Raw genomic sequence first — 144,179 nt, forward strand, 5'->3', positions numbered from 1 at the left:
GTGGTTTGTGATCCGTCTCCAGTCTAAACTTTAGACCCAGGAGGTAAGAGATGACAGCTGTTCACATGCCCATATGGCGTCTAAGGCCTCCTTTTCTATTTGGGCGTAATGCCTCAGACATACTCCGTGAGATGAACACGACTGGTTATCATGTTCTATCTGCCTGCTTTTGATTTAGTACACCCCCCAAACCAAAGGAAGAGGCTTCAGCGGAAACACGTCTCTGCTTTTGGGGAGTATGGTGCCAACACACGCTATGAACTCCGTTCTGATTTTAATTTCTGAAAAGCCTCTTTTTGTAGTGATTCCCAGCACCATTCATTTTTCTCATTAAGCAGGTCTTTGATTGGACGGGTGTAAGATGCAAAGTGGGGTAAAAACTTGCCCAGATAATTAGCCATTCCCATCACGCTCCTCACTCCATCTACCCCAGTTGGTTCAGGCATCTCCAAGATTGCCCTGACTTTATCTGGATCTGGGGCAACACCGTCTACCCCGGTGTTGCCCCACCGAGAACAGGAGGTTGTGACGTTCTCTCCGCACCCATTTGTTTAGGTGGGCAGTCTTTCCAGGGGTGATTTTTAATGTTTCCACATCTACCACATCCCAGTATATGGTTCTCTGTTTTACATTTAGGTGGCCTTTCCTTCTTGTGTATAGCCTCAATGTGTCCAGTCGGCTGCTCTGCCCCGCACAGTATTGGCTGTTGTTTTTTCACTGCTGCACTTTGCCTCACTCTCGTTATCGCTTTCTCCAGAGTCAGATCCGCGTCCAACTGCAAGCTTTCTGACATCTTGGCATCGCGAATGCCGACCACTATCCGGTTCCTTATCAAATCTTCCTTTAGGGCACCCGAAATCACATTGCTCGGCGAGTGAATGAACCGCTGTAATACACGACTCAATGCTCTCTCCCGGCTCTTGATTCCGCTTGTTGAATCGCACTTGTTCGAAGATAATTTTCCTCTTGCTAACGCAGGCCACATATGATCTCTTCTGAGCATCCGTCAATGGTAACACATACAGTATATCTTCGGCATCATCTCTCTCAGTGCTTGGACCTCCCCTCTTCTTTGAGTACCTCCCATCTCCAGGCAACCTCGAAAGGCCTACCTGAGATAGGACTTAAACCAGTGGAGTGGATTCCCTGTGATGCCCAGTGATGAGAGGGTGGAAAGAATTCACAGTGTCAAAGGCAGCAAATCAGCTTTCGCAAGCCGCAAGACTTAAAGGTAGGACAGATTTGAAAAAAAAAAACTGTTTAAACTTTCTTTATATATCAACACATAATTATAATGTAAGTACTCTGAAAAAGAAAGTATAAAAAATGAGTGTCTGTAGACCTCTCACGACTGTTTTAAAGACAGCTCATTATTTCCATTCACTCCACCTTCTCCCGTCTGGGCTCTTTCCAAAGCCACGCCCCCAAAATACATGAACGCTCCTCACCGGCCAATCAGCTGGAAGACACATTATTTACCTAAGACGAGTGCATGTAGTCACATCATGTCAGAATCACATGTAATAAAAAAAATTGAACTTTATCAGTATGAATATAAACAAATAAGATGTCTATCAAGCTAGAATACCAGTACTGGTAAAGTTTAAAATATATTTTTGTTTGATTTGGTAACGAGCTAGTTATTTTTATAAGACAAAGCTAAAAACGGGTAGCATCATGTTTTTCCAAAACCATCAGTTATACTGTGATGAAGATGGTAAGAGTTTCCATTATGAAAGCATTGTTGATTAGTAGTAGCTAAAGCTAACTTAGCTCTAAAAAGTTCCTGGATGCGGTGTACTAGCTTTTACACATGCATTCTCTTATCTAAAGTTAAATTTTGCAAAATTCAACACAACAGCGATCAACTTGAGCCAAGCATATTGAATATTTATCATCTCTACTAATGGCTAAGTGTATAACATTGTAACTTTATGCTAAGTAATGTTATGTTCGCTATATTAGGCAGCTTCATGTGCTCTTGATACATGCTTCATGAAAACATAAACCACTTTTTTTTTTTTTTTAAATCAAAATGAAAGATTACCTGTCCAGCAGAAATACAGCCAGCAATGAGTCGTTTTTCAGGTCCCTCAGTTCTCACCATCGTTGAAAAGCCACGCAGATATTTACTCGCGTTTGATTTCTTTGTTTAGCCAAAGACTTTCTGTGCATTGCCTTTTCTCATACTGTCTTCCTTTTTTGCATTGTTTGCCTTCGCTGACTGTAAAACCCTGTGAAGTTTGAATGCTTTTTCTCTGCCATTATTTTGCATAGTTCCCTTTCGGGGAACTCGAGCTGCGTCGAAACGCTGTGAGAACGCCTCTGCGTTAATGCGTCGTGAAGTGCGTGTAGAACCAATCCATCGGGAGATCGATCGTCGCCGGCGTGATGACGTCATCGACCGGAAGCTATAAAAGGTCCGCGAACACAAACAGGAACTAGCTTCTGTGCCTTCAGTAAGCGATCTGTGTGAACCTGTCTGTCTATTTGGTGTTTTTGTCTGTCCATTAGAGAGAATTTTCCACCTTTGTTAAATATATCTGATATATATTTTATAACATAAAGAGAAAAAGTAGATTATGGCGAGTGAATAGCATTTCACAGTGTGTTGTCCCTGCCCTCAAAAAATATATATATTGCGTGTGGGAAACACACTCATTGTGTATGGCTGTTTGGGAGCACAGCACGCTCAGGCAGCCCTTGAGGGGGCCGCTTGCGAGCATTTTTTGAGCGGCTTCCGTTAAGAATGCTGCGCTCCCGCCGGGCACTCTTCGAGGAGGGTGCTTCGGCTCGTGTTCCCCGTGGCTCGGTCCCGCTGCTGCCGAGGCAGAGCGGTGGCTTCAGTCGTGGGGTTCACACATGGACTTTACAGAGGGGTTTGAGACGGGCCCAGCCTTATCTCAGCCCTCACCTGTATCGTCCAGTGCCTAGTCTCGGGGTTTAGAAGCCCGCTCTTCGGTTTCTTCGTCCCCGGGCGGGGCACCGGTGCTCCAACTATCCAGCTCTGAGGAGGTGGACGTTGAGAGCATCGCGACTGAAGACTCGCCACTTCAGTCACCCGCTAGTGAGTTGAGGTTCTCACGAGAGCTGTGGCCAGGTTAAATATAAAAATAAAAAACGACTGGCTGGCGGAAATATCTGAATCCCATCGAAATCAGAGAAAACGAAATTAGATGAGCGATTCCTGCCCTCTTGTGCAAAGCATCAACGTCCTGCCGTTTTTCCCTGACCTGCACACCGAGGTGTCTAGGTCATGGAGGAAACCGGTATCATATAGAGTGTTCAGCCCGTATGCATCTGCATATAGTAATATTTGTGCTGAGACACTATGGTTATGGGGCGATGCCGAAGATCGAAGAGACGCTTGCGAGCTATCTCTCGCCTTCAGCTGCATCGTCCCTGGCATTTCCCCTCCGAAGGAAATCGGTGCTTACCTCAGCACACGGTACCCGTCTTCCTTCGGTGCCCACAGGGGGCCGCACTGCTAACCCCGCCGCAATGTCAGGGCGCAGAGGGTCTCCACGGGCCACCTGAGGATGGTCCGCCCCCTCCTCGGAGGGCATGCGAGCAGTCAGGTCAGGTGTTCCCTGCCGGTTCGCCGTTTCAGGGCACTGCACTCGCTGCTCAAATTACACCAGAGGCCAGCCTCGAGAGGCTGGTTCCCTTAGTTTCCCCTCCGTGGGAAGACGGTGCTTACCTCAGCATACGGTACCCGTCTTCCTTCGGTACCCTCAAGGGGCCGCGCTGCCAACCCCGCCGCAATGTCGGGGCGCAGAGGGTCTCCGCGGGCCACCTGAGGGTGGTCCGCCCCCTCCTCGGAGGGCAGGGAAAACAAAAGGAAAGCGTCAGGACGCTGAGGGTAGTCCCCTCCGAAGGGAAACGGTGTTTACCTCTGCCTACGGTACCCGTTGTCCTGCAGCGCCCTCTGGGGGCCGCGCTGCCAACCCCGCCGCAATGCCGGGGCGCAGACGGTCCCCACAGGCCACTCGAGGGTGGTCCACTCCCCCTTCGGGGGGCTCCCGAGCAGTCAAGTCAGTCGTTCCCTGCCGGTCCGCCGCTTCAGGGCACTGTGCTTGCTGTTCAAAGTACACCAGAGGCCAGCCTCGAGAGGCTGGTTCCCTTAGTAGATTTTCTAGACAAATGGAAACGTCTATCAAATATATCTCGTTGGGTCCTGCAGATAATCGAAAGGGGGTATGCCATTCAATTTAAAAGGCGGCCACCTCCTTTCAGCGGTGTCCTACCTACAGAGGTGGGCCCGGAGCAGGCTCTGGTGATGGCACAGGAAGTAGAGACACTCCTGCGAAAGGGGGCTATAGAAAGGGTTCCTCCTCCCGGCAGGGAGTCTGGGTTTTACAGCCGTTACTTCATCGTGCCAAAGAAGGATGGGGGCTTACGCCCGATATTAGATCTGCATCTCTTAAATCGCTCAGTGGCCAACTCAAGTTCAAGATGCTCACACTCAGACAGATTGTGTCGCAGATCAAATCGGAGGATTGGTTTGTCACCATAAACCTCAAAGATGCGTATTTCATGTCTCCATCCTTCCACATCACAGGAAGTTCCTGAGGTTTGCCTTCGGGGGAGAGGCATACCAATATCGAGTACTTCCTTTCGGTCTAGCTCTGTCACCCCGCACATTCAACCAAGTGTGTGGATGCAGCTGGCGCCGTTGCGTCTGCAGGGCATCCGCATACTGAATTATATCGACGACTGGCTGATTCTAGCCAGTCAGCCTTAGAACAGATGGCGGTTCAGCATCGAGATGCTGTTCTCGCACACATGTCGAAATTGGGGTTGAGGCTGAACGCCAAGAAGAGTGTGCTTTCTCCGGCTCAGAGAACCACTTTTTTAGGCGTGAACTGGGATTCGGTAATTATGCAGGCGCAATTATCGCCAACACGCATAGCATCGATCCTGGCAGCAGTCAAAGAGCAGAAGCTAGACCGGGCCATCACTGTGAAGCAGTTCCAGAAACTGTTAGGTCTCATGGCAGCAGCGTCCAGCGGGATACCTCTTGGCCTACTGTACATGAGGCCACTGTAGTGGTGCCTCAAAACAAAAGGGTTCTCCCCGAGGGGAAATCCGCTCCGCACGATCAAAGTCACGCGGCGATGCCTACGTGCTCTGGTCATGTGGAAAAACCCGGGGTTTTTATCTCAGGGTCCCGTGTTGGGGGCTCATGTTCGTCGCGTAACGCTAACGACAGATGCCTCTCTCACGGGCTGGGGGGCGACCATGAGTGGTCACTCATCCCAGGGTCTATGGCAGGAACATCAGCGGCACTGGCACATAAATCGGCTAGAGATGCTCGCAGTGTTTCTTGCATTGAAACAGTTTCTGCCCGCCCTCAGGGGCCACCATGTGTTAGTCAGGACAGACAACACATCGGTGGTCGCCTATATAAATCATCAGGGGGGTCTGAGGTCCCGTCCGTTGGACAAATTGGCACGTCGGGTCCTCCTGTGGGCCCAAGGGAAATTGCTGTCAGTCAGAGCAGTATATATCCCGGGGGTCCTGAATCAGGAAGCAGACAGCCTGTCGAGGCAGGGGCCGAGGCCCGGGGAATGGAGACTCCACCCAGAGGTGGTGGAGCTCCTATGGAAGGTATATGGTAGATCTATTTGCTTCGGCGGAGAATTTTCACTGCCCGCAGTGGTTTTCTCTGTCCCATCCAGCCCCGCTGGGGTTGGATGCCATGGTACAGGAGTGGCCGAGGCTACCCCGGTACGCCTTCCCCCCGATTGTCTTGCTTCCAGGAGTTCTGGAGAGGGTACGCCGGGACGGGGCCCAGGTACTTCTAGTGGCTCCGTACTGGCCGACCAGAATCTGGTTTTAGGACCTGATATCTCTCCTGGAAGGCTCTCCGATGGAGATTCCGACCAGGAGGGATCTACTCTCTCAGGCGGGCGGGAGATTCCTGCACCCACGCCCAGAGATGTGGAAACTATGGGCTTGGCCTCTGAGGGGGCCAGGCTCATAGAGGAGGGTCTCTCGGCCGAGGTCGTTGAGACCATCCTTCACTCCTGAGCTCCGTCCACGAGGAAGCTGTACGCTTTGAAATGGAAACTTTTCTCAGCATGGTGCAGAGAACGCCAGTGGGACCCAGTTAACTGCCCGGTTGGTACAGTGCTGGAGTTCCTGCAGGCAAGGTTCTCGGCAGGGTTGACCCCCTCCACAATAAAGGTGTACGTGGCGGCCTGGGGTGCCTTCCACGTCCCTTTGGGTGGAGTGTCTTTGGGAAGACACCCTCTTATTACACGTTTCCTCCGTGGTACCTTAAGGTGAGGCCGGCGATGCACTCGAGGTTCCCAGCATGGGACTTGGCCATTGTCTTGCGGGGCCTGTCTGAGCCTCCGTTTGAACCCTTAGAGGAGGTTTCGGATAAGTTCCTCACCCTCAAAACTATCTTTCTTTTGGCCATATCATCTCTCAAAAGAATAGGAGATATTCAGTCCCTGTCAGTAGGGCCCTCATGCCTAGAGTTTGCGCCTGGGATGGTAAAGGCTTTTCTGCATCCCAGACCGGGTTATGTCCCCAAGGTTCCTACGAGCCCACGGGGCCCCATAACTCTCCAAGCCTTCTGTCCTCCTCCTTTCACGGCGTCAGACCAGGAAGACTAAATCTGCTGTGCCCTGTTAGGGCGTTAGATACATATGTCCACAGAGCTGCCTTGTGGAGAAAGACCGATCAATTGTTTGTCTGTTTCGGAGCCCCTAAGGGGGGGCTCCAGTGTCTAAGCAGAGAATGAGCAAGTGGGTGGTCGAGGCCATTTCACTTGCTTATGAGGCGGCCGGGCAGCCGTCTCCACTGGCTGTCCGGGCTCACTCTACCAGGGGTATGGCTGCTTCTAAAGCACTTTTGTCGGGGGCTTCCCTCCAAGAGATCTGTAATGCGGCAGGCTGGTCTTCGCCGCTAACTTTCGTCAGATTCTACGAGTTAGATTTGGCATCTACTGTTGGGGCGCAGGTACTCTCGTAATCGTGTGCGTTTTGGCTTCAGACATACGAGGCACTTGGTCCCATGGCGATGTGGGTATAAGCGTTCTCACAGCGTTTCGACGCAGCTCGAGTTCCCCGAAAGGGAACGTCTTGTTTACGTATGTAACCCTAGTTCCCTGAGGGAACGAGACGCTGCGTCGCCCTGCCATACTCCCGGCATGCCCGTGATCACTTACTTCAGGCTTTATCAGAAGCTAGTTTCTGTTTGTGTTCGCGGAGCTTTTATAGCTTCCGGTCGATGACGTCATCACGTCGGCGACGATCGATCTCCCAATGGATTGGTTCTACACGCGCTTCACGACGCATTAACGCAGAGGCGTTCTCACAGCGCTTCGACGCAGCGTCTCATTCCCTCAGGGAACTAGGGTTACATACGTAACCGAGACGGTTTCTTGCCTCTTGAACTGCTCAAATCAAACGAGCGCGCATGTGGGCGGATCTTATAGTGAAAGCAGTGGTCGCCATGTTAGCAAGAGAGAGTGACGGTCGCCCAAGCCAATCATTTGTTTCGTCCCGAACTAAAATAATGAGTAGTGTTTATTGCAGATTAAAAAGTCTAGAGTCACTCGGTTTTTATACTCTCCTTTTCAGAGTGCTTACATTTTAATTATGTATTGACATATAAAGAAAGTTTAAACAAATTTGGACAAAAGTGTTTTAGATCAGTCCTACCTATCCCACCTTTAAGTGACCGACAGTAATGCAGTCTCAATTGAGTGGCCCTATTTGAAACCTGATTGGTTGACGTCCAGCTGAATATACTGTGAGAGAAAAGATGAAACCTGGTTGAAAACAACTCGTTCAAGTGTTTATGAATGGTAGGAGAGTGTCTATGAATGATAGGAGAGAAACAGGTCTGTTATTAAATTATGTGTTTAATGTGGGATTTTTTAGCAGTGGGGTTACCTAAGCCTGATTGAATGTGGTAGGGAAAATGCCCGTGCAGAGAGATGTGTTGATGTGTGTGTGAGTGTAGGAGAGATGGCTTGTAAGAGGTGTGAGGGGATGGGATCTAGAGGGCAGGTGGTAGGATGGCTGGATGATTTATGATCTATCATCTTAAACTATAAAATGATTCAACAATTAAAAAATATGTAAATAATTGGTAAAAACAGGAATATTTGAAGGACAGGACAAATTATTTCTACTCACTGACAGAAACCCTGAATGCTTTTAAGGAGAATCTGCGTGAAACCCTCATCTGAAGTTTATAATCTCCAGCATCTTCAGTTCTAATGTCTGTGATGGTCAGAGATCCAGTTTGTTTGTCCAGCTTCAGTCTGTTTCTAAATCTCCTAAGAACATCATCATATACAGTGAATCTGTCGGCCCGTTTATTGATTTCAGCTATTACAGTGTCTCCAAACCACCACTGAATCACATCATCCTTTATTTCAGTGAGACGAGAGTCTAGAGCGACTGAATCTCCCTCCGTCACTGATATTTCTTCTGTATCACCAAACAGAGAACAAACAGAAGCAGAGTTTGTAGCAGAGAGAGATTTTAAATAACTTTATGATTGCTTTTAAAAGTAAATAATTTGATACATTTAAATTTCAAATAAATAAAATAAAACAAAAACAGCCAGAAAAGAAGCAAAATGGTGTTTGGATTAATAATTGTATCTGGCGATTAAAATATAAAATGGTGAAACTGATATTTAACTCACCAAAGACAGCAAGAAAGAACTTAGTGTTCATATAGTTGATCTCTCGTTCATAAAGTCCGGTATGTTCAGTTCTGGTGTTTGTGACGGTCAGAGATCCAGTTTGTTTGTCCAGCTTCAGTCTGTCTCTGAATCTCCCATCAAGAACATCATCATATACAGTGAATCTGTCGGCCCGTTTATTGATTTCAGCTATTACAGTGTCTCCAAACCTCCACAGAATCTCATCATCATCCTTTATTTCAGTGAGATCAGAGTCTAGAGCGACTGAATCTCCCTCCATCACTGACACTGACTTCACTGATCCTGATACCGAGAACACACACAGGGTTTAATTCTTTGAAATCCCTTCATAAAGTCAGTTTGACAATGATTTGTTTTAACCTCACCATAGATATGGAAATGTATATTTTTCTTTCTTACACCATTGATCTCTAGTGTATAAGATCCAATCTGTTCGGTTGTGATGTTTGTGATGGTCAGAGATCCAGTTTGTTTGTCCAGCTTCAGTCTGTCTCTGAATCTCCCATCAAGAACATCATCATATACAGTGAATCTGTCGGCCCGTTTATTGATTTCAGCTATTACAGTGTTTCCAAACCTCCACTGAATCTCATCATCATCCTTTATTTCAGTGAGATCTGTGTTTAGAGCGACTGAATCTCCCTCCTTCACTGACACTGACCAAAATTCTGTAAAAACAAAAACACACACAGGGTTTGTCAGATTAATTCAACAACAAAATGAACTAAATGATGCATGAATTGATTTAAACTTTGTCAATAGACAATATGTGAAACAAAGTTCTTTAACCTCACCATAGAAACTGACATCGATCTTTTTCTTTCTCAAACTGTTGATCTCTAGTGTATAAGAGCCATCATCTTCAGGTCTGATGTTTGTGATGGTCAGAGATCCAGTTTGTTTGTTCAGCTTCAGTCTGTCTCTGAATCTCCCATCAAGAACATCATCATATACAGTGAATCTGTCGGCCCGTTTATTGATTTCAGCTATTACAGTGTCTCCAAACCTCCACTGAATCACATCATCCTTTATTTCAGTGAGACCAGAGTTTAGAGCGACTGAATCTCCCTCTTTCACATTCACTGACTCCTCTTCAACACCAAACACTGCTGAAGAACAGAGATTTCACAGATTAAAGCTTTAAAATCACTTGATGTTTGTTTGAAGTTTCACTGAAATACTTTTAATCATTTAAATGTGATGTTAATAATGATCTGCATCAGTACAAAGACAAAAGACGACAAATGAAAAGAGAAATAGATTTATATATGGAAAAATACTTTTACTTCAATGTTGTAACGTTCTAGGCTGAATGGTAACACTTTAGTGAATGTTCACATCCCTCCAGACGCATGTGTGAGTGCGGTGCTTCAACAGCTTGCTAAACATATAGCTGAAACAGAACAAAGGTACCCAGACTCTCTTTTAATCTTTGGGGATTTTAACAAAGCAAATCTCTCCCGAGAACTGCCAATACAGACAGCACATTACATTTCCCACCAGAGACAGTAATACACTGAACCAATGGACTAAAGAGAAAACATCAGTTTCTGTGAGGATACATGCATTCCTACCAGGACATTCTTATCATTCACTAATGATAAACCTTGGTTTAATGGGAAACTCAAACAGCTTTGTCATGCCAAAAAGGATGCTTGCATAAGTGGGGATAAAATCTTGTATTACCAGGCCAGAAACAGACTGACAAAGGAGATCAGAGTTGCTAAAAGAAGCTACTCTGAAAAAGTTTTCAGCCAACAACCCGGCATCAGTTTGGAGAGGCCTGAGGAACATCATCAACTATAAGTCACCATCCTCCCAATCTGTGGAGAATTGACAACTGGCTGAGGATCTGAATGCAAAAGCCCAGTCTCACACCACAAACCCACTCAGATCTGCACTTTATACATTCACCATCACCTCCTGCACCCCCTCTACTCACCCCTCCTGCCATGCAACCTGAGCTTAAGGTCTGTGTGTAGGATGTGAGCCAAGTCTTCAAAAAACAGAAGACTAGGGAAGCTTCAAGCACAAATGGCATCTCATCTACTTGTTTAAAAGCCTGCACTGACCAACTGGCCTTCACTGGCCTGCTCCAACGATCTTCAACAGATCGTCGGAGCAGTCCACCCACACTCCCAGAACACTCCACTATCATTCCAGTTCTCAAAAAACAAACAAACACTTAATGACTACCTGTCACCTGTCACTCTCACATCTGTGGACATGAAGTCGTCTGAAGACTTTTGCTGGATCCTTTTCAATTTCCCTACAGAGCAAACAGGTCTGTGGATGATGCAGTCAACATGGGACTGCATTATATCCTGCAACATCTCGACAGACCTGGGACTTATGCAAGGATCGTATTTGAAGACTTCAGTTCAGCCTTAAATAACATCATGCCTGATTTCCTCACAGTTCAAGTTCAAGAGTTTTATTTGTCACATACACAGTAATACAGAAATCAACCGGCAGTGAAATGTAAACAGGTCCGCTCCATGGACAGCAAATAACAATTAACAAAAAAAGCACAATAAATTATAAAATAGGAATAGGATAAAGGTGCTATATATATATATATATATATATATATATATATATATATATATATATATATATATATATATATATATATATATATATACATATGTAGAATTATGAATAAATCAAGTAAAATAAATAAGAGATGTGGAATAAAATAAGTGAGATAAAGTAAACTGGAGACTATAAAAATAAATACGCGGATGAATTTGGTAAAGTGACCCAGCTCTCCATGCCATCCTCAATCTGTCAGTGGATCATCAGCTTCCTGATAGACCTGCAGCAGCTAGTGAGACTGGGAAGACTCACATCCAGGACTCTCACTATCAGAATTAGATGGTGAGGTGCGTTCTCTTCCCACTGCTATTGTCTCTGTACACTAATGACTGCACTTCTAAAGACCCCTCTGTCAAGCTCCTGAAATTTGTAGACAACACCACTGTCATCGGCCTCATCGAACTCGGTGACGAGTCTGCTTACGGACTAGAGGTTGAACAGATGGCTGGCTGGTGCATTTATAACAACTTTAAGCTGAACACGCTCAAAGCGATGGAGATGATAGTGGACTTCAGGAGGACAAGACCAGCACTCCTCTCACTCACCGTCATGAACAGCACTGTGGAAGCAGTGGAGTGATTCAGGTTCCTGGGCACTACCATCTCTCAGGACCTGAAGTGGGACAATCACATTGACTCCATTGTGAAAGGCTCAGCAGAGACTGTACTTCCTTCACCAGCTGAGAAAGTTAAACCTGTCACAGGAGCTGCTGATTCAGTTCTACTCAGCCGTCATTGAGTGGTTCAGCTACCAAATCAGACAACAAAGTACAGTCCAGACTGCGGGGAGGATTATTGGTGCCACCTTGCCAAGCCAATAGGACCTGTACACTTTCAGAGTGAGGAAGAGAGCAGGTACAATTATCACAGACTCCAATCACCCATCCATGGAGGCTGGCCCTGAACTACCCGAGCCTCCGTGGTCCCCCTGAGCTTCTGGCACCTCTGTGGTCCCTTGAACTATCTGCACCACCATGGCTTCCGGAACTGCCAGATCTGCCTATGCTAAACGGCCCAGGTCCACCCATATATTGTGTATATATACCCCAGTGTTTCAGTTGTTTTTTGTCGGTCATTGCTCCTCTGTGTTCCTGTCGTTGCGCTCCTACCTGTTTTTGGATACCCTTGTTCTTGGATTTACTGTTGTTTTTTTATTAAATTGTTAATGCTGCATTTGGATTCTCACTGAGGTTCATTCCTGCTCACATGTTACACATGCTTTATTAAGCTTACATGTGGAGGACAAAATCTAGTGGGCTCTGGAAAGTTGCGCAAAGTCTTGCGTACAAAAGAGTTCCTGAGAAAAAAGTTCTTGGGACAAATTGTTCTAGGTCATTTTGGTGGAATTAGGGCTAGTGACTAACATGTGCTGCTGCTGATGTTGCAGATTTACCCTCGAGGAGAGAGACAGATGTTAATCTTTTATTTTTTTCTTATCTCAGTTATTTATGTCTGCAGTGTACTGTATATCGTCAAGGTCAAGCTTTATTAAGATCCCTTATGGGTCATCCCAATTTGGATGCACCACAAGTAGACACAACTGACATGTACAGTACATCTTAACAATAATAATACATTACAAATTACAAAATACAGAAGTACATAATCATAGAAATTCCTTTAATACTATTTAACAATCGAACTGCACAGGGAACAAAGGAATACTTGTAATGTTTATATAACAACCTGAAGGCAGCATCGAAAACTCTGGGTGTAGGGAGTGTACTGTTCACGATCTAGAAGCACAGAATGGACTCGACCCAAGTCCCTTTTTGCACAATGCTTCTATGATTACATCAAAACGCAATCTTTTATCAATAACTGTACACAGATATTTATAGCTTTCCACACATGTAATTTAAACATGTAAATGTTTAAGTATTAGAAGTAAAAAGTCGGCTGAAAAATAATTACTCCAGTAGAGTATAGATACCCCAAATATACTTAAGTAAGGTAACAAAGTATCACCTCTGGCTGTGGATTTCGTAAATGTTGTTATACACTGTATATCAATTGTTTCCAGGATTACATTTTGGGGATTTTCTCATATAAACATTGTATATAAATGCGTTTGTCACCTGAGTTTGTATTTTTCTGTGGGTTTGCGTTAGAATTTGAATGCCCCCTATCAGTGCTGTCCTGACAGTGAATGTTAATCCTCTCTGACTAATTTAACCAGTCATTTATTACATGGGACCAGAACAGAAGCAGCTGAAGCCATAAAAACACATTTAAAACTCACCATCCAGACGCCAGAAACACAAACAGAACAAAACAGTCCAAAACATCTTCAGCGGTTTCAGTCCACAAATATGAGAAGACAAACTCTTCAAAACTGCTTCAGTAATAAAATGACAGACGTGCTGATGTGAAGCTGCTCTGTGGTAAAATGATGTGAAACCACCATTTAAGTAACTTGGCCAACACTGGAAACCACCAACATCTAAAATAACAGCACATCTTTAAGTGTTTAATGTGTGTGACCATCTATAGCACTTTTTAGCTCATTATTTTTTACTCTCTGAAATTTGTCACTTTCAGCTCCACTAGGCCTCAACTTCCTCTAAATCAATGATTCATTTTCAACAGAAATAAACTGACCCATGGCGTGTTAAAGTTTCTTAAAGCAACAGTTTCATCTTGTCATGAGATCCTCTGAGTGTTTGGCTCTGCTCTCTCCTCTAACTGTCTTCAGGTCATTTGTTGTCTCAATTGTTTCTCCTCTCAGACTGATTTCAGAGTTTCTCTAAGGGCTTTATGGAGCAGGAACAGATCGAAGAGTTCTCTGATATGTATATATGATTAATATTAAACTGGTATGTATTCAACGTTCCACATAAACTCCACATTAGTGAGAGTCTGCATAATCAACTCACACAAAACAAAGTGAGGTTGTGTAATCATTTCAGAGACTACATGCAGTCTAGAAGAGGCTCGTGCACTGTGGATTGACACTCAACATTAAGATGATATGAAGTTCATAGTAAAGCTGCTTTCAGAAAGGGGGATTGTATGGAAGTAAAACTGTGCCACTGGATTTTGAATTCTAATTTTTAGCACTGAATTTTTTTACATCGAATTTTTAACACTGAATTTTATTTTGCATCTAAATCAGACTTTGAATTTTAAAAGCCATCGAATTTCTAGCACTGTTTTTTTTTTTGCCTATGACATTTTTTCAATGTTTTAAAAAAATTCAGTGTAAAAAGAAATTCAACGTCTCAAAAAATTCAGTGTAAACAAATTCAACGTCTCAAAAGATTCAGTGTAAAAAAAAAAAAATGTCTCAAAAGATTCAGTGTAAAAAAAAAATTAATGTCTCAAAAGATTCAGTGTAAAATAATTCAACGTCTCAAAAATTTCAGTGTAAAAATATTCAGAGTCAACATCCGGGTAACCAAGGAGAAGCAATCGATCCCTGTATCAAATCATCCAACATCCAGCCAATCATTTACGCTCCATTGGTCATGTGACGCTGAAACAGGAAGGCGGGGAAGTTCACTTCAGGTGAGCTCCAGAGCTCAGCAGCATGGCTCAGAACACACACGATGGCGCTTCGGTGAGTTTATTAATGACCAATGGAGCGTAAATGATTGGCTGGATGTTGGATGATTTGATACAGGGATCGATTGCTTCTCCTTGGTTACCCAGATGTTGACTCTGAATATTTTTACACTGAATCTTTTGAGACATTCATTTTTTTTTACACTGAATTTTTTGAGACGTTGAATTTCTTTTTACACTGAATTTTTTTAAAACATTGAAAAAATGTCATAGGCAAAAAAAAAAAACAGAGCTAGAAATTTTAAAATTCAAAGTCTGATTTAGATGCAAAATAAAATTCAGTGTTAAACATTCGATGTAAAAAAAATTCAGTGCTAAAAATTAGAATTCAAAATCCAGTGGCACAGTTTTACTTTTGGGTAAAACCATAGGTATTGACTTGATCGCTGAAAGGGTTCATGCTGTGGCCGAGGCCAGAGAACCAGAGAAAGTTTAAGAGCTGTAGGAGCCATTATGCTCTATTTAAATGTCTGTTGTAGTTCCACTGTTGGACACTGGGTGGAGTGTGGGCTTTAATTGGTATATTGGTAGCCAGAGAGTAAGTGAAGTCAGGTGGAATGAGGGAAGCAAACCATTCTTTGACCGTCAGGAGTGGACATGCAAACTTGAGGATTACAATGTGTATCAGTGACAAATACAGTTGATAAATACAGGACTGGAAGCGTCTCACATGTCAGAGAGAATCCACTATGTGACAAGATGGTCATTTGTCAATTCATTTGATCAAATAATTGCTGCTTTGGATTATCACTCATCCCTTTGGGACTTTGCTTTGGATTTTAAAAATAAATTCAAGGACCGGTAAATGAATCCAATTAAAGGTATGTGAAGCGATACTTTATGAATGAATTTGTGTGTGCACACATTTAATAGCGTAAATCCAATGCATTGGTTGCTTAAGTTTTAAAGTTACTGACAAGGTGAATGAATTCAGCACTGTGTGAAAATGAGTGTAAATAATTATGGTGAAGGTTTTGTGGCTGCTGGTAAACAGACAGAGACTAATAGAGGATGAGGATTGAGGATGTCCAAATGGGGATTGAGATTGTGTAGTTCTTTCACAGACTCAACTCACATATTAATGCTTGGTCAAGACCTTCAGCGGCACATTTTAACACACAGCATACTCCATTGATTTCACTGAGAAACCTGTGGCATCATACAAAGACGCATTGGGCATTGGAATGTTATCGTCATGATCAAATTATACATTTTGTTATGATTTTGCTATTATGACAAATTTTATGAAGCGTGATTTTCAATTTAATCAGCCAGCATGATTTTATTTACATTTTTGTTTATTTACGCTATTTTTAGACGTTTGAACACTAACCCAACCCCTCCCTTAAACCTACCCATTTGTGTATTATATGATATAAAACACTGGATATAACAGGCAGATATGACTACAGGCGCAATTTGTTTAAAAGGTACAAATATTCCATGTGCTCGGAGGCCAAACGATGGATTTTTGTGTGAAGGAAAGACCCAAAAGTGATCAGCGTCTCCATCTGCCATAGATCAAACACACTTTCAGAAAGTGCAGCCTGAAGAAAGGTTACGTCAGCTTTGACAGGGAAATGTCATTGGTGAGGATCAAATGTACCCCCCCCCCCCCCCAAACTGTAATCAATGCTGCTTCACCAATACAACCTATAAAATATATAACATAAAGATATGCAACACGCACGACTAAACATTAAACAATAAAATCTGAACTAGCGCTTCTGGTCCTGTGATGGTTGATGACACATGCAATGCGTTTGTTGCAATCCTGGTTCCAGTGGCCTTAATCCATACACGGCTTTTCAAAATGTCACAACTGGTTTTGTAATTGTTTTGTGTGAAATATTAAAGTTTATAAATAAGTGTTTTGGTGCAACACATTCTTCTAAAATCTGGTTTTATTCTGGCATGTTGAATTAGTGCTCGATGTATGCGCCGGTGTCTTTTTGAGATGTAACACAGAGGTTTAAATGTTGATGTTTTATTAAAATGATTTAGTCACCATTATGGTGATCAGTGTTTCCTTTAGTTGGGCAGTTTCACTCTTGTTTTTTTTATGTAGGTTTGTGGTCTTTGTAGTTTTTACCAAAACATATCATTTGTTGCAAACCAAGCCAGAAACAAAGACGATCCGGTGATATAGTTTTCTTCTTAAATATGAGAGTCATGAGTTATGATGTAAAATATTATTCAAAAAGAAAGGAAGTTACCATGTAGATCAGTGGTTGTGTGGATTTGACAAATATTTAGACGGTTTAATCTTTAAGCCCTAATTAATGTTTGAAGTAATATACATAAAGTAGTATTAGGCTATAGTGAAAATAAATACATTTTAGTTTTACCCAGAAACATACATTACATGTGCATTAATAAGTAATGTGTATATAGGGTTTCCTTCAGAAAATCTTGCAGAGGCACAACAATAATTTCATAATAATAACAAAAAAAAGTTGTAGTGGTAAAGGAAGAATTGCTTTAATAATAATGTAAATATTTAAAAAAAATAATGTTTACAGTAATGTAAAGTTTTATGTGTAGTGAAGTGCTGAAATTGTTAAAATACACTATGTTAGTACTCCTACAGGGGGCGCTCGACATAATAAAAGTAATAAAACATGGAGAGACTCTCAAACCTCAGAGTGAAAAACTTTATTGATAAAGGAAAGCAAACACAAATGACAAATGAACAGCTGTAGTAAAGTGAGATCTGTGTGTTTTATCTGAGAGAAATGTGTCGTGTTTAGTCAGTAAAAGAGCTTCAGTATTAGAGACGTCTGATCTGAACAATAATAACACTACAAGACGTGTGAGACTTTAAGTGAGATTGGAAGTCATTTTAAAGCCACAATCAAATATGAATAAAAAAAAATGTATTTACAAAGACAACCACTCACATTTGACAATGAGCACTGTTGTATTTTCTATACCGCTGTAACATCTTATCATCCTAAAACATCCCCATAGCCTATACCAATCATACATTGCTCTCACCTGCAGGTTAAAGATGTCAGGCGTTGCTCAAGGGTCGTCGGCGGTGTCCTTATAACCAGCTCAATCTCCAGTTCGAGTGCACTGATCGCTAATATCAATATCTAAACTACAACCAATACAGATATTTCAGGAAAAAAATCACTCTGACACCTGATTTAAAAGGTTTCTCGAATCACCACAGAATGGTTTCGTTTTACTCAAAGAAGTTTCAGAATAATACAAAGACGATAATCCAAAAGGCAAAAATAACAGAACACAGTGTAAGTCTTCACCCGAGGCGCGGCCCCTAAAAACCCTGGACAAAGCTCTTTATACTCGGACATATCCTGGGGCACGGCCATGAGAAGATACGACTGACATTACAATATAATAAATCCTTATGAGGTAAAAACTCGCCTTGGACTAAAGCAATTATAATATTTGTCCTAAGCTACTACAAGTTTTGCAGCAAGCACACACACATTTCTCTGGTCTTTCTTTGCAGCGGACACTTGAGGCCTAGAGCCCATCAAAACCACACAACTCTTATTTTAGCTGACAGTCCGCTTGAACTTCCTCTTTTTAAAGATTTCATAGATTATCAAACTGTTAAACTTGTTAAAGAAAACATTTTATCACTTCTAAACAAGAAAATAGAAAACCATACTCACATCTAAAATATTATGTTTTGTATTATGCTCTGTTTTAAGAAATTCTCTTGCAAGTTGAACATTTCACAATTTGAGCATTTTGACCTTCCAGCATAAAACTTCTAACATCATTCATTAATTTCTTGTTCAACTTTTCCATTTGTCTGATGACTCTTATCATCTGCTTGCTCCTCCAGATCAGCCCTCCACCTGAAGAATGACAGTAGCCACGCCCACCAGAGCAGCGAGGACCAATCGGATCACAGCTTCAGTAGAACCACAACAGTGGACAGAGTCTCTGCTGTTGACAGGTACAGGCAGAGCTGGAGAACATGACAGAAAAAAGATTAATAAGAACAAAACTAATCAACAATCTTATTTTCGGTTCAATCAGTGTTGAAATGATCTCTACTCACCGACAGAAACACTGAATGCTTTTAATGAGTATCTGTCTGAAACACTCATCTCTAGTGTATAATCTCCATCATCTTCAGTTCTGATGTCTGTGATGGTCAGAGATCCAGTTTGATTGTCCAGCTTTAGTCTGTCTCTGAATCTCCCATCAAGAACATCATCATATACAGTGAATCTGTCGTCCCGTTTATTGATTTCAGCTATTACAGTGTCTCCAAACCACCACCGAATCACATTATCATCCTTTATTTCAGTGAGATTAGAGTTTAGAGCGACTGAATCTCCCACCATCACTGATATTTCTTCTGTATCACCAAACAGAGAACAAATAGAAGCAGAGTTACGTTAAATTAATGAACCAAGATGAGGACTCAAGTCCGAAATGGATAGGTCTTTATTAATGAAATAAACATAATCAAAAACCCACAAGGGGGGGAAAACATAATAATACTCAAAACAAACATTCCGGAGAAAGAAGCAGATCACTGAGAAGGGAGCTGTGAAACAACGTACCAACAAAGACTGAACACAAGGGCCCTCATTTATCAATCTTGCGTAGAAACTGGTGTATATGTTGGCGTAAGATTATGCTTACACTCCTCTCACCGCCTGATTTATGAAGCTGTGCGTACCTCTGCAATCCAGGTGTATGCAATACTTGGCCTTGATAATGTGGCGGCTGAAACCGATCGTCATTAGAATAACACACCCCTATATATTCAAGTCTCCGCCTCCCCCACACCCTCATTTTACGCCATGGACAAACAGAAGACGGCAAAGAAGCGAAACTTCTCCGACGTGGAGATCGGGCGCGCTCAATCATCTCACTAGTCCACTAGTCAGTGCACTGATTAGGACATAAGTCAATGGGCTGACTCCCTGATCAGTGCCCATTGAGACCATCACCAGGGAAGTGGAAAAAAACCCCGAAATTGTTTTATTTAGGAGTTTAAAGAGTAGAATTAAAGGCACCTACAAAAACAAAAACAAATAAAGGCACCTACAAAAACATTCTTCTTATTATTATTATGATTATTATTCTTAATGACACTTGTTATTTAGAAGAAGAATGTCGTTTTTATTGATTTTATTATTATTTAAAAGAAGAAGGCTCATTTTTATTATTTTGTCAGTCTGAATTATTTTAGTCCCAGTCCGTGCTCAGCTGCCGGGCCAGGCGGGCCTGAAACGTCAAAGCGCACCGGCTCGACCGGAGGAATACAGGCCTACAAATCAAACGCTTTGGTAAAGTCACAAAAATTAAACATTGACGTTCATGTTGCTCAAAAATAAACACTGAATGTTGTTGTTGTGGTTTTTAACAGTGGGTCATATAGCATATCTTGTCAGTGCGTTTGTGGTGTTAGGAATTGTTTTTCTGCGCATTTTCCCACTAACTCAAACCTGTGTACACCACCTCCTGAGCTGGCGTAGGATTTGAGCGTGCCGTACGCCAACGTCCATATTGATAAATCTCAAAGTCACCGTGGGTTTGGGTGTACGCAAGGTGTACGCTGGAAATTTGGTGTACGCACTTTTGATAAATGAGGGCCATGGAAACTATAAAGTGGAATAAATCAGCAGGGAACAGGTGGAAGAAATCAACACTAATCAGATAACAAGGGGAGTTCCCAATTCGCATACTATCCATCCTAAATAGTATTCGAAAATAGAATTAGTATTTCCCAAATCGTAGTATGTTGAAAAGAGTATTTCAAAGATTCTCGGATGGTTTACTATTTCCGGTCCGAATTCGAAGTGCGGGGCGACACACTCCAAAGGCTGATATTGCCCACAACCCATTGCGAGTTGGACGAGGATTTGATTAGAACTACAAACGCGGATAAAAAGAGTTAAAAACTACAAATATGGAGGATGTGCGAGTTCGACGGTTAAGTAGAGAAGTTTAGATAAAGGGGTTTGAGACCATTTATTCAGTGTTGTCCACATTATATTTCACCTGCAGCAGCATTGAGAACTTTTTTAATGACAAGTTTGGCCATTAACTTTTAAATGTATCATTATTAGAGGTCGACCGATAGTACCGAGAGTAGACCGATACTGATAACGATATCTAGGTTGGCCCTCACTTGCCGATAACCTATTAATCGACTGATAGTTTTTAAAAAGATACTAGATTAAAATATTATAATAATAATACATAAAATAACAGGTAGGGGTGCAACGGATCGAACTTGATCCGTGATCCGAACGGATCACGATCCACGGTTCGGAACGCACGTGACCCGCGGATTTATTGCGTTTTTTTTGTTTTTTTATTTTGCGGATTCATCTTATTTGTTTAGCAATCGCAGAGTAAAAGACTGTTTCATTTGCCGATATTGCTTTTTAAGTATTTTTTTTCCTTTAAACTCGCAGAGTTTCAGTGAAACTAAACACAGCAGTCGTTCACGTGAAGGCATAATCAGTCAACAATGGCTAGCGGAGGCGCAGAAGAATTTTAAAAACCTCCCGCATCATTCACATCGCATGTATGAGAGCATTTTGGCTTCCCCGTGAAATATAATGATGACGGAAGGAGGGCGGTGGACAGGACTGTAACAGTAGGTAACGTTACTGTGGCAGCATGAAAAGTGGCATTACATCGAGCATGGCTATCTGAAGCGACACCTGCTGATGCCCGTTTCACACACAGCGTAGTCTGTTTGCAGTGCGTGTTTTTTTCCGTACCATGTTAACAGATTACAGTTTTCACACTGCACGCAGTGTCGGTCCGTCAGTGCGAAGTGCCGCGATCGTTTCTGCACCGAGTCTGTTTTGCTGTGCTGAACGCGCTGAATTAAAGGCATAGCGCGCTGTCTGCATCAAAACAAACAGGTATTGATGCGAAAATCTAGTAATTTCCCCACATATGCCTAATGTAAGTGTACTTTATTTCAAAGTCAACACATGGCTTTTTGCCTTGGGTAAAGCAAGAAAAGGGGCCTTTTAGCTTTAGGTGAACAAGTGAAATAATGGAGAGCACTCTTTTCTGGAGGTGAAAAAAAAACAACTTCTCTATGAACTGCAGGATTTCTTTTAAAAAGATTTTAAAAAATGAAAGAAAAAACGAGTTGGCTGTTTTTGTCTATTGTAAGTTCTAATTTAAAATGTTTGTTCCCTTTCGTTCAGTCACTCCGACGTAACGTCAGTGACTGACGAATGGGGGTTTCGCTTAGAAGCCTATCATCTCCGAGACTAGAAAGCGCCCAATGGCAGTGCCAATGCCATGGGCATGCGAGATTTGCATGCGTAACTCCGCCTACCCACGTGGGTATATAAGGAAGTAGCTGGCATCATCGCATTATGTTTTAATGCTTCGGAGCCAAGGGTTACACACCTTTCACTCCTATAAGCCTTCTGAGTTAAGTCAGTTCTTCGAGACGATCAGGATCTTCCAGACGGTGTTGGTGTTCGGCGCGTTCCAGCGGTCACATACTTCCTGCCTGCTGGTCAGACGATTAGTTTCCAGTTGGTGTGTGGTCCCCTGGGCGCTTCGGCATCGACTGCGAGGTTAATCCTCTCACAAAAGAGCTCACACGTGGCACGTCCTTTTCAGGATGTCTCGCCCGTGTGCTTCTGGGTGTGGCCGGTCTCTACACTCTTCTGATGGGCACTCGCACTGTCTGGCATGCTTGGGCTTCCAGCATGCTCAGGCGGCACTAGTGGATGAGTCATGTTCTCACTGCGGGAACATGGCCATCTCCGTGTTGCGGTCGAGACTCAATGATCTCCGTGCGGCCGCCGGAGTGAGAGTCCCCTCCGTCACCCCCCGATCTGACGTGTCCGCGGCCTCGGTCTCATCCGGTCTGCGGGGCGTCTCTTCGGCTGGTGGCCAGGGTGACCTGAGGGTGATGGTGTGGAACACAGCTCCGACGCTCATGCCTCGTCCCACACCCCCCTCTGTTGCACCGGTACTCGCGAGCGTTGTGATGGAGCCCGCGGCCTCGGTCTCGGCCGGTCCGCGGGTTTCGTTCGGCGCTCCAGAGGAGGACGAGATGTCGGTGACCGCATCACAAGGTGGGCTAGAGTCCTCCGAGGATGATGATTCGGCTGTGCTGCCACCTCCGGGCGCGCCAGCATTGTCCGAGTCGGACCCAGAGCTGACAGCCATGCTTGCCCGGGCAGCCGCGGCGCTCGGTCTGGAGTGGAACCCTCCACCCCGGCCGGAGCGTTCGCGGCTTGACGATTGGTTTTTGGGTGCACCACGTCAGGACAGCCGTCCTGCCGTGCCCCCAATTCCTTTCTTCCCGGAAGTGCATGAGGAGGTTGCGCACTCGTGGAGGGCCCCCGTGTCATCTCGCGAGCGTTTGGCAACCTCTTCCGCCTTCGCCGCCCTCGATGGGGCGGTGGCTAGAGGGTACACTGGGGTCCCCCCGGTGGAGCATTCTGTGGCGATGCAACTGTGTCCCCAGAGCGCCTCCTCCTGGCGTGGCAATCCTCAGCACCCCTCCAAGGCCTGTAGATTCACATCTTCCATGGTGTCGAAGACCTACAGAGCTGCGGGGCAGGCCGCCGCTTCTTTGCATGCCATGGCAACCCTCCAGGCCTACCAGGCCAAGTTGCTGTGCGACATGCACGAGGGTGGAGCCGACCCAGGGCTCAGAGATGAGCTGCGTGCCGCGACCAACCTCGCTCTCCGGGCGACGAAGGTTACCGCACGCTCCCTGGGCCGGGTGATGTCCACATGTGTGGTCCAGGAGAGACACCTATGGCTCAACCTGGCCGATATGCGGGACGCCGAGCGGACTCGTTTCCTCGACGCCCCATATCCCAGGCTGGGCTATTCGGCGGCGCGGTCGAGAGCTTCGCCCAACAGTTCTCGGCCGCCCAGAAGCAGACTGAGGCTATCAAGCTCATACTGCCCCGGCGGCCCGCTGCTGCACCCCAAGCGCCGCCGGCACAGTCGCCTCAGCTGCCTCGCCGCCGAGGGCGGCCTCCTGCGGTCCCCCCCGCTCCCACGCGGCCACAGCAGCAGCCTTCACCCGGGCCGCGCCGCGGAGCGCGCCGCAAGAAGCCGCCCCAGTCCGCGCCAGCCCCGCGGCCCGCTAAACGCCAGGCCAAGCGGCGCTCCTGACGCGGACAGCTCAGAGATGGGCAGTTCTTTCCAGGAGACGGCAGCAGGGCCGCTCCTTCCCCCGGTGGAGGGCCGGGGGAGAATCTTTCGTTCCGCTGCTGCCCCCTGGGGTGGCAGCACCCTAATGTGGTTAAAGAAAGAACTGACAAACCCATCTCTGAGCACCCAGAGACCGGTGACGGCAGTGCGCGAGTGTGTAATTGCGCTACAGTTGCCATGGTGAATCAGTGACTCTGTGATCCGTGAGTATGTAATTGTGCTCTAGTTGCCATGGTGAATCAGTGACTCTGTGATCGGTGAGTGTAATTGCACTATAGTTGCCATGGTGAATCAGTGACTCTGTGATCCGTGAGTATGTAATTGTGCTCTAGTTGCCATGGTGAATCAGTGACTCTGTGATCGGTGAGTGTAATTGCACTATAGTTGCCATGGTGAATCAGTGACTCTGTGATTGGTGAGTGTGTAATTGTGCTCTAGTTGCCATCGTTAATCAGTGACTCTGTGATCGGTGAGTGTGTAATTGTGCTCTAGCTGCCATGGTGAATCAATGACTCTGTGATTGGTGAGTGTGTAATTGTGCTCTAGCTGCCATGGTGAATCAGTGACATTGTGATCGGTGAGTGTGTAATTGTGCTCTAGCTGCCATGGTGAATCAGTGACTCTGTGATCTGTGAGTGTGTTATTGTGCTCTAGTTGCCATGGTGAATCAGTGACTCTGTGATCGGTGAGTGTGTAATAGTGCTCTAGTTGCCATGGTGAATCAGTGACTCTGTGATCGGTGAGTGTGCAATAGTGCTCTAGTTGACATGGTGAATCAGTGACTGTGATCGGTGAGTGTGTAATTGCGCTACAGTTGCCATGGTGAATCAGTGACTCTGTGATCCGTGAGTGTGTAATTGTGCTCTAGTTGCCATGGTGAATCAGTGACTCTGTGATCGGTGAGTGTAATTGCACTATAGTTGCCATGGTGAATCAGTGACTCTGTGATTGGTGAGTGTGTAATTGTGCTCTAGTTGCCATCGTTAATCAGTGACTCTGTGATCGGTGAGTGTGTAATTGTGCTCTAGCTGCCATGGTTAATCAGTGACTCTGTGATAAGTGAGTGTGTAATTGTGCTCTAGTTGCCATGGTGAATCAGTGACTCTGTGATCTGCGAGTGTGTAATTGTGCTCTAGTTGCCATGGCGAATCAGTGACTCTGTGATCGGTGAGTGTGTAATTGTGCTCTAGTTGCCATGGTGAATCAGTGACTTTGATCGGTGAGTGTGTAATTGTGCTCTAGCTGCCATGGTGAATCAGTGACTCTGTGATCGGTGAGTGTGTAATTGTGCTCTAGTTGCCATGGTGAATCAGTGACTTTGATCGGTGAGTGTGTAATTGTGCTCTAGCTGCCATGGTGAATCAATGACTCTGTGATTGGTGAGTGTGTAATTGTGCTCTAGCTGCCATGGTGAATCAGTGACATTGTGATCGGTGAGTGTGTAATTGTGCTCTAGTTGCCATGGTGAATCAGTGACTCTGTGATCGGTGAGTGTGTAATTGTGCTCTAGTTGCCATGGTGCATCAGTGACTGTGATCGGTGAGTGTGTAGTTGTGCTCTAGTTGCCATCGTTAATCAGTGACTCTGTGATAGGTGAGTGTGTAATTGTGTTCTAGTTGCCATGGTGAATCAGTGACTTTGTGATAGGTGAGTGTGTAATTGTGTTCTAGTTGCCGTGGTTAATCAGTGACTCTGTGATCCGTGAGAGTGTAATTGCACTATAGTTGCCATAGTGAATCAGTGACATTGTGATCGGTGAGTGTGTAATTGTGCCGTTTGAGTGAGCCATGAGCAAGCACCCTTCAAGGGTTGGTTTCACCTGGCTTGATGAATCCGTGACTGCTCATCCTGGCTTGGTCTTTGTGCTAAGTCATTTATCCTGGATTTCTTAATTCTACTTTTGTGCAATAGGCCTCTGATGACAAGATCACTAAGATATCCCGGCTTAATCCCTTATCCTAGTTGTGCAATAGGCCCCAGGTGCCCGTTCTTCTTACCTCACTTAATACATCCGAGATGATCTGACAGATCCCAGATCTTTTAATCGTGATAACTGATCTCTGGCTAATTTGGTTCTTCAAATGAATTTGCGGATTGGATTAATATATCTGGATTAAGTTATCTGAGATCACTGCTCGTGTCTGTGTTCCCTGAAGAGGCCAGATGATCGATACTCGAAACCACGATCAGCAATGCAGCGATTGGCTGGCGTCAAGACAACGCAATGACATCATATAATTAAAAAAGCCACCTGGCAAACAACTTGTCAAAGAAAAAAAAGAACCTTTAGAAGGAAACCGACAAACGAACAAACCAACATAAAAGTTAGATAAATGAAATGTGCACTGTTCTGATGAACATGATTCCTAATTATTTATATTCACGATTTTATATTTGTACACAGTTTACATTTTTATTTTAATGTTGTAATTTCATTTTTAATTCAATTTGAAGCAGATTTGTTATGTGAGAATATTAATTAAAGTTTTTTAACAGTCAACACCAAATTATCTCTATCTCTTGCGCTGCATTAAGCCACTCTCATAATATCCGTCATCTCTCAAATTAATGCACGACGGAGATTAACTGCACATTTGGAATAATAGATGCATTCAATACAAAAATAGATCTCTCTTCTATAATAATTGGTATGAAAACAACATTGTGTTAGTTAAACAACTCTTAAATTTAAACTGTATTTTATTATCTTATGGTGAATTTTTGGATACATTTGTACAGTTTGTAAGAGCGTGTGGAAGTGATTCTTCTGAGGCAGTATATGTTCAAGACAGCATGTTTTTAGGAGACATTGACATTCTGAAACTCAGTTGTACTAATAAACATATTAGGGATATTATAACAGGTAAACAGATACTCATAAAAGTTTATTGTGGAACAGTGTATTTAGGAATATAAACTGGAATAAAGCTTGGTGTATTTGTGAAGCATACTGCTTAAATAATGTTACATTTAACATTTTACATGATATATATCCAGTTAAAAATGTAAAAGAGAGGTTTAATTTTGATATTGATTATTCATGCAAGTTTTGTTCAATTGAAAAATAATCTATTATTCATCTCTTTTGTGATTGTATATACACTAAGATTTTTTGGGTGGACATTGAACATTTCATTAGAAGGAAAACAAATGTTATATTTAAATTAAATAATTTTGATATATGTATATATTATTCCAATGAACATGATAATAATAATAATTTCACCTTTATTGTACAACTTTTTATTATTTTGGGAAAATTTCATATACACAAGAAGAAATGGTCAGGATCCAAGCCACATTTTCTTCAGGAGACTAAGGACTATTGCACCAGTTTAAAGAATATTATGAATTTAACAGCAAGAAAGACTTGTAATATTCTTAAAGAATATAATTTGATAATAATTTTGATATAAATATAAATATAATTTTGATTGATTTATCAAGGTTTGTATACTCTGGCATTTTTTTTATTTCATTGTTCTTTTTTATTATGTTTTTTTATTTTATTTTGTTGTTTATGTGTATTGATATATTTTCTTTGCTGTATTTTACGTTTTTTTCTGGCAATAAAAACAAACAAAGATTAACTGCACAATGTGTGTAAACCTCCAATACATCTATAAAGTAATTATTCCATCACAATTCACAAATTAATCTCTCAATTAAGTGACTGTGACAGTATTATACACAAATTTTACACAACATTAAAATATTATTTTCAAATAAACTTTTATATTTATTATTATTTTAATTATTATTGCCCCTGGTTCAGTAATGAACTCTGGTGATAAAGTAGCAGTGGCTGGGACAGATTTTAACATCACCTCAAGATGCGATCTAATCGTGTTTACATGAAATAAGCTCCCGAGCAGGTTTAAGCTAACGGACCTGTTGCTTTGACAGCAAGTCCAGGATGAGCTTCGAAGAACCAAACGATCCGAGATCAAGCCAAATCGTCAACAATCAAATCCAGCGAACTGAGTTAGGCACGTACGAAGAAAAGGCCCCAGGACAGGCATGTGACAAACAGAGTTTGTAGCAAAGAGAGATTTTAAAGTCCTCATGGAAACAAAGCGATCTTATTTACTTTGTTGGCACATATGACAGGTTTTAGGATGAACATTTAATCCGTGCAAGTTAATACACAGAAAAAAAATTGTTTGCCGTGGTAATCTTTAATCAAAGTCTGAAAACTAGCTTCCGTTCTGGAAACGGTGTTCCTTCTCAGCTGATGTCAGTTTGACGGCTTGCGTTTTAAAATGCGTAACCACTCCCCTCTACACTGTAAAAAAATATTTCGAAAAAAAGTTACCTGGTTGCCTTAAAATTTATTTTGAGTTCATTGAAATTAAAATTTTGAGTTAGTACATTGAACATTTTTTGAGATTCGACAACCTTTATTAAAAGATTATTAAAAGATTTTGTAAGCATGGGTGTGTGTGTTATTTCTGATGACGCAGTGAAACATGCCAAATTGTGCTATTTTCATGATTTATCACATTTTTTATGTGGTTAAGATACAAACATATTTTGAGTTTCTATTTATTAAACTAATTTCCTTCATTGTATCAACTCAAATTTTTTATTTCAATAAGCTCAAAATTTTAAGGCAACCAGGTTACTTACTTTTTTAAGTTATACCAACAAAAAACACCACAATTTTTTTACAGTGTACCGTTCATCTGCTATGAGCGAGAGATGGAGAGGAGGAGCGCCAGGGCCGGCTCTAGCTCTTTGGTTGCCCTAGGCGAGATGGAGTTTTGCTCTTTTTCCGTCCCTGTGCACCCGCGGGTTTAGACGCCTCATTTTTGATGAACGCGCAAGATGAGCACTTGCCTGACCTAACGCCTGAACTAATAATCAATAATCACCATCAATTCAATCCAGTAATCAGGTTGATAAGTAATTAAACGTGTGGCTGAGGGGGCGCCTTATGATGATCATGTTTCATGAACATTAGGCTTGTTTGAGATGAGCAAAATCTGCGCAGAACCGATCACCAGTGATCAGCACGAGATGCATGCCGGTTAGAAATGTGTCCGAGGGCGGTCCGCCTTGCTCTGATGTCATGCCGACGTATGTCAAAAATCTCTCGCGATGGCGAGGCGGACGTGTCGGATTCTGCAGTCGAGCGCAGTTGCTCTTCACCGACTGCGCGGAGCAAAAGCACGATGGGAAACGACTTGCTGACGACACAGCTTAATGCTTATTGGTTTAAACAACCGTGATGTAGGGTTGCTTTTTAAAATATTTGATTTTAAAACTCTGATATCATGTTTTAATGTGTATAAATTATGTGTGGATATTCCCAAACTCTCGGACAGTGCGATCTCTCTGTGGGTTAGGCTATGTGATGTCATATTATGTTTTCATATTAATAAAAATATATAAAAACGTGTGTAATTAAAACAAAAATGCTTGATAAACAGGCCTTTCGAAAAGGAAATAACAAAAACTTTGGGTGTCTTGTTCATAATATTTATTCTCATATAAAAGCAACAGAACTTAAATTACATCCAGTTTATCAGCAACAGAGCGCACGAGTGTGAATCCCGCGATATCTGCAACTGATCTCGCAGGCGTCTGATCCACTACGAGAGGAGAGAACTGTCCGGCTTGCCTGCACTTTTTTCACTCCTCCCCTCACTGCAGCCGCCTAGTCTCGCCTTTATTTCAGGCGAGGCAAGGTGCATCTCAAACAAGCCTATTATGTTGTATTTCGCTTGTTCCGATGATATGCTTAATGGGAAGTAATGGGCGGCACTGGAGCGCGCTCGCGCCCCTAACACAATTGTCGCCCTAGGCAACCGCCTAGCTCGCCTATAGCAAACGCCGGCCCTGAGGAGCGCGGAGGTAAAAACCTGCCCTCTGTTCAATATTCCATTTCAGGAAATATGTCACGGCACTGAAGAAAACTCACTCGCTACTTCCGGTTCAGTGGGACTTTAAATAACTTAAAAGTAATTTTATAAAAGTAAATAATTGTATATATTTACATTTCAAATAAATAATACAATAAAACAAAAACAGACAAAAAAGAAAAGCAAAGTGGGATTTTGATTAATAATTCTATCTGGTGATTAAAATATAAAATGGTGAAACTGATATTTAACTCACCAAAGACGGCGAGAAAGAACTCAGTGATCATATAGTTGATCTCTCGTTCATAAAGTCCAGTATGTTCAGTTCTGGTGTTTGTGATCGTCAGAGATCCAGTTTGATTGTCCAGCTTCAGTCTGTCTCTGAATCTCCCATCAAGAACATCATCATATACAGTGAATCTGTCGTCCCGTTTATTGATTTCAGCTATTACAGTGTCTCCAAACCTCCACTGAATCACATCATCATCCTTTATTTCAGTGAGATTAGAGACTAGAGCGACTGAATCTCCCTCCGTCAGTAACACTGACTTCACTGATCCTGATACAAACACACACAGGGTTTGTCAGATTCATTCTGTGAAATCACTTCATAATGTTTTCCTAAATCAAATAGTTAAAATGTCTGTTTGAAATAAAAAAGATCATAAAATGATAAAGGAAACAAAAATATGCATTAATTAATTAAATTTGTCAATAAAAAAAAAATAGGTGAAACAAAGTTTTTTAATCTCACCATAGACATAGACATCGATCTGTTTCTTTATCTCACTGTTGATCGCTACTGAATAAAGTCCAGCTTCTTCAGGTCTGATGTTTGTGATGGTCAGAGATCCAGTTTGATTGTCCAGCTTCAGTCTGTCTCTGAATCTCCCATCAAGAACATCATCATATACAGTGAATCTGTCGGCCCGTTTATTGATTTCAGCTATTACAGTGTCTCCAAACCTCCACTGAATCTCATCATCATCCTTTATTTCAGTGAGACGAGAGTTTAGAGCGACTGAATCTCCCTCCGTCACTGACACTGACTCCACTTCCTCTCCATCACTTAACACACCTAAAGAACAGAGTTTTCACAGATTAAAGCTTTAAAATCACTTGATCTTGGTTTGAAGTTTCACTGAAATACTCCTAAGCATTTGAATGTGATAATAATATTCTGCAACAGTGCAAAGACAACAAATGAAAAGAGATATAGATTTACATAATATGGAACAATAACTCAATAAAAAGACATTTACTTAATTGTTGTAACAAGTTCTAGGCTGAATGGTAACACTTTAGAATATTTGTTACAAACGCCAGTGAAGCTCCTCGATCGGCCACCAGAGGTCTTAATCTCCAGAGGATTAGATGGACTACACTTCCCAAGCGCCCACATGCCAGGCGTCTTCATTGACTTTGTATTGTGTCCATTTGAGTCTGCCTCCTTGTCATTTCTGACTTATAACAAAAAACAGAACAATGTCTAAAAGCTGATTTGTGACAAGGTGTATAGCAAACAAGCCAAAAAACACAGAACTACATTTTTATGAGCTACCAAACCATAAAAGTCAGACTTTAAAGCGATACTCCACCTTGTTTTCATATTAAATTGTTATTCCCTTAACTAAAACAAATTGATACACACCTCTCTCTCTTCAGTGTGTGCTCTTAATCTCTCTGAGGCGCGGTGACGATCTGATAGCATTTAGCTTAGCCCACTAAGCCCAGTTCCAAACAGAGATCAAGTTAGAAGTGACCAAACACCTCCACGTTTCCCCTATTTAAATACAGTTACATCAATAGCTGAACGATCAAGTATGATGACACAAAATAAAATGTGGCGCTTTTCTAGGCGGATTAAAAAGGAGAACTATAATGTATGGCGGAATAGCACTTTTGAGAGTCTTCGACTCGGCGCAGTAAAAAGTCACACCTGAAAAATCCTCCCTCAAAATTTCCCTCTCACTCGTTCATTTCCGTCAATATGAGGAGAGGATTTTTCACGAGTAACTTTTTACTGCGCCGAGTCGAAGTACTCTCAAATGTGCTATTCCGCCATACATGATTAAGTATACTGAGACAAGAGAGGTATGTATCAACTCGTTTTAGTTAAGGGAATAAAAGTTTAATATGAAAAAACTGTGGTGTATCCCTTTACGGAGACAGAAGTGGATACAGGCAATAAGACGTCAAGCTTCAGCGGGAAGAATAGGTCAATTTTGGGATCCTGACACTCAGTATGCCTATGTGTGCAGTAAACATTTTGTCACAATTAAGTCAAATATCCAAATGTCAGTTTTATACATTATATTTCCTGTCGCTGATGACGTTCCCCTCCAGGGGGCGTAGTTCTCCATGTAATATAGCATGTGCCGCTCTGTCTCAATGGCCTGTATCCACTTTTGTGTCCTTAAACGCTTGTTTTTTGGGTCGACAGCTTATAAACACTTCTGTTTTTTTTGTGGCTTGTTTGCTGTACACATTGTCACATATCAGGTTTTTAGATCTTGTTCTGGTTTATGTTTTTTGTTATAAGTCAGAAATGACAAGTAGAATGCCTCACGCAACACAAAGTCAATGAAGACGGTGGGTTTGTTTTCCCCCTCGAAACGTGGTTTTCAGATTCCTCTTTCTCAATGCTCACTCCTCGTGAAGTATTGTTTGCCCCGGTTGCGATTCTGAGCAGAGATTTGTGATTGTCCTCCCATGTATTGATCTTGCTTGGATTATTGATCACTGTTGTCTTGCTGCTTGCCTGTAACCGATTGTTTGCCTGGACTGTAACTTTTGATTGTTTTCTGCCTGCCCTAACCATTTGCCACTGACACTGTGGTTTATACTGGAGATTCGACCCACGTCTGCCTGTACTGCGAACTTGCTGCTTGTCAATAAACTGCAAATGGATCCCGATCAACCGGGGGGTGAAATACTCAGTTTCAGTCAATCTCATGTCAATCTGGAGTACCTATAGAGTAGTACTGCATCCTCCGAATAATGAGGTGTATCGTGTGGGCGGAGTTTAAGAATGACGAGGTGTATGGTGTGGGTGGAGTTAAAGAATGACGAGGTGTATCGTGTGGGCGGAGCTAAAGAATGACGAGGTGTATCGTGTGGGCGGAGCTAAAGAATGACGAGGTGTATGGTGTGGGCGGAGTTAAAGAATGACGAGGTGTATCGTGTCGGCGGAGCTAAAGAATGATGAGGTGTATTGTGTGGGCGGAGCTAAAGAATGACGAGGTGTATCATGTGGGCGGAGCTAAAGAATGATGAGGTGTATCGTGTGGGCGGAGCTAAAGAATGACGAGGTGTATCGTGTCGGCGGAGCTAAAGAATGACGAGGTGTATGGTGTGAGCGGAGCTAAAGAATGACGAGGTGTATGGTGTGGGCGGAGTTAAAGAATGATGAGGTGTATGGTGTGGGCGGAGCTATAGAATGACGAGGTGTATCGTGTCGGCGGAGCTAAAGAATGACGAGGTGTATCGTGTCGGCGGAGCTAAAGAATGACGAGGTGTATCGTGTCGGCGGAGCTAAAGAATGACGAGGTGTATCGTGTCGGCGGAGCTAAAGAATGACGAGGTGTATCGTGTGGGCGGAGCTAAAGAATGACGAGGTGTATCTTGTCGGTGGAGCTAAAGAATGACGAGGTGTATCGTGTCGGCGGAGCTAAAGAATGACGAGGTGTATCGTGTCGGCGGAGCTAAAGAATGACGAGGTGTATCCTGTCGGCGGAGCTAAAGAATGACGAGGTGTATCGTGTGGGCGGAGTTAAAGAATGACGAGGTGTATCGTGTCGGCGGAGCTATAGAATGACGAGGTGTATCGTGTCGGCGGAGCTAAAGAATGACGAGGTGTATCGTGTGGGCGGAGCTAAATAATGACGAGGTGTATCGTGTCGGCGGAGCTAAAGAATGATGAGGTGTATCGTGTCGGCGGAGCTAAAGAATGATGAGGTGTATCGTGCCGGCGGAGCTAAAGAATGATGAGGTGTATCGTGTCGGCGGAGCTAAAGAATGATGAGGTGTATCGTGCCGGCGGAGCTAAAGAATGACGAGGTGTATCGTGGCGGCGGAGCTAAAGAATGATGAGGTGTATCGTGTCGGCGGTGTCGGCGGAGCTAAAGAATGATGAGGTGTATCGTGTCGGCGGAGCTAAAGAATGACGGTGTATCGTGTCGACGGAGCTAAAGAATGACGAGGTGTATCGTGTCGGCGGAGCTAAAGAATGACGAGGTGTATGGTGTCGGCGGAGCTAAAGAATGACGAGGTGTATCGTGTCGGCGGAGCTAAAGAATGACGAGGTATCGTGTGGGCGGAGCTAAAGAATGACGGTGTATCGTGTCGGCGGAGCTAAAGAATGACGAGGTGTATCGTGTCGGCGGAGCTAAAGAATGACGAGGTGTATCGTGTCGGCGGAGCTAAAGAATGACGAGGTGTATCGTGTGGGCGGAGCTAAAGAATGACGAGGTGTATCGTGTGGGCGGAGCTAAAGAATGACGAGGTGTATCGTGTGGGCGGAGCTAAAGAATGACGGTGTATCGTGTCGGCGGAGCTAAAGAATGACGAGGTGTATCGTGTCGGCGGAGCTAAAGAATGACGAGGTGTATCGTGTCGGCGGAGCTAAAGAATGACGAGGTGTATCGTGTGGGCGGAGCTAAAGAATAGGCTTGTTTGAGAGGCGCCTTGCCTCGCCTGAAATAAAGGCGAGACTAGGCGGCTGCAGTGAGGGGAGGAGTGAAAAAATTTCAGGCAAGCGGGACAGTTCTCTCTTCTCGTAGTGGATCAGAGACCTACGAGATCAGTTGCGGATATCGTGGGATTCACACTCGTGCGCTCTGTTGCTGATAAACTAGATGTAATTTAAGTTCTGTTGCTTTTATATGAAAATAAATATTATGAACAAGACACCCAAAGTTTTTGTTATTTTTTCCTTTCGAAAGGCCTGTTTATCAAGCATTTTTATTTTAATTACACATGTTTTTATATATTTTTATTAATATGACAACAGTCACATAACCCACAGAGAGATCGCACTGTCCGAGAGTTTGGGAATATTCACACATAATTTATACACATTAAAACATGATCAGAGTTTTAAAATCAATTTTTTTAAAAAGCAACCCTACATCACGGTTGTTTAAACCAATAAGCATTAAGCTGTGTCGTCAGCAAGTCGTTTCCCATCGTGCTTTTGCTCCGCGCAGTCGGTGAAGAGCAACTGCGCTCGACTGCAGAATCCGACACATCCGCCTCGCCATCGCGAGAGATTTTTGACATACGTCAGCATGACATCAGAGCAAGGTGGACCGCCCTCTGACACTTTTCTAACCGGCATGCATCTCGCACTGATCACCGGTGATCGGTTCTGCGCAGATTTTGCTCATCTCAAACAAGCCTAATGACGAGGTGTATCGTGTGGGTGGAGCTAAAGAATGACAAGGTGTATCGTGTGGGCGGAGCTAAAGAATGACGAGGTGTATCGTGTGGGTGGAGCTAAAGAATGACGAGGTGTATCGTGTGGGCGGAGCTAAAGAATGACGAGGTGTATCTTGTGGGCAGAGCTAAAGAATGACGAGGTGTATCGTGTGGAGCGGAGCTAAAAAATGACGAGGTGTATCTTGTGGGCAGAGCTAAAGAATGATGAGGTTTATCGTGTGGGCGGAGCTAAAAAATTACGAGGCGTATCGCTTGGGTGGAGCTAAAGAATGACGAGGTGTATCGTGTGGGCAGAGCTAAGGAATCACAAGGTGTATCGTGTGGGTGGAGCTAAAGAATGACGAGGTGTATCGTGTGGGCAGAGCTAAGGAATCACAAGGTGTATCGTGTGGGTGGAGCTAAAGAATGACGAGGTGTATCGTGTGGGCAGAGCTAAAGAATGACGTGGTCTGTAGAAGTGATGTAGAAGTTGTGACGTCCTCAAGCGTGGAGAAGTAAGCGTTTCTCTAATAAACCATGGCTATCAATCAGATTCAACTAATTCAGATATGATCCAGAATCAGATCCGGAGGCTGAAACAACATCAGGACGTCCGTCTCTGTGGTATGGACTGTATTTAGTGGCCTGTCAACATTTGCGTTTGTTTACTCGTGGTTTATGAGGATATGATTCGTTTTATGGAGTATTGTATGCAACTAAACCTTAGCAGTAGCAAGCAAAACGGTTTTGCACTTCAGACTAGTGTAATGTTGTACAGAGAACAACAATGGAGTAACATTAGCACATTTGAATGAAGAAGCACGCTTTGTGAGAACGCTAGGTTTATGTTTGGGTGGTTTTACAATAAACAAACTGACACCTATAGTGGTCAGCTAAACAAATGTATTTAAACACACACCATAGATCGCATGCTCCATTGATAAATTAACTAATGTTATACACGATTGTGTTGTTCACTGATGTTTACTTACACGACGATAGCCAATAACACAGACATTTGAAGCAGTTTTACTCACCGCCTGCTTCTAAAGCACGACCGTGAACCTTTATCGCTGGGATCACTCCGTCAAAAACACACTTCTTTGGTAACATTGTTGATATCCTGAAGTCCTGACAGCAGTGACCGTGGAGATTTTTCTGCGTTCAAATCGGTTCAAATGTAGCGCTGCCTTCCCAGAATGCTATGCGGGCGCATTAAAGTCACTTGACGTCACCCATAGGAATGAAGTGGAGCGCGGCGTGACAGAAGTGTTGCACGGATGAGTGAAGCTTGAGAGCAGTGTTTATGAGTGTTGAGTATCTTTGACACAGAAATACTCCATCAAATGTCCAACATTAGTTTTTGAAACTTTGTTAAAGACTTGGATTCCCATCCTAAACATAGACAGTGTAAAAAGCTCAGTATGCATGAAACAGCATTCCCCCCCCCCCCCCCCCCCACAACCCTTTAATAAATAACTACACAGGAACAAATGAGTAACACTATTAGCATTATATAACTACAAACCAACAAAAAACACTGATTAATTGATAAGTAAGTAAAAATGTCCAGTCGAATGTAATAGTTCACTATTAGCTAATGAGGAATTACTATTTTTACTCCCAGAGGACAACAAGAACTACTATGGGTGTTGGAAGCAAAAAAATGTGGGTGGGTCCTCCCCCAGAAAATGTTACTGTAGATGCTATTTGCATTAAGTACAAAGATCCCGTCTTGTTTACTAAAAGACTGGTTAGACCAGACAAAATTGGGGAAGACACTAAATCATTAACAGTGACAATAGTTTAAAGCCAAGTGGCAACCTCCTTCCAGTTTCTCTTGTAAGCCCGCCCAAATCGTCCCAATTGAGGCTAATGATTGGAGGGTGAAGGTCTCCTGCACGTTCGCTATTTTCAGTTGGGCAAAGGGATTTAATTCCATTTTCTCTTTATCTGAACCATTTTATGACCTCGAATTTAGTTTAGAATGCCAACTGGTTATTTGGTAATTTATATTTAATAGTTAACACACATTTAATTATTCTGTTTAACCCTTTGTTGAAATTATACCCATTCATAATTGACTAGAGATAGTTACTAGGGGTGTCACGGTTCGGTTCGGTACGGTTCGGTATGTTTTAGATACAGCAAAAAGAAAAAATTGGCAGAAATTACCTTTTTTTATTATTATTTTATTAAAACTAACAAAGTATGATTTTTTGTTGTTGTATGATTTTACCCATCTTCTATGTAGTTACAGGAATAAGACATTAGCTCTTTACATTAGCGTGTGCGGTGCGTGTTGCGTTGCGTGTGCGTTGCAGGAGCCCCACACCCTGTAGTGCTTTACATATGCTGCGTTTGCAGTCCGCAACTGATCCGCTGTTGCATATCACAAACACAGCATTTATTCATTATTTTTTATTTAAAATCCAAAAGTTTTTACTGAACATGCCTCGTCAGAATTCCAATTTTCTTTGTTTACTCTTTAATAGAAGTCAGGTTACGTAGCCTACTACATTTAAACAACATTTTATTAAATTCATTTATTCATATTTATATACTTTAAAATTTAGCTCACACAAGTGGCAAAACATTTAAACATAGTTTATAGCCTTAAATCACAAACATTTTAAATTAGAAACTTACAATAGTCTATTCAAAAACAGCCGACTCTAGTCTTTACTTTCGTTTTTACACCCTTTTAAAAGAAATCCTGCAGGTCAAAAAGAACTTTGCTTTTCACCTCCAAGAAAGTACGAGTGCTCTCCATTATGGCACTTTTTTTTAACCTAAATGCCAGGTAAGGTGTCGTTTTGTTGCTTTACTTGAGAAAAAAAAAGCCATGTGTTGACTTTGAAACAAGAGTATATTTTAAATGAGATGCATCTGTGGTGAAATTACTAGATTTTCGCGTCAGTACATGTTTATTTTAATGCGAACAATGTTCTACCACTTTAATGCAGCAACGCAGCGCAGCAATAAATAGACTCGGTACGAAAACGATCCGTGCACTGCTGCAGACGCAACGCTCCTGGAACAGACTGACGGACAGCACCCGCGTGCAGTTTGAAAGCTGTCATCCGTTAACATGGGTACGGAAAAAAATACGCACCGCACACGCACTACAGACGGAGTATGTGTGAAACGGGCGTTAGGTCTCATATCCGCGGCTATAAATGGACCACTCGCCGCGGTGATGTCTTTTGCCATTTGAATAAGTTGGAAATGTCTGTCTAAATGCTGCGGGGATAGTTTGTGGGATAGTTTGTGGCTGTTTCTCCTTTTTATCGTCTTGTTGTTGGCGTAAAGACAACAAGATCGTCTTGTTGTCGGCTTTGATTGACATGACATGAATTATTCCCGCTGCTGTACCATCAGCAAATGCGACATACCGTTGTTTTTTAATCCATCAATCTTGCCAACACCATCATAGCTTACAGAGAATCCAAAGTTCACCCAAACACCAGACCTGTTGGTTATTGGAGGATCTTCTATTTCTGGTTTGTTAAACGCAATTGCCATTTTGCCACGAGCATTCAGCGTGTAGCCTACTGAGTAAGCGAGCACCTGACTGAGCAGCCTAAAACATATTTGGTGTTTTTTTTTCTTTCACTTCGGCGGTGTCAGGGGCATTGCCTGTTATGTCGTTTTGGTTATTGGGCTACCTTGTTGAACGCATATTATTATATTTCACACACTTTTTTATTTTCCAAATCTAATTAATTAGTCCAAGAACCGTTCGGTACATAATGCGTACCGCGTACCGAACCGAAAGCCTCGTACCGAACGGTTCAATACGAATACGCGTATCGTTACACCCCTAATAGTTACTAATTCCAGAGTAAATCAGAATAAATAATTTATTAACAGTCGGGTAAATGCATAAAGCAATTACATGATCAATTCAAAGATAATCCATACATAACATCAAATACTCTAGAGTTAAGAATAAAATATGGATACCTGACTTCAGAAAATGACATAATGCTGGCTGACCCATATAAAGATTTGGCCCTAATCATATCTCTTTAAATACCCAGAAGAGAGAATAAAGGGTACCATGATTGAACATTGACTTTTTAACAAAAGCTGTATGTCAAAGGGAAAACAACTTTAACTTGTCTTTATCTTAAAACATACCATACCCTTGTATTTAACAGAGACGTTTTTAATGTTTTAAGACATCTAAAAAAGCTCAAATGTATGTGAAATACAATCTTTGTTTAACAAAAAACTGATTTCAATGATCTTATACTTGTCACTGCTATTCCTATGACATACCCCACTCATATTAAAAGGTTCAAGCACATTTGAAACATTCTTTGATTGTTTTCAAACATTTACAAAAACACACACACACACAAAGTTACCAAAACAGTCATAAATTCCTTTGGGGGGGGGGGGGGGGGGGTATAGGAGTAGGGGAGGTAATAAAACAGATGGTCAAACTGATATTCATAAAAACAGGTTTCCAGAAATTGTGTCCAGGAACAGGTGTTCAGTCCGGTGGGAGGGAGCGGGGGAAGGAGGGGGGTTATGGAATTTGTATGACCCCATCAATCAATCAAATCTGACACATGGTACCCTCTATTCTCTCTCCCAGACAAAGATGCAAAACTCTTTCAAATGTAAGCATGAGTTGACAATGGGAATTTGCATTAATCAAGTCCTATAGACCTGTATTGACGGCAGGAGGTAGAGAACATTTGGCCGGAGACACGTCCATCACACATTAAGCAAAATATCTCTAAACTCTTAAAGCATTGACAATATTTTGGTTAACTCCTGTGGGGATGAGATCTCTGTACCAATCACACTGAGACATTTATATGACACCAAACATGTATTATACTGTATATTAATTGTTCATATTAAACTGTATAGTTTGTGGGTGAATTTTTTTGTGATCTCAGCGTGAAAGGAAGTTGGGGGAGAGAGAAAGATGTAGGGGAGCGCGGGGCACAACCTAACGTGGGGTTAGTTGTAACGCACGGTTTAACCCGTTCCACACATGCCAAGATGACGAAACTTTGTGTATTTACTAGTTGCCATATCATATAGTGAAAAAATAGCGCCTAAAAAATCTTTGGAAGATATTAGAACATTCATTTTACAATTTTAATATAGCAAAAATTAAATAATATATTAATATATGACGTGACCCGCGGTTTAAATCTCAGTCGCGCAGGTGGGGTGTGTTATAACTGCGTTACAGTGAGCCCCTATTAGAACTATATTATATTCTATAGTTTTATGAATTATTTTTGAGAAACCATGAGGTAAGGGTAAATAATGACTGAGAGTCTATGTTCAGAAATTATTCATTATTATTCTGTTTTTAACTATGCTGTATCATAAATCAAAAATGTGTGTATTTTTTATGATATAAAAAATGCCATTCTTTTATTTCCAAAAGTAAATAATTGTATTTTATTCATAAAATATTTTAGTTTGTTTTGGATCTTTTTTTATAATATCAGATAACATTTTAATCTGTCAGTTGCTCATGTTATAATGTACCCCACCTATGGGGCATGTTGTCACACTTCACTTCCATTCTTTTTGGGTAAATCAAGAAAAAAGTATACACTGTATTAAAGGGGGGGTGAAACACTCAGTTTCAGTCAGTGTCATGTCAATCTTGAGTACCTATAGAGTAGCATTGCATCCTGCATATCTCCGAAAAGTCTTTATTTTTTTTATAATTATATAAGAAAGATGCGCTGTTCCGAGTCTTTCCGAAAAAAGCCGAGCGGGTGGGGGCGTCGTGTGAGCGGAGCTAAATAATGACGTGTGCTCGCTGCTGCTATTGTGTTGAGTCGAGTGCATCGTAAAGCTGTGTCATCCCTAACAGCGGGAAAAAAACTTTATTCAAAATAAAAATATGGCTTTTAATCAGATACAGCCATACATCTATGATCCGGAATCAGACCCAGAGGCTGCAGTTGAACAGGAGCAGCAGCAAAAACGACTAGAGCAGGACGTCTCTATGTGGTACAAGTTATACACAAACTTTATAATATGCTTAGCGGCTTGTGTTATTTACATATTTATACTTGAATTATATCGTCGTATTTTTGTCTTAGAAGGTGTACAAGTGGGAAGTGCAGTTGTGCACGTGTGTGTGTGTTTACGCGTGGTTTGTGTAGACAGTAAGCGGACTGGTTTTGCACAGCAGGCTAAGTTAGTGTGTACATAGAAAGACACGGAATAGTAGCGCATTTGAATGAAGACGCGCGCTTATTTAGTTCAACATATTTCCCCACTTTTTGTGTATTGTTGTTTGGAGTGCTTACAATATACAAACATAAAGTTACACATATAGTGGCCAGCTAAACAAATGTACACGCACTACACATCGCATGCTCCATTGATCAATTAACTATACGTGATCATGTTTGGGCTACTTGATGAGCATAGACACAGACATTTGAAGCAGTCTCACTCACCGCCTGCGGTTCTAACGTTGGGACCTTTATCGTTGGGACTGCTCCATCCTTCAGCATTAGGCGATTGGGAAAATCCGGCGTCGAGCTGGGCCTTGTTTATGAAACAGTCGGCACCGAAATGCAGCGAACAGATATAAACATTCGCGCAACTCAGTTGCTGATCCGGAAAAGCAAATTACATCCACTGTTGCCTTAACGCGGGGTTTTTGGGGAATCTGTGCAGGACTGTCTTGGTCTGGCAACCAAAAACGCACTTTTTTGGTGACATTGTAATTGTGCACATCACCTGTGTGCAGCGCAGCCTACGAGCCAGCGCTTTGATGGGGGTAGCCTGTTGCTTTCACTCTCTCCCTCTCTCTCTCTCTCTCTCTCTCTCTCTCTCTCTCACGCTCTCTCCCTCTCCCTCTCTCTCTCTCTCTCTCTCTCTCTCTCTCTCTCTCTCTCTCTCACGCTCTCTCTCTCTCTCTCTCTCTCTCTCTCTCTCTCTCTCTCCCTCTCTCTCTCTCTCACGCTCTTCCGGTAGAATTGTCCGTACGGCCCATACAAGGAAATTCCGCCCCCATTAACGTCAAAGGGGACGCATGATCGCAAAAAACTTGCCGAAACTTATGACTAACCGGAAGTAGTATTTTTGACAAAGAAATACTCCCATCAAACGTCCACCTTAACTTTTGAAACTTTGTCCATGTTTAGTATGGGAATCGTCTCGGTTACGTATGTAACCCTCGTTCCCTGAAGGAGGGAACGGAGACGTACGTCAGAACTGAACCGACGAATGGGATCTTACTTTAGAGACCAATCCTACTTCGAGCATCTAACAACGAGCCAATGAAATTTGGCATGCGATCACGCATTCCACGCTCCGCCCCGCAGCGCGGGTATAAATAGGAAGTGGAATGGTAGATCAGCGCTTTTCCTACTGAGGAGCCGAAAGGTGACCGGACTCCCAGCGGAAGCACAGCATCTGGCGACGGGACGTACGTCTCCGTTCCCTCCTTCAGGGAACGAGGGTTACATACGTAACCGAGACGTTCCCTTTCAGTCGGTCACGTTCGACGTACGTCAGAACTGAACCGACGAATGGGATCCCTATGGAAAACGCCAGGATGCTGGCCCTTCCAGCGTCCTGCTTGAGCGCACTGCACCGTCTAGTATGGTACGGAAGTCAGGGCTCCAAGCAGGGAGTACAGTCACTGCTGTTTCTGCAAGACCCACTCAGAATGACTATTGGATAACGCTGGGAAAGCGTGCCTACCTCGTGCTTGAGAGAGAGGGTACGCTGCGGGGCCACGTCCTTCAGGGAAGGAGAGGTGGCAGAATACACATAAGGACTAACCTGGCAGGGTAGTGCAACATATGGCAGTCTCTGGGGTGGTTCCAGCCTGACTGAAGGGGGGAAAGAACACGCCCAGAGACGACAGAGCGGGCTCTGTCGAGGGAAAGACACGGGGCTAGCCCGAAGGGTAGCTGATACCGTGGAAGAATACACATATGGGGTTGCCGTGAGGGAACCGCTACATATGGAACCCAGCCTACAGCCACGTTTCACAAGCATACGGGTGCAGGCCTGGCGTCAGACGGTCCGCAACGTCTGGCACCGGAGGGGTGACGGAGGAGCTCGACAGGGTTAGCCGGTTTCCCGGGGAACACAACTGGAGACAATAGACGCACGTATCCGGCCCAGAGGGCGGGAGTGGCGTTTCGCAAGCCGACACTTAGAACGGGCACTTAGCGCTCCTGGCCACTGGGGGCGAGGATGCGGGAAGATACCGGCTCTACACGTAAGCTATAGAATCTAGCAAACGTGTTAGGTGTCGCCCAGCCCGCAGCTCTACATATGTCTGTCAGCGAGGCGCCTTGCGCCAGCGCCCAGGAAGAAGCAACACTCCGAGTGGAGTGAGCTCTTACACCGAACGGGCAAGGCACGTCTTGGGACTGGTAGGCCAAGACTATAGCATCCACTATCCAGTGGGCTAACCTCTGCTTGGAGACAGCCTTTCCCTTCTGCTGGCCTCCGTAACAGACGAAGAGTTGCTCTGAGGTCCGAAGGCTTTGGGTCCGGTCAACGTAAGCGCGAAGAGCGCGGACCGGACACAGCAAAGCCAGGGCTGGGTCTGCCTCCTCCGAAGGCAGCGCTTGCAGGTTCACCACCTGATCCCGGAAGGGAGTGGTAGGAACCTTGGGCACATATCCGGGCCGGGGTCTCAGGACGACGTGAGAGTTACCTGGCCCGAACTCTAGGCACGATTCGTTGACCGAAAGTGCATGCAGGTCCCCTACCCTCTTGATCGAGGCCAATGCCGTCAGGAGCACTGTCTTCATTGACAAGATTTTCAACTCACAAGACGCCAAGGGCTCGAAGGGAGGGCTCTGAAGTGCTCGGAGCACTAGAGCTAAGTCCCAAGAGGGTATCGAGGATGGACGAGGAGGATTTAGTCTCCTCGCACCTCTGAGGAACCTGACGATTAGGTCGTGCTTCCCCACGGACTTACCTTCTACTACATCATGGTACGCTGCTATTGCTGCAGCATATACCTTGAGGGTGGAGGGAGACAGCCTTCTCTCCAACCCATCTTGCAGGAAGGAAAGCACGACACTGATCGAACACCTTCGGGGGTCTTCCCGGCAGGAAGCGCACCACTCAACGAACAGGTTCCACTTCAGAGCATAGAGGCGCCTCGTAGAGGGGGCTCTAGCTGAAGCGATGGTATCTACGACAGCTTGTGGTAGTCCATCTAGAACCTCCGCGTCCCGTCCAGGGACCAGACATGAAGATTCCAGAGGTCTGGACGCGGGTGCCATAGCGTGCCCCGTCCCTGAGAAAGAAGGTCCTTCCTCAGGGGAATCGGCCAAGGAGGGGCTGTCGCGAGGAGTGTGAGTTCTGGGAACCAGGTCCGGTTGGGCCAATACGGCGCAACTAACAAGACCTGCTCCTCGTCCTCCCTGACCTTGCACAGAGTCTGTGCAAGAAGGCTCACTGGGGGGAACGCATACTTGCGTAGGTCCCGGGGCCAGCTGTGCGCCAGTGCATCTGTGCCGAGGGTACCCCCGGTCAGGGAATAGTACCACTGGCAATGGGTCGAGTCCGGAGAGGCAAACAGGTCGACCTGTGCGGCTCCGAACTGGTCCCATATCAGCTGGACCGCCTGGGGGTGGAGTCGCCACTCTCCCGGAGGTGTCGGCTGACGAGAGAGCTCGTCGGCTGTCTGGTTCAGCACACCAGGGACATGAATGGCCCGAAGCGACCTCAGCTGCTTCTGACTCCACAGGAGGAGGTGGCGGGCGAGTTGGAGCAGACGACGGGAGCGTAGACCACCCTGACGGTTGATGTACGCAACGGCCGTGGTGCTGTCCGTACGGACCAGTACATGCTTGCCACGCAGCGGCCCCTTGAGGCGGCGGAGTGCCAGATGTACTGCCAGTAACTCGAGGCAATTGATATGCCAATGCAATTGCGGCCCCGTCCACAGACCAGCAACTGCATGCCCGTTGTACGTGGCCCCCCAGCCCGTGGTGGAGGCATCCGTGAATAGCACAGCATGCCTGGACACTTGTTCTAGGGGCACCCCGGCCCGGAGAAACGAAGTGCTGGACCACGGGCTGAAGGTTTGGCGGCAGTAAGGAGTCACTGGGACCCGGTACTGACCGCTCTGCCACGCCCACCTCGGGACTCGGCCATTGAGCCAGCGTTGAAGCGGTCTCATATGAAGCAATCCGAGCGGCGTGACCGCGGCTGCAGATGCCATATGCCCCGGGAGCCTCTGAAAGAATTTCAGTGGGACCGCTGTCCTGCTCTTGAACATATTCAAGCAGTTCAACACCGACTGGACTCGCTCCTCGGTGAGGCGCGCCGTCCGGTTGACCGAGTCCAGCTCCATACCGAGATAAGAGATCCTCTGTGTGGGACAGAGTTTGCTCTTCTCTCGGTTGACCCGAAGGCCCAACTGGCTGAGGTGACTGAGCACCAGGTCCCTGTGTTCGCACAACTGGTCCTTCGACTGGGCTAGGATCAGCCAATCGTCGAGGTAGTTGAGAATCCGAACGCCGCGTTCTCTGAGTGGAACAATGGCTGCCTCCGCGACCTTCGTAAAGACGCGGGGCGACAGGGACAGCCCGAAGGGCAGGACCTTGTACTGATATGCTTTCCCCTCGAACGCAAAGCGTAGGAACGGTCTGTGTCGAGGGAGAATAGACACATGGAAGTACGCGTCCTTCAGGTTGATCGCTGCAAACCAATCCTGGGGACGGATGCATTGGAAAATGCGTTTCTGCGTCAACATCCTGAACGGGAGCTTGTGCAGGGCCCGATTCAGAACTCGCAGGTCCAGGATTGGCCGTAACCCACCCCCTTTCTTGGGCACAATGAAGTAGGGGCTGTAAAACCCCGTCTTCATATCGGCTGGAGGAACCGGCTCGATCGCGTCCTTCGCCAGTAGGACCTCGATCTCTGACCGCAAGACTTGAGCATCGCTGCTTCGCACGGAGGTGAAGAGGATGCCCTTGTACTTGGGTGGCCGGCGTGCGAACTGAATCGCGTAGCCGAGTCTGATGGTACGGATGAGCCAGCGAGACGGCCTGGGGAGACCTAGCCAGGCCCCCAGAGACCGTACAAGCGGGACCAACGGCACCACAGACGTGCCCGGGGTGGGGCAGCGAAGCGGAGTACTCTGGCCCGACTCGGGAGGCCCGGAGGCGGCCCGTAGTGTTGCCTGAGCACTCCTGGTTTGGACAGAGAGTGGGTGAGAAGGCCCGGGGGCGTCCTCGGAGCCCACTCTGCTGTCCACTGCCCGGAGGCAGGGAAGTGAAGCACTCAGCCCCGACCCGGAAGGCCCGTGGGCGGCCCGGAGTGTTGACTGAGTGCTCACAAGAGAGGCAGTGTGTGGGTGAGAAGGCCCGGGGGCGTCCTCGAGGCCCACACAGCTGCCCCCTGGCGACGGGAGGGTAGGAAAGGAGTGACAAGGCCCGTGGGCGTCGCACACTGCCAACCTGACCCTCTTGGGGCCCAGAGAGAGAGGAAATTGCTCTTTTGGTGAAAATGTGGGTACCGCTGGACTCCGGAGAGCCAGCGGCAGAGATGTTGTGACCAGTGTTGCCCCCCCGGTCCTCCTCCGGGGGGGTGGGAGGGATGCGGACATCATCTCCCTCAGAGCAGCTCCTCTTCTCCCTGGGCTGCCCGTCTCAGGGCCGCTTCCCCTTACGCTTGCCGGCAGGTTTGGCGGGCCCTTGGACGGGTTGGGCGGCCCCCTTGCGTCCGGCGCCCTGCTTCGCGGGTGGAGGCTGCTGCTTGGGCTTGGCAGGGGCGGAGGCGGACGCTGGAGGACGCCCTCGGCGACGAGCAGACTGGGGGGCTGCCCCGGGCGGCTGGGTGGAGGCAGCAGCGGGCCGCCGGGGCAGGATGTTTTTGATGGCCTCCGTCTGCTTCTTGGCCACCGAGAACTGCTGGGCAAAGTCCTCGATGGCGTCGCCGAAGAGGCCGGCCTGACAGACAGGGGCGTTTAGAAACCGAACCTTGTCCGAATCCCGCATGTCTGTCAGGTTCAGCCACAGGTGGCGTTCCTGGACCACCAAGGTGGACATCGCCCGACCCAGGGAGCGGGCCGTGACTTTCGTCGCCCGGAGGGCGAGGTCCGTCGCGGCTCGCAGTTCCTGCATAACTGCCTGGTCGGAACCACCCTCGTGCAGTTCCATGAGCGCTTTGGCCTGGTGGACCTGCAGGAGCGCCATGGCATGCAAAGCTGATGCAGCTTCTCCGCAGGCTGCGTAAGCCTTGCCCGTCAAGCCGGACGAGAACTTACACGCCCGGGAGGGGAGACGCGGGGCGTGCCTCCAGTCCGCAGCGGTCTTAGGACACAGGTGCATCGCAACCGACCGCTCGACTGGAGGGATCCCCTCGTAGCCCTTAGCTGCACCACCATCGAGAGTGGTGAGGATGGAGGAGTCAGTCGATCGCTGGCGTACGCTGTACGGCGCTACCCAGGACTTCGTGAGCTCCTGATGCACTTCCGGGAAGAAAGGCACCGGGGCGGGACGCTGAGAACCAGCGCGACCCGTCCCGAGAAACCAATCATCCAGCCGCGAAAGGTTCGGGACGTGGTGGAGGGTTCCATTCAAGCCCGACACTTGCGGCGGCCCGGGCAAGCATAGCCGTAAGTTCCGGGTCAGACTCGGGCAACGCTGTCACACCCGAAGGGGGCAACGCAGCCGAGTCTTCATCCTCGGAACCCATTAGCTCATCCCCCGATGCAGCAACCGACATCTGGTCCTCCGCCGGAGCCCCAAAAGAGACGACTGGCGCTCCACGTGGGAGGTCAGCGCGCCCTTCCGGAAGCTCCACCGGTACAGTGGAGGGGGGAGGGGCCCGAGGAGCCGTGAGACCCGTCGGGTTTACCCTGACCGACACCCTCAGGTCCCCACCAAGGTCATCAGCCAAAGTAGTAGCCCTCTGCTTTGCAGCTGGAGGACCACTAGATCGGGGGATGGACGATGGTGTTCCACCTCTTCTGAGGTACTGGAGACGGGACCGCAACACTGCAATGGACATATTCCCGCAATGGGAACATGTCTCATCCACGAACGCAGCCTCAGCGTGCTGTGCGCCCAGACACGAGAGACAACGAACGTGTCCGTCAAGCGGAGACAGAAATCGACCGCACCCAGAAACACACGGCTTGAATGACATCTTGAAAAAGACGCAGGGTCAAACCGTGTTGCTCTTTTGTGAATGGAAGTTTGCTCTTTTAGTGCTGAAGCACTCAGGGAGATGACCGCGGCTCCACGCAGTTCGATAGTGCAAGCCTGCGTGAGCTCTCAGTGATATGTATGTGTGAGCGCCCAGCGAACCAACTGTAATGTGTGTGTGTAAGGAAACGCTCAGCGAACCAACAGCTCTTTGTACACTCTATCACTGAAGTGGACGGTCTCTCGCTGACGCGCCGTATCACCCGCACTGGCAAACTCTTTCACAGGAATATTCTCGACTCGTAGTCAGAAAGCTCTTCGTAGAAACAGCAATGAAGGCTGTTCGGCTCCGAAGTAGAAAGCGCTGATCTACCATTCCACTTCCTATTTATACCCGCGCTGCGGGGCGGAGCGTGGAATGCGTGATCGCATGCCAAATTTCATTGGCTCGTTGTTAGATGCTCGAAGTAGGATTGGTCTCTAAAGTAAGATCCCATTCGTCGGTTCAGTTCTGACGTACGTCGAACGTGACCGACTGAAAGGGAACCAAGTCTTTAACAGTGTAAAAAGATCAGTATGCATGAAACAGCATTTCACCCCCCCTTTAATGAAACAAAACCACATTATTGTACTAGACGTGTGCAATCAATGTGGGGAAAAATAAATACTCTAAACCCCAAGTGGATTTACACAAACTGAGACAGTCAGAAAGCGTTAGATTGTGCCCTGCTCTCCCCTAGATTAGGTGATACTGAGGTGAGACTTACGTCTCGAATGATGCGGGAGAGACAGTTCAGATGTTAATCCAGAAAGTGTCTTTTGTATTCTCGGTGAGTAATCTTTCCTTAATCAGACTGCCCAACATCTGCTAGTTAATTTCAGCCTTACACTCTTGAAGCCGATACGGAAGTGACTTAAACTGCAGTTCATCGTCTGGCCACTAGAGCGGCTCCAGAAGGAGCAGAATCTCATTGAGCCTCGTGTTAAAATGCCCAACTTTACAGCAGAAAAACACATGTTTACAGTCTGGGACAAATTGTGGTTTTGGTCTATACGGCTAATTTTGCCCTTCATGACGACTGTGAGGAGGGTGAATGTTTTTATAACTCATTCGTTTACATTATATAAAGCCTTAAAGTTCTGCATAATTAAGGGCGTGGCCACTTTGAGTGACAGGTGGATTGCCGTTTGTCTGCTGTCTGTTAGTCATCATGTGACCTAAGCTCCGCCCACGTCTCGCAACGGCTGACTTTAAGCTTCAAAAACTCTTCAGAAGCCTATAGGTGACATCACGGACACTGCATCCATTAGAGATGGTAAAAGAGAGTGGGTCCAAAATCATTGGTCTTATAAAGTAGGTGGGTCTTTGTCCCACACACATACAATGGTTCCGACGCCGATGCATGTACAGGTTCATAATTAACATGAATATAATAATGTAAAATTAATTTTAAAGTGAAGGTCATAATAACCCAATAGTAATTATTTAAGGATTACCACATTTTTCAGCAGACATAACTCTCTCTCTCTAAGTACTGAAGTCATTGTAAGCTTTTGAGGTTTTTTAATTGTAAACTTACTTTTGAGAAAGAAATGCACAAATGAGTGGAAAGAACTGCGGAAGTTAGATTCATGCTGACACCTCCAAATCTACTGACTATAAGTTTAACTATTTTTTATTATCTATGGATAAACCTGTGTGCTCCCGCTGTGGTTCTTTCCTGTATCTGTAGTGGATTTCACACTGTACAGCAATTGTTTCCAGGATTACATTTTGGGGATTTTCTCGTATAAATATTGTATATAAATGCGTTTGTCACCTGAGTTTGTATTTTTCTGTGGGTTTGCGTTAGAATTTGAATGCCCCCTATCAGTGCTGTCCTGACAGTGAATGTTAATCCTCTCTGACTAATTTAACCAGTCATTTATTACATGGGACCAGAACAGAAGCAGCTGAAGCCATAAAAACACATTTAAAACTCACCATCCAGACGCCAGAAACACAAACAGAACAAAACAGTCCAAAACATCTTCAGCGGTTTCAGTCCACAAATATGAGAAGACAAACTCTTCAAAACTGCTTCAGTAATAAAATGACAGACGTGCTGATGTGAAGCTGCTCTGTGGAAAAATGATGTGAAACGCCACCAACATCTAAAATAACTGTACATCTATAAGTGTTAATGCGTGTGATCATTTATAGCTCTTCCTTTCTGATTATTCACACTCTGAAATTTGTCACTTTGAGTTCCAGTAAGCATCAACTTCCTCTTGATCAGAGGTGGCCAAACTTTTTACAAAAAAGGGCCAAAAATCAAACTTGATTGAAGTCTGTGAGCCAAAAGTAAAAGTTGTAAAATATAAAACTTACATATAGCCTATATATATGTGTGTATGTACAGTCTTGTTCAAAATAATAGCAGTACAATGTGACTAACCAGAATAATCAAGGCTTTTAGTATATTTTTTATTGCTACGTGGCAAACAAGTTACCAGTAGGTTCAGTAGATTGTCAGAAAACAAACAAGACCCAGCATTCATGATATGCACGCTCTTAAGGCTGTGCAATTGGGCAATTAGTTGAAAGGGGTGTGTTCAAAAAAATAGCAGTGTCTACCTTTGACTGTACAAACTCAAAACTATTTTGTACAAACATTTTTTTTTCCTGGGATTTAGCAATCCTGTGAATCACTAAACTAATATTTAGTTGTATGACCACAGTTTTTTAAAACTGCTTGACATCTGTGTGGCATGGAGTCAACCAACTTGTGGCACCTCTCAGCTGTTATTCCACTCCATGATTCTTTAACAACATTCCACAATTCATTCACATTTCTTGGTTTTGCTTCAGAAACAGCATTTTTGATATCACCCCACAAGTTCTCAATTGGATTAAGGTCTGGAGATTGGGCTGGCCACTCCATAACATTAATTTTGTTGGTTTGGAACCAAGACTTTGCCCGTTTACTAGTGTGTTTTGGGTCATTGTCTTGTTGAAACAACCGTTTCAAGGGCATGTCCTCTTCAGCATAGGGCAACATGACCTCTTCAAGTATTTTAACATATGCAAACTGATCCATGATCCCTGGTATGCGATAAATAGGCCCAACACCATAGTAGGAGAAACATGCCCATATCATGATGCTTGCACCTCCATGCTTCACTGTCTTCACTGTGTACTGTGGCTTGAATTCACAGTCTGGGGGTCGTCTCACAAACTGCCTGTGGCCCTTGGACCCAAAAAGAACAATTTTACTCTCATCAGTCCACAAAATGTTCCTCCATTTCTCTTTAGGCCGGTTATGTGTTCTTTGGCAAATTGTAACCTCTTCTGCACATGCCTTTTTTTAACAGAGGGACTTTGCGGGGGATTCTTGAAAATAGATTAGCTTCACACAGACGTCTTCTAACTGTCACAGTACTTACAGGTAACTCCAGACTGTCTTTGATCATCCTGGAGGTGATCATTGGCTGAGCCTTTGCCATTCTGGTTATTCTTCTATCCATTTTGATGGTTGTCTTCCGTTTTCTTCCACGTCTCTCTGGTTTTGCTCTCCATTTTAAGGCATTGGAGATCATTTTAGCTGAACAGCCTATCATTTTTTGCACCTCTTTATAGGTTTTCCCCTCTCTAATCAACTTTTTAATCAAAGTACGCTGTTCTTCTGAACAATGTCTTGAACGACCCATTTTCCTCAGCTTTCAAATGCATGTTCAACAAGTGTTGGCTTCATCCTTAAATAGGGGCCACCTGATTCACACCTGTTTCTTCACAAAATTGATGACCTCAGTGATTGAATGCCACACTGCTATTTTTTTGAACACACCCCTTTCAACTAATTGCCCAATTGCACAGCCTTAAGAGCGTGCATATCATGAATGCTGGGTCTCATTTGTTTTCTGAGAATCTACTGAACCTACTGGTAACTTGTTTGCCACGTAGCAATAAAAAAATATATGAAAAACCTTGATTATTCTGGTTAGTCACATTGTACTGCTAAGTTTTTGAACAAGACTGTATATATATATATATATTGAATCGAAGGAGTTCATTGAAGTGTTTGAATATTAATATAAAGGGGTGCGAAACACAGCAGGCAGTCGGTCAGGACTGAATGAGGTTCTTAATTGAAGAGATAAATGCAGCAGAAGGTAGATGAGTACTTTACTGAAGAAACTTAGGCATACATGTGTGGTTCTGTAAAAAAGCCCCTTTCACACTGCGATTCCGGCAAATACACGGATAATGCGACCCTGCATTTGTTCCCTGGCCGCTAGATTTGGTCCATTCACACTGCCAGCGAATTACCGTAATATATGTGCGCTTTCACACACAACCCGTAACGGTCCCGGGTCGAGTTGACACGTGACATCCTGATGTGATGTATAACGGCGAGCGATCTCCGCTTCAGCGCGGATAGTAAGGAGCTCCGTGGTCTTGACTTGTGTCCAGTTTGCGCTCATTTCTGCTTGTTTAATTTTAGTTTCTTTTGTATACGAACACTCTCTGCGTTTAAAACACCGACGAGCTCTTCTGGCACTGCAGGGTTGTATTATTGAAGAAACAAGCTCTAGGAGTCGCACGATAACTACGTACACGTTGCGGCATTAGTTTCGGCTTTTGTTCACACAGCGCTCGTCCCGGGTCGAATTCGGTAATCAATGCCGGGACGTGGTTGCTTTCACACAGAAGGCGACCCGGCAATGCTCCGGAAATATTGCGGGTCCGACGTGCAGTGTGAAAGGGGCTTAAAATATTGAACAGGAAAATCAACTGAAATAAATATCTATATTTATGCACATACATACAGATCTGCAAACATAACCATCCTTTAAATAGTTAACAGTAGTAGTCTATATATTAACTTAAAGCTACACTGTGTGATATTTTCCCCCATCTAGCGGTGTAAAGCTATATGACCATCCAGTGACTATTAGTTTCTGTTCATCTCAATTGTAATTTCGTTTTAACTCCTACGGTGGCCAATTTAGTCCAAGATTAACACGGCAATCCCCCTCTTCACATTCGACACGGTGCCATCGAGTGTTAAAATGCGAAAGGCGAAGCTTGAGTTTACGGGTATGTCCCTCTTTGGCTACTGTACTTTCAAGATGGAGGGGCAACATGGCGACCGGCATTCGAACCCCTCACCCGTATGTGTTTTCAATGGCATATTATAAACTTACGAGAATACTTAATTACTTGAAAGAAGTAAATATACATTAATGAGCTCATATATTTTTGAAATAACTAAGTGTTTTTTAGCTAAGAATAAAATAAAAAAGTTACACAGTGTAGCTTTAAGAATATGATGACCTTAATACAACATTACTGCATAATGTTGACTGATAATTCGGTACATATCCACAAGAGGGCGCTACTAACGCATGAATGGGGCATGCGGTATGCATGTGATAAGCAGCTGATCACTGCGCATTAATAATAATCTCAGAATAACGTTCACATACAATAGTAGCATGATATACGACATACCCAAACATGTCTTGTCAACATAACTCAGAAACATATTGCACGTAATGCAAGGTATACAAACTAATTGGCTACTTCTTTACTCTGAGGAATAAACCAGCTGATCTATTAACAATAAGCAAGAAATACAACGCAATACATGCACACACACGGTAACCCAACATTAAAGGAAGTGTATGTAAGATTGTGGCTAAAACTGGTATTGCAATCACTATCCCCTCTCCCCTCCCCCTGACTCGAGGTTGCCAGATTGGCTGCAGGATCAGCAGAACGTTTGTAGATCTGCAGCTGTGCTAACTAGAGGAGATCTGGCAACCCCAAACACTACTGACTTCGTGATTGGTCGATCGGTGGAGGGTGGAGCTTCAGGCCAAAACACAACATGACATCATCAACATCAGTTGAGGGCTGCAACAACAACTTCATAATGACAATATCCTGGCCGGACTACTGTTGTCAGTGATAGAAGAATTTGAGATTAACATGATTTCTTAATGTCTAGTGACATATCAGGGCCATTTTATGATTCATTGAAATACATTTCTTACATAGAGTTCCTTTAACTTGTGCTCTGTGCTGATAAAATGCAGATGTTGAACTAGAAAGCAGCTGATGTTTTTTTCACCCTCCTGCATGTACTAACATGTACTGATCACTATCTGCCATCCACTTCCGTTTTTGCTCTGATGACGTTGCAGCAATAGAGTGCCCTGATTGGTCTATATCCTCCAGTGTCCAAATACAACCTGGCCTTTTGCACATATATATATATATATATATATATATATATATATATATATATATATATATATATATATATATATATATATATATATATATATATATATTTAAAGTAGTTAGCTTTGGTTCCCCTGATTTATGATTTCATATATTTAAAAGATTAAGGGTGCATTCACACTTGTCATGTTTGGTTGGATTAAACCGAACCCTGGTGCGATTGCTCGTTTAGTGCGGTTCATTTGAACATATGTGAACGCTGCCATCCGAACCCTGGTGCGCACCAAACCAGCGGACCGAGAGCGCTAAAAAGATGATGGGTCTCGGCCCGCTTCCAAACCAATTCTGGTGTGGTTCGATTGATATATGAACGCTAAACGGACCAAAGAGCCTCATCAATATTTAGTCTGACGAGCATGTTTCGAAAATGCTAGAAAAAACGCACAAAAAGCAAACCTGATTCTACTCATCAAAGGACCTGTTGCCCATTAGCAGGTACAGACGACAGAACGGCCGTCTCTTTTCTGGACAACGGAGGAAATCCTGGTAATGTTTTGAATGTTTTGAACATTTTATGAGCTCTTCATGAGTTCTCAGCGGGTAAAATAATGCCATATGTACACTAAAGTGAACGCTAAGCGGACCAGGGGCCTGTACCATGAAGCTGGTTTAGCTGGCTAGCCAGATTTGTTTAAGCTTAGTTTGTGCCAATCCTGGGTTTTAGGTACCATTAAAGTGGTTTGGCTTTTAGCTGTGTTCATCGCCATAGTAACTTACGCTCCACGGCTAACCTGCTCTGGGGCAGGCTATGTTCTGGATAAGAGATCTCAAACTGAAATTGGGCCAATCAGCTGTGAGTAAAGTGACACGCCTCTGATGCAATAAAGTCACTCCCCTGTTTCTGCTCCAAATTAAAGGTCACTGCATTGTAAAGGGTTTTTAAAGACTAAATCGTCTGGCTTTTAACAATGCTTATTTATAAAAAAATAATAATTTTGAATGATTTAGATGATTTATGTAATTATCATACCTTTAATCAATTACACATTTATAATTTTAGTTAATCAATCATTAATAGGCACTTTGTTAAAATTAATACATAAGTCATATAAATTACATCCCCTGCATAGTCATATGGATAAGCTTTAAAATCAATAAATAAAACTAGCCTATTAAAAAAAGAAGCTTACTGAGTTTAAATGTTCAATTTTCTCTATATCAAGTAAACTAACTTCATAACTTTTACTTGCATTGACATATACTATTTTTTCTTAAAGTTGTCCTCTTTCATAGACAGCTTTTCTTATTTTATGTGTATTTTTTTTTATTTTAATTCTCAATATTTTTCAATCATGCAATATTCTGCAGAAGAGAGAAATTAATCTCACTGCTTCTCTCGTGAGAAGTGAATCTCAGTTCCACAGCGTGTGATTGGCTGTTAACTGCTGATGTCACAGCGTGTGATTGGCTGTTCACTGATGATGTCACAGCTAAACTCCTGAACTCAGGATCAAAGCCTGATCAAAGCTGATGATCAGCATCATGGGACCAACAAAGCTTTAATACAATGGTTTGGTTTTGTCAACTCAAAACTAATCCTTTAACCCTGAGTTTGTTAAACTACCATCATGGTACAGGCCCCAGGACTATATGTTTTGTTTTTGTTTTTTGGTCCGGACCAAACGAACCAAACTAACCAAGCTACAAGTGTGAACGCACCCTAAGTAACCTGCCTAAAGTTGCAGTCTGCAAGCTTTGCCTCTGTGTCACCATCTCTGTTTGAATCCTGCAATTGCAGTTATTTAAGGAGATATCATCTGTACATGAGTTGTGCATCTGTTCCTCATCATTTAAGAGATAAATAGATCTTTTCCGATAAGGTAATATTAAGCATCATCCACCTCATCACCGCTCTTACACGAGAGCGTGCATTATACATCAGAAGCACAGGCCATTACACAGCACTGGCATATAACAACTTCCCTTGACCACCAGCCTCCATCAGCCTTTAACACTCTCAGAGGCTGGTTTCTCAAACTTCACACTTCAGAGTGTGCCTATTGCTTACGCTTGTCCTCGAACGCAGACAGCTCTAACCACAGAAAATAGCATAAAGTGCAATCAGTCGGACATACAGTGGCACACAGGTTACTGTAAAACAGTTATAAAAAGGAATTAAGAGAATACAAAGATGATACAACATGTGCATAAGAAATAAAAATCCTGAACGCAGTCTGGTATGGGAGAGACTGAGAGACAGGCTTATGCTTTTACACTAGACAAGGCAAGTTTATTTATACAGCACATTTCATACAATGGCAATTCAAACTGCTTTACATAGAAATGAATTAAAATAGTGATAACATATGCATGAGAAATAAGAAGGATAATTAAAATAGTAAAAAGAATTAAAAAAAATAAAAATAAAATGGTGATAAATACAGTATTGTTCAAAATAATAGCAGTACAATGTGACTAACCAGAATAATCAAGGTTTTTAGTATATTTTTTATTGCTACGTGGCAAACAAGTTACCAGTAGGTTCAGTAGATTCTCAGAAAACAAATGAGACCCAGCATTCATGATATGCACGCTCTTAAGGCTGTGCAATTGGGCAATTGGTTGAAAGGGGTGTGTTCAAAAAAATAGCAGTGTCTACCTTTGACTGTACAAACTCAAAACTATTTTGTACAAACATTTTTTTTTTCTGGGATTTAGCAATCCTGTGAATCACTAAACTAATATTTAGTTGTATGACCACAGTTTTTTAAAACTGCTTGACATCTGTGTGGCATGGAGTCAACCAACTTGTGGCACCTCTCAGCTGTTATTCCACTCCATGATTCTTTAACAACATTCCACAATTCATTCACATTTCTTGGTTTTGCTTCAGAAACAGCATTTTTGATATCACCCCACAAGTTCTCAATTGGATTAAGGTCTGGAGATTGGGCTGGCCACTCCATAACATTAATTTTGTTGGTTTGGAACCAAGACTTTGCCCGTTTACTAGTGTGTTTTGGGTCATTGTCTTGTTGAAACAACCGTTTCAAGGGCATGTCCTCTTTAGCATAGGGCAACATGACCTCTTCAAGTATTTTAACATATGCAAACTGATCCATGATCCCTGGTATGCGATAAATAGGCCCAACACCATAGTAGGAGAAACATGCCCATATCATGATGCTTGCACCTCCATGCTTCACTGTCTTCACTGTGTACTGTGGCTTGAATTCACAGTCTGGGCGTCGTCTCACAAACTGCCTGTGGCCCTTGGACCCAAAAAGAACAATTTTACTCTCATCAGTCCACAAAATGTTCCTCCATTTCTCTTTAGGCCGGTTATGTGTTCTTTGGCAAATTGTAACCTCTTCTGCACATGCCTTTTTTTTAACAGAGGGACTTTGCGGGGGATTCTTGAAAATAGATTAGCTTCACACAGACGTCTTCTAACTGTCACAGTACTTACAGGTAACTCCAGACTGTCTTTGATCATCCTGGAGGTGATCATTGGCTGAGCCTTTGCCATTCTGGTTATTCTTCTATCCATTTTGATGGTTGTCTTCCGTTTTCTTCCACGTCTCTCTGGTTTTGCTCTCCATTTTAAGGCATTGGAGATCATTTTAGCTGAACAGCCTATCATTTTTTGCACCTCTTTATAGGTTTTCCTCTCTCTAATCAACTTTTTAATCAAAGTACGCTGTTCTTCTGAACAATGTCTTGAACGACCCATTTTCCTCAGCTTTCAAATGCATGTTCAACAAGTGTTGGCTTCATCCTTAAATAGGGGCCACCTGATTCACACCTGTTTCTTCACAAAATTGATGACCTCAGTGATTGAATGCCACACTGCTATTTTTTTGAACACACCCCTTTCAACTAATTGCCCAATTGCACAGCCTTAAGAGCGTGCATATCATGAATGCTGGGTCTCATTTGTTTTCTGAGAATCTACTGAACCTACTGGTAACTTGTTTGCCACGTAGCAATAAAAAATATACTAAAAACCTTGATTATTCTGGTTAGTCACATTGTACTGCTATTATTTTGAACAATACTGTATAATTAATTCATTAATTTCACGAGTGACTCCGTGCCCCATGGAGGAACGAATATTTGAAGATGAGATACTAAGAGAAATATTCAAAAATATTAATGGAGTCAATTTTAAAATTCGATATGAATAAATGAAGTGCTTTTAATAGAAATGCTGAAGTCTTACCCGCAGAAGTCCTTCGACCAGGCCGTTGAGTCCGTCCTTGGGCTGACGGATGGACCTTACACCTGGCATGTGTACTGCACCGTTTCGGTGATCTCGTGTGTACGCAGATATTTCTTAAAACGAGGGTGAAAAAAAGATCGGATTGGGAAAGTTCTGGCTTCGTGTGGACGGGCCTGAGGCTGTCATGAGTTAGGTTTGACTCTCCCTCTGCTATTGCAATCAGCACGCTCTCTGATTGAGACCGCGCCTGTTCCTCTTTGTGTTCGTTTTTCGGGCTATTTCATGAGTTCAAGGCTGCAACATACTCCACAACAACAGAGAAAAAAGTTCTCGCTCTCAGGCCTGCGAGAACAAAATGATGTAATTTTGTTCTGGCAGTCCTGGTTTGGGAGTTCTCGCAGCTTGTACTCGACACATCGTCTGAGCAGAACGTTTTTCTTGCGGGTGTCCGAGAACTATCGTGTGATTGGTCAGACATTTAAAGAGGGCGGGGTTAATGCGGAGAAACACAGATGATCGGCACCTTCTTTTCTCGTAAAGTATGAATGTACTGCAAGAATCAACTTTGTTCTTGTTCTTGCCACTTCGAGAAAACGAACATTTTTTTTTTTGTTCTTGCAGAGTATTTTTCAAGCTTCACACTTACATCAAATTAAAAAGAGTAAAGATAATGCGTATTTGGTGTGCTGTCCAGGGGAGAGACCCAGAGTACCCCCATCCCATAATCTGAATGTGCTCCTCTCGAAATTAGTTAATAAAACTTAACTTAGTGCCCACCTGCCTTTGGCTTCTTTGCCAGATTATTGTTGTGTGTCTCGCTCATGTTCACGTCTCTTGATGGCTCTACACCTTTAGAATCCGTTTGCCTTGTCGAGTCTGGTCGGATCTGTATTGTTGTGTTGGTCTCTCCTGTTTTCTGTCCAGTCTCCTGCTGTACGTGAGTTGACCTTCTGGAAGCGTTCTGTGATTTTGTGTGTATTGACCGGGGCTGTTTCGCTCGCCACTGCCTACCCGCTACGAGCACAAGACATCAGTCGGTTACTAAAGACGTTCAGCTTTGTTTGACTCTATGCTCCAGTTCTGGATCACCTTTTCCAGATCGGCAGTCAACCTTAGTTGCTTTGTGTCTGAATAAACATTACTGTTCTGGACCTTTGCATTTAGATCCTCTCTTCGTTTCATGACAGAAACAACTGATAAACATTTTAAGTAGCAGATCTCTAAAATATTTTATCTTGTAAACGCCTGTAGCTCTTGAAATTATATGATTATTGTCATTTTGCCTCCTAAAGAGTTGCAAGAAGAAAGTTATCATGTAAATCAGTGGTTGTGTGGATTTGATAAAGATTTAGATGGTTTAAATTAATCTGTAAGCACTACAGTAATATGCATTACATTAAATACTTCTGGCTGGGCTTCCAGCATGCACTATCAAACCCTTGCAGCTGATCCAGAATGCAGCGGCGAGAGTGGTCTTTCATGAGCCGAAGAGAGCGCATGTTACGCCTCTCTTCATCAAACTGCACTGGTTGCCAATGGCTGCTCGCATCAAATTCAAGGCACTAGTTATCGCCTACAAAACAACCACTGGCTCTGCACCAATATACCTAAACTCACTTGTTCAGACTTACACACCCTCCAGAAGCTTGTGTTCTGCGAGTGAGCGAAGCCTCGTGGTTCCATCCCAAAGAGGCATGAAATCGCTCTCACGGACATTTTCCTGGACCGTTGCCACCTGGTGGAATGACCTGCCGATCTCAATTCGTGCTGCCGAGTCTGTAGCCATTTTTAAAAAAAACATCTTAAGACACATCCTTTCCAATTGCACCTGACCAATAAAGAATAGCACTTAACTATCCATTAATTTTTGTTTGTTTGTGCCAAAAAAAAAAAACTGTGTACTGTGCTAATTAACTGAGACTTCTTACAGCTCTTACAGGTTGTTGGCCTTGTTTGTTTCGTTGCTTCTATTGCTCTACCCTTTTTTGTAAGTCGCTTTGGATAAAAGCGTCTGCTAAATGATTAAATGTAAGTACATGAAGTAATATACATAAACTAGTATAGGCTTTAGTGAAAATTAATACATTTTAGTTTTACCCAGCAAACATACATTACATGTACATATTATTCACCACATTAATAAGTAATGTGTATATATGGTTTCCAAAATACAAAAATAATTTAATAACTAAAGTTTTAGTGGAAAATAAAGAATTACATTAATGATAATGTCAATTTATTTTTATTTTTTTACTATAATGTAAAGTTATATATGTGGTGAAGTTCAACCTTCGTCAGCTGAGGAAGTTCAACCTGCCACAGGACCTGCTGATTCAGTTCTACTCAGCTGTCATTGAGTCGGTTATATGCACCTCCATCACTGTCTGGTTTGGTTCAGCTACCAAATCAGACATCAGGAGACTGCAACGTACCATCCGGACTGCAGAGAGGATTATTGGTGCCAAACTGCCAACCCTCCAGGACCTGTACTCTTACACACACACACACACACACATACACACACACACGCACCTGTCAACCCTCCAGGACCTGTACTCTTCCAGAGTGAGGAAGAGAGCGGGTAAAATCATCACAGACTCCACTCACCCCAGACACCTCCTGTTTGAACTGTTAACCCCCCCCCCCCAGGCAAATGCCTGTAAGTGCAATTATAACCACTTTTTAGTGCAATATCTCCTAAACTCAGGTGATTACTTATATTACTTATATTATTTATTATTTATATTTATTCATACCACCCAATTCTGTAAATGCTCATAATCTATGTCTTCTGACTAAACGTAACCGTAACCTTATACTGTTCATATTTTTCTTCATATTTTTTATTCTTAGAATTTTTTATTACCACGTTGTATTGTATTGTTTATGTGCACTGGAAGCTTCAACACCAAAAAAAATTCCTTGTGTGTGAAAGCACACTTGGCAATAAAGCTCTTTCTGATTCTGATTCTGAAGTGCTGAAATTGTTCAAATACACTATGTTAGTATTCCTGCAGGGGGCGCTTGACATCATAAATATAATAAAACATGGAGAGACTCTCAAACCTCAGAGTGAAAAACTTTATTAATAAAGAAAAGCAAACACAAATACAAATGAACAGCAGTAGTAAAGTGAGATCTGTGTGTTTTATCTGAGAGAAATGTGTCGTGTTTAGTCAGTAAAAGAGCTTCAGTATTAGAGACGTCTGATCTGAACAATAATAACACTACAAGACGTGTGAGACTTTAAGTGAGATTGGATGTTATTTTAAAGCCCCAATCAAATATTAATAAAAGAAAATCTGTATTTACAAAGACAAGTCATATTTGACACTTTGAGCACTGTTGTATTTTCTATACCGCTGTAACATCTTATCATCCTAAAACATCCCCATAGCCTATACCAATCATACATTGCTCTCACCTGCAGGTTAAAGATGTCAGGCGTTGCTCAAGGGTCGTCGGCGGTGTCCTTATAACCAGCTCAATCTCCAGTTTGAGTGCACTCACTGATCGCTAATATCAATATTTAAACTACAACCAATACAGATATTTCAGGAAAAAATCACTCTGACACCTGATTTAAAAGGTTTCTCGAATCACCACAGAATGGTTTCGTTTTACTCAAAGAAGTTTCAGAATAATACAAAGACAATAATCCAAAAGGCAAAAATAACAGAACACAGTGTAAGTCTTCACCTGAGGCGCGGCCCCTAAAAACCCTGGACAAAGCTCTTTATACTTGGACATATCCTGGGGCACGGCCATAAGAAGATACGACTGACATTACAGTATAATAAATCCTTATGAGGTAAAAACTCGCCTTGGACTAAAGCAATTATAATATTTGTCCGAAGCTACTACAAGTTTTGCAGCAAGCATACACACATTTCTCTGGTCTTTCTTTGCAGCGGACACTTGAGGCCTAGAGCCCATCAAAACCACACAACTCTTATTTTAGCTGACAGTCCGTTTGAACTTTTCCTTTTTTTAAGATTTCGTAGATACCAAACTGTTAAACTGGTTAAAGAAAACATTTTATCACTTCCAAACAAGAAAATAGAAAACCATACTCACATCTAAAATATTATCTTTGAATTATGCTCTGTTTTAAGAAATGTTCTTGTAAGTTGAACATTTCACAATTTGAGCATTACAATTGACCTTCCAGCATAACTTCTAACATCATTCATTAATTTCTTGTTCATCTTTTCCATTTGTCTGATGACTCTTATCATCTGCTCTCTCCTCCAGATCAGCCTCCACTGGGAATTTATCAGAGGAATTCAAATGTGCTCATTGGCCATTTAGGGGCGACTTGAGCACTAATAAGTGAACAAAATCTGTGGCTGTTTGTTCTCAGATTATGTTCTAGGGTGTAAATAAGCCATATAAAAATAAATATACAGTAAATGCCAGCATATAAAGCCATTACAAACAAATGAAGATTAATACATGAGTAAATGAGAAATGACACCATTAGGGTTCTGATGTGTGAATATGAGCTTGATCTGGTTCAGCTCTTCTGGATCTGATGTCATAAACCAGAAGAATGACAGTAGCCACGCCCACCAGAGCAGCGAGGACCAATAGGATCACAGCTTCAGTAGAACCACAACAGTGGACAGAGTCTAAGGAATAAAAGCATCAAACTGAGATCAGCTCAGTCAATCGACACTAATATCAGCGCAGACATCAACTAATATCAGCAGAGCTGCCGTACCTGAACATGTGTGACAGAGTTGAGTGATGTTGAGATCTCTGGTCTGGTTGATGAAGGGATTGTTGATCACACAGCTGTAAGTGTTGTTATCTTGATATTCCACCTCCAGAGGAAGAGAGAGACTGATGCTGAGATCAGACACACTGATGATGCTGGACAATAAACTGTTTCCTTTGTACCAGGAGAGATTCACATGACCCACATTCACAGCTGAACACAACAATGAACATGATGATGATGAAGATGAAGATGCAGAACAGTCTCTGCTGATGATAGGAACAGGCAGACGAGCTGGAGAACATGACAGAAAAAAAGATAAATAAGAATCTAATCAACAATCTTATTTTTGGTTATTTCTGGTTGATCTATCATCTTAAACTCCATCCATCCATCCATTATCTTCCGCTTATCCGGGGCCGGGTCGCGGGGGCAACAGTCTAAGCAGAGACGCCCAGACTTCCTTCTCCCTAGCCACTTCCTCCAGCTCCTCCGGGGGAACCCCGAGGCGTTCCCAGGCCAGCCAGGAGACATAATCCCTCCAGCGTGTCCTGGGTCTTCCCCGGGGCCTCCTCCCGGTGGGACGTGCCCGTAACACCTCCCTGGGAAGGCGTCCAGGAGGCATCCGAAATAGATGCCCGAGCCACCTCAGCTGGCTCCTCTCGATGTGAAGGAGCAACGGCTCTACTCTTAGCTCCTCCCGAGTGACCGAGCTTCTCACCCTATCTCTAAGGGAGCGCCCAGCCACCCTGCGGAGAAAGCTCATTTCAGCTGCCTGTATCCGGGATCTTGTCCTTTCGGTCATGACCCACAGCTCATGACCATAGGTGAGAGTAGGAACGTAGATTGACCGGTAAATCGAGAGCCTCGCCTTACAGCTCAGCCCCTTCTTCACCACGACAGATCGGTACAGCGCCCGCATTACTGCAGATGCTGCACCGATTCGTCTGTCAATCTCCCGTTCCATCCTTCCCTCACTCGTGAACAAGACCCCAAGATTCTTAACCTGTTAAGCTGATTTCTAAATTTTGAAAAAATCCTAAGAAATGTATACTCAGACTAAAACAAATACAGTTTGTGAATCCTTTGCACTAAAAGCATAATTATGGTCTCATTTGAAAGCAGACACCTGGCAGTTTACTGTAAAGTCAAAATGATAATATTTTTTATTATAAAAAAAAGCTATAATAAGCTTCAAAGTTTTGTAAAGTTATTAGAAATTTATTTGTATGATATATCTTTATGAAAATAAAATTGAAGTGGGCCTTGGAGAAATCTAGAAATGCACTACAGCTAAAGCCACAAGTCTGACCATGTTATATTTCAGATCTGAACATGATCAGTCTAAAACTCTGCATTTTATTAAACGTTTTACAAGATCGTTTCATGTGATTTTATTTTGAGATATCGCTGAAATATCAACTGATGTTTATTGCCACATCTTCTCAGCTTTCAGTCGCTGTATTGCCTCTATTGTTTAGAGGTGCAAACTGCCCCATTCAGTTTGTCTCCCCGGCATTCACACTTCTGCGGACTGGTTATGGCTCTAATTATTATTCTTTTGTCTGCATTATAATTACTAACGATTCTCTATTCAAACTGTTCTATTCAAACCTCATTTCTAAATAAAACCTCTCACTTTACCCTCACTGAGACTCTATTGAATGCATTTCGTCCAAATAAGCATTTCAGTAGTTTTACATTTAGAAAATGTTCATAAAAATAAAGTATTTACTCAGTGGCAGGTGCATCTAGGGCAAGCTAGCATGTTAGCTTAGCACACCAGCAAAACAACAATTTATACGATTAAAATCATGTTTTATTCAAAACTTGCTTCATATCACTTTATATTTTATATGTAGAGTGTTTTATATAACAATATGTGATCTCATATAGCTTCGGGTCAAAAAATCTGACAGAAAATATACAATGCTAAAAGCTATGTGGAATAGCATTGCATTATAAATATCATCTATTATGAAACCACCCAACATGGCATAAAGAACACAGACCAACCATATATTGCCGCGATTGTGTGTTTATTGTCTTAAAACGTGTTTATCTGCATAAAATAGCGATCTGACGATCCCAGGGAGCTGTGTGGATATGTCCATATGTCAGATACTTCCTGAATGTCACATGGTGTGTCTGTTCTTCATGTGTTCCATAAGGGGTGAATTTTCAGTAGTACAGCTTTCCAGCGCCCTCCGGCTGCCAGAATGAATTGAAAACACAGCATATCACAGCCTACTGCTCTCATAATCATACATCCGCGGATTTTGGATAAAGATTGAATAAATAATACTTCTCTGTATAGAAATTTGACTCAAACGTGTGAGAATCTATCAATATTTCTCCACATCTGCACACTTTTGAAGTAAAAGCCCTGAGGGAAGTTGTTTTGTCGAGTGTCTTCATGACGACCAAGGAGGAGTTTTTTATGAATGGGAGCAAATGACGCGCATATTACAATCAAAAGGTAGCGACGCCCAAGATCATATTCATAACTCCTGGAACATATTAACACATTACGGTCACTATAAGACTTTGAGAATAAAACAGAGGTAAAAAAATTAAACTTTAGTCTTAGATCTTTTTAATGATGTATAGTTTGTCAAGGTAATTACTTACATCTGATAGTAATTTTGAGCTAATTTAAACAAAGAGACCTTCAGTGCGTCCTCGTCCTCGTGACGGTTATCAGGTTAAACTCCTCCACTTGAGGCAAGAACTCTCCACCAACCTGAAGTTGGCAAGCTACCCTTTTCCGACTGAGAACCATGGCCTCGGACTTAGAGGTGCTGATTCTCATCCCAGCCACTTCACACTCGGCTGCAAACCGTCCCAGTGCATGCTGAAGGTCCTGGTCTGAGGTTGCCAACACGACAACATCATCCGCAAAGAGCAGTGACGAAATCGTGTGGTCCCCAAACTGGACACTCTCCGGCCCTTGGCTGCATCTAGAAATTCTGTCCATAAAAATTATGAACAGAACCGGTGACAAAGGGCAGCCCTGCTGGAGACCAACATGCACCGGGAACAACTTTGACTTACTGCCGGCAATGCGAACCAAGCTCCTGCTCTGGTCGTAAAGGGACCGTACAGCCCTAAGCAAGGGGCCCCGGACCCCATATTCCCAGAGCCCCCTCCACAGGGTGCCACGAGGAACACAGTCGAATGCCTTCTCCAAATCCACAAAGCACATGTGGACTGGTTGGGCAAACTCCCATGAACCCTCCAGCACCCTGTGAAGGATATAGAGCTGGTCCAGTGTTCCACGACCGGGACGAAAACCACACTGCTCCTCCTGAATCCAAGGTTCCACTATCGGCCGAATCCTCCTCTCCAGTACCCTGGCATAGACTTTCCCAGGGAGGCTGAGAAGTGTGATCCCCCTGTAGTTGGAACATACTCTCCGGTCCCCCTTCTTAAAAAGAGGGACCATCACCCCGGTCTCCCAGTCCATAGGCACTGTCCCCAACCGCCACGCGATGCTGCAGAGGCGTGTCAGCCAAGACAGCCCCACAACATCCAGAGACTTAAGGTACTCAGGGCGAATCTCATCCACCCCCGGCGCCTTGCCACCGAGGAGCTTATTAACTACCTCGATGACTTCAGCCCGGGTGATGGCCCTCCGAGCCCTCAGCCACTGCTTCCTCAAAGGAAGACATGTCGGTGGGATTGAGGATATCCTCGAAGTATTCCTTCCACCGTCCAACAATATCCCCAGTTGAGGTCAGCAGCTGCCCATCTCCACTGTAGACAGTGTTGGTGGGGCACTGCTTCCCCTTCCTGAGGCGTCGAACGGTTTGCCAGAATCTCTACGAGGCCAACCGATAGTCTATCTCCATGGCCTCAACGAACACTTCCCAGGCCCGAGTTTTTGCCTCCACAACTACCCGGGCTGCCGTCCGCTTGGCCTGCCGGTACCTGTCAGCTGCCTCAGGAGCCCCACAAGCCAGCCAGGCCTGATAGGACTCCTTCTTCAGCTTGACAGCATTCCTTACTTCCGGTGTCCACCACCAGGTTCGGGGATTGCCGCCTCGACAGGCACCGGAGACCTTACGGCCACAGCTCCGAGCAGCCGCGTCGACAATGGAGGTGGAGAACATGGTCCATTCAGACTCAATATCTCCAGCCTCCCTTGGAATCTGGCCGAAGCTCTGCCGGAGGTGGGAGTGGAAGATCTCTCTGACGGGGTTCAGCCAAACGTTCCCAACAGACCCTCACAGTACGTTTGGGTCTGCCGAGTCTGTCCAGCTTCCTCCCCTGCCATCGGATCCAACTCACCACCAGGTAGTGATCGGTTGACAGCTCCGCCCCTCTCTTCACCCGAGTGTCCAAGACATACGGCCGGAGGTCAGATGAGACGACCACAAAGTCAATCATCAACCTTCTGCCTAGGGTGTCCTGGTGCCATGTGCACTGATTGACACCTTTATGCTTGAACATGGTGTTCGTTATGGACAGGCCGTGGTTAGCATAGAAGTCCAATAACAGAACACTGCTCGGGTTCAGATCAGGGGGGCCGTTCCTCCCAAACACACCCCTCCAGGTGTCTCTGTCACTGCCCACGTGGGCATTGAAATCCCCCAGTAGAACGATGGAGTCTCCAGTCGGAGAACTTTCCAGCACCCCTCCCAGAGACCCCAAGAGGGCCGAGTACTCTGCACTGCCATTCGGCCCGTAGGCACAAATGACAGTGAGAGACCTATCCCCGACTCGAAGGCGCAGGGAAGCGACCCTCTCGTTCACCGGGGTGAACTCCAACACATGGCGGCTGAGCTGGGGGGCTATAAGCAAACCCACTCCAGCCCGCCGCCTCTCACCATGGGCAACTCCAGAGTGGTAGAGAGTCCAGCCCTACCAAGTGTGGTTCCAGAGCCCAAGCTGTGTGTGGAGGTGAGCCCGACTATTTCTAGTCGGTATCTCTCGACCTCCCGCACAAGCTCAGGCTCCTTTCCCGCCAACGAGGTGACATTCCACGTCCCTAGGGCCAGTTTCCGTGTCCAGAGATCGGGTCGTCGGGGGCCTTGCCTTCGACTGTCGCCCGATCCACTATGCACCGGCCCCTTATGATCCCTCCTGCAGGTGGTGAGCCCACAGGAGGGCGGCCCCACGTCGCTCTTTCGGGCTGAGCCCGGCCAGGCCCCATGGGGAAAGGCCCGGCCACCAGGCGCTCGCATACGAGCCCCAACCCCGGGCCTGGCTCCAGGGTGGGGCCCTGGCTGCGCCATGCCGGGCGACGTCTCGGTCCTTGTTTTTATACTGGTCATAGTGGGCTTGTGAACTGCTCTTAGTCTGACCCGTCACCAAGGACCTGTTTGCCTTGGGAGGCCCTACCAGGGGCAAATAGCCCCGGACAACATAGCTCCTAGGATCATTCAGGTACTCAAACCCCTCCACCACGATAAGGTGACAGTTCAAAGAGGGGTCATCTTAATGTAACGACAATGACTATGAGTTTAATGTCTCTGGGAATAATTAACTCAAAAGGGATTTGATATTCAATATTCATGAATTTATGAATATAATTTGCTAGTCGTTCATTACGTATTAAAATTTTCCGATAGGGAAAATTGTTTAATTAAATACAAGTAACCCTTTACGGAATTGCTTGAAATTATCCTACTAAGTTTGTCCTGCAAATTAGTTATAGACTCTCAAATCAATTCTCAATAAGGGATTACTGCTTTACGAGCACATAAGAAACATTAACTTTACTGATCAGGACAAAATCAATATTTCAAGTGGTCGTACAGTTTACTTTACTAAAATAGTAGCATAAGCAGTTAGGTAACGTTAGATCGTAAGTTTAATTGACTTCGTGTATGTGGCAGAATAACAGATTCAACTCATTAACTGTCTTTTGGAGGTTTAATAAACACAGACTAAAAATAACATTACAATTCACACAGAAAGTACACACTAAATATGCATCAAGAGTAGGGATATAGATAGTAAACGAAAGAATATGGTACATAAACGAAGATAATGAATAGACTGAACTTAGAGAGATAAAAAAGAGAGAGAGAGAGAGAGAGAGAGAGAGAGAGAGAGAGAGAGAGAGAGAGAGAGAGAGAGAGACAAAGAGAGTGGGGGGGGAAACAGCTTCCTTCAGTTCATCAAATACAACTTTCACAGAGTTAACTTGTCCCAACGGGAAAATAACACACCCTCTTAACAGCAGTTTGAATTTGGAAATAAGAATACTTGCTTTAGTTTTGGCTTCTCGCGTGTGTGCGTGTTCCGAGTTCAAATGTCCTGCGTGTCCGGCGGTTTTTTCCGAGGTCGGGCGGGGCGGCTGGTTGCTCTAGAGATGCTCTGTGTTCTCCCTGAAGAAATGCCCTCGGGGCTAGGAATTTGATGAATCAGTAGGGAAGCGAGGAGAACCAGGGAAGAGGGGAAGAGGAAGAGTGTTGGGGCCTGCTTGGAGGGCCTGCATTGGTGGCCTGGCTCAAGGGCCAGCCACGGTGGCGTGTTGGTTCAGCTAGAGAGAGAAGAGAGAGAGAGGGAGGGCATCCGAGCACCTCCCTTTTTAAGGTCTGGGAGTAGTCCCACCCTCCGGGGTTAGACTTAACCAATGAGATTGTTGGGATTTCCCAGCGGGAAATTCTTCTGGAGATTTTATGGCTCTTTGTTTCAAGCTTGAATCAGTGGGTCTCTGACCATTCATACTCTAATCAATGCAACAAACACACACTGCATTTTCTGAATAAGTGATATACATGGAAGTGTAAGTCGTGAAGTGAGCATTAATTTGATAGGAGACATGACATATATGAGGTTACCTGAACTAGTAAGTTGTTAAGACAAAGACAAAAAGATGCAAAATACCATACAGAAGAAACATTTTACAAGACAGTTATGTGTTTACATACAATGTCCTGGGGTGCATGTTCATTTATAGATGGTTGTCTATAATTTGAGGCAAAAATGTGTGTTTTACAAGCTCTAACTCTGGACCTTTCATGTGGCCAAATTCTTTTGGGCCGTAAAACTTCTTATCAGATGGTTTCCAGGGTAACAGAGAATCTTTCTCTGTTGTGTTGGGGGAAGGTCTGTTACTAAGCACAAAGCATTCAAAACATATTTGTTAAATGTAACTGGCGATTGTGTGTTTGATTCGCCTGAGTCGTTACATAATCCCCCCTTTCGATAGTTGTTGCCCCTCCTATGGACAACAACGAGCGATATCAAAGGTTCAGGAAGATCAGACACACCATAGCAATGTTAGGCTCCAGTTGTTTGTGTCTCCTGGAGTGATGGTCGTTCCACGGCAGATAAGGCAGACAGTAGCCAAGTTCAGGTCTCTGTGCTTGTGCAGCAGGTGTCGAGGCAGCAGGTGCCCTGACGGTGCGTCACCTGTCATCCAGAAGTCCATTTGTGTGGTGCAGGTGTCTAGTTTCAGGAAGTAGTTAGGGGTCTGTGTGACCTGAAGAGGGTTTTAGACTGACCTAGTGCTCGTAGCAGGAGGGAAGCAGGCTGTTGTTAGCCTCTCAGTCACGAGAAGTCCGAAGGATTGGAGTTCTGCTCTGCTCTGCTCTTGTGGCAGTGCTGACAGGAGCTTCCCTGAGCTGTGTCGGGCAAGGAGTTGGAGGCTTGTTCATGGAGCTATTAACTCTAAGATAGTCGTATCCAGCTATCTTTGTTCAGCCTTCGCTTGACACGTGTGTAAAGGGTTTGGCAGAGGATGTTGTCATCGGCCGTGGGATGGCCTGTGGTGTGCGCAGGTTGAGGGTGCAGTCTTCCATGGCTTTGCCCATTGTCTTGTACCTGGACGATTGCCATAGTGACAGTTCTGCACTGGCCCTGTGCTTGCTCTGTCCAGCTGCTCTCATTGTTCAGCAGCTGTCTGAGCCGTATAAAGTCTTTTGATTTTGGTTTCTCTATTTCAAAGTTCAAAGTCATTGGGGTTTTGAGAATCCCTTCAGAGGCGGCCTTGTGTTCGTTAACCCTTAAAGACCGAGACAGCCGCCCGCGGCTAAAAATAACTATCGTTCTAAAATGTTTAATAACTTTTAAACCACAAATCCAATCTGTATGCTGTAAACTGCACCGTAAAGAGGAGATTCTCCGCTTTCCATGGGTATAATATGTTTCGCGATTGATCATTCAGGGGCTCCGTAGTCAGCATCGATGCGTCATCAAAATATGCAGCATTGACTAAAAATAACTATCATTCTAAAATGTTTAATAACTTTTTAACCGCTAATCCAATCTGTATGCTGTAAACTGCACCGTAAAGAGGAGAATCTCCGCTTTCCATAGGTATAATATGTCTCGCGATCATTCAGAGGCTCCATAGTCAGCGTGAATGTGTCATCAAAATATGCAGCATTGATTTGTCCAGGAAACACACGTGGGTTGTTCCCCTGAGCCAAACAGAATTTTTTATTATTATTAGTCCCACCCCCCTGTGCCCAGATTCGTTGAAACTTTCATCAACTCAACCAATAAACACAGTGTTTGGTCTTTTGAACCACGAATCACGTTTCTCTGAAAAATGAACGTGGGTGTGAATTTGCATGCATCATGAAACCAAACAGAAATAAACGCGTGCATAGCGCTCTCTCTCAGAGCACAGCCAGTATATTTCTCTATTTTTATGTAGTTTGTGTTTTACACATTTTCACTATTATATTTTCCTCAATTTGTGTTTGAGAAGATTATGTGTAGAGAAGTTGAAATGTCCGTTTATGAAAATAGCCGCCCACATGTAAAAGTAGCCTCAGTATATTTTATTTCACGGTTTCTTGTCACAACTTGATGCATTGTTTGCGTTTGTTTTTCATGCCCAAATTATAATATATTTATCTGAAGAAAAATGTTTGTTTTAGTGTTGTTATTATATAAAAATCTTTCTATTTACTTTATTACTTGAACTTTTTAGGACACATTATCAGTAAATAAAATACACCTGTTTTCACTCAAAAACCTAGAAACGCCTAGAATAATGTTATAATAAATGGCTATAACTTGCTGAGGGATTGTTACATGTAGACAAAATTTCATCTGGAAGTGTAAAACATCCAAGTCTAACTTTCTAAAGGAAAAAATCCAAACTTCATGAAGTTCTGTTCGAGTTCACAGTAAAAACATCACATTTTTGCTGCCATTTTTCTTTAAATTATATTAATTGAATCCATTCTCAGAATAAATAAATGTAAAATTGGGACATCAAATGAGCTAGATGGAAACTTCAGGTTCTCCTGTTTAAAATGATATATAGCACTTGATGCTAACTGCTAGAATGGGGAAGAAAAACAAAGAAAAGTAGAGGCACATCAGGCGCCCCAAAAATGTTCTAGGTCTTTAAGGGTTAAAGGCCTTCTTTCTCAAATCACATGCATGACATAGTGTGGGGCTTGGCAGTATTGCCTACAAGGTGACTAACTGGTGTTGGAGGAGAAGGTTCTTGAAGCTGGTGTCCTCCTTCCATTCCAGGTTTGTCTGAGTCTGTAGTAGAAACACAGGCAATTTTATGTCTGCCCTATTTAGTGTCTTAGGGCAGCGCTCAATCCACTTTCAGGGTCCGAAAAGTTCTCTATGTTGGCCTGTTTCAGCTGCGGGTAGTCCGAGTGGAGGTTTCCTGGCTGCCGAGCCAGATAGCGTCGCATCTCTGGGCTGGATGTGATCCAGAGCAGATAGAGTCTATCTTGGTGGTTCACAGTCGCCGAAGACTGCAGGTGAAGGTCAATGTCTCATAGATAGGCATGGATGTTGTGGTCTCCTGCAATCTTTGGTTTGAGTGCAGGAAAGGGTCTGTCCATTTGCTTGAGGTCTTCATGTGCCATTTCAGGGTTTGTCTGAATGCATCCTTTTCCTTCTGCGGCTCCAGGGGCTTTCAGGAAAATGGCTGGTGAAAGGTTAGGCAGAGGGCTTGGGCTCCTCCCCCCTTTTGCGTCTGTGTGCAGGGCTGGAGGAGCTTGCGCTGCTGATATGAAGTTCAGGAGAGTACGTCTTTCTTTTGAGGATTCATTTGCAGTTGGTGATCAGGAGTCCAGGTTGCTCTCTCAGTACGATGCCCGAGGCTGGACCCGGTGTGATGATGTCTGGTGGTGGCTGGCCTCTGATAATCTGGAGGCACAGGAGCATGATCACGGCCGCGTTTCTTAGGCATTTCCAGATCTGTTGCATGGCCTCGGTAGTGAAGTGGATGCCTCTGTCTGAGTTGATTCTCAGTGGCAATCTTGACAGGAAAAAGATGTGATTCATCAGGGGGTATGCCGTGGTCTGGGCGGTGTCGTTGGGTGCTGGCAGACACTCTACCCACTTGGTAAACTGGCGCACCACTGTGAGAAAGTACTTTTTGCCTTTTGTGGACCTGGGCAGGGGTTCTACCCGGTCAATTTCTAGGCTTGACCATGGGAACGTGATCCCTCTGTGTTGCAGTGGGGCTCTGTGGTTCGGGTTTGCTGGTTGGAACTGGCAGCGAACTAGCCATTCTCTAATATACTCTGCCGTCTCTTGATGCATCCCAGGCCAATATGCCACCTGTTTCAGTGTGTCATACGTGGCTCTGGTGCCGTGGTGTCCAGCACATGGTGTGTTGTGGGCGTACATTAGCATCACCCCCCTTTGCAACCGTGGCACCACAAGCCGTGGTGCTGTGTTGCCATCGGGTGCAAACCAGAGAATGTTGTCCAGAATACGCATCATGTGTCTGTAGTTATGTAGATGTTTGTGGCAAGTGTCATCAATGAGCTCAGAGTCAGTGATAGGGTGGTTGGTGTAGCAAGAACGAGGACACAGAAATGCTGGTGTACTTGACTATTCATGTTGTGAGCACCGGAGAACAGGCGCCCGCCAGCCGGGGCAATATAAACATGTAATGCTTCACATGAACACTAGATGGAGTATACATCCTGTAACATCTTCCTTTTTCTCAAAGAAGTTAAGCTACCTGTCCATACCTAATAATAGGGTTATAGTCTAAGGCCTATTGAATATGGCAACAAATTAACATGTTGTGTCATCCTGGCTATAAACAAAATACAGTTGTTGTACCTTATCTTCTCGTTTTTTTTTTTTTTTTTTTTTTTTTTTGTTTTTTTCTCTTTCTGGCAAACAACCCTTATGGCAAACTTTAAACTACAGATTAAGTCTGTTCGGTGCCCTGATCAGCCGACCATAGCGCGACATAGCTGGGGGCCTTGTTGGTGTGGAACTTGGATCAACAACTGAATTGTCAGCACGCCTAGGTGGGGTAGCGCATACTTCGTGACCACCCGGCTCCTCAATCAGTGTCTCTGGCCCCTTCTGGTTTGTGAGGGGCACATCCATCGGCGTGCTGCTTTGCGCCTGACCGTCTGAGTTCTGTGGTGTATTTGGCTCTGCTGCCCGAAGATCAACTCTGTTTCTGCGGTATAGTGCTCCCTCCACCTCAACCAGGTAGGACCGTGGGGCAACCCTCTGCACGCAGGATCCCCGTCTCCAGATGCCTGTTCGATCGCCAGGTAATGGCTTCATTCGCACCCCTTGGCCTACTGTGAGCATAGGTAGGTCCTTTGCGGAGCGATCATAGCCTGCTTTGGAGACCTGCCTCCTGTGACGTAGCTTTTCCAACACTCCAGTCACCACACACGGTTCCAACAGCTTGTTGGCCACCGGTAGTGCAGTCTTAAGACGCCTTGACATCAAGCGCTGTGCTGGACTGCTGTTCATTCCTTCCGTCGGTGTGTTGCGCCACTGCAGGATTGCTTTCCAGGCATCCTCGCCCTCACGGTGTGCCTTTTTGCATAAGTTCTTTGCTATCTTGACTGCAGCTTCAGCTTTGCCATTGGCCTTGGGATAATGTGGTGATGAGGTAATGTGTTCAAACTCCCACTCTGCTGCAAACCGCTTGAACTGATAAGATGAAAACTGAGGGCCGTTGTCAGAGATAACCCGGTCTGGTAGTCCGTGACGAGCAAACTGTGCTTTGCAGCATTTGATTGTGGTGTCTGCCGAGAGATCTGGGAGGAAGTCAATCTCCCAGAAGTCTGAGTAATGATCAGCTATCAGGAGAAAGTCTTTTCCATTCAGTTGGAACAAGTCAATGCTAACTATCTGCCATGGGCGTGTTGGCAGCTCGTGGGACATCATCGACTCTTTCTGCTGTTCAATGGCATACTCATTGCAGACTGTGCATTTTCCGACAAAGTCAATGATGTCAGCTCGCATCCCTGGCCAATACAGCGTGTCGCGCGCTTGCCTGTAACAGGCCTCGCCCCCAATGTGGCTTGAGTGTGCCCTTGCTAACATCTCGGTGCGTAGTGCTTTAGGAATAACAACCCTGTCTCCCCTGAACAGCACTCCATTTTGAACGCTGAGCTCCTCCTTGTAGGCCCAATATTCTCTCACCTCCAGTTCAGCATCTTCTCTGAGGTCCGGCCAGCCTCTCAGTGTCACTGACTTCACCGCCCGGAGCTGCTCATCTTTGTCCGTGTGCTGTCGGATTTGTATGAGTCTCTTGTCTGTGACATTAAGATAGTCAGACTGGTTGATGTACTCTACCTCTCTCTGCTCTGTTTCCAGACTGCAGACTGTGTGCCCACCAAGTCTGGTGTTTGTGTGTGTTTCTGGCACTGTGGCTCTGCTAAGCGTGTCACTTACATACATCTCTGGGCCGGGCTTGTAGACCACTGTGAGATTATAGCCCTGAAGGGACAGCAACATGCTCTGTAGGCGCTTAGGGGCATTCAGCAGTGGCTTGCTGAAAATGGCGACGAGGGGCTTATGATCTGTCTCTGCAGTGACATTGCTGCGCCCGTACAAATACTGATGGAAGCGTTGGCATGCGAAAACAATGCTGAGGCATTCCTTTTCAATCTGGGCATAATTTTGCTCTGTTGGAGTGAGAGCTCTCGAAGCAAATGCCACAGGTTGTCCCTCCTGCAACAGGACGCAGCCCAGGCCATGCTGGCTAGAGTCACTCTGGATTGTCACTGCCTTTGTCACGTCGTAATAACGCAGCACAGGTGTTGTAGTCACCAGCTGCTTCACTTCCTTCACTGCTGCATCATGTTTTGGAAGCCAGTGCCAAACCGCATCCTTGTCCATGAGCCTCCTCAGCGGCTCACAGACCTCTGAGAGGCGTGGAAGGAACTTGGCCAGGTACGTCACAAAGCCAACGAACCGCTGCACGGCCTTCACATCCGTCGGGAGTGGCATGTCTATGACCGCCTTCACTTTTTCCGGGTCAGCTTTCAGTCCCTTTGCCGATAAAATATGCCCGTGAAAGTGAACCTCTGGCACTTTAAACTGGAGCTTCTTTATGCTGAGCCTCAGTTTGACCTGCCTACATCTGTCCATGAGGGCCAGCAGCTTGGCATCATGGTCACGACCAGCCTCTTCATCAGAATCTCCACAGCCCACGATGAGAATGTCATCTGCTATGGGGTCTACTCCATTGAGTCCCAGCAGGAGCTCGTGCTGCTTTCGTTGGTATACTTCAGGGGCCACTGATACGCCAAAGGGGAGTTTTAACCAGCGCTTGCGCCCCCAGGGTGTCCAAAAGGTGGTCATGTAGCTGCTTGCTTCGTCTAATCTGCACTGGAGAAAGGCGTCCCTTGCGTCCACCAGGGTGAAGACCCTAGCCTTGGGGAGCTTGTAGAGTATGTCTTCAAGAGTTGGCATGATATAGTGTGACCGCAGCAGAGCCTGGTTGAGGTGTTTTGGATCGATGCATATCCGTAACTTATCTGGTTTCCTGATGATCACCATATTGCTTATCCAGTCCGTCGGCTCCGTGACTGAGGTGATGTGGCCCTCCGCTTCGTATTTCTCAAGCTGAGCTTTCACTGCTGCTCTCATGGCGACCGGTACGTTGCGGGGGGCACTCTGGACTGGCTGAACCGTTGCATTTAGCTGAAAGTGCACCACCCCTGGAACGGATTCTACTGGCGCAGTGAAGACGTCCTGATACCTCTCGATGAGAGCCTCTCTTTTCAAGGGCCCAGCCTGGACACTACTGTCCACCGCATTCAGGTCTGCTGGGATGGTGAACTGCATAAGACCAAGACGCTCACATGTAGACCCGGAAAGCAGGGGCTGCTGACTGGTTTCGACTATCTCAAACTCTAAGGTGTGTCTGCGATCCCGCATGACACACTCTGTAACAAACATACCCATAGAGGTCATTAGCTGACCAGAGTAGAGCTTGAGCTTGGTGCTGCTTGGCATGAGTTTCTCTCGTGGTGCGATCCGTATCTTGTCTTTCAGGCTCATAACGTCACACGTGGCTCCTGAGTCTAGCTGGCATTTTTGCTTAACACCATTTAGTTGAAGAACGGCAAACCACTTTTTTCCTCTGGCGCCTACGGCCCCAATGCATTCAGTTGAGAAGAGATCATCTCCACTACCATCTGTCTCCTGGGCTAGCACTGGATTTTCCATGGAGTGAATGTGTGCAGATACCTCTGATCCCCTGGTTTTCATGCAAACACGAGCAAAATGGTTAGCTGTACCACAGGCTTTGCACACTTTTCCATAAGCAGGACATTGCTCTCGCCCTCTCCCATGATGCACACCACAGTATCTGCATGCAGAGACACTGTCTGTGGCTGGGGTGGTTTTCTTCAGCTGCCTCCCTGTGGCATGGGGAAATTTTTTTGAAGGCTGTCTGAATGCTGTATTAATGCTGTCCATATGTGGCCTTTCATGCTCCATGGACCTCAGTGTCATGTCCGTCAGCTCTGCAGCTCTGCATATTTCTACTCGATCTTAGCGCTGCATTTGATACTATCGATCACAATATTCTTCTGAATAGAATCGAAAATTATGTTGGCGTTAGTGGAACTGCTTTGGCATGGTTTAAATCGTACTTATCTGACCGTTATCAGTTTGTAGCAGTAAATGAAGAGATGTCACACCGATCACAAGTTCAGTATGGGGTACCGCAAGGCTCAGTGTTAGGACCGTTGCTTTTCACCCTGTATATGCTACCACTGGGAGATATCATTAGGAAACATGGCGTTAGTTTTCATTGTTATGCTGACGATACTCAGCTCTATATTTCCTCACGCCCGGATGAAACCTACCAATTCACAAGATTAACAGAATGCATAGCTGATATAAAAAATTGGATGAATAGTAATTTTCTGCAACTTAATTCAGATAAAACTGAATTTTTAATTATTGGACAGAAAAGCTCCACAAGTAGTAACCGAGAATACTGTCTAACACTTGATGACTGCTCTGTCAAGCCCTCGTCGTCAGTGAGGAACCTGGGTGTGCTCTTTGATACCAATCTTTCATTTGAAAGCCACGTTTCTAGCATCTGTAAAACCGCATTCTATCATCTTAAAAATATATCTAAATTACGGCACATGCTTTCAATGCAAAATGCTGAACAGTTAGTACATGCGTTCATGAGCTCAAGGCTAGATTATTGTAATGCTCTACTGGGTGGTTGCCCTGCTCGCTTAATAAACAAACTCCAGCTAGTCCAAAATGCAGCAGCTAGAGTTCTTACTAGAACCAGGAAGTATGATCATATTAGTCCAGTTCTGTCAACACTGCACTGGCTCCCTATTAAACATCGCATACATTTTAAAATCTTGCTTATTACTTACAAAGCACTAAATAGTTTAGCTCCCCGGTACTTAAGCGAGCTCTTAACGCATTATACCCCATCACGTCGATTGCGGTCTCAAAACTCTGGCCAGTTGATAATACCTAGAATATCTAAATCAACTGCAGGCGGTCGATCATTTTCCTATTTAGCTCCTAAACTGTGGAATAGTCTTCCTAGCATTGTTCGGGAAGCAGACACACTCTGTCAGTTTAAATCTAGACTAAAAACACATCTCTTTACTATGGCATACACATAGAACATTTTTAACTTTCATTATTCAATTCAATTGACTGATTGTTAGGCTGCATTAACTAGGTCAGCCGGAACCGGGAACACTTCCCATAACACCTGATGTACTCGTTACATCATAAAAAGAGTGACATTTACGCTAATGTTAGTCTCTCTGTTTATCCCGAGGTTTATCCCGGATCTGGGCCCTGTCCGGATCAGATGTTGGACCTGCCTGGACATGACCAACGCATCCTGGAGTGTCTGCTGAGCCGTGTCAAATGGTGTCTCCTCCGAATTTGCCTCACTGGCACGACATGCTCAAAACCCGTCTTCGGCGCAATAATTCCGATCTTTCATGTATTCATACTCTTGTGTAATTGACGCCCCATCCTAAATAAATCTGTCTCTTCCGTGATACCCTGAAAATTTTGAATAATCCGATCTAATATGATTTCCGACCTGTAAGGTTGCCAGAATAATAATCTTACACGGTGTGTTAATAGGCCAGAGGAGAACTGGCACCCCGACTGAGTCTGGTTTCTCCCAAGGTTTATTTTTCTCCATCATGCCCCGATGGAGTTTTGGTTCCTTGCCACTGTCGCCTTTAGCTTGGCTTGCTCAGTTGGGGACACTAAAAATATGATTAAAGTTATTCAACTTACTATACAAATAAAATATATGAATTAGGTCTTATTTAATTCTATAAACTATAATACTGATCTGCCAACATTGTCGCTATATGATAAATTAAAATAAGCTGATAACATCACTGTTTTCTCCAGAACGACTGTACAGCCAAATCTAATTTTGTCGCAATATTACCCTGTTTGACACTGTGAAGCTGCTTTGACACAATCGTGATTGTAAAAGCGCTATATAAATAAAGTTGATTGATTGATTGATATGGCTGTAGTCAGTGTCAGTCCTTTCTCTCTCAACAGCCGTCTACGTGTGGCTTCATTAGTAATGCCAAGTACTACTTTGTCTCTTATCAACTCATCCCTGAGAGCCCCATAATCACAGGTTGCCGCCTTTTCCCTCAAGCGGGTAAGAAAATTGTCAATGGACTCACCATCCTCCTGTTTGCAGCAGCCGAAAACATATCGCTCATATATTACATTCTTGGCCGGTTTAAAGTACTCCTCTAACTTATCCAGAATGTTCGTCACATCTCCGCGTTCTGCTTCCGTTAACTGCAGGTTGTGCTTGTACACATGTCGACATTCTGGCCCCATTAACGTCCTCAAAGTGGCAGCCTGCACTGCTGAGGATGCGGCTATCAGGTCCACCGCTAAACTGTAATCTTCAAATTCAGCCCTGAAAATGTCCCAGTTAGCGCTCCAGTCTCCACTGAGCTTCATTGGACCGGGAGGGGGAATCGTGTGGTTGAATGCCATCTTGTAATGTAAACCACTTGTTGTCAGTGAGCCACGGAGCTAAAGCTAGGTAGTTAGCTGGTAGCGCTAGCCAGTAATACTGTATTAAACTAATGAAAACAATAAAAACGAAATATGCAGAGTCACTCACTCTGTAATTGCGCTGATGCACTGTCCATTAGCTGTCATTTTCTTGCTTAAATTAACAGCTAAGCCACTTCTGACACCATGTAGCAAGAACGAGGACACAGAAATGCTGGTGTACTTGACTATTCATGTTGTGAGCACCGGAGAACAGGCGCCCGCCAGCCGGGGCAATATAAACATGTAATGCTTCACATGAACACTAGATGGAGTATACATCCTGTAACAGTTGGAGGGGTCTGAGAGGTGGTCAAGAATTGTCTTTATTGCAGTGTCAGAGGCTTGCATTTCCGCAATGTTGTTGTGTGAAATCTGCGGCGTTAGCGATAGCAGCTGCAAGGGAGGCATTGTAGCCGGTGTCGATCGCTTGCTGTGGGTTAGCACTGCAACAATGGGGCTGGATGTGGGGTTTGGGGGTGCCCACATGTCGCCGTGTGGTGTGTTTTTACTGATTGCATTGCACAGTGAGAGACTTTTGGCTGAGTTGTCTGCCCACAGTGCAGGGATACTGTTCGTTGTGATAATGTCATTCAGCTGTAGGTCATTCATGACCTGGGGGCAGAAGGCATCAGAGTCTTTGGATAGCTGAAATGTGCAGAGTAGCGAACTTGAACTTGGCTTTGGGGCTGAGGCTGTGTTGTCACAGTGTGCTGCAGGGGGTCCCGTGATCTTTGTGACCTGGCAGTCTGGCTCTGTGGGAGTTCCCGTGACCTTTGTGACTTGACAGTCTTGCTCAGACGATGTGTGTGTCTGAAGGGGCAGAGGGGGTCACGCACTTGAGCCCAGACTTTCAGATGTTTGAAGTCCAGTACGGGTTCGAAGCGGTCCAGCAGGTCTTTTCCGATGAGAAATGGATAAGTGTTCATAGGGGAGACATAGACGGGGTGTATCAGGCTCATAGGTCCAATTGTCAGGTGGATGGAAGCTACGTGCTTGAGCTGGATGTCGTTTTGGCTATACGACTGCACATTTAGCTTACAAGTGTGAAGGTTAAAGGGTTACTTCAGCGATTAGCATATGGCTTTGTATCAGTAGAAACCCTGGAGAATATTCAAATTATTGTGCTTTCCCCTCTCATATCTCCCTGAGACGAGAGATTTATGCATTTTATTTCTGGAAAAATTCCTCCTATGATGCAAAATGACGATTTTTGCATCATAGGAGGAATGTTTGCCCAGAGGCTAAAGACTACAGCCAGCAGAGGGAGCCATTTCCGCATGTTTTGAATCTGGCATTGGTGGATGGGAGATTACACTCAGCTTGCAGGGAGAGCTCAGCTTGCAGACAGGATCATTTAAACGGAGCTATGGTGAGCAATGTAAGTCTTTTAACTTCTCAAATTCATTTCTATGAAAGTTAAGCTTGCAAAGGCATGAACTGAAACGCGCCAGACTGAAATTGCGTTGTGAATGTATGCCGCGAGTGTAGTCGCGATTACCTCAGCTCTCATCACTCGTGCAGTTAGTGCTCAGTGCTGTGAGACTCGCGCGATGACTCACTCATTATATTGAACAGACACGTTCAGTTTTTAATTGTAGTGTCTCTAACTCAGTCACAGTAATGAAGTTGTTGGCGTTGGGAATGGCCTCACAGGGCAGCGAAGCATTCTGGGAATTGTAGTCTTTCATCCACATGGGACAAAAATACATTTTCTGTCTTTTCTCAGTCTAGAAGACACCAAATTCAAAAATAATTTCACATTTCTACTGCATTGATGGCCCAGTTTAAATACAGATTCATCTTCCCAGCGCTGAAGTACCCCTTTAAGGGTGCGCTTTTGCCTCTGTGCTTCAAATCTGAGTTTTTCAAACAGTTGGGCGGATATAAGCGTGAGGTCGGAGCCAGTGTCAACTAGGGCTTCGAGCTTAAATTCCCTTTCCATAGTGATAGTCAGATAGAGTTTTCGAGCCATCCCCCTCTCGATTAGGTTTCCCAGGAGTCTTGGTGTGGGGACCTTGGTGTTGTTTGATAAGCCGTCGGGATATGTTTCGAGTGTCTCATTGTGCGTGCAAATAATCAAAACAGCGCTTTCTGGTACGCGGGGCTGCCCCATGAGCATCTGATCTGTCTTGATCAGTGGCTGTTGCTTTCAGCTGTCGTGTGGGTGTGCTGCTGACGTGTGGGGGTGCAACATTTAGTTCATTAGTCTGTGGTTGGGGAACAGTGTTCAGGGTGGATGATTCAGTTGCAGGAGGGTCGGGAAGGTTGATTTCAGGTAACATGTCTAGTCATGCTGTACCTGGTCCATCCCTCTTGTCTTCCTTGTGAGGTTTCTGTCGGAGGAACTCTTTCAGGGTTTTTATGAGCTCTGTAACCTCAAAAGCAGCTGCACTTTCTTTGCCAGACGTGGGTTCAGGTCTGGGCCTACCATTGTTCCGTCGAGGGTAGCCTCTTCCCTGACTTTCTGGGCTGGGTGGTCCCGGAGGTTCATTTCGGCTCCGTCTGGGTTGTCGGCTAGCTTCCCAGGTGCTCACCCCCTTTTGGTTGTGAAAGGGGCGAGGCGGGTCCCAGGATCCTTCAGAGCGATCGCTCTGGTACCGTGGACGGTCGCCATTATGACCACGCTGCCCTCTGCTGGCTTGGAGTGGTTTGGACTCTCTGTTGACGGGTCGGTAACTGTGGTTCTGTTGGGCGCCCTCTAGGGTTAGCTCTGGGTGGTGCTCAGAGACAGGGCAGATGGTGGGCTGTTTTACAGTCTTTTCAGAAATGGTTTTCTGTTTGACGTAAGCTTTGTGAGCCAAGTCTCTTAACTGTTGCGTGTCCATGCTGCGCGGGCACGCCAGCACCCCCAGGTGGTGACTGATGGTAGGGTGCAGGTTTCGGAGGAAAAGAGTTTTGAAGTTGATGTCCTCCTCCATGCCTGGGTCGTTACGTGCCCCGAAGTAGGCACGTCTCAGTCTGTTATAAAAGTTCTGTGAGGTCTCAAGTCGAGCTTGCTTGAGGTCCATGGCAGTGATGAGCCCCTGGTCTGACTCGGGATCGGAGTACTCACGAATTAGAGCTTGTCGTAGATGCCAGTAGTCCGCTTTAATGGCCTCTGGTTGTTGATCCAGAAAGCGCCGTACGTCACGATTAGACATGGCCCTGAGCAGGTACAGTCTGTCCCAGTTGTTCGCGTGAGCGACAGTTTGCAAGTAAAAGTCTATGTCTTTTAAGTATGCGTGGACGTCGTGTCCTCCTGCCGGGTCTGGGCTGAAGGTAGGAATATTTCTGGCCAGCTTGTCAAGGTTCTTTGAAGCTTCGTGGCTGTTGACCTTGACTTCCTGGAAGGGCGTCCTTTCCTCTGCTGCTGACGGGGATTCGTGGAGACTGGCGGGTGATCTTTTAAACAGGGGGCTGTCGTCCCCCTTCGTAGCTCTTGCTTCGTGGCTAAAATGTGCAGAGTAACTGGTCAGGGGAAACTCTGTGTTGTGTGTTTCCCCCTTCCGGTAACGTTGCACTATATATGATTGTCTCAGTTCGCTTAGCACCATGTCAAGTTCATCTTTGAGCTCGTGTCTTTGCTGGATGAGCTCGTCGATCTCGGCTTGTGCCGACTGCAAATGTTTTGCATAGACTTTAGCTTTAATGTCTCTGTCTTTAAGTTCATCATGGGCTCTCTCCAGGAGGGATTCGCCACGCCGAAGCTGTTCGTCGAGGTGTTTCCTGGCGTCTTTCTCTGACTGTACTCGTCGGTCGGCGTCACGACGGAGCTCCTCCAGGGTCTTTTCTATTTCTTGTCTTTGTTCTTTGTCTGTTTCGTCATCTTTCTCTGTGTCCAGAAGCTGATCTAGACGAAGCTGGGTGAGGGCTTGGTCTCTCCGGGCCTCCTCGGCTTGAAGCTTTAGCGTTGCTGCCTCCTGTTCCAGATTGGCGTAGCTCCCTTTGCTTAGACGTGCCTGTGCGATGAGGACGTGGGCGAGGCTTCCGAGGATCTTGGCCACTTCCTTGTTGGAGTAGCTTTGCGTGGGGTTGTGTGTCATCAGCTGGTCTAGCTCGGTGTCCAGTTGCTCCTGGCTCAGCTGCCCCAGACTTCCTTGACTGGTGGCCGTTAGCGCTTCCAGCCATGTCGTTAGGCGATCCCATGGGACGGCGGGACTGGATGACCGGGACATTACTGTGGACGAGAGAAACACAGCACACACACACACACACACACACAGAGAGAGGCCAATGCAAGCTTGTTCTAAGCTGACTAGCTATCGTACGGATAGCTGGGAATTTTGGCTAACTGATGTAGACAGTTAGATAATTAGACAATTTAGACAATTAGGTTGGTGGTAGCCCTGGGGGGTCACTTGGTGAACCGCTGCTCGGTCGTCCCGGGACTATCTAATTCTCCTTGGGGTCTCTTGGTGAACTGAAAGAAACACAATCGTGATAGTCCAACAGTGAGGATAGGAAAGAGCACAGTGTATGTGGCAGAATAACAGATTCAACTCATTAACTGTCTTTTGGAGGTTTAATAAACACAGACTAAAAATAACACTACAATTCACACAGAAAGTACACACTAAATATGCATCAAGAGTAGGGATATAGATAGTAAACGAAAGAATATGGTACATAAACGAAAATAATGAATAGACTGAACTTAGAGAGATAAAAAGAGAGAGAGAGAGAGAGAGAGAGAGAGAGAGAGAGAGAGAGAGAGAGAGAGAGAGAGAGAGAGAGAGACAAAGAGAGTGGGGGGGAAAACAGCTTCCTTCAGTTCATCAAATACAACCTTCACGGAGTTAACTTGTCCCAACGGGAAAATAACACACCCTCTTAACAGCAGTTTGAATTTGGAAATAAGAATACTTGCTTTAGTTTTGGCTTCTCGCGTGTGTGCGTGTTCCGAGTTCAAATGTCCTGCGTGTCCGGCGGTTCTTTCCGAGGTTGGGGTGGAGTGGCTGGTTGCTCTAGAGATGCTCTGTGTTCTCCCTGAAGAAATGCTCTGTGTTCTCCCTGAAGAAATGCCCTCGGGGCTAGGAATTTGATGAATCAGTAGGGAAGCGAGGAGAACCAGGGAAGATGGGAAGAGGAAGAGTGTTGGGGCCTGCTTGGAGGGCCTGCATTGGTGGCCTGGCTCTAGGGCCAGCCACGGTGGCGTGTTGGTTCAGCTAGAGAGAGAAGAGAGAGAGAGGGAGGGCATCCGAGCACCTCCCTTTTTAAGGTCTGGGAGTAGTCCCACCCTCCGGGGTTAGACTTAACCAATGAGATTGTTGGGATTTCCCAGCGGGAAATTCCTCTGGAGATTTTATGGCTCTTTGTTTCAAGCTTGAATCAGTGGGTCTCTGACCATTCATACTCTAATCAATGCAACAAACACACACTGCATTTTCTGAATAAGTGATATACATGGAAGTGTAAGTCGTGAAGTGAGCATTAATTTGATAGGAGACATGACATATATGAGGTTACCTGAACTAGTAAGTTGTTAAGACAAAGACAAAAAGATGCAAAATACCATACAGAAGAAACATTTTACAAGACAGTTATGTTTTTACATACAATGTCCTGGGGTGCATGTTCATTTATAGATGGTTGTCTATAATTTGAGGCAAAAACGTGTGTTTTACAAGCTCTAACTCTGGACCTTTCATGTGGCCAAATTCTTTTGGGCCGTAAAACATCTTATCAGATGGTTTCCAGGGTAAAGGAGAATCTTTCTCTGTTGTGTTGGGGGAAGGTCTGTTACTAAGCACAAAGCATTCAAAACATATTTGTTAAATGTAACTGGCGATTGTGTGTTTGATTCGCCTGAGTCGCTACATTAAACTATAAAATGATTTAACAGTTAATAAATATGTAAATAATTGGTAAAAACAATCATGAAGGACAGGATAAATGATCTCTACTCACCGACAGAAACACTGAATTCTCTTAATGAGTATCTGTATGAAGCCCGTATCTGTAGTTTATAATCTCCAGAATCTTCAGTTGTGATGTCTGTGATGGTCAGAGATCCAGTTTGATTGTCCAGCTTCAGTCTGTCTCTGAATCTCCCATCAAGAACATCATCATATTCATTGACAGTGTTGTCCCATTTATTGATTTCAGCTATTACAGTGTTTTTAGGTCCAAACCTCCACCGAATCAAATCGTTATCCATCATTTCAGTGAGATCAGAGTCTAGAGCGACTGAATCTCCCTCCGTCACTGATATTTCTTCTGTATCACCAAACAGAAGCAGAGTTTGTAGAAGAGAAAGATTTTAAAAGTTTAAAAGTAAATAATTTTATATATTTAAATTTCAAATAAATAATTTCATAAAACAAATACAGACAGAAAAGAAGCAAAATAGTGTTTGGATTAATAATTGTATCTGGTGATTAAAACACAAAATGGTGAAACTGATATTTAACTCACCAAAGACAGTGACGAAAAAGAACTTAATGTTCATAGAGTTGCGCACTAGTACATAAACTCCAATCTGTTCAGTTCTGATGTTTGTGATGGTCAGAGATCCAGTTTGTTTGTTCAGCTTCAGTCTGTCTCTGAATCTCCCATCAAGAACATCATCATATACAGTGAATCTGTCGGCCCGTTTATTGATTTCAGCTATTACAGTGTTTCCAAACCTCCACTGAATCTCATCATCATCCTTTATTTCAGTGAGACCAGAGTCTAGAGCGACTGAATCTCCCTCCGTCACTGACACTGATGACCATCCTGTAAAACCAAAAACACACACAGGGTTTGTCAGATTAATTCTGTGATATCACTTTACAATGTTTTATTACTTTAAATTGTTAAAATGTCAGCAATATCATAAAAATAAACAATATCATAAAACAACAAAATAAACCAAATTGTGTATGCATTAATTTAAATGTTGACATTTAATAAACAGTTTAATCAGTTTTGTTTCGTCTCACCACGGAAATGGATATCAAACTTCTTATTTCTCACACTGTTGATCTCTAGTGTATAAGATCCAGCATCTTCAGTTCTGGTGCTTATGATGGTCAGAGATCCAGTTTGTTTGTCCAGCTTCAGTCTGTGTCTGAATCTCCCATCAAGAACATCATCATATACAGTGAATCTGTCGGCCCGTTTATTGATTTCAGCTATTACAGTGTCTCCAAACCTCCACTGAATCACATCATCCTTTATTTCAGTGAGACCAGAGTTTAGAGTGACTGGATGTCCCTCTGGCCCTGACACTGACACTGATGCCCATACTGTAAAACCAAAACACACAAAGCAAACACGCAGGGTTTGTCAGATTAATACTGTGAGATCATTTTATGTTTTTCTCAAATCATTTAAAATGTTTGTTTGAAATTAACAATATCATAAAACGACAAAAGAAAATAAATTAAGCATGAATTAATTTAAATTTTGTCATAAAAAAAACAGGTGAAACCTGTTTTTAACCTCACCATGGATACGGACATCGATCTTTTTCTTTTTCACACCATTGATCTCTAGTGTATAAGGTCCAGCATGTTCAGTTCTGGTGCTTATGACGGTCAGAGATCCAGTTTGTTTGTCCAGCTTCAGTCTGTCTCTGAATCTCCCATCAAGAACATCATCATATACAGTGAATCTGTCGGCCCGTTTATTGATTTCAGCTATTACAGTGTCTCCAAACCTCCACTGAATCCGATCATCATCCTTTATTTCAGTGAGACCAGAGTTTAAAGTGAATGATTCTCTCTCCAACACTAGCACTGACTCCTCTTCAACACCAAACACATCTGAAGAACAGAGTTTTCACAGATTAAAGCTTTAAAGGGGGTGTTATTTTTTTATTTTTTATTTTTTTTATCAGATCACCTTATTCAGCTTCCCAAATAACCCAGCGTTAAGGGGACAGTGTGCGAGAAATTAGTTTAAAGGGAAAATATTAATAATTAATCATAACTCATTACAATTAATTATGAATACAAACCCGATTCCAAAAAAGTTGGGACACTGTACAAATTGTGAATAAATACAGAATGCAATGAGGTGGAAGTTTCAAATTGTAATAGTTTATTCAGAATACAACACAGATGACATGTCAAATGTTTAAACTGAGATAATGTATGATTTTAAGAGAAAAATAAGTTGATTTTAAATGTTATGGCATCAACACATCTCAAAAAAGTCTTCTTTTTATAACAGTCTGCAAACTAGTGCTGGGCGGTATACCGGTTCATACCGAATACCGGTATTTATTTTAGTTATGATTGTCACAATTCATCAGTGTGAGTGCCCGTGATCACCAACAGAGGGCACTCCACCCTGGACTGTCATTCCATCACAAACTACATTACCCATAATCCTTGGACTCATTAGCACTCACTGTTTACACCTGTGTCTCATCACCTCATTACATCTGCCTATATATACCTTGTTCACTCTGTCATTCATTGCGAAGTCTTGTTTAGTGTCACAACTGCATTTCTGAGCGTTTCTCTGGTTTCATGTATCTTGGTCTTTGATTTCTTGCCTTCTCCGTGGATTACCCTTTTGCCTGTTCCTTCTGTTTTGTTTGCCTTTTCGAACTGCCTACCTGTGTATGACCTTTTGCCTGTTTTATGGACTACGACTTTGGATTACCCTTTAATAAATACTGCGTGTGGATTTTCAACCTTCTGTCTTAGAGCAGTTCGTTACAGAAGACTTCGCCACCATGGATCCAGCAGTATGTCTTGTCCGTCTATGCCAGGGAACTCACTCACTCGAGGACCACATCATAGACTTTCTGAACATTGCAAACTTCACCAACCTCCCGGACTTTATGTTGATTGACTTTTTTTGCCATGGACTCAACAAACAGTTACAAGGCAAACTCGTCCATGATGGTCCTCGAGGGTCCCTGAGTGAGTTCCTTGATTATGCCCTTCAGGTAAGCGGCTCTGCTTTCACAGTGGGTGTCCTGGAGGAGGGTTGTGACATTTCCACTGCACCTGCTGTGCCTGTGTCCTCGGGCAAGATGGCCGCCGAGCCAGTGTCCTCTTACAAAATGGCCACCGAACCTGTGTCTTTGGACAAGATGGCTGCTGAGCCTGTGTCCTCTGACAAGATGGCCACCGAGCCAGTGTCCTCTAACAAAATGGCAGCCGAAGCTGTGTCTTTGGACAAGATGGACACCACTCCAGAACCTTCAGCCATCATGGACATCAATGCAGAATTCCGGGTTATCATAAATGGCACACATGAAACCTGTAAGGTGGTCCCAATGCAAGTGAGACTGGCATCCAGCCTGGAGGACTCACCGCTGATGTCAGTGCGTGCAAGTGGCATCCCTGGATCAGCGTCATCCAACCCACAGGCCTCTGCGCTCTCAGACCTTCCAGAGCCTGGTGTCTTCTCAGCAGACCTTCCAGAGCCTGGTGTCTTCTCAGCAGACCTTCCAGAGCCTGGTGTCTTCTCAGCAGACCTTCCAGTGCCTCGCGTCGTCTCAGCAGACCTTTCAGAGCCTCGTGTCTTTTCAGCAGACCTTCCAGAGCCTCACATCGTCTCAGCGGACCTTCCAGAGCCTCGTGCCGTCTCAGCGGACCTTCCAGAGCCTCGTGCCGTCTCAGCGGACCTTCCAGAGCCTGGTGTCGTCTCAGCGGACCTTCCAGAGCCTGGTGTCGTCTCAGCGGACCTTCCAGAGCCTGGTGTCGTCTCAGCGGACCTTCCAGAGCCTGGTGTCGTCTCAGCGGACCTTCCAGAGCCTGGTGTCGTCTCAGCGGACCTTCCAGAGCCTGGTGTCGTCTCAGCGGACCTTCCAGAGCCTGGTGTCGTCTCAGCGGACCTTCCAGAGCCTGGTGTCGTCTCCGCGGACCTTCCAGAGCCTGGTGTCGTCTCCGCGGACCTTCCAGAGCCTGGTGTCGTCTCCGCGGACCTTCCAGAGCCTGGTGTCGTCTCCGCGGACCTTCCAGAGCCTGGTGTCGTCTCCGCGGACCTTCCAGAGCCTGGTGTCGTCTCTGCGGACCTTCCAGAGCCTGGTGTCGTCTCCGCGGACCTTCCAGAGCCTGGTGTCGTCTCCGCGGACCTTCCAGAGCCTGGTGTCGTCTCCGCGGACCTTCCAGAGCCTGGTGTCGTCTCCGCGGACCTTCCAGAGCCTCAAGTCGTCTCAGCGGATCTTCCAGAACCTCCAGCCACTGACCAAAGTCCAGAGAGGGCTCCGGCCCGTGCCCCGAGTCCAGAGAGGGCTCCGGCCCGTGCCCCGAGTCCAGAGAGGGCTCCGGCCCGTGCCCCGAGTCCAGAGAGGGCTCCGCCTCCTGCCCCGAGTCCAGAGAGGGCTCCGCCTCCTGCCCCGAGTCCAGAGAGGGCTCCGCCTCCTGCCCCGAGTCCAGAGAGGGCTCCGCCTCCTGCCCCGAGTCCAGAGAGGGCTCCGCCTCCTGCCCCGAGTCCAGAGAGGGCTCCGCCTCCTGCCCCGAGTCGAGAGAGGGCTCCGCCTCCTGCCCCCGAGTCCAGACCACCTGCTCTGCCTGCCCCGCCGTGGGGGTCTTCAAGACCGTCTGCTCTGCTGTGGTGGTCGTCTGCTCCACCGTGGGAGTCTTCAAGACCGTTTGCTCTGCCGTGGAGGTCTTCAAGACCGTCTGCTCTGCTGTGGTGGTCGTCTGCTCCGCCGGGGGGGTCTTCAAGACTGCCAGCTCTGTTCCGGTCGCCTGCGCCACCCTGGTCATCTGCCCGGTCTACGCCACCCTGGTCATCTGCCCGGCCAGCTCCATCCTGGCCTCCTGCTCTGCCTGAATCTCCAGGCCCTCTTCCACTACATGGGCCTGGCCCTCCTTCCCGCCCCCGGGTCCACCTCCGCTCCACCTCCCTCCTGGACAATTTTAGGAGCGTCTGGAAGCCGCTCCTTTGAGGGGGGGCTATGTCACAATTCATCAGTGTGAGTGCCCGTGATCACCAACAGAGGGCACTCCACCCTGGACTGTCATTCCATCACAAACTACATTACCCATAATCCTTGGACTCATTAGCACTCACTGTTTACACCTGTGTCTCATCACCTCATTACATCTGCCTATATATACCTTGTTCACTCTGTCATTCATTGCGAAGTCTTGTTTAGTGTCACAACTGCATTTCTGAGCGTTTCTCTGGTTTCATGTATCTTGGTCTTTGATTTCTTGCCTTCTCCGTGGATTACCCTTTTGCCTGTTCCTTCTGTTTTGTTTGCCTTTTCGAACTGCCTACCTGTGTATGACCTTTTGCCTGTTTTATGGACTACGACATTGGATTACCCTTTAATAAATACTGCGTGTGGATCTTCAACCTTCTGTCTTAGAGCAGTTCGTTACAATGATATGAATTTTGATGATGCCGCAATACCAGTATATGTCGCTTTAAACAACGTTCGGAATGCTGCGCAGCACGACACTGTTTAAGAGGTGTCCCTTTTCACTATTGCACTGTTGTGAGAAAACAGCTGAGATCGCAAGGCTAAATCCAGAATCGGCAACTGAAGCATCATTCACTATTCCCTATGTCATCCACTTTTATTGTTTGCTTGAAGGAGTGAATGAAAACGAGTGCGTGAAGTCGGACAGCCGTTGTGTGTACATCAGCTGTACACTCATTATTGCGGTGTAATGTGAGATTGAATGAGTGCACTCAAAAATGTCCACTGTTTGTGGACCTCAGCATCATTTTGTGGGGTTTTGCAAACTCTGTATTACTCTAGTGTGGAATTTTTCTACAATATTCATTCATGACAGTAAAATAGGGCATTCTAGTCAATCTACTGCAGTATTTCCTCTCTCAGTCAGTAGAAAATGTGGTTAACACCTGGTCATGGAAAAAAAATAGCATCATATACCGTGAAACCGATATAATTTAGAAAAATACTGTGATATAATTTTTTGGTCATAGCGCCCAGCACTACTTCAAACGTCTGGGGACTGAGGAGACTCAAGTTGCTCATGTTTAGAAATAGGATTGTTGTCCCATTCTTGTCTAATACAGGCTACTATTAGGTCTATACTATTAGGTCTTCTTTATCGCATCTTCCTCTTTATGATGCTGCAAATGTTTTCTAACGGTGAAAGATCTGGACTGCCGGCTGGCCATTTCAGTGCCGGATCCTTCTTCTACGCAGCCCTGATGTTGTAATTGATGCAGTATGTGGTCTGGCATTGTCATGTTGGAAAATGCAAGGTCTTCCCTGAAAGGTACGACGTCTGGATGGGAGCAAATGTTGTTCTAGAACTTGGATATACCTTCCAGCATTGATGGAGCCTTTCCAGATGTGTAAGCTCCCCATGCCACACACACTCATGAACCCCAGACCATCAGAGATGCAGGTTCTGAACTGAGCGCTGAGAACAACTTGGGTTGTCCTTGTCCTCTTCAGTCTGGATGACATGGCATCCAAGTTTTCCAAAAAGAGCTTTAAATTTTGATTCGTCTGACAACGGAACAGTTTTCCACTTTGCCACAGTCCATTTTAAATGAGCCTTGGCCCAGAGAAAATGCCTATCTTGATTTCTGAGAGACACTGCCACTCTGAAAGGCTCTTTTTATTCCCAAATCGTCTTTGACCTAATAAGTTGCAAATTGGTCCTCCAGCTGTTCCTTATAGGTACATTTAACTTTTCCAGCCTTTTATTGCTACTTGTCCCAACATTTTTTGGAATGTGTAGCTCTCATGAAATCCAAAATGAAAAAAATCCAATATTTGGCATGACATTTCAAAATGTCTCCCTTTCAACATTTGATATGTTATCTATATTCTATTGTGAATAAACTATAAGTTTATGAGATTGGTACCATATTTGGTGACACTTTATAATAATGTTCAGTTGTAAGTCATTTATAAGTAGTTAGTTAATGATGAACTAATCATTTACAAAACATTCATAAATGATTATCAAGTGATATGCTAACATTTTATGAATGTTTTGTAAATTCTGTTACAAGTCATTTACAAGTCATTAGTAAATAATTAACTAATGATTTATGAAATATGACTACGTGTTCATTAATGATTAATGAGTGATTTGTTAATTATTTTACATACATTTAGTAGATTCAGTTATAAGAAATTTACAATTGATTAGTTAATCATGAACTAATGATTTACAAAACATGACAATGCTTTTCATAATTGTTACTTTTTTGTATGTTTTGTAGATTCAGTTATAAATTATTGACAAGTTATTAGATAATGATAAACTAATCATTTACAAATCATGATTATGGATTCATAAATGTTTAAGTATAATATGCTAACAATTTGCAAATCTGTAAGTTATCTTTAAAAAAAATAACATCATAAAATAACCAAACAGGTCCTTAGTAACTGGTTATTTAGCTACTAATTAATATATTATTAATCACTGAAATGTCAGTGTACCATTATCTCAATAAACAATTGTTAATCGTGAACAAATGAAGATCAAACCATTAGTAGATAATGAATATATAATTTATTGATGCATCATTACATTTTTAAGCTGGTCTGTTAAAACCAACAAAATGCATTTATGCTAAAGCTATTTTTTTTGAATAATGATAAATTACTAGTTGTCAAATTAATAAACATTTTAGAATGACTTAAAGTCAGGGGATTGCAGTGCGTTAAGTTAAATCCTTTTACTCAATGGGTCAGACTTGTGTTCTGTGATGGGTCTAACGTTAGTGATAATGTGAACTGGTTTACCCTCCAGTGAAGCATCAGGTGCACGTGTCAGAGAAGACAGCTGTCTATACCCTCACCAGTCAGCATTTACATTAAAGTACACACTACAAAGTGTTCATCACCTGTTAGAGATGATGTTGTAAACGCATGAATAAATAATTTTCCAAATCTTTATCACCCGTTACAAATGATCTGCACACGTATACAAGGCATTTACAAAGCTTTCTGCGTCCCCTAATCTAAAGTGTAGACTATTCATCACTTGTAAATGTTTTACACATCTTTCGTAGATATTTCTCACCTGTTACAAATGCGTCCATTGATCGCTACGACAAATGTAACGTTAAATGTGAAAATTAAATTCTGCTATTCCTCACCACTTGCAATATGAATATGTAAATAGGTAATTGACATAATTACTGAAAGCATCATAACCAATCCCTTCCCTAAACCTACCCATTTGTGTTTTATATTAAAAAAAACAGGCAGATACGACTGCAGGAACAATTTATTCAAAACGTGCAAATATTCCAAGTGTCCCGAGGCCAAACGATTGGTTTGTGTGAAGTAAATCCCCAGAAGCGATCAGCAGCATCGAGTCCATCATCTACCGGCCGATGATTAATGATTAACAACACATTTCAAATTTGTCGCCGGAACTTCCGGAAGAAACGTCACGACAGCTTTGACAGCATTGGCTGTCGTGTGTCTTGTGACCAATTGCGTCATTACGTCAGCTTTGATTGTAAAATGCCATTGGCTCTCATGTGTCATGTAACCGATTGCATCATGCTAAAGAGTCAGGAGTATTATTTGAATGAGAAATATGAGAAAGATGCGTTCATAAAGGGGTCATCATTTCAATGATTAAAATATTAAGATCAACTTTGTTCTTCACATAAAGATATTGTATGACTTCAGAAAACCTTGAATGCAACATTAGCTAATACTTTTATACTGTTTTTGGTCAGTTTTTGCTATAAAAAGTAGCCTATTTATATTTATAAAATCATGTCTACTTTTACAAATGCAAATAATTAAATGTCTTGACCTGATGCATTGGGATATGCATCAATACATTATATAGGCTACTCATCATTTACTAATGGTTTGATCATCATTTGTTCATGATTAACAATTTATTGAGATAATAGTATATTGACATTTCAGTGATTAATAATATATTAACTAGTAACTTAACCATTTACAAAGGCTCTGTTTAATTATTTCATGAAATGGTATTTTTTTTAAAGATAGGCCTAACTTATGACAGATTTGTAAATCGTTAGCATATTAATCATTTATGAATGTATAATAATGATTTGTAAATTATTAATTTATCGTTATCTAATAACTTGTCAATAATTTATAACTGAATCTACAAAACATAAAAAAGTAACAATTATGAAAAGCATTGTCATGTTTTGTAAATCATTAGTTCATGATTAACTAATCAATTGTACATTTCTTATAACTAAATCTACTAAATATATGTAAAATAATTAACAAATCACTCATTAATCATTAATGAACATGTAGTCATGTTTCATAAATCATTAGTTAATTATTTACTAATCACTTGTAAATGACTTGTAACGGAATTTACAAAACATTCATAAAATGTTAGCATATCACTTGATAATCATTTATGAATGTTTTGTAAATGATTAGTTCATCATTAACTAACCACTTATAAATGACTTACAACTGAACGTTATTATAAAGTGTTACCAAAAGGTTTTACGCTTTCTTGAGGTGATTTTTCATGCAATTCAAAAAAGGAAATTTTCGCAAAACTGCACTGGAAACATTTTTTTCCACATTTACAGTTAACCTGGTGCGATGACGCATTGCTGCCACATAGGGCCACATATATAGTTTTTTCCACTCAATTGTGTCGTAATAACAAGATGTGTTTTAACTGAACAAACGTGGCGGAAGACAAAACTTGTAGTCCCTTATAACATCTATAAAGACAGCCTTCATGCTTTCAATGTTGAACTAGGCAAAGCTAGACAGACCTTCTTCTCAAATATTATAAACAGAAACACAAACAACACATGCACTCTTTTTGCTACTGTCGAGAGACTAACAAACCCCCCGAGTCACATTCCCAGAGACATGCTCTCAGACAGCAAATGCAGCGAGTTTGCTTCATTCTTCTCAGAGAAAATCAAAAATATCAGAAAGGCAATCAGCACATCCTTGAGTTGCTCTGGGGTCAGACAGATCAGACCAAACCCTCGGAAAATTACTATGTCTGATTTCGAAACAATTGACGGTAAAATTTTAGAAGATACAGTACAGCATCTTAAAACATCAACCTGTGCCCTTGACGCACTCCCCACTTCTTTTTTCAAAAGTGTGTTTAACTGTTTGGAAGCAGATCTCCTAGAAGTGGTAAACTCCTCACTTCTCTATTGGACTTTTCCAACTGCCCTTAAAACTGCAATAGTTAAGCCTCTTCTGAAAAAGAGAAATCTGGATAACTCCATACTAGGCAACTACAGACCAATCTCAAATCTCCCCTTCATTGGCAAGATCATCGAAAATGTTGTTTTCAATCAACTAAACAAATTCTTAAACTCAAACAGATTCTTTGACAATTTTCAATCTGGTTTCCGACCGCATCACAGTACAGAGACAGCGCTCATAAAGATTATAAATGATATTCGCTTAAATACTGATACAGGAAAAACATCAATTCTGGTACAACTGGACCTCAGTGCTGCATTCGATACTGTTGACCACACCATACTTCTAGACAGGCTGGAAAACGTCCCCGGTTACGTATGTAACCTTAGTTCCCTGAGAACAGGAAACGAGACGCTGCGTCAGCTGACACTACGGGGAACGCCTTCAGCGTGACAGGTGTCTGAAATCGCTATCAAATCACAATCCTACTGACCGTCGGCAGCTGGTGATGTCATCACCGTGCGACCAGGAAGTATAAAAAGGCACCGTGCCAACATGACAACATCCGCTTCGTCTGAAGGGACTGTGGGCAGGCACACCTTGAAGCATGGCCATGTGACGCAGCGTCTCGTTCCCTGTTCTCAGGGAACTAAGGTTACATACGTAACCGGGGACGTTCCCTTTCGAAAGGGAACTCGCGCTGCGTCAGCTGACGCTACGGGGAACGATATACCCACGCCGCCATGCTGAGGGGAGTGCACGCCCCTTACTGGCAGTGAGAACTGCCTGGACGAGTGTTCGCGGAAAGTCTGAACCACTTCCCCTCTAGCCACACAGGCTGCCAGTGACATCATTCCCTACGGTCATAGCCCAAGCTATATGCCTAAGAGAGAACCTAAACAAGTTTTAACTGAGGTTTCCTACTCTCAGCTTGCTCGAGGGCCTGGGACCTACTACTTTCGAAGGAAGGAGTCCCTTAAGGGAATGTGGCTAGGGGACCCGAGGGCGCCACCAGCCGTTACTAATTCGGGAAAAACCTTCACCGAATGCCACCAGGGAGGCCTCACCTGGCATCACTTCTGTGGGACACCCCAACTTGGCCAACCCTGTCTGTCAAAACAGAGCCTCCGGACATCGCTCTACTTATGAGCATCCAGACTGAGGGACTGCAAACTGGCAATGTCCTCCTCAGACCGGAACTCGGAGACGGGAATCCTGGAGAGCAGTACTCAGCTTAGTGCTTCTTACCCTTGCCATCGAGGGGAGTCTCTTCTGCTCGATCCTAGGATCTACTGAGCACATTTATTACAGGGGTGCTCAGGAGGCCTAAAAAAGGCCTATGGACTGATCTACTCGGGAGGCCCCGAGAGGGGCCTGCCCGTCTGATCAGACTCAAGCGGCCGTAAGCTCGCAGATGACCCTCTTAAGCCAGCTTGGGACCCTCTTGAGCTCTTAAGCCAGCTTGGTAGGTAACCCATGCTGTAGGCTCGCCAGTCCCCTGTCCTAAAGGGACTGCACAGCAGAAACGGAGTCTCGTTGTGCTAGGGCATGAGCCCGCCCTTGAGTTATACCGGCTCAGGCCGGGACCCACCGGCGGGCAGCCGCTAGCTGTCAGCCCAAAGCCAGTTATACGTTCCCGTTCCAAGGAACCGTTTCCCCTCCAGGGAGGCCATGAGGCGCCTCCACCCAGCACCGTTAGTGTTAGCTGTTTGCTGTTAGCTGTTAAAAGCCGCAGGAAGGTGGCTTTACTGGTTCCTCAGGGGGCTCATGAGGCTATAACGCCAGAAGCCACCCACGCTAATGGCTAGCTTGTCACCGAGACCTTGGTCCGGGAATCCTCTCCCAAAAAGGCCCAAAGAGGCCTGACAGCATAATACACTGGCCTAACGAGCGTCCCAGCTCGGGGCTCACCCTCAGGCGGCCTGCAGGCAGGTGGCTTTACTGGTTCCTCAGGGGGCTCATGAGGCTATAACGTCAGAAGCCACCCATGCTAATAGCTAGCTTGTCACCGAGACCTGGTCCGGGAATCCCTCCCAAAAAGGCCCAAAAAGGCCTGACGGCATAATACACTGGCCTACCGAGCGTCCCAGCTCGGGGGCTCACCCTCAGGCGGCCTAAAGCGGCCTACTTCCTGCCAGCCAACGTGCAAACTGTTGGGAGCTGTTGTGTTCCCGGGGCTCGCCTCCAGGGAGGCTTGTTTGATGCCTACGTACAGTCCGGTCTTTTTAGGGCGGCCTGGAGAGGCCTATTGCCGAATGGCAGTTCCCTATTAGATTGGTGACATACGGTGCTTATCCGATGGCAAAACCCACCGGAAACCCCGCAGGGCCGGGAAACGACCATAGGACGGCCTGAAGCGGCCCGTCCCTGATAGCAGACTATGCTAGCCGCCTGGCTAGCACCCACGCACACTGTTGCAAGACCTGGGAACCGGGGCTCACCCTACAGGAGGCCTAAAGCGGCCTAGATCCTGTCAACCAATGGTCGGAACCCTAGGTCACCCCCTCAGGGGACGCCATGTGAGGCGTGCTGAAACTCAGCGAGCCCTTAAGTCGGGCTGACAGTGGCTGTCTGCTGGCTGATGAGGACTGGGTATCCAGTCACTACCTGGTAGGGATGGCTCGATACCACAATTTTGGATTCGGTACGGTACCACAATCTAATACCGAAGTACCGATATTAAATCGATACCACAAGGTCTGATATTAGCGCGGGTATATTGCACGCGAATGAGAACAATTATGCAAGTTTTGAGTTTATAAAGTGGGAAATTACCACAAATGTTTCTTAGTAAATGAATCAGCAAAGCTTATCACATCAAATCAGTCATTTGAAAACTTTCTTGTGAGAAATAATTTCAGCAAAAATCTCTCAAAATTAGCAAATTGCTTCTGGTTTCAAAAGACATCGCACTCAGTGGCGATTTCTTTAAGACTGCAAGGGAAGCTCGGCTTCCCTTATAATGTCACAAAATTAATGGTCAAATATGTACTATTATATTAACATTGTATTGACTAAAAATGCGTTAGAAAACGTTTATCTCAAAGACGAGTTCGTTTACATATAGCAGGTCGGCTGACTCGATTTCCATCCCATACATTCCCGCAGCGTCACAGTGCATTTCCCTATTGAAGCCCAGCGCCCATTGACTTCAATGGGGCTGCTTTGAACGGTTTTTTTCAGCGCTTCGAAACTAGACGGTCATTGGATAAACGCTGCGATTATGTCCCGCCCACGGACGCTCAGCGTCTCTGGGAGCGAATGGGGAGTGGGCTGGCCCGGACTCCGAGCTTCTGCGTGATGATTGGAGGGTCTGCATCTCCTTTTGACTGACAGCGATTCTGTACTATAAGGAATCACTGAAGCTATTCGCGCTCAGTCCCATCGCGAATTTCTCAAGTTCATTCGAAATAAAAACTGCTGCAACCTATTTCTTTGATATTTGCTTGGCGAAATTGCTTCATTTTCATCATACATTTCACACAATTATACACCACATTCCTTGTTTCAGTTTTACAGAGTTTAATATTTTTTTAGATCGTTCATTCATTCACAGGGTAAAAGACCATTTTCTTGAAAAGGAACGTAGGGCAGAATTTACTTTTAAATAAATAAGACAATTGGCCGAAAATGAGCTTCCCCTCTCTGACAGACCAGTAACTTAGCCGCCACTGATCGCACTACACTAAAGCAATCTGCATAATCCTATTCAACATTTCACGCTGGTCTCGGGATGGATAACGGAAATCATTTGAACATGCAAGTGATTTTATAGCATTTCGTAATAACAGTTACAGGAGATATGAGCTCATACGACACACACACACACACACACACACACACACACACGCCTGTCACTTAGTCACGCTCGCACATTACACATTAAGTTTCCTTAAACAGTCAAATACACAGAGTTATGTACAAATGTCCGTCTTTAGTGAGTAAGTTATTCACATAAACACAGGCGGTTGTGTCTAACGGGAATATAAATAGTGCAATAGTACGCGTGCAAATATAATGAGATCTAAATGTCATTGGTTGAAACGAACGCTGGAGATTGTGATATTCGATCTTATGTTAGGCTGTGTGTGTGCGTTGATCAGTGTTAAAAGAAAATAAATGTCTAAATGAGATGGTTTGAATGATTCACTGACCTGTCGATCTCTTCAGAAGTCTTAAAGTCAGAATAGTGACAGATATGCTTCTTGGCTAGGTTTGATGGTTCTTCATCAGTTTTATAAGCAAAGTCATTACAAATGTCACTTCTACTCCTCTCTTTATTAATTCGTTTTGGGCATCTTGAGTGAGATTCAACTGCTTTATCCATTTTGTTCGTCTATGTTGTTGTCACATTTGCCGGTTGTTTCGGGTCAGTTTGGGTAGCGCGCTGCCATCTAGCGGTGAACTTCAGAACAGCAGCATATACCGAAATGTGCCAAATCGTGATATCGTACCGTTTTAAATAAAATATATACCGGTATTTTTCCAGTACCGGTATATCGCGCATCCCTACTACCTGGGGACTCATCCCCAGGGAGGCCGTTAGGGGCCTACTTATGACAAGGTTTCTACTGCAGCCGACATCGTTGGGGAGAACCCTCCCCGCTCACATGGGCCACGATGTCGGAACTCACCCGCAGGGAGGCCTACTGAGGCCTACCACCTGACCCAGAGTTAACTGCCCGGACTGCCTCGGCTGGCGTCTCCCACCAGCCAGCCTTCTATAGTCGGTCCGCCCCAGCGGCCCATAGCAGCCTTCTGCGACGGCGCAGTCTCTCAGGCAGCGCCTACCAGCGTGGACCTAAAACACAATGCCCTCAGCAGTGCACTCAGCATAAAACGCCTTGCACCCTCTAAAGCGAGGGGAGTACAACTTACGCCACCTGCCTCCAGGGCGGCCGTCTGGTCGTCCAGCGGTCCGCCGTCCGCGCAAGGGCGTCAGCCATGACAGTGTTTCGACTCCAGGGGAGCATCCTACCAACCGATGCTTTCAGATGGTTGCGAAGTACAGCTCGACCCGAGCCTAAAAAGGTGAAGCAGAAGACACAGAGCAAAAAAGTGAAAGATATTGAATACACACAACCGGCCATTTCCTGAACCAAGCCGGGGGGCCGCCCAGAAGTGGCGGCCGCACTAGCTCTGGGGGGCGGGGCTAGCAAAACCAGTCTGACTGTGCACCGCGAAGAGACGCCTACCCCGTCCCCACGACCACTGGCTGAGTCGCGATCCATTCTGCTATACACCTTTTTGCATTAATAACAACCCCCAAATGCAGAAGGGGGGTGGGCATTGGCCGGACAACCCTACTACGGGGAGGCCGGGTAGGGATACAAAGCTCCTGCGGGGATACCGACAGGAGCCCGGGGCAACTGCCAGGGCGATATGACACCGCGAGACGCCACCGTCATCCCATCAACAGCCTAGGCCAACTTGATGCACTAGCATCGGTCTGATAATCCCACAACAACGGCCCTAAAAAGGACTGGGACAGACCTTACTGTAGTTCATGCGCTAGCCTAACCTCACAAATTCATCTAGATATTTCACTAGCAGAGGTGCCAACGCTACCCAGAGGTGGCTACAGCTAAAAACGTTCGCCAGGAGAACATACGTCAGTTTATATCGCCGCTACATGCCCGCGGCATGTGCGGTGGCCTCAACTGCTCATATTACACATATCCAGAAGAGAAAACAGCCTTATAAACTACTGTTGCTACACTAGCAAACATACAGCCTACATATGTACTACAGGGGAACACCGGGGAACTACAGGCCCACTTCTCCAACTGTTACACTTTTCTTCATCTTTTGTAGACAAAATATCCCTCAGGGAAGCATAGAGTCCAAACATACGGCATTAAAAAGAAGAATGTTTGCCCTAAAACCGACCCGCTGTCTTCTGTGCCTCATCGCTTCATGTAACATGCATGCTTCGGCGCACTAACCTGAGGGTGGGGCGCTTTATTCTCAAATAAGGCCGAGGAGGCGGCCGCGAAATCCCGCTATTCCCAGAGACGATGCACTGTGTGCGGGCAGAGCACACACCGGCCTGGCAGGCCGTCAGAGTCTCACATCCGCTCATCATCGGCCCGCGCGGCCTGGTGTGAAGCGCGCCCGGGGAGAGAAAAGAAACGCAACAGAAAAACAAAGGAGGGGACACATTTACATCACTTCCGCGCCCTCGGGGGCGGAGACTCACCACCCCGCTTCCGGCGCTGGAAGCGGCTCTTCTCCCCGATGTCCCTCCTCCTGTTGCGGGTGTCCCGCCTCTTCTGCGTCCTACTCCTCCACGGAGGGGGCGCCCGAGAGGCTACGCTGCTGCGTTGGCCCAATCGATGATCCTCAGATCTCGAAGGGTCAGGGACACCCTCCTGCCTGGGCGCCGCCCCGGACCTCAGCGGAATACACGTTCTATATGGCGCTGAGCACGCCCTCGCCTCTCTGAACTTTCCCACCACCGCCTCGACGGAGGTGCCGAAAAGTTCAGAGGGCAAGACCGGGGCATCAAGGAGAAAAGCCTTTTCTTTCCCCCCGATGTCCGCCAGGTTCAGCCACAGATGCCTCTCCGTGGCGACCATAGCCGCCATCGACCGTCCGATGGCGACTGCTGTGTGTTTGGCCGCCCGGAGAGAGAGATCCGTGGTGCGGCGCAACTCAGCCATCGCATCAGGGGGTAGGCCCTCCCCCTGATCGAGGTCCCTCAGCAGATCGGCCTGATAGGCCTGCAACACCGCCATTGTGTGCAAGGCCGCCGCCACCTGACCCGCCGACGTGTATGCCCTGCCGTTAAGACGCGAGGTCGTCTTTAATGGTTTAGACGGCAGGGCAGGAGCTCTTAGTGTCGATGGCCGCCCAGATGCGAGAGTTCGCGAACGTCTCGTCGATGGGCGCCATCGACACATACCCTGCCTCGGCCAATCCCTCGACATCAGCGAAGTTAAAATAGGGTTTCTTCCATGCCCCCACGACCTGCTCGTGAAGGTCGGGGAGGAATGGAAGGCTCCCGGGAGCTGGGCGGCTATGGTCGGGGAGAAACCGATCGCCCAATCTGTCTGGGCGGGCGGCCTCTCCCCTGGCTCTCTGCCACGGCAGCTGAAGTCTCAGCGCCGCGCGCCCCATTACATCGTACAGCTCCCCATACACGGGGCAGGATGGCTGGGAGGATTCAGCCTCAGCTTCATTTTCCCCCTCATCCACAGCCATCCTCTGATCGACCGGAAGAGCATGGGCTGACGACGAGGAGGAGTCTCCATCCGACTCCTCCTCCGTCAGCCTGCTCTCGCGACCTGGCTGATCATCCGCGAGAACTGTACTCTCCAGACGATGAGCCAGGTCCATCTGGGAGCCCCAGGACAGACGGCGCCGCTCAGCCTCAGCTTGAGCGGGACCGCTCCCAGATGCTGGCTCTTCTTCCCTCGAGAAGAAGGCCAGGCGAGAGCGGAGCGTCCTCAACGGAAAACGCTCGCAGTTCGCGCAGGAGGCCCCCTCGAGAACCTCCCGCGCGTGCTCTTTCCCCAGGCAGAGCACACACAGGGTGTGTGTGTCCTCAGGCGTAAGAAACCTGGGACACGGATCAGCGCACTTCCTGTACGCTCCCTTAACCTTGCGTGTGCACTTCATTTTACGACTTTCCAGCGAACCAGACAAACAGTCCCTGAAGACGAAAGGATGTTGTCATGTTGGCACGGTGCCTTTTTATACTTCCTGGTCGCACGGTGATGACATCACCAGCTGCCGACGGTCAGTAGGATTGTGATTTGATAGCGATTTCAGACACCTGTCACGCTGAAGGCGTTCCCCGTAGCGTCAGCTGACGCAGCGCGAGTTCCCTTTCGAAAGGGAACTGGGTTGGGCTTTCTGGGATGGTCCTCAAATGGTTCAGGTCATACTTAGAAGGGAGAGGTTATTATGTGAGTATAGATGATTATAAGTCTGAGTGGACGTCCATGAAATGCGGAGTCCCACAAGGGTCAATTCTAGCACCACTTCTATTCAACCTGTATATGCTGCCACTGAGCCAAATAATGAAAAATAACAATATTGCTTACCACAGCAATGCTGACGATACCCAGCTCTACTTAGCACTGTCACCTAATGACTACAGCCCCATTGACTCCCTGTGCAAATGCATTGATGAAGTTAACAACTGGATGTGCCAAAACTATCTTCAGTTAAACAAAGACAAAACCGAAATCTCTACATTTGGAAACAAAGATGAAATTCTCAAGGTGAACGCATATCTTGAGGCTAAAGGCCTGATAACAAGTCAGGAATCTTGGAGTGATTTTAGAGTCAGACCTGAGTTTCAGTAGTCATGTCAAAGCAATAACTAAATCAGCATACTATCATCTGAAAAATATTGCAAGAATTAGATGTTTTGTCTCCAGGCAAGACTTAGAGAAACTGGTTCATGCTAGGGGTGCACCGATCCGACTTTTTCAGTCCCGATACCGATGCCTGGGCTTTGTGTATCTGTCGATACCCGATACCGATCCGATACTATTGTTAAATTAATAATAAACTGTACACCTTCCTTGAAGAGACTAAAGGCACCAGACTTTACTAAATAAAGATAATAAGACAAAATAACAGATGTATGCAAAGTGTTGAATTCTTATTTATTTAAAAAACTATTGTGCATTCAAATCTAAAATATAATTTAGGGCTCGACATTAAGCATGCTCATGTCTCTCCTTCGGATAAGTAAAATGGTCATTCACTTGTCGTGCTTGTCCGGGAAAAAAGTTAGATTTGTGTGTGTGTGTGTGTGTGTGTGTGTGTGTGTGTGTGTGTGTGTGTGTGTGTGTGTGGTGTTGTAAATATATCTTATTCTGAAGCAATGTTCTCAGTGTTCAATCAGCTTTGACACATTTTAAATCTGCATATTAGTGATATTTTACCTTTATAAAGGGCATTTTCCCCTAATCTTATTAAATTTAAGCTATGCTTCAGGTTTTATATTATATTCTTAAATTTGATCTATACATTAAATTTAAATAAGACACTATAGGGATGTTACCAATCAAATTAAATTATGTACCCAGAAAAATTACTACTGCATTAAATGATGTTATGAGATTTGTATTTTTGAATAAACAAAATAAATGTTGAAAAATATAGGAAACTAAACCACCAGTAGGTGAGTCTTAATGAGTGAGTCATTGAGTCATTAATTCAAACGATTCATTCAAACGACTGATTCCTTTAAGAATGAGGAAGTCGTTTACGAACAGGTTATTGAATCTTTGATTCAACCACTGAATCATTCCGAACACGTGAGACGTGTTGTGGTTCTGCTTTTTGGAACTTTGTTGCTTGGAATCTTTGTTTGGAACTATTTTCGCAGCTGAAATAGAACAAAAAGACTCAATATTGCATCTAAAATGTAAGTAACGAATTTTAATGATTGTTTATGGAGCTGTCATAGGAAATCAGTGACATTTTCAATCGTGATTGTATTCAGGGAAATAGCATTTGGTTGTGAGAAGTTGTTTAACTGTATCATATGTTATAAAGATAAAAAACGTAACATTTTTAATGTTTACCGCAATTACTATGTGTGAGTGGCGCTTTTTTGATTTCTCCTCAAGATGCGCGAGCGTCAACAGCGCGTTGTTATCGTCAGTTCATTACATTAGCATTATCCACTATCAGTCACCACTTACACTAAATTAATTCTTTGCATCCTGCAAAGTTAGCTGCTGGGCTATATTGTCCACTCCTTTAGTTTTACTGAGCTGCAGGAATGCAGCGTGCTCCTTAACATGGTGTTTCTGGATTAAACTGGTAGTATTATTGCCGACAGATGAACTAGTTGGCGTGGCAAGCATAAAATATCTCTACACATCCGACTCTCTGGCTCGCTCCATGTTGCTTCGAGCACGCGACACACGTGAAGCTGACGAATGACGTAGGGTTCTGCTGCGATTTAAAAAAACAAAACAGAAAAAACACCTGGATCGGCCTGTGGATCTGTTCATTTTTCCGATCCCCGATCCAGCTTTGTCGTCAGTATCGCGGCCGATATCCGATCCTAATATCGGATCGGTGCACCCCTATTTCATGCTTTCATCACCAGTAGGGTAGACTATTGTAATGGCCTTCTCACCGGCCTTCCCAAAAAGACCATTAGACAGCTGCAGCTCATACAGAACGCTGCTGCCAGGATTCTGAGCTGACCAGTAAATATGACCATATCACACCAGTCCTCAGGTCTTTACACTGGCTTCCACTTACATTTAGGATTGATTTTAAAGTACTATTACTTGTTTATAAATCTCTCAATGACCTAGGACCTCAATACATCACAGATATGCTGATTAAATACAAACCCAACAGATCACTCAGATCAGCAGGATCAAATCAGTTAGAAATACCAAGAGTTCACTCAAAGCAAGGAGAGTCTGCCTTTAGCTATTATGCCAGCTGGAGTTGGAACCAGCTTCCTGAACAGATCAGATGTGCTCCAACAGTAGCCACATTCAAATCCAGACTCAAAACCAGAGCCGATCCTGAACTCCCTAGGGCCCTAAGCAAAATTCTGCTAAGGGGCCCTCTTACCTGACCCGTAAGCTATGTAAACCATTTGCCATTGCCATGCAGTTACACCTGACACCTTACTCCTCCCCCCTTTGAACAAAACAGTCAAAGAATGAGGTTCAAACGAACAATATTTATTGAAGAGTATTTTCTATATAATCTTAAGATAGTACTTGCTGAAGAAGACGGCTTTACTGTTGGTGAATCTGGCTGTACTTGGTCTGTGCTAGTACTGGCTGAGGCTGGATGTGGATCATCTGGGTCTGTGCTTGTACTGGCAGATGATCCAGCATCTCCTCTACGTACAAACTTAAGCATAGCACCTGCAAATTATAGATAAATTTTGTAAGCAGCATCAGACCCATTCAAACTGGCTCCCCCAGATTTCCTTTTATACATTTTCAAATAAAATACTATTTATACTATGGCTTGGCTCTTGTTATGTTTAACAAACTAGTGATTCAGGTATCAAGAATATCTGTGAGTGCTGACATGATTGTTGATATCAAGAATTCCCTTTTGTACAAGTGAACATGTAATCCCTGACAACAAAAAGACATTGTTACTAGAAACAATTCCATACCTAATATCAAGAATTCATATCGTAAATAGTGAACATTTATTTATTGACGTTAAAAATGCATAAATTGTGCATAAATAAAAGCGAAAATGGCTTGCCACAGGATGCTACTGTGTTTTATATTATGCATGTTAAAGCAATATTTGATTTATGGTTATTATTTACTGAGGGATGTGCATCCATATTGACCAGTATGTCCAGCTAATTAATATCAACATTTTACATTCAATATAGCCTATAAATCAATAGTCAATCAATGTCAAATTGTCAATACATTGCTCTCCATCTTGCATATTTTGTGCAGTAGTTTAGAGTTGTAACTAAACTTTGACTAAGACTATAATCATTGTCTTGTTATGTAGCCTATGTGCACTTATGATGAGGAGGAGGACCATCATGCCCATATTCTGTCGGTCTGGTATCCACACAGATATTTCTGCTGGAAAATGCATGTTTCATTTCGTGTACGTGCATATGAACGCATGTTCATGCGCGACGCAGATCTTTTTTTTTTTATTGAATTGAAAGTAAAGTAGAACTATAATGTATGGCGGAATAGCACTTTTGAGAGTCTAATCCGCCATACATGATTAAGTACACTGAGACGAGAGAGGTATGTATTAACTTGTCTAAGTTAAGGGAATAACAGTTTAATATGAAAAAACTGTGGTGTATCCCTTTAAGGAGACAGAAGTGGATACAGGCAATAAGACGTCAAGCTTCAGCAGGAAGAATAGGTCAATTTTGGGGTCCTGACACTCAGTATGCCTACGTGTGCAGTAAACATTTTGTCACAATTAAGTCAAATATCCAAATGTCATTTTTATATATTATATTTCCTGTCGCTGATGACGTTCCCCTCCAGGGGGCGTAGTTCTCCGTGTAATATAGCATGTGCCGCTCTGTCTCAATGGCCTGTATCCACTTTTGTGTCCTTAAACACTTGTTTTTTGGGTCAACAGCTTATAAACACTTTTTTGGCTCGTTTGCATATAAGCTTTTTAGATCTTGTTCTGGTTTATGTTTTTTTGTCTCAATGCTCACTCCTCGTGAAGTATTGTTTGCCACGGCTGCAATTCTGAGCAGAAATTTGTGATTGTCCTCCCATGTATTGATCTTGCTTGGATTATTGATCACTGTTGTCTTGCTGCTTGCCTGTAACCGATTATCCCTGTTACTTGTGATTGTTTTCTGTCTGCCCTGACCGTTTGCCACTGACACTGTGGTTTATACTTTAGATTCGACCCACATCTGCCTGTACTGCGAACTTGCTGCTTGTCAATAAACTGCAAATGGATCACGATCAACCAATTCAGCGTTAAAATACTGTTCGGTCATTATTAAATAACTACACAGGGACAAATGAGCAACACTATTAGCATTCTAGTAACTACCAACTAACAAGAAACACTGATTAATGAATTAGTAAGTAATGATGTCCAGTCGAATGTGATAATTCACTATTAGCTAATCAGGAATTACTATTTTTTCATAACTCCCAGAGGTCAACTAAGAACTACTATGGGTGTTGGAAGCAAAAAAATGTGAGTGGGTCCTCTCCCAGAAAATGTTACTGTAGATGCTATTTGCATTAAGTTCAAATATCCCACCTTGTTAACTAAGGCTGCATTTACACTGCAGGTCTTGATGCACAATTCCGATTTGGTGACTATATCCAATTTTTTTGACGACCCGCTTACATCATCTTTTAAAAAGCGACCTGTATCCGATATTTGCATTTACACTTTACACTGGCGAAACAGCCCAAGACGTTCTTAACCGGTCAAAGGAAGTAAAACAGCGTGATATGCGATGGGCGCAGACAAAATGATTGCACAATATTTTGCTGTCTGGACTGTTCCACACATCTTTAAAGGTCGGCAAAACATCTCTCTCCTAAGGCAGAGAAAAAGAGGAGAGCCCTTGACGGGGTTGCCAGGTTTTCACAACAAAACCCGCCCAATTTCAACTCAAAACTGTGTTAAAGTAGCCCAATTCCGCATGAAAACCTCGGACTTGTCAACACTGGATCGCAGTTCGTGTCCACCTGAGTTGACGTCATTCGCCTCCGTCCTTTTTTCAATGACGCACGACTCGCATTTACTGAGGGATATCCGGTTTGACCGCTTACATGGTAGACGCTAATGCACGCATCCGAATCATATCGGATTTATTACCACATATGAGTGAGGCCTGAATCCGATCTGAGGATATCGGAATTCATGCGTTTTTTACTGCTTACACATTCACATGTCATATCCGATCGACACATGAGAGGAAAAAATCGGAATTGGGTCACTTGAACCATGCAGTGTAAATGGGGCCTAGATGACTGATTAGACCAGACAAAATTGGGGAAGACACTAAATCATTAACAGTGACAATAGTTTAAAGCCAAGTGGCAACCTCCTCCAGTTTCTCTTGTAAGCCCGCCCAAATCGTCCCAATTGAGGCTAATGATTGGAGGGTGAAGGTCTCCTGCACGTTCGCTATTTTCAGTTGGGCAAAGGGATTTAATTCCATTTTCTCTTTATCTGAATCAATTTTATTATGACCTCAAATTTAGTTTAGAATGCCAACTGGTTATTTGGTAATTTATATTTAATAGTTAACACACATTTAAATATTCTGTTTAACCATTTGTTGAAATTATACCCATTCATAATTTACTAGAGATAGTTACTAATAGTTAGACTGTTACACTGATTGACCGATATATCAGATTCCCGATATTTTTCCCGATATTTAAGCATTTTCCCATGATCGGGTATCGGTTTTGTAATATCGGATTTCCCGATAAATGGCGCCATCTTGTGGACGTTTTGAGAATTGCATACAAGCGCGCCATTAACGGACTGTCTGAGGGGAGATGAGTCAACAACGGTGTTCAAAGGTAAAATAACCTGCATCCCTTAATTAATAAACTTTGTTTGACATAACATTAATGCACAATTGAGATATGCACAAATAAGATGTTATGAGATGATATTATATAGTTTAAACTTGGCACTGTAGAGACGACTCACTGACAGAGTCGTCAGGTAATCCGTTATGTCACAATAAAGACGTAACTTCACATGAATGAAACAAAACAGCCATGAATGAGAGCATGTTGGAAGTAAAAGCACAGAATTTCTTTCTTTCTGTGCGTTTATGCTCAGTTGCATTCAGCCGTTCACTCACCGAGTTGTTGCTCCAGCATATATGCTAACGTTACCGTAGGCTATGTAGGCTAAACAACACCAACTCGTTTAAAACTCCTTAAATTATATTAACGTCTGCTATATAACATTTATATAGTAAACATCTTATTAATTACAGCTCCGTGAAAATGAATTATTAGGCATCATAGCTATTACAATTCCAGAGAATATTCAATCTTTAGTCTATTAAACACATAAACCTTTTAAAACTGTAGTTTAAAATGAATGCTTATATTTATGCTCATAGTTATGGGGATTTGATAGACTCAACTCTCATTTATGTTCTCCATTTGAAAATATTAGACTTTATATATGTATTTTGCCTGTTGTTAATATGGCTGCATTTATAAATAAAAAGTTGAAACCGCATTGTTAAAAAGACTGCACTGTATTTAAAAAAAAAGCAAATTTTTTCAAACTATTTATTGATGTAGATGTCTTTTGTTCTGTATGTAAGGGAGTGAAACCGCAAAAATTACAATGTTTAAAAAGCGCAGTTAAGTGCTGTTGCTTTTTAATTGTAAAAAAACAGAAATAACACAATAAATAAATATCGGTTCTATATATCGGGTTATCGGCACATGAACATCCAAATAATCAGTATCGCTATCGGTTATAAAAAAACAATATCGGTCAATCACTAATTACTAATTCCAGAGTAAATCAGAATAAATAATTTATTAACAGTCGGGTAAATGTATAGAGCAATTACATGATCAATTTAAAGATAATCCATACATAACATCAAATACTCTAGAGTTAAGAATAAAATATGGATACCTGACTTCAGAAAACTACATAATGCTGAGTGTCTGGAAACACTCAACGTTTACTGGCTAACCCATATAAAGATTTGGCCTTGATTGCTTTGCAACATCACTGTACACCCTAATGTTGTCTTTATTTAAACTAAATATTACTAGTTTAGTCCAAAAACTCAAAAATATAAGTTAGTATAACTTATTAACCTACCAAATACATAAACTTAAGATTTCAAGTTGAATGAACTCAAAATCATAATTAATCATAAAAATAGCTCAATCTGGTCTTGCTTTGATGTGATTGGCCATGCAAGGAGTTCTGTCTGGCAACAAGAACTAATTCACTGATTGGAGGACATTTACAAAAGGCGGTCCTTTTCTGTTGCTGATTCAAATTAAGATGGAGACTTTTTCATTGTGTGCAATCTTAAAATTGGTAAGTAAAAATGTATAAGTTACTAAAAGTAATAATATGTGAACTAACTTATAACTAACCAGATTGACTTTTAGGGGTGTGCATTGGCACTGCCTTCACGATTCGATTCGATTACGATTCACCAGGTAACGATTCGATTCAATTCGATTCTACGATGCATTGTGATGCATCAAAATTCTACTGCACACAAAGCAAATTTTTCATCAGTTATGAGGCAATACAAGCAGATATTAAACAACAGATTGTATTGGCTGCTATGTGTCTCCTGTATCTTTGACATAAAAGTTATTAAATAAAATAAAATGTAATTAAATAAAATGCAATTAACCCTTAAATGCATGACTGTTTCACCAAACATTCTTACATATTCAGGTCGTTAGCGACCCAGATCTATATTTAACATGGATAGACCTCTACCTGTCGTGATAATATATAAAACTCCTGATTTTAGAGTAACAGCTACAGAAGAATAAAATAAAACCTATTTCGTTACCTTTTGGAGCTTGGAAGGATTCAGTTTGAGCAGATGTTTAATACCATCATCATATGACCTCGTCAGAGCTCGTTTACCAGTATATTCAGCATCTGACTCATATTCGCGATCTCCAGCATATTCTCCAAACTCATTTTCAACGTCTTCAAAATCAATATTTTGCTCACTGACAGCTTCATGACCACATCCATCATCAAGAGACAGTGACACTAACATATGCTTGTGTTTAGTACTTGCTCTCTGCAGTAAATCACTGAGCCATTTCAAGTTTTGCAGATTATAATTATTGTTTCGTTTTCTGTCAGAGGTAACTATGAGTGAAACGTCACTTAATCATTGGGTATCAGACATTGCCACCTTGTGGAATAAAGGTGAATTGCGCCCGGAACCGGAAGTATTTGAAACTTCACAACTTTATCGTCCGCCAGAAAATAAACAGTGACATAATCGATTATGGCACTTTGCCGCATCGATGCTGAATCGTTCATGCCCCGCATCGCGATGCATCGCCGAATCGATTATTGTTGACACCCCTATTGACTTTATTTCTGTTTAGTTTCGTTGGAAGTCACCATGATGGAGATCAGTGTTTGCTTTAGTTGGGCTCTTGCCCCTTGACTATGTAATATTAATAGTTCTCTGGCTGCTTTGTGTTTGTGAGGCACATTTGTTAAGGAACAAAGAGTCAAGAGAAAATATCATCAAGTGATGCTGTTTATTCATTGATGATGTTAAAATCATAATGTATTGGCAGAATCCCTGATCTCATTGTAGAGTCTAATCCTCTGGTTGTCAAAGTAGTTATTAATAGTTTTGTAATATTAATCAAAATACCAATGAGATTCTTTACTCTTGTTGTAAAGAAAAAATTTTGTGCACAAAATGTTTAAATCTACAGCCTTAGTTAGACATGCACACACATCAAGAATTTGTGTATGAATCTCTACAACAGTGAGCACCAAGTTAAGTGAACTTAAATATACAAGTTTTGGGAGACTCCATTACTCAATTGAATTGAGGGAACAAGTTTACTTAAATCAATTGAGTTCAGTCAACTTATTAGGGTTTTCAGTGATCTCTTTAAATACCCAGACAAAGATGCAAAACTCTTTCAAATGTAAGCATGAGTTGACAATGGGAATTTGCATTAATCAAGTCCTATAGACCTGTATTGACGGCAGGAGGTAGAGAACATTTGGCCGGAGACGCGTCCATCACACATTAAGCAAAATATCTCTAAACTCTTAAAGCATTGACAATATTTTGGTTTACTTCTGTGGGGATGAGATCTCTGTACCAATCACACTGAGACATTTATATGACACCAAACATGTATAATGTATAGTATTTGTTCATATTAAACTGTATAGTTTTTGGGTGAATTTTTTTGTGATCTCAGCGTGAAAGGAAGTCTGGGGAGAGGGGGTCAATAGAGAAAGATGTAGGGGAGCGCGGGGCACAACCTAACGTGGGGTTAGTTGTAACGCACGGTTTAACCCGTTCCACACATGCCAAGATGACGAAACTTTGTGTATTTACTAGTTGCCATATCAAAAAAAAAAAAAAAATAGCGCCTTAAAAAATCTTTGGAAGATATTAGAACATTCATTTTACCATAGCAAAAGTACATTCGGTAAAATAGCAAAAATTAAATAATATATTAATATATGACGCGAGCCGCGGTTTAAATCTCGGTCGCGCAGGTGGGGTGTGTTAACTGCGTTACAGTGAGCCCCTATTAGAACTATGATATTATATTCTATAGTTTTATGAATTATTTTGAGAAACCGTGAGGTAAGGGTAAATAATGACTGAGAGTCTATGTTCAGAAATTATTCATTATTATTCTGTTTTTAACTATGCTGTATAGCTGTATTAGCAACGTGTTTGTTGTCAAAATCAAAAATGTGTGTGTGTTTTTTATGATATAAAAAAATGCCATTCTTTTATTTCCAAAAGTTAATAATTGTATTTTATTGAAAAAATATTTTAGTTTGTTTAGGATCTTTTTTTTTTAATTATATCAGATAGCATTTTAATCTGTCAGTTGCTTATGTTATAATGTACCCCACCTATGGGGCATGTTGTCACACTTCACTTCCATTCTTTCTGGGTAAATCAATAAAAAAGTATACACTGTATTAATGAAACAAAACCACATAATTGTGCTAGACGTGTGCAATTAATGTGAGGAAAAATAAATACTCTAAACCCCAAGTGGATTTACACAAACTGAGACAGTCAGAAAGCGTTAGATTGTGGCCTGCTCTCCCCTAGATTAGGTGATACTGAGGTGAGACTTACGTCTCGAATGATGCGGGAGAGACAGTTCAGATGTTAATCCAGAAAGTGTCTTTTGTCTTCTTGGTGAGTAATCTTTCCTTAACATCTGCTAGTTAATTTCAGCTTTACACTCTTGAAGCCGATACGGAAGGAACTTAAACTGCAGTTCATCGTCTGGCCACTAGAGCGGCTCCAGAAGGAGCAGAATCTCATTGAGCCTCGTGTTAAAATGCCCAACTTTACAGCAGAAAAACACATGTTTACAGTCTGGGACAAATTTTGGTTTTGGTCTATACGGCTAATTTTGCCCTTCATGACGACTGTGAGGAGGGGAATGTTTTTATAACTCATTCGTTTACATTATATAATTTGTTAAAGTTCTGCATAATTAAGGGCGTGGCCACTTTGAGTGACAGGTGGATTGCCGTTTGTCTGCTGTCTGTTAGTCATCATGTGACCTAAGCTCCGCCCACGTCTCGCAACGGCTGACTTTAAACTTCAAAAACTCTTCAGAAACCTATAGGTGACGTCACGGACACTGCGTCCATTAGAGATGGTAAAAGTGAGTTGGTCCAATATCATTGGTCTTATAAAGTGGGTGTCCCGCACACATACAATGGTTCCAACGCTGATGCATGTACAGGTTCATAATTAACATGAATAATATAATGTAAAATTAATTCTAAGATGAAGGTCATCATAATCCTGAAAAATTTGGTAAAACTTAAATAATTACTATTGCAATTATTTAAGTATTACCAAATTTTTCAGGAGACATAATAACATTCTTACTAACTCTCTCTCTAAGTACTGAAGTCATTGTAAGCTTTTGAGGTTTTTGTAAGGTTTTTTAGTTGTAAACTTACTTTTGAGAAAGAAATGCAGAAATGAGTGGAAAAAACTGCGGAAGTTAGATTCATGCTGACACCTCAAATCTACTGACTATAAGTTTAACTATTTTTTATTATCTATGGATAAACCTGTGTGCTCCCGCTGTGGTTAATTTCTGTGTCTATAGTGGATTTCACACTGTACAGCAATTGTTTCCAGGATTAAGTGTCGGGGATTTTCTCGTATAAATATTGTATATAAATGCGTTTGTCACCTGAGTTTGTATTTTTCTGTGGGTTTGCGTTAGAATTTGAATGCCCCCTATCAGTGCTGTCCTGACAGTGAATGTTAATCCTCTCTGACTAATTTAACCAGTCATTTATTACATGGGACCAGAACAGAAGCAGCTGAAGCCATAAAAACACATTTAAAACTCACCATCCAGACGCCAGAAACACAAACAGAACAAAACAGTCCAAAACATCTTCAGCGGTTTCAGTCCACAAATATGAGAAGACAAACTCTTCAAAACTGCTTCAGTAATAAAATGACAGACGTGCTGATGTGAAGCTGCTCTGAGGTGAAATGATGTGAAACGCCACCGTCAGCTAAAATAACTGCACATCTATAAGTGTTAATGCGTGTGATCATCTATAGCTCTTAATTTCTGATTATTCACACGCTGAACATTGTCACTTTGAGTTCCAGTAAGCATCAACTTCCTCTAGATCAGAGGTGGACAAACTTTGTACAACAAAGGGCCAAAAATCAAACTTGATTGAAGTCTGTAAGCCAAAAGTAAAAGTTGTATCATGTCAAAATTATATATACACTGTCAAAAATTATTGCTGTTTTTTGTTGGTTTAACTTAAAAAAGTAAGTAACCTGGTTGCCTTAAAATTGTGAGTTTATTGAAATAAAAAATTGAGTTGATACAATGAAGGGAATTTGTTTTATAAATAGAAACTCAAAAAAATTTTGTATCTGAACCACATAAAACATTTGATAAATCATAAAAAATAGCACTATTTGGCATGTTTCACTGCGTCATCAGGTATAAAACACACACAATTACCCAATATGCTTACAAAATCTTTTAATAATATTTTAATAAAGGTTGTGGTATCTCAAAAAATGTTCATTGTATTAACTCAAAATTTTATTTTCACTGAACTCAAAATGTTAAGGCAACCAGGTAACTTTTTTACTAAATAATTTTTTACAGTGTAGCCTATATATGTGTGTATGTATATATGTGTATATGTATGTGTGTGTGTGTGTGTGTGTATATATATATATATATATATATAGAGAGAGAGAGAGAGAGAGAGAGAGAGAGAGTATATATATATATATTATACATAAAGGGGTGCGAAACACAGCAGGCAGTTGGTCAGGACTGAATGAGGTTCTTAACCTACCCATCACACACACACTGCCCCTAAACCTACCCATCACAAGAAACATTCTGCATTTTCACATTTTCAAAAAAAAAAAAATAGTATGTTTATAAATCCATTTCTAGGAACTAGAAAGCAGCTGACGTGTTCTTCACCCTCCTGCATGTACTAACATGTTCCTTTTCTCTGAAGATGTTGCAGTGTCCAAATACAGCCTGGCCTTTTGCACACACACACACACACACACACACACACACACACACACACATATATATATAAAGTAGTTACCTTTGGTTCCCCTGATTTATGATTTCATATATTTAAAAGATTAAGGGTGCGTTCACACTTGTCATGTTTGGTTGGATTAAACCGAACCCTGCTGCGATTGCTCGTTTAGTGCGGTTCATTTGAACATATGTGAACGCTGCCATCCGAACCCTGGTGCACACCAAACAAGCGGACTGAGACCGCTAAAAAGATGGGTCTCGGTCCGCTTCCAAACCAACTCTGGTGCGGTTTCGACTGATTTATGAACGCTACACGGAACAAAGACACATAAACGGACCAAAAATCCAGACGTAATGTCACAAGATGCGACGCATAATCAGCTGATTGGATGACGCGGAGAGATCGGTGTATCCAAAATGAGTAACGTTAACGTTAGAGGGCAAACGTAGAGCAACAAGGAAGTGCCTCATCCATATTTGGTCCGATGAGCATGTTTCGAAAATGCTAGAAAAAACACACAAAAAGCAAACCTGGTTCTTCTCATGAAAAGACCTGTTGCCCATTAGACGGTACAGACGACAAAAGAGACAACGTCTCTTTTCTGCACAATGGAGGAAATCCAGCTGCTGAATGTTTTGAACATTTTATGAGCTCTTCATGAGTTCTCAGCGGGTAATAATAATGCCACGCAAAAAATGATGGTGTTTAATTCAGCACACATCATATAAGCCGACCAATCAGGTTGTGACCGTCTCCCTGAGCCTTTGGTTCGGTAACTTAAGGTTCACTGTTAAAAATGCCAGTGTGAACGCTAAGCGGACCAGGACTATATGTTTTGTTTTTTGGTCCGGACCAAACGAACCGAACTAACCGAACTACAAGTGTGAACGCACCATAAGAAATTTGCCTAAAGCTGCAGTCTGTAAGTTTTGCCTCTGTGTCACCATCTCTGTTTGAAACCTGCAATTGCATTTATTTAAGGAGATATCATCTGTATATGAGTTGTGCATCAGCTCCTTATCATTTAAGAGATAAATAGATCTTTCCCGATAAGGTAATATTAAGCATCATTGTCTGCCTCATCACCTCTCTTACACGAGAGCGTGCATTATACATCAGAAGCACAGGCCATTACACAGCACTGGCATATAACAACTTCCCTTGACCACTAGCCTCCATCAGCCTTTAACACTCTCAGAGGCTGGTTTCTTACACTTCATTTCTAAGTTTGTCTTTCGCTTACGCTTGTCCAACCGCTCTCACGCAGACAGCTCTAACCACAGAAAATAGCATAAAGTGCAGGACATACAGTGGCACACAGGTTACAGTAAAATAGTTATAAAAAGGAATTAAGAGAATACAAAGATGATACAACGTGCATAAGAAATAAAAATCCTGAATCACTAAATTCAGAGCGCCGCAGTCTGGTATGGGATAGATTGAGAGACAAGTTTATGCTTTTACACTAGAAAAGGCAAGTGTATTTATACAGCACATTTCATACAATGGCAATTCAAAGTGCTTTACATAGAAATGAATTAAAATAGTGATTACATATGCATGAGAAATAAGAATACCATGTGTAAGAATTAAAAAAAAAGGATAATTAAAATAGTTGTAAAAAGTAAAAATAAAATGGTGATAAATAGATCCCTATCTGCCTGATTCTCTAAATTCAGTACTCCTATCTAAGATGGAAGAGATGGAACAGGTTCGCAAGGTCTCCTGCACCCAGTTTTTCAAAAGTTTTGGATTTTGGATAACGGATTGGATCAAATCTTAAAAATGTGTTTTTCAAAAGAAAAAACGGATTACATAATCAGATTAGATCACGTAATCCAATCTTGGTTTTGATCTGGATCAAACCTTTAGTTTGGGTTTTTCAGAACTTTTTTGTAGGATTTGGATCATTTTGACCCAAAAAATCTGGATTAAACTGTGTAGTTATTTTTTCCTTTTGTCACCCAAGGACACGAAGTAAGAGAGTGATTGGTACTCACGTCACCGCTGACGTTGTGATTTTGGATCACACGTCACTTAAGGTGTGGTTATGAGTACATCAGATGACCACCTTCCCACCTGTTAGTTTGGGACACTAGTCAAGGCCTTTTACCTTGGCTGTATGAGAACACTCCGAACAGGAGGCTGCCCAGTCATTTATAATGAATGTAAAGGGGGGGGGGGGGGGGGGTGATACATTTGTTATGTATCAAACAAATAAACAAAAGATTATTTGTTATTAACTAGCACCAGTTATATTACATGTAATGTAAATTAGAAAATCATATACTGATAATATACAACAATGCCAAGGTCTCTAGAAAGAGGTATGGTTCAGTGATATTTACGTTCCATGTGGTTGAGTAAGCAGTCCGGTGATGACTTCTTCCACTGGTTTTGCTGGGAGACAATGCAGTGAAGAAAGGAGCTGGAATGAAGATCATGAACATGAAGATCTGTGGGATGCTGATCTCCTGGGGCACCAAAGGGTCCTAAAATCTGAAACACGCAGATGAGGCCCTGAAGTAGTTGCAGAAGGTCCTTAACCTGGAACACGCAGACGAAGGAACCTTGAAGTGAAGGTTTGCTCTCCTGAGCTTAACTTTGTTGCAGATGTGTGTCTTCTGGCTCTTTGGACCAGACACTCAGAAGTTGGTCAATCTGCTCTGGTCTCTTTAGCATGGAGACTCGGGACGTGCTGTAGCCGTCTCACTGGACTAAAACTCTGAAAGTAGTGTTGGTAAATGTCTCTTTCCTCACAGGCTGGAGACTCAGAACATTGTCGTATCTCTCACTGCCTCACAAGCTGTAGATTCAGATCCTCGGATCTTGTGTTGTCTCTCTGGTTAAACCAGAGGCTCAGAACTTGGTTGCTCTGTCACAGTCTAATCTTCAGCGGACAGACTCAGAACTTGGTTGGACTGTTTGTCACTGGTGTGGAGACTCCGAACAAGGAGTGTCTATTGAAAGGGGACCTTTATCCTTTTCCGAATAGTAGGAGATTGCAATTTGGCGCTTCTCCATTCCAGTGCTGCCTATTGGCTGCTGGCATCAGAGGTGGCACACAGTGTGGCCCACCCTTCTTTCCCCTGTGGAACTCATTTTCATACTGTACACAGTTAGAAGTCTTTAAAGTGTCTTTAAAGTTCATCAATGCATTTCTCACTTTCCAAACCACCATCAGAATACCCTTTGCAATACAGTCCCTGACAAAAGTCTTGTCGCTTGTGTACAAATTGACCTAAAGTGCCGCTGAAATATATTTCTAATCAAGATTTTTTTACAAGAAATGGCTCGTTTTAATCCCACCAGCTTTTGTGATAATGTTTCAGTGAAAAACTAAACTTTCAAAAAGGATTCTAATATTCACAGCTTGGTAAAGCCCATTGAGTCAATCTTTGCAAAGACATAAGCGTTGTCGCCTTGTCATATGAGCTCCACCTTTGACTAATAATGGATCAATTAGGTCTCAAGTGTGTATAAAAAGAACCCCAGTACGCTAGACCTTCACATCAACTGCAACTAGACCTCTGCAAACATGCCTAAGATTCACCCAGAGACTAAAGTTTTGATTATCAAGAGGCTGAAGACCAGATCCACTGCTGATGTGGCAGACACCTTCAATGTGTCTCAGCGTCAAGTACAGAGGATAAAAAAAAGATTTGAAGAGACAGGAGACGTTTTTGACAAGCCCAGGTCAGGCAGACCCCGCAAGACAACTGCTCGAGAGGACCGTTTGTTGGCTCGAAAATCCAAGGCCAGCCCATTTTCCACTGCAGCAGAGCTCCACGAGACCTGGTCACCTGAAGTCCCTGTGTCAACCAGAACAGTTTGTCGGATTCTGTCTCGAAATGGCCTCCATGGTCGAATCAGTGCCCAAAAGCTAGCACTAAACAAAAGACAATTGAAAAACCGTGTGGCATTGGCCAAGGCCCACAGACTGCTAAAAGGATGGACGCTGGAAAAGTGGCAGAAGGTGGATTTTTTCAGATGAATCTTCTGTTGAATTACACCACAGTCGCCGCAAATATTGCAGGAGACCTACTGGTGCCCGAATGGATCCGAGATTCACCCAGAAAACAGTGGAGTTTGGTGGCGGAAAAATCATGGTCTGGGGTTACATCCAGTATGGCGGTGTGCGAGAGATCTGCAGGGTGGAAGGCAACATCAATAGTCTAAAATACCAAGAAATCTTAGCTACCTCTTATATTCCCAACCATAAAAGAGGCCAAATTCTGCAGCAGGACGGTGCTCCATCGCATACTTCAATCTCCACATCAAAGTTCCTCAAGGCGAAGAAGATCAAGATGCTCCAGGGTTGGCCAGCCCAGTCACCAGACATGAACATCATTGAGCATATGTGGGGTAGGATGAAAGAGGACGCATGGAAGACGAAACCAAAGAATATTGATGAACTCTGGGAGGCATGCAAGACTGCTTTCTTAGCTATTCCTGATGACTTCATCAATAAATTGTATGAATCCTTGCCAAACCGCATGGATGCAGTCCTTCAAGCTCATGGAAGTCATACAAGATATTAAATTTGGATCTCACAGGACCACAACTTAATTTGCTGACATATTTTTGTATTTGCTGTAAATTTGTTCAATTTCTGTATAGGCGACAAAACTTTTGTCTTGCCAAAATTTGACCTTTCCGTTTTGATTAAATTATAAATATTTTTTCTGTGAACATTATTTATTTCAGTGCATTAAACATCATTTGGGAGGGTTTTAGCTTTTCATATGAGCTATTTCTAACACCAATTAATTAATTAAAATTCAGGTTAATATCAGGTATTTCTAGAAAATAGATAAGCGACAAGACTTTTGTCAGGGACTGTATACTAAACAAATAGACACATGATGGAAAAAGATTGAACTGTCATGCATTCATTCATTTGTTCATTACTTATTTCTCACACTCCAGGAAAGCTTGATAAATTAAACCTGTTCTAGCTGATCATCATTTGTCTGGCTATCTCCAGACCAAGCTCAGTTTAAGATTGAACATTGGTCTGGAGAGTCTGCTCTGTATTTTCTACTGCACGAGGCGTGAACAACGAGCATTATTCGAAAAAACGTACTGCTTCAAATAAAATCATTATCTTATGTCTAATTAGATTTAGTTTGTTACTGTTGTGCCGAGTGAGAAATTTACATTAAAAATGTAAGATATGTTTGCAAAAGTGTAATATGTTATAGTAATAAATATTTCTATGATAAAGGTATGATGAGCAATATGCCAAGACAGCTGTTTTCATGAAAATGTAAGAACTGGTTTTACTTCTAAGACAAAAGCTGAGATCCAACGCCCTGCAATAAAGCAATAAAACGACTAATCAGGAGAGAAGATCTCACAGAAAGAGTGGGACTGTCCTGCTCTTCTCCCCTCTCCTCTTTCCCTGATTCAAGTTACAGAATGCAAATATACTGCAGATGATGTATTTCGTGTATATATTGTTTCATGTTTGGTGTCTTTTTAAAGGTCTCAGTGTGATTCGTAAATTGGTCTCAATTTCATTTAAGTCAAACGCATGGCACTAAGCATGATGGGCAATCTGATTTCTGACTGTCGCTGTTATTAATAAGTTGCAGTTCCCGTGTTTATTGTTCCAATTACACTTTTTGTTATGAGTAAGCATGTGCGACTCAAAAGTAAAATAGTTCACTCTGTAATCCTCTATTATAACATCTGGCTAATTTGTAATATAATTAATTAATTAATTTCGCGAGCGACTCCGTGTCCCATGGAGGAACGAATATTTGAAGATGAGATACTAAGAGAAATCAACAATGTAAATTAAATCACAACTAAAATTATGATCAGCTGTTAACTAACAAACATAACATATTGAACGAAGTCACATAGAATTGGAGTCAGATCAAAAATATTAATGGAGTCAAATTTAAAATTTGATATGAATAAATGAAGTGCTTTTAACAGAAATGCTGAAGTCTTACCCGCAGAAGTCCTTCGACCAGGCCGTTAGAGTCCGTCCTTGGGCTGACGGATGGACCTTACACCTGGCATGTGTACTGCACCGTTTAGAGTCTGTTTCGGTGATCTGGTGTACGCAGATATTTCTTAAAATGAGGGTGAAAAAAAGATCGGATTGGGAAAGTTCTGGCTTCGTGTGGACGGGCCTGAGGCTGTCATGAGTTAGGTTTGACTCTCCCTCTGCTATTGCAATCAGCACGCTCCCTGATTGAGACCGCGCCTGTTCCTCTTTGTGTTCGTTTTTCGGGCTATTTCATGAGTTCAAGGCTGCAACATACTCCACAACAACAGAGAAAAAAGTTCTCGCTCTCAGGCCTGCGAGAACAAAATGATGTAATTTTGTTCTGGCAGTCCTGGTTTGGGAGTTCTCGCAGCTTGTTCTCGACACATCGTCTGAGCAGAACGTTTTTCTTGCGGGTGTCCGAGAACTATCGTGTGATTGGTCAGACATTTAAAGAGGGAGGGATTAATGCGGAGAAACACAGATGATCGGCACCTGCTTTTCTCGTGAAGTATGAATGTACTGCAAGAATCAACTTTGTTCTTGTTCTTGCCACTTCGAGAAAACAAACATTTTTTTTTTGTCCTTGCAGAGTATTTTTCAAGCTTCACACTTACATCAAATAAAAAAGAGTAAAGATAATGCGTATTTGGTGTGCTGTCCAGGGGAGAGACCCAGAGTACCCCCATCCCATAATCTGAATGTGCTCCTCTCGAAATTAGTTAATAAAACTTCACTTAGTGCCAACCTGCCTTTGGCTTCTTTGCCAGATTATTGTTGTGTGTCTCGCTCATGTTCACGTCTCTTTGCTCTACACCTTTGCTAGAACCCGTTTGCCTTGTCGAGTCTGGTCGGATCTGTATTGTTGTGTTGGTCTCTCCTGTTTTCTGTCCAGTCTCCTGCTGTACGTGAGTTGACCTTCTGGAAGCGTTCTGTGATTTTGTGTGTATTGACCGGGGCTGTTTCGCTCGCCACTGCCTACCCGCTACGAGCACAAGACATCCGTCGATTACTAAAGACGTTCTCCTTTGTTTGACTCTATGCTCCAGTTCTGGATCACCTTTTCCTGTGATCGGCAGTCAACCTTAGTTGCTTTGTGTCTGAATAAACATTACTGTTCTGCACCTTTGCATTTAGATCCTCTTTAAACCTTTAGATGGTTTAAATTAATCTGTAAGCACTACAGTAATATACATAAACTAGTATTGGTTATAGTGAAAATTAATACATTTTAGTTTTACCCAGCAAACATACATTACATGTACATTTATTCACCACATTAATAAGTAATGTGTATATATGGTTTCCAAAATACAAAAAATAATTTAATAATTAAAGCTGCGAGCAGCGATGACGGGCCCAAGCCGGGGGCACCGCCACCCCGGTGGCATCAGCTTAACTGTGCACAGCAGGCCAATAGGCATTTAATATGGGAAAAAATAAATAAAGGGACTATGTCAAAGTCAATTGAATTCACCTCATTAACTGCAGCAACTGGTGCTGCTATGACCAGGAACCACAACACTCACATCTCTGAGATCAATTACATTTTATTCTTTAATTTTATGTCAGATGATGTCAAATGTCAATTTCAAATGAGTGCAGAATACTGTCCAAATTCGAGAGCACTGTGGCTTTGTATGGGTGACCAGGCAGTCTGAATTCAGCTTTTTACAGTTCACCCCCCTTAATTTTTGCCATTTCATTCATATCTAGAATCAACCTGTATGCAATAACACTCAGCCTTTATATTTGTTGTTTATGTTATTTCCTATCAAGATAATATTCTAATATTATGTGTAATACATGTGTCTATTGTATTGTTATAGTTTGTTTGTAAATAAAATTAAAAAAAAAAAATTAAAAAAAAAAGAAGAATACTGTCCAAATGCTGAAGTTGTATTATCCTTACACTTCTCTTAAAAATAAATTAAGCCAAATCACAGACCGCAACAATGATTTTAATATCAGTGTCAGGTAAGAGTAATATGCGTGCATATAATTTATGGAAGTTTATTATAAACAGGCACTTTAATAAGATCATGTGAAATTAACTTTTTTTATCCATTTGAATTCTATCAATAAATAATTAGTTTAAAGAGGTGTCATACGTGATCTTTGCAAACACAGCACATGACCTTCTTTAAAGCCCATGTTATAGAAAACAATTAAAAGTATTAGGATATCACTTTCAATTATGTGCAAATATATTTTTTGCAGCTCAAAATTTTGTAAGTTCAGAAGACCAGTATTTAATTAAAGATATAATATATGTTTTAGTTTTTTACTTATTTTTCACAATAAAGTGATAGATATTTGTGATAGCCTATGATATGAAAGGGTTAAATTATGAAAACACAAGAGAAAAGGTGACACACACACAGAGTGAGAGAGACCCCCTCCACACACACACACACACACACAGTGATCCTAAGAGAGGGAGAGGGAGGGGGGAGGGGGAATGACAGACACAAAATCTAAACAGTGAGAGAACATTGTTTTTATTTCACTGTCTGAAAACACTGTTTTGCAATAACAACAATAGTTTTATCTTCAAAACAGTGTTCCCTAGGACATATCCAACCTGGTTACTAAATAAGGCTACACTTCCAACTTCTGGTTATTCTATATACCGGTAGCTCATTGGTTATCATTTTTGTCCTTAAACATTAATCTTCTCATTTTTAAGTTACACACACCAATTACTTTTTGTTGAAAAAGACAATTAAATGTGTTTTTTCCTTTGTTAGTAATTTTTTTTAAATATTTATATGTTTTATTAATAATTATTTGTATTAACACAATTATTTAACTAATTATATAAAACAATATTGTCAATGCCCTACAAATAAACTGGTTTTATACATTTATTTTTTTATTCAAACCCAGAATAATATGTTTTATCATTTAATGCAGGCCAAAGCACAGCATTGAGAGGTAATCTTTTTAGCCCACACGCACACACACACACACACACACACACACACACACACACACACACACACACACACACACACACACACACACACACACACACACACACACACACACTCATGTCTGGTTCACTATCTTTCTGGGGATTCATAGACGTAATGGTTTTTATGCTTTACAAACCATATATTCTGTCCTCCTGCCCCTACCCCTAAACCTACCCATTTCACAAAACTTTCTGCATTTTTACATTTTCAAAATAACTCATTCTGTATGATTTATAAGCTTTTGTACCCATTGGGACCTCAATTTAGGCCCCTACAGTGACATGTGTCCCCATGAGTCTGTGTGCATTCAGGTTGAAGTCCCCACCAGGCTAGAACAACACACACACACACACACACACACACACACACACACACACACACACACACACACACACACACACACACACACAGTAGTAATGCTGAAGTATGCTGCAGGCAACTCAAATCAGCTCAGCCCATCCCCCCATCCACAACACCCCCCTTCACCCCCCCGCCCCTGCCCCTCACACACACACACACACACACACACACACACACACACACACACACACACACACACACACACACACACACACACACACACACACTCATGTCTGGTTCACTATCTTTTTCTGGGGACTCACCATAGATGTAATGGTTTTTATGCTGTACAAACCATATATTCTGTCCTCATACACTGCTCCTACCCCTAAACCTACCCATCACACAACTTTCTGCATTTTCACCTTTTCAAAGTAACTCATTCTGTTTGATTTATAAGCTTTTGTACCCATTGGGAAGTCCCCATGAGTCTGTGTGCATTCAGGTTTAAGTCCCCACCAGGTTAGAAAACCATTCACACACACAAACAGAGGCAAGGTTTTTTGCTTGAAAACTTATACAATATTGCCCTCTACTGGACATTTAAGGGAGAGCATGTGTTGAAAAAAACAAACAAAAAAAAAACAGTGTGCTATATAGAATAACCAGCAGGTGGGAGTATAGCCTTATTTATGATCCAGGCATTTGTGTTCTTATTTTGTGTTTTTTAGGCTTTTGCTAAGGGAAAACCGTTTGAGATATCCAATAACCGTTCGCATTTTAGCATCTTCTGTATATTTACTTCATGTTGTCCGAGTTTGGAGGAGATTGAATGAATCGCTTTTGAGGAGAAGGTAAAAACTCAGAGCTCGCTTTCGACTTCTTGTTATCTTCCAACCAAATTATCTGACTTCCTGTTGGTCAGAGCTAATGACAGTAAATTAGAAAGTTGTCCGGCTCAAAATGTACAATATATATACCGAGTTTGCTTAATGTAGATAAAACTAACCCCCCGCTTTGGACAAAAGATGGCGCTACTGAGCCCCTCTACCACGCCCGTTTCTGAATCTTTGCTTGCATCTTCTGGACAGCATGTCTGATGTGTGTGTTGAGTTTCATGCAATTTCAAGCATGTGAAGAGTCTCAAAAACACCAAAAAAGATTATTGGACTTTGACACATTGCCATGACAACAGTTTTTCTAGAATCAGGAATCCATTCATATGTCTATATCTGCCATGTTTTGACATTATACTGATGAAGTTTGAAGTAAATCGGGTGAAAATAAGATGGGGATTTAAAGCAATTTTGAAAGTGACACACTTCCTGCTGCCAGTTGGTGGCGCTATAACTTTGTCTCACAAAAGTCATATCCATGTGATCGTCCTCTTACAACGAACACACAGCTGAAGTTTCATCAAAATGAATTAATGTATGCAAAAGTTATAACACACTTCCTGTTTCCTTTTTCTCGCCATAAATTCGTCTCTTCGCCACGGCCAAACCGTTTGAGAAATCAGAAAGTTGCTCGCAATTTGGCATCCTCAGTGTCTTGACTTCATGCTGACTGAGTTTGGTGCTGATCGGGTGAATCGTCTAGGAGGAGTATCGCAAATTCCACAGCATGCGTTTTCCGAACAACCCATAATAGCTCACTTCCTGTTGGGCTGACGCATAACTTAGAGCACGAAAGTTGTTCGGCCCAATGAGCTCTATATGTGTACCGAGTTTCATATATGTACGTGCAAGTGTGTTTGATTTATAGACCATGTTTTCAGACCCCACTTTAGGGGGCGCTGTCGAGCCCCCCTGCCACGCCCGGGTCCCAGCCTCAGCCCGGCCCTGATGGCCGCGCATTCTGATGCGTGTGCAAAGTTTCAAGAGTTTTCGAGCATGGGAAGGGCCCCAGAAATGCCCAAATAGTCGCGTAAAAAAATAATAATAATAATAATAATAATAATTAAAGCTGCGAGCAGCGATGACGGGCCCAAGCCGGTGGCACCACCACCCTGGTGGCATCAGTTTAACTGTGCACAGCAGGCCAATAGGCATTTAATATGGGAAAAAATAAATAAAGGGACTATGTCAAATTCATTTGAATTCACCTCATTAACTGCAGCAACTGGTGCTGCTATGACCAGGAACCACAACACTCACATCTCTGAGATCAATTACATTTTATTCATTAATTTTATGTCAGATGACGTCAAATGTCAATTTCAAAATGAGTGCAGAATACTGTCCAAATGCTGATGTTGTATTATCCTTACACTTCTCTTAAAAATAAATTAAGCCAAATCACAGAGACCGCAACAATGATTTTAATATCGGTGTCAGGTAAGAGTAATATCCGTACATATAATTTATGGAAGTTTATTATAAACAGCCACTTTTATAAGATCATGTGAAAAAATTTTTTTTATCCATTTGAATTCTATCAATAAATAATTAGTTTAAAGAGGTGTCATACGTGATCTTTGCAAACACAGCACATGACCTTCTTTAAAGCCCATGTTATAGAAAACAATTAAAAGTATTAGGATATCACTTTCAATTATGTGCAAATGTATTTTTTGCAGCTCAAAATTTTGTAAGTTCACAAGACCAGTATTTAATTAAAGATATAATATATGTTTTTGTTTTACTTATTTTTCACAATAAAGTGATAGATATTTGTGATAGCCTATGATATGAAAGGGTTAAATTATGAAAAAACAAGAGACAAGGTGACACACACACACAGAGTGAGAGAGACCCCCTACACACACACACACACACACACACACACACACACACACACACACACACACACACACACACACACAGAGTGAGAGAGATCCCCTCCACACACACACACACACACACATAGAGTGATCCTGAGAGGGGCGGGGGGGGGGGGGGGGGGGGGTTGTGACAGAGACACAAAATCAAACCAATAGCTTATTGGTTCTCATTTTTGTCCTTAAACAAAAGGCATTAATCTTCTAATTTTTAAGTTACACTACTTTTTTTTTTTTTAAAGACACTCAAATGTGTTTTTTCCTTTGTTAGTAATGTTTTTTTATATTTATATATTTTTTATTAATAATTATTTGTATTTACACAAATATTTAGCTAATTATATAAAACAATATTGTCAATGCCCTACAAATAAACTGGTTTTATACATTTATTTTTTTATTCAAACCCAGAATAATATGTTTTATCCTTTAATGCAGGCCAAAGCACAGCATTGAGAGGTAATCTTTTTAGACAGAAGAGTGGCACACACACACAGACACACACACACACACACACACACACACACACTGTAGAAATCAGTGACACATGTCCCCATGAGTCTGTGTGCATTCAGGTTGAAGTCCCCACCAGGCTAGAAAAAATAACACACACACACACACACACACACACACACACACGCACACACACGCACACACACACACAGTAGTAATGCTGAAGTATGCTGCAGGCAACCCTTATAAGCTCAGCCCATCCCCCCGATCCCCCCCCCCCTCCTCCCAACACACACACACACACACACACACATACACACAGACTCATGTCTGGTTCACTCTTTTTGGGGACTCAAGCATAGACGTAATGGTTTTTATGCTGTACAAACCATATATTCTGTCCTCCTACACTGCCCCTGCCCATCACAGGAAACTTTCTGCATTTTCACATTTTCAAAGTAACTCATTCTGTCTGATTTATAAGCTTTTGTACACATTGGGAAGTCCCCATGAGTCTGTGTGCATTCAGGTTTTAGTCCCCACCAGGCTAGAAAACCATTCACACACACACACACAGAGGCAAGGTTTTTTGCTTGAAAACTTATACAATATTGCCCTCTACTGGTCATTTAAGGGAGAACATAAGTGTTGAAAAAACAAAAAACAAAAAAAACAGTGTGATATAGAGAATAACCAGCAGGTGGGAGTATAGCCTTATTTATGAACCAGGCACTTGTGTGCTTATTTTGTATTTTTTAGGCTTATGCTAAGGGAAAACCGTTTGAGATATCCAATAACCGTTCGCATTTTAGCATCTTCTGTATATTTACTTCATGTTGTCCGAGTTTGGAGGAGATTGAATGAATCGCTTTTGAGGAGAAGGTAAAAACTCAGAGCTCGCTTTCCACTTTGTGTTATCTTCCAACCAAATTATCTGACTTCCTGTTGGTCAGAGCTAATGACTGTAAATTAGAAAGTTGTCCGGCTCGAAAAGTACAATATATATACCGAGTTTGGTGACTGTAGATAAAACTAACCCCCCACTTTGGAAAAAAGGGACACTTCCTGGTGCCAGTTGGTGGCGCTATAACTTTGGCTTACAAAAGTCATATCCATGTGATCAGCCTCGTACAACGAACACACAGCTGAAGTTTCATCAAAATGAATTAATGTATGCAAAAGTTATAACACACTTCCTGTTTCCCTTTTCTCGCCATAAATTCGTCTCTTCGCCACGGCCAAACCGTTTGAGATATCAGAAAGTCGCTCGCAATTTGGCATCCTCAGTGTCTTGACTTCATGCTGACCGAGTTTGGTGCTGATCGGGTGAATCGTCTAGGAGGAGTATCACAAATTCCAGAGCATGCGTTTTCCGAACAACCCATAATAGCTCACTTCCTGTTGTGCTGACGCATGACTTAGAGCACGAAAGTTGTTCGGCCCGATGAGCTCTATATGTGTACCGAGTTTCATATATGTACGTGAAAGTGTGTTTGATTTATAGACCACGTTTTCAGACCCCACTTTAGGGGGCGCCGTAGAGCCCCCCTGCCACGCCCGGGTACCAGCCTCAGCCCGGCCCTGATGGCCGCGCATTCTGATGCGTGTGCAAAGTTTCAAGAGTTTTCGAGCATGGGAAGCGCCTCGAAAATGCCCAAATAGTCGGGTTAAAATAATAATAATAATAATAATAATAATCCTTAGAAGAACAATAGGGCTCTGCGCCCTTTCAGGGCTTGGGCCCTAATTAAAGCTGCGAGCAGCGATGACGGGCCCAAGCCGGGGGCACCGCCACCCCGGTGGCATCAGTTTAACTGTGCGCAGCAGGCCAATAGGCATTTAATATGGGAAAAAATAAATAAAGGGACTATGTCAAAGTCATTTGAATTCACCTCATTAACTGCAGCAACTGGGGCTGCTATGACCAGGAACCACAACACTCACATCTATGAGATCAATTACATTTTATTCATTAATTTTATGTCAGATGATGTCAAATGTCAATTTCATAATGAGTGCAGAATACTTTCCAAATGCTGAAGTTGTGTTATCCTTACACTTCTCTTAAAAATAAATTAAGCCAATTCACAGAGACCGTAACAATGATTTTAATATCAGTGTCAGGTAAGAGTAATATGCGTGCATATAATTTATAGAAGTTTATTATAAACAGCCACTTTTATAAATTCATGTGAAATTTAATTTTTTTATTCATTTGAATTCTATTAATAAATCATTAGTTTAAAGAGGTGTCATACGTGATCTTTGCAAACACAGCACATGACCTTCTTTAAAGCCCATGTTATAGAAAACAATTAAAAGTATTAGGATATCACTTTCAATTATGAGCAAATGTATTTTTTGCAGCTCAAAATTTTGTAAGTTCAGAAGACCAGTATTTAATTAAAGATATAATATATGTTTTTGTTTTACTTATTTTTCACAATAAAGTGATAGATATTTGTGATAGCTTATGATATGAAAGGGTTAAATTATGAAAAACAAGAGACAAGGTGACACACACACAGAGTGAGAGAGACCCCCTACACACACACACACACACACACACACGCACACGCACACGCACACACACACACACACACACACAGAGTGATCCTGAGAGAGGGAGAGGGGGGGTAATTTTTTATATATTTATATTTTTTTAATTATAATTATTTGTATTAACACAATTATTTAACTAATTATATAAAACAATATTGTCAATGCCCTACAAATAAACTGGTTTTATACATTTATTTTTTTATTCAAACCCAGAATAATATGTTTAATCCTTGAATGCAGGCCAAAGCACAGCATTGAGAGGTAATCTTTTTAGACAGAAAAGTCTCTCTCTCTCTCTCTCTCTCTCTCTCTCTCTCACACACACACACACACACACACACACACACACACTCATGTCTGGTTCACTATCTTTTTGGGGACTCATCATAGACGTAATGGTTTTTATGCTGTACAAACCATATATTCTGTCCTCCTACACTGCCCCTGCCCCTGCCCCTAAACCTACCCATCACACAACTTTCTGCATTTTCACCTTTTCAAAAGAACTCATTCTGTCTGATTTATAAGCTTTTCTACCCATTGGGAAGTCCCCATGAGTCTGTGCATTCAGGTTGAAGTCCCCACCAGGCTAGAACAACACACGCACGCACGCACGCACGCACGCACGCATGCACGCATGCACGCACGCACACACACACACACACACACACACACACACACACACACAGTAGTAATGCTGAAGTATGCTGCAGGCAACTCAAATCAGCTCAGCCCATCCCCCATTCCCCCATCCACAACACATACACACACACACACACACACACAAACACACACACACACACACACACACACACACACACACACACACACACACACACACACACACACACACACACACACATATCTGGTTCACTATCTCTCTGGGGACTCACCATAGACGTAATGGTTTTTATGCTGTACAAACCATATATTCTGTCCCCCTACACTGCTCCTACCCCTAAACCTACCCATCACACAACTTTCTGCATTTTCACCTTTTCAAAAGAACTCATTCTGTCTGATTTATAAGCTTTTGTACCCATTGGGAAGTCCCCATGAGTCTGTGTGCATTCAGGTTGAAGTCCCCACCAGGCTAGAAAACCATTCACACACACACACAGAGGCAAGGTTTTTTGCTTGAAAACTTATACAATATTGCCCTCTACTGGACATTTAAGTGAGAGCATGTGTTGAAAAAAAAACAAAAAAAAAAAACAGTGTGATATATAGAATAACCAGCAGGTGGGAGTATAGCCTTATTTATGAACCAGGCACGTGTGTTCTTATTTTGTGTTTTTTAGGCTTTTGCTACGGGAACACCGTTTGAGATATCCAATAACCGTTCGCATTTTAGCATCTTCTGTATATTTACTTCATGTTGTCCGAGTTTGGAGGAGATTGAATGAATCGCTTTTGAGGAGAAGGTAATACCTCAGGGCTCGCTTTGCCACTTCTTGTTATCTTCCAACCAAATTATCTGACTTCCTGTTGGTCACAGCTAATGACTGTAAATTAGAAAGTTGTCCGGCTCAAAAAGTACAATATATATACCGAGTTTGGTGAATGCAGATAAAACTAACCCCCCACTTTGGACAAAAGTGACACTTCCTGCTGCCAGTTGGTGGCGCTATAACTTTGACTCACAAAAGTCATATCCATGTGATCGGCCACTTACAACGAACACACAGCTGAAGTTTCATCAAAATGAATTAATGTATGCAAAAGTTATAACACACTTCCTGTTTCCCTTTTCTCGCCATAAATTCGTCTCTTCGCCACGGCCAAACCGTTTGAGATATCAAAAAGTTGCTCGCAATTTAGCATCCTCAGTGTCTTGACTTCATGCTGACCGAGTTTGGTGCTGATCGGGTGAATCGTCTAGGAGGAGTATCGCAAATTCCACAGCATGCGTTTTCCGAACAACCCATAATAGCTCACTTCCTGTTGGGCTGACACATAACTTAGAGCACGAAAGTTGTTCGGCCCAATGAGCTCTATATGTGTACCGAGTTTCATATATGTACGTGCAAGTGTGTTTGATTTATAGACCCCGTTTTCAGAGCCCACTTTAGGGGGCGCTGTCGAGCCCCCCTGCCACGCCCGGGTCCCAGCCTCAGCCCGGCCCTGATGGCCGCGCATTCTGATGCGTGTGCAAAGTTTCAAGAGTTTTCGAGCATGGGAAGGGCCCCAAAAATGCCCAAATAGTCGAGTAAAAAAATAATAAATAATAATTAAAGCTGCGAGCAGCGATGACGGGCCCAAGCCGGGGGCACCGCCACCCCGGTGGCATCAGCTTAACTGTGCACAGCAGGCCAATAGGCATTTAATATGGGAAAAAATAAATAAAGGGACTATGTCGAAGTCATTTTAATTCACCTCATTAACTGCAGCAACTGGTGCTGCTATGATCAGGAACCACAACACTCACATCTATGAGATCAATTACATTTTATTCATTAATTTTATGTCAGATGATGTCAAATGTCAATTTCAAAATGAGTGCAGAATACTTTCCAAATGCTGATGTTGTATTATCCTTACACTTCTCTTTATGTGTTTTTGACCTACCGTAGCTTGTGATTGTTCACCAATTTTATGTAGCAAAAAGCATGCTTGTTTTTATTTCAATATGTGTGGCATTCAATATTTTTTTAAATAAAAAATAATAAAAAATAAAGCCAAATCACAGAAACCACAAAAATTATTTTAATATCAGTGTCAGGTAAGAGGAATATGCCTGCATACATTTTATGGAAGTGTATTATAAACAGCCACTTTTAAATGTTTAAATGTAATTAAATTTAAAATAACGATATCAAAGTCATCTGAATATATTTACTGGTCAAAGTCGACCTCTCTAAAACATGCAGCATGTTTTTATACCGCTGAGAATGTGCACGACAGGCAATATGCATTTAAACAGGAGAATATTTGAAAATTGCTCTAATATGCCACATGTATCACAGCAGCTGGTACCCCTATGACCACAAGCCACACCTATTATGAAATTTAAATATAGATATTTTTTTTTTTTTATGTATTAGGATAAAATGGGTCACTTTCAATTATGTGCAAATGTATATTTTGCAGCTCAAAATGTTGTAAGTTCAGAAGGACAGTATTTTAATTAAAGATATAGTATATTTTTTGTTTTTTTTTTAACTTATTTTTCACACTAAAGTGAGTTATTTGTGATATGAAGGTTTAAATTATGACAATCAAGAGACAAGGTGATACACACAAAGAGTGAGACCCCCTCCACACACACACACACACACACACACACACACACACACACACACACACACACACACACACACACACACACACAAACAACCCAAACAGAGTGAAACTCAGAGAGGGAGAGTGAGGGGGGAGGGGGACGACAGACAGAGAGGCAGAGTCTAATTCCGAAAGAAACAAGATTTGAAACAAACAAAAAAAAAAAATCTAAACAGTGGGAGAAAGTTTTTTTTTCTTCACTGTCTGGAAACACTGTTTTGCAATAACAATAGTTTTATCTTCAAAACGGTGTTCTCAAGGACATATCCAACCTGGTTCTTAACTAAGGCTATACTCCCCCCTTCTTGTTATTCTATATCATTAGCTCTCATTTTCGTTCACAAATAAAAGGCATTAATCTGCTTATTTTTAGGTTACACAAACTTCATTGTTTGAAAAGGAAACTCAAATGTGTTTTTTCTATTGTTACAAATTAACTGGTTCTATAATTTTATTGTAACCCAGAATAATATATATTTTTATCCTTTAATGCTTGCCAAAGCACACAGCAATGAGCTAATCTTTTCACAATCAAAATGAAGCTGGCACCATCCCCCTACAAACACACACACACACACACACACACACACACAGAGAGAGAGAGAGAGAGAGAGAGAGAGAGAGAGAGAGAGAGAGAGAGAGAGAGAGAGAGAGAGAGAGAGGCAAAGTGAGATTTAGATTAAACATGATTTTCAGCAAAACAATAATAGTAAAGTCTAAACGGTGGGGAAAAGTTTCAAGCCACACCTATGATGTAATTTAATTATAGATGAATTCTAATGTAATAGGATATAATAGGTCATTTTCAAATATGTGCAAAGTTATCTTTTGCAGGGCAATATTTTGTAAGTCCAGGAAACCTGTATTTAATTCAAAGTATTTTTTAATTTTTTTAACTTATTTTTTACATTTGTATTAGCCTATGTTATGTAACGGTTCAATTATTACCATCGAGAGAAAGTGACTCACACACACACACACACACACACACACACACACACACACACACACACACACACTGTAACGCTGCAAGTATAAACCGGCCCATACCCCCACCCCCCCCTCCACACACACACACACACACACACACACTGTAGTAAGCTGCAGGTATAAAGCAGCCCATCCCCCCCCCTCCACACACACACACACACACACACACACACACACACACTCATGTCTGGTTCACTATCTTTCTGGGGACTCAGCATAGACATAATGGTTTTTATGCTGTACAAACCATATATTCTGTCCTCCTACACTGCTCCTACCCTAAACCTACCCATCACACAAAACTTTCTGCATTTTCACCTTTTCAAAAGAACTCATTCTGTTTGATTTATAAGCTTTTGTACCCATTGGGAAGTCCCCATGAGTCTGTGTGCATTCAGGTTTAAGTCTCCAGCAGGCTAGAAAACCATTCACACACACACACAGAGGCAAGGTTTTTTGCTTGAAAACTTATACAATATTGCCCTCTACTGGTCATTTAAGTGAGAGCATAAGTGTTGAAAAAACAACAACAACAAAAAACAGTGTGATATATAGAATAACCAGCAGGTGGGAGTATAGCCTTATTTATGAACCAGGCACTTGTGTGCTTATTTGGTCTTTTTTAGGCTTTTACTAAGGGAAAACCGTTTGAGATATCCAATTACCGTTCGCATTTTAGCATCTTCTGTATATTTACTTCATGTTGTCCGAGTTTGGAGGAGATTGAATGAATCGCTTTTGAGGAGAAGGTAAAAACTCAGAGCTTGTTTTTATGATTTATTAAGATTGAAACCAGATTATCTGATTCCCTGTTGGTCACAGCTAATGACTGTAAATTAGAAAGTTGTCCGGCTCGAAATGTACAATATATATACCGAGTTTGGTGAATGTACATAAAACTAACCCACACACTTTGGACAAAAGATGGCGCTACTGAGCCCCTCTACCACGCCCGTTTCTGAATCTTTGCTTGCATCTTCTGGACAGCATGTCTGATGTGTGTGTTGAGTTTCATGCAATTTCAAGAATGTGAAGAGTCTCAAAAACACCAAAAAAGATTATTAGACTTTGACACGTTGCCATGACAACAGTATATCAAAAAATCAGGAATCCATTCATATGTCTATATCTGCCATGTTTTGACATTATACTGATGAAGTTTGAAGTAAATCGGGTGAAAATAAGATGGGGATTTAAAGCAATTTTGAAAGTGACACACTTCCTGCTGCCAGTTGGTGGCGCTATAACTTTGTCTCACAAAAGTCATATCCATGTGATCGTCCTCTTACAACGAACACACAGCTGAAGTTTCATCAAAATGAATTAATGTATGCAAAAGTTATAATTCACTTCCTGTTTCCTTTTTCTCGCCATAAATTTGTCTCTTCGCCACGGCCTAACCGTTTGAGATATCAAAAAGTTGCTCGCAATTTGGCATCCTCAGTGTCGTGACTTCATGCTGACCGAGTTTGGTGCTGATCGGGTCAATTTTCTAGGAGGAGTATCGCAAATTCCAGAGCATGCGTTTTCCGAACAACCCATAATAGCTCACTTCCTGTTGGGCTGACGCATAAGTTAGAGCACGAAAGTTATTCGGCCCGATGAGCTCTATATGTGTACCGAGTTTCATATATGTACGTGCAAGTGTGTTTGATTTATAGACCCTGTTTTCAGAGCCCACTTTAGGGGGCGCTGTCGAGCCCCCCTGCCACGCCCGGGTACCAGCCTCAGCCCGGCCCTGATGGCCGCGCATTCTGATGCGTGTGCAAAGTTTCAAGAGTTTTCGAGCATGGGAAAGCCCCCAAAAATGCCCAAATAGTCGGTAAAAAAAATAATAATAAATTAAAGCTGCGAGCAGCGATGACGGGCCCAAGCCTGTGGCACCGCCACCCCGGTGGCATCAGCTTAACTGTGCGCAGAAGGCCAATAGGCATTTAATATGGGAAAAAATAAATAAAGGGACTATGTCAAAGTCATTTGAATTCACCTCATTAACTGCAGAAACTGGTGCTGCTATGACCAGGAACCACAACAGTCACATCTATGAGATCAATTACATTTTATTCACTAATTTTATGTCAGATGATGTCAAATGTCAATTTCAAAATGAGTGCAGAATACTGTCCAAATGCTGAAGTTGTATTATCCTTACACTTCTCTTAAAAATAAATTAAGCCAAATCACAGAGACCGCAACAATGATTTTAATATCAGTGTCAGGTAAGAGTAATATGCGTGCATATAATTTATGGAAGTTTATTATAAACAGCCACTTTTATAAGATCATGTGAATTTTTTTTTTTTTTATCCATTTGAATTCTATCAATAAATAATTAGTTTAAAGAGGTGTCATACGTGATCTTTGCAAACACAGCACATGACCTTCTTTAAAGCCCATGTTATAGAAAACAATTAAAAGTATTAGGATATCACTTTCAATTATGTGCAAATGTATTTTTTGCAGCTCAAAATTTTGTAAGTTCAGAAGACCAGTATTTAATTAAAGATATAATATATGTTTTTGTTTTACTTATTTTTCACAATAAAGTGATAGATATTTGTGATAGCCTATGATATGAAAGGGTTAAATTATGAAAAAACAAGAGACAAGGTGACACACACACAGAGTGAGAGAGACCCCCTACACACACCCACACACACACACACACACACACACACGCACACACACAGAGTGATCCTGAGAGAGGGAGAGGGGGGGTAATTTTTTTTATATTTATATTTTTTTAATTATAATTATTTGTATTACCACAATTATTTAACTAATTATATAAAACAATATTGTCAATTCCCTACAAATAAACTGGTTTTATACATTTATTTTTTTATTCAAACCCAGAATAATATGTTTAATCCTTTAATGCAGGCCAAAGCATTGAGAGGTAATCTTTTTAGACAGAAAAGTGTCTCTCTCTCTCTCTCTCTCTCTCTCTCACACACACACACACACACACACACACACACACACACACACACACACACACACACACACACACACACACACACACACACTTACACTCATGTCTGGTTCACTATCTTTTTGGGGACTCACCATAGACGTAATGGTTTTTATGCTGTACACTCCATATATTCTGTCCTCCTACACTGCTCCTACCCCAAAACCTACCCATCACACAACTTTCTGCATTTTCACCTTTTCAAAAGAACTCATTCTGTCTGATTTATAAGCTTCTGTACCCATTGGGACCTCAGTTTAGGTCCCTACAGTGACACGAGTCCTCATGAGTCTGTGTGCATTCAGGTTTAAGTCCCCACCAGGCTAGAACAACACACACACACACACACACACACACACACACACACACACACACACACACACACACACACACACACACACACACACACACACACACACACTAGTAATGCTGAAGTATGCTGCAGGTAACTCAAATCAGCTCAGCCCATCCCACATTCCCCCATCCACAACACATACACACAGCCAGACACACACACACACATACACACACACACACACACACACACACACACACACACACACACTCATATCTGGTTCACTATCTTTCTGGGGACTCACCATAGACGTAATGGTTTTTATGCTGTACAAAACATTAATTCTGTCCTCCTACACTGCCCCTGCCCCTAAATCTACCCATCACACAACTTTCTGCATTTTCACCTTTTCAAAGTAACTCATTCTGTTTGATTTATAAGCTTTTGTACCCATTGGGAAGTCCCCATGAGTCTTTGTGCATTCAGGTTGAAGTCCCCACCAGGCTAGAAAACCATTCACACACACACACACACACAGAGGCAAGTTTTTTTTGCTTGAAAACTTATACAATATTGCCCTCTACTGGACATTTAAGGGAGAGCATGTGTTGAAAAAAAAACAAAAAAAAAAAAACACAGTGTGCTATATAGAATAACCAGCAGGTGGGAGTATAGCCTTATTTATGAACCAGGCACTTGTGTTCTTATTTTGTGTTTTTTAGGCTTTTGCTACGGGAACACCGTTTGAGATATCCAATAACCGTTCGCATTTTAGCATCTTCTGTATATTTACTTCATGTTGTCCGAGTTTGGAGGAGATTGAATGAATCACTTTTGAGGAGAGGGTAAAAATTCAGAGCTCGCTTTGCCACTTCTTATTATCTTCCAACCAAATTATCTGACTTCCTGTTGGTCAGAGCTAATGACTGTAAATTAGAAAGTTGTCCGGCTCGAAAAGTACAATATATATACCGAGTTTGGTGACTGCAGATAAAACTAACCCCCCACTTTGGACAAAAGCCACACTTCCTGCTGCCAGTTGGTGGCGCTATAACTTTGACTCACAAAAGTCATATCCATGTGATCAGCCTCTTACAACGAACACACAGCTGAAGTTTCATCTAAATGAATTAATGTATGCAAAAGTTATAACACACTTCCTGTTTCCCTTTTCTCGCCATAAATTCGTCTCTTCGCCACGGCCAAACCGTTTGAGATATCAGAAAGTCGCTCGCAATTTGGCATCCTCAATGTCTTGACTTCAGGCTGACCGAGTTTGGTGCTGATCGGGTCAATCGTCTAGGAGGAGTACCGCAAATTCCAGAGCATGCGTTTTCCGAACAACCCATTATAGCTCACTTCCTGTTGGGCGAAGCTTATGACTATGAGTGCGGAAGTTGTTCGGCCTGATGAGATCTATTAGTGTACCGAGTTTCATACATGTACGTGCAAGTGTGTTTAATATATAGACCCAGTTTTTCAAGGGGGCGCTGTTGAGCCCCCCTGCCACGCCCGGGTCAAAGGCCTCTGCCCGACCCTGTTGGCCGCGCATTCCGATGCGTGTGCAAAGTTTCAAGAGTTTTCGAGCACATTAAGTGCCCCAAAAATGCCCAAAAGGCGAAAAGATAATAATAATAATAATAATAATAATAATAATAATCCTTAGAAGAACAATAGGGCTCTGCGCCCTTTCAGGGCTTGGGCCCTAATAATAATAATCCTTAGAAGAACAATAGGGCTCTGCGCCCTTTCAGGGCTTGGGCCCTAATAATAATAACAAAAAAAAATTAAAGCTGCGAGCAGCGATGACGGGCCCAAGCCGGTGGCACCGCCACCCCGGTGGCATCAGCTTAACTGTGCACATCAGGCCAATAGGCATTTAATATGGGAAAAAATAAATAAAGGGACTATGTCAAAGTCATTTGAATTCACCTCATTAACTGCAGCCACTGGTGCTGCTATGACCAGGAACCACAACACTCACATCTCTGAGATCAATTACATTTTATTCTTTAATTTTATGTCAGATGATGTCAAATGTCAATTTCAAAATGAGTGCAGAATACTGTCCAAATGCTGATGTTATATTATCCTTACCATTCTCTTAAAAATAAATTAAGCCAAAAATATATAATACATTTTTTTAAACTTATTTTTCACAATTAAGTGATAAATATTGCTTATAGCCTATGATATGAAAGGTTTAAATTATGAAAAAAACAAGAAACAAGGCGACACACACAGAGTGAGAGAGACCCCCTCCACACACACACACACACACACACACACACACACACACACACACACACACACACACACACACACAGAGTGATCCTGAGAGAGGGAGAGTGAAGGGGGAGGGGAATGACAGACACAAAATCTAAACAGTGAGAGAACATTGTTTTTATTTCACTCTCTGAAAACACTGTTTTGCAATAACAACAATAGTTTTATCTTCAAAACAGTGTTCCCTAGGACATGTCCAACCTGGTTACTAAATAAGGCTACACTTCCACCTTCTGGTTATTCGATATACCGGTAGCTCATTGGTTCTCATTTTGGTCCTTAAACAAAAGGCATTAATCTTCTCATTTTTTAAGTTACACACACTACTTTTTTTTTTAAAGACAATTAAATGTGTTTTTTCTTTTGTTAGTAATGTTTTTTTATATTTATATTTTTTATTAATAATTATTTGTATTAACACAATTATTTAACTAATTATATAAAACAATATTGTCAATGCCCTACAAATAAACTGGTTTTATACATTAATTTTTTTATTCAAACTCAGAATAAATTTTTTTATCCTTGAATGCAGGCCAAAGCACAGCATTGAGAGGTAATCTTTTTAGACAGAAGAGTGGCTCACACACACACACACACACACACACACACACACACACTGTAGAAATCAGTGACACGTGTCCCCATGTGTCTGTTTGCATTCAGGTTGAAGTCCCCACCAGGCTAGAAAAAATAACACACACACACACACACACACACACACACACACACACACACACACACACACACACACACACACACACACACACACACACACACACACACACACACAGTAGTAATGCTGAAGTATGCTGCAGGCAACCCTTATAAGCTCAGCCCATCCACCCCCTCCCTCCCCCCTCCCCCTCCCAACACACACACACACACACACACACACACACACACACACACACACACACACACACACACACACACACACTCACACTCATGTCTGGTTCACTATCTTTTTGGGGACTCAGCATAGACGTAATGGTTTTTATGCTGTACAAACCATATATTCTGTCCTCCTACACTGCCCCTACCCATCACAGGAAACTTTCTGCATTTTCAAAGTAACTCATTCTGTCTGATTTATAAGCTTTTGTACCCATTGGGAAGTCCCCATGACTCTGTGTGCATTCAGGTTTAAGTCCCCAGCAGGCTAGAAAAGCATTCTCACACACACACAGAGGCAAGGTTTTTTGCTTGAAAACTTATACAATATTGCCCTCTACTGGTCATTTAAGTGAGAGCATAAGTGTTGAAAAAAAAAAAAAAAAACTGTGATTATATAGAATAACCAGCAGGTGGGAGTATAGCCTTATTTATGAACCAGGCACGTGTGTCCCTATTTTGTGTTTTTTAGGCTTTTGCTACGGGAACACCGTTTGAGATATCCAATAACCGTTCGCATTTTAGCATCTTCTGTATATTTACTTCATGTTGTCCGAGTTTGGAGGAGATTGAATGAATCGCTTTTGAGGAGAAGGTAAAAACTCAGAGCTCGCTTTCCACTTTGTGTTATCTTCCAACCAAATTATCTGACTTCCTGTTGGTCAGAGCTAATGACAGTAAATTAGAAAGTTGTCCGGCTCGAAAAGTACTATATATATACTGAGTTTGGTGAATGTAGATAAAACTAACCCTCCTCTTTGGACAAAAGTGACACTTC

At 43.1% G+C, this 144,179-nt stretch overlaps 2 protein-coding genes and 1 pseudogene across 2 annotated transcripts; all 3 read right to left on the reverse strand.

Moving 5' to 3' along the window:
- LOC137075883 (carcinoembryonic antigen-related cell adhesion molecule 3-like) overlaps positions 1 to 13,663 on the reverse strand; it is a 16,799-nt pseudogene extending 3,136 nt beyond the window's left edge.
- A 4,237-nt stretch (positions 13,664 to 17,900) lies between these two features.
- Positions 17,901 to 50,538, reverse strand: LOC137075755 (uncharacterized). Its single transcript, XM_067444686.1, has 5 exons — positions 50,408 to 50,538; positions 30,630 to 30,953; positions 30,132 to 30,434; positions 18,898 to 19,200; positions 17,901 to 18,804 (listed from the first exon to the last, which is right to left on the reverse strand). Exons 1-5 carry the CDS (start codon positions 50,451 to 50,453, stop codon positions 18,680 to 18,682), a joined length of 1,101 nt encoding a protein of 366 aa, XP_067300787.1. The 5' UTR covers positions 50,454 to 50,538; the 3' UTR covers positions 17,901 to 18,679.
- A 12,758-nt stretch (positions 50,539 to 63,296) lies between these two features.
- On the reverse strand, positions 63,297 to 116,463 carry LOC137075884 (carcinoembryonic antigen-related cell adhesion molecule 20-like). Its single transcript, XM_067444835.1, has 7 exons — positions 116,418 to 116,463; positions 88,254 to 88,571; positions 87,747 to 88,028; positions 87,238 to 87,540; positions 86,731 to 87,039; positions 63,598 to 63,888; positions 63,297 to 63,505 (listed from the first exon to the last, which is right to left on the reverse strand). Exons 1-7 carry the CDS (start codon positions 116,461 to 116,463, stop codon positions 63,354 to 63,356), a joined length of 1,701 nt encoding a protein of 566 aa, XP_067300936.1. The 3' UTR covers positions 63,297 to 63,353.
- Between the last annotated feature and the right edge of the window lie 27,716 nt (positions 116,464 to 144,179).

Source organism: Pseudorasbora parva, chromosome 5 (genome assembly GCF_024679245.1).
Source record: "Pseudorasbora parva isolate DD20220531a chromosome 5, ASM2467924v1, whole genome shotgun sequence".
NCBI classification, from domain to species: domain Eukaryota; kingdom Metazoa; phylum Chordata; class Actinopteri; order Cypriniformes; family Gobionidae; genus Pseudorasbora; species Pseudorasbora parva.

Bases quoted from the DNA above. Each gene is read 5' to 3' on its own strand.
- LOC137075884 (XM_067444835.1), bottom strand. From the start codon at position 116,463: ATGTTTTGGACTGTTTTGTTCTGTTTGTGTTTCTGGCGTCTGGATG. The intron at 63,889-86,730 runs GTGAGTAGAGAT...CATGTTCTCCAG, and splicing joins AGAATTCAGTGTTTCTGTCG to CTCGTCTGCCTGTTCCTATC. The intron at 63,506-63,597 runs GTACGGCAGCTC...TTTATTCCTTAG, and splicing joins ACTCTGTCACACATGTTCAG to ACTCTGTCCACTGTTGTGGT.
- LOC137075755 (XM_067444686.1), bottom strand. From the start codon at position 50,453: ATGTTTTGGACTGTTTTGTTCTGTTTGTGTTTCTGGCGTCTGGATG. The intron at 19,201-30,131 runs GTGAGTTAAATA...TTGGTGATACAG, and splicing joins GTTCTTTCTCGCCGTCTTTG to AAGAAATATCAGTGATGGTG. The intron at 18,805-18,897 runs GTGAGTAGAGAT...CATGTTCTCCAG, and splicing joins AGCATTCAGTGTTTCTGTCG to CTCTGCCTGTACCTGTCAAC.